Raw genomic sequence first — 144,179 nt, 5'->3', positions numbered from 1 at the left:
GAAAATCATGCCATGATTAGCACTTTTTCGTTTATTAAAGTTGACAATGACCTCTTGAATAATAATAGAGTTATCACTAGCTCTTCTATTCTTTATGAAACTAGCTTGATAAGGACTTATGAGCTCATCCAAATAGGGCTTTATACGATTAGCAATAATCTTGGTAATAATCTTATAGATAGTATTACATAGACCTATTAGTCTAAAGTTTTTGAGATCATTTGCATTCGGAATTTTTGGGATAAGGCAGATAAAAGTGTTGTAAAGGAATTCAAGGATTTGTTGAGTATTAAAGATATTTTGCAATAACTAAGCACCGCAGGACCAACAATCGATCAATATTTTTGATAAAAGAAAGGATGAAACTCATCTGGTCCAGGAGCTTTAAAGGGTTTAAAGGAGAAGAGAGCGAAAATAATTTCTTGATCAGCAATCGGTCTGTCTAGGTTGTGCAAATTTAATTTGTTAAAGGAACTAATACTAGAGTTGATGCTCTTCCAATTCGAACTAATGTGACTTGTGGTGAAAATATCCCTAAAAGAATTTAACGTATAGTCAACTACCTGAGCGGGGTCCTCAATCCAATTTCCCATATTATCTTTGAGGTGCGTAATTCTATTATGCCTACGCCTATTGATGGTGGAGATATGAAAAAATCTAGTATTTGCATCCCCCTCATTAAGCCAATTAATTCTAGATCAAAGCTTTCAAAAATCCTCTTCCATCCGAAGAACATTATTGTACTCATTAACTAGAGTAGATTCAAGCTGCTGGCAAAAGGGGCTCGAAGTATACTTGTTGGAGGATTGAATACCATTAAGTCTAGCAAGAAGTCTATGCTTCTTATGAAAGATGTTACCAAAGACTTCGTTGTTCCACCGAGTAACTTTATGCTCAAAATAATTGACTGCTTCTAAGAGATGTTTGTGACTCCTGCATTTGTCTACTATATTGATAAAGTCTGGATGGGAGCACAACATGGTTTCAAGCCTATAAGGTTTGATAGTGTTGCTCTTAAAACTAGGGCTTAGTCTAATAAGGAGAGGGTTGTAATCTGAGTAGGTTCTGGGGAGATGGTTCACTATGGAATTTGGATAAATACTAATCCATTCGTCATTAACAAAACATCTATCTACTCTCTGCATAATCAGGCCAGTACTTCTTTTCCTTCAATTCGACCAGGTATATTTACATCCCTTAAAACCAAGATCTAATAGCTTACACTTGTTAATACAGTTACCAAATCTTGGAGGCTCTAGTATTATTTATAGGGCGTTCTCCCCACTTGTCATCAAACATTAAAACATCATTAAAATCACCTCCGACCAACCATGGACAACCATAAGTCTCATGCAACTTTTCTAAATTACTCCACATAATATTTCTATTATTAACAGTAGTACTGGCATATAGAGCACTATAAAGCCAATGTTTGTGATTCGGAAGTACCTTAATCATAGCATGAAGTTCTTGATCCATTCTCGCTAACTCATCTACAATCACCAAGTTATGCATCCACATAATCACTCAGCCACCAGAACGACCCTCGGCGGGCATTTCAATCATTTTACTAAAATAAAATTCATGATGAAGGGGAGTATGGTCATGCATTCTAGTTTCAAGGAGAGTTATCATACAAAGTTTATGAGTCTCTATAATTTTTCAAAATTTTCTACGGAAGTTTGCATTATTTGCACCACGTACATTCCAAATAACAAAGGAGGTTGCTCTATTCATTTGAAATGATGGGTTTGCAGGAGTCACTGGATTCTCCTCCATAAGACAATGTGCACTTCTCCTCACGGATGAGCTTAGTATTACTGCATGTTTTTCTACTGCTCAGTTTATTGGTAGCCTTATGTCCATCAAGCTTTTGAAAAGTGCTACTGCGCATTTGAGAATATACCTCTTGTCTTGCTTCTCCTTGAATAACAATATTGCTATTTCTCTTGGGCTTGAAATCTTTGTGCGAGATTTCCTTATGGGTCATATGGCTTCCCCTTGTTCTCCCATCACATGATTTGTCATGTCTTGTGCATTGGGAGATAGTAGTTTGTCTGATAAGACTGGTTTGGTAGGCATCTTGGGGTAATTGGTCTGTAGGGATTAGATTATCTATCTTACTTGATTGTTCTACTGCCGTGGTAAGAAGATTAGACATGTGGTTATTAGAGTCTAAGGTGAAAATATTGGATTTTGACGAGGAGGGTTGGGAAGTATTTTGTAAAGCCTCGTGCTGAGATAAAGATAAAATTTGGTTCCTAGCATTGTGTTGGTTTGGAGAGTATACATTGGAATCACTTATGGGATAAGATTATTTACTAGCAGAAAGAGAGTGCAAATCTATGGAGGTATTACCGATTTGCATGGTTTCTGTATTGTGAATCGTGTGAATAACCCCTTGTTCTAATTGGGTGTCCTGAGTATTACAGCCGGTATTAGCCATTTTTTATTGTTCAGTAGTATCCTGTGTATTCCCACCGGTATTTGTCACTTGTTTTTTGTTAGTAGAATAGTTTTTCTTTTGGGATGACACATTGGAAGAGCTACTATTAAAAATATTACTAATAATATTACTTATACTATGTAATGATTGGATAGGAATTGACTTGGCACTTTTAGTATTGGCCACATTAATGCCACTTGCCTTGGTATCTTTGTTTGTCTGCCTCGTTTGTAACGTTTCATCAGACAATTTAAATTTCATGCAATTTTTATCAGTATTAGGAGATAAATTATAGGGATCTAGGTAAGTATCATTAAGAGAAGCAAATTGATTGTTGACTAGTAGATTAGGATTAGTAGAAATATTATCTTCTTTTATGGTTATGGCAGCTTAACTAGCATTTGGGTCAGTAGCAAATAAATTAGTTTTTTCTTTGTAAATTAGTTTTTGAATATTGAGGTACTTATCTGTGGTAGCATAAATAATTCTTACATTGATATCTGAACGAGTAGTATTCTCCGCACTCTTTTTTATTGGCAAATTCTTTTGCAATGACCTTTTCCTCCTTGGAAAAGAAATTGTCTGCCACTCTTCTGCTGATGTTGTCTAGATGTTTATTTTGCTTCGAGGATTATGGACTTCTTCGGTGGGAATGAGATGTCTAAATAATGTTGTATTCTGGCCCGGGACCGGGCCTTAGTGGGCCTAACGGGCCGGGCTTCATGGTCCCGGGCTTCATGGGCCTGGGATCTAGCGGTCCCGGGCCTGACGGTCCCGGTCTTCGTGGGCTCAATGGGTGGAACTGGCCCGTGACGGGCCTAAGCCCACATGGTCCTGTGCTTAACGGGCCAGACTCGTGGGCTTCGCAGGCCTAGCGGTTTTTTTTAAAGGCAATTTCTTGTAGTATCATGGCTATATTAAAAATTCACTATGTAGTATATATGTAGATCTAATTATTAAAGTGCTTGACGAAAAAGAAAATAACAAAACAATAGTAAAACACTAAATTGTCATGCATAATATATTGTCTTGTAGTCTATATATTGTATCTTATGTATATATATTCTCTTATATATTTTCTTGTAGTATATATATTGTATCTTATGTATATATATTCGCATAATATATTTTCCTGTAGTATATATATTGTATCTTATGTATATATATTCGCATAATATATTGTCTTGTAGTATATATATTGTATCTTACGTATATATATTCGCATAATATATTGTCTTGTAGTATATATATATATTGTATCTTATGTATAAATATTCTCTTATATATTTTCTTGTAGTATATATATTGTATCTTATGTATATATATTCGCATAATATATTTTCTTGTAGTATATATATTGTATCTTATGTATATATATTCGCATAATATATTGTCTTGTAGTATATATATTGTATCTTATGTATATATATTCGCATAATATATTGTCTTGTAGTATATATATTGTATCTTATGTATATATATTCTCTTATATTATATATATTGTATCTTATGTATATATTGTAGTTTAATATATTTTCTTGTAGTATATATATTGTATCTTATGTATATATATTCGCATAATATATTGTCTTGTAGTATATATATTGTATCTTATGTATATATATTCGCATAATATATTTTCTTGTAGTATATATATTGTATCTTATGTATATATATTCGCATAATATATTGTCTTGTAGTATATATATTGTATCTTATGTATATATATTCGCATAATATATTTTCTTACCAAAAATGGCATATCTTTCTTAGTCATCCTTCCCCCAATGGAATGAGCACAACAAGGTACTAATACCGCCATTAGAAGGAAAAATAACTAAGAAAGATATGCCAAAATACAAGTTACATATTAGTCTATGTATTATCTCTAACAAATCTCATAAATCCTTCAAGGTTCGGAGGAGGTTGCGTTGGTGGTGGTGGAAAAGAAGCTTGTTCATCACCACTTCCGGGCGAAGCCGAATCCTCCGCAAGTTCCGCTATCATTTCTTCATAAGCTTCATCTATCGCCGGTTGTGCTTCTGCAATTCCAAAGTTTCTTCTTTCCGAGCGGATCCAATCTCTAAACAGTACTGATTTTTCCAAGCTATCCCTCATAGACGCTCTATGATCACCTATTTGCAGTCTTGCTTGACTGAAAGCGCTCTCTGATGCAACAGTTGAAGCTTGAATTGATAAAATATCCCGAGCCATCCTTGCAAGAACAGGAAAATGTTTTTCCCTTGCCTTCCACCATTCCAAAAGATCAAAAGAGCCGTCTGGATTCTCCTTTTCAAGTCCCTGAGACAAATAAACTTGAAGCTCATTTAGATGTGAAGTTTCATCATAATTTTCACCTTGAGACCCCCTGAACTCCGTCCAAGATTTAAGAGCTTTTAAGCCCGCAACTCTTTTAGACGATTGTGAGCTAGACGAAGTAGGGGTTGGAATAGTTGGCCTAGCATGCTCTAAGGCAAGTTGATAAGCATTATAAACTGTTTGAGCATTAATCTTAATTGAAGCTTTTGCATCTGCAAGTGTAGCAATTTCCTCATTTGAAAGATCTAATGCCTTATAAATATTTGAATACCAAAAATGAGGACCTCCCAATTTCATTGTAGGATTTAGCATTGCAGCAAGACCATAAATAGGAGGGATAGGAAAAAAATATTTTTTAAACTTTTGTTTCATTTCATTTATAGCAAGTTCATAAATGTCCCCACCCTCACCAAATTCAACAAACAAATCAGATAGTGCTGCAATATAAACTAAACAGTTTGAAATAGTAGGATAATATTGCCCAGAAAATGCATTTGTAGCAATTTGAAAATGTTCTAAAAAATCTAAAAGAATTTTAACATTCGTCCAATCTTGAGTAGTAAGCATTTCATCATCATCCTCACCACCTACCCGAGAATTAAACGTTGCATTAATTGGGTTTCTATATTCATATGCTACTACTAAACTTTCGTACATACAATTCCATCTAGTCGGGCAAGGTTTAGGAACCTTTCTTTCTCTAAGGCCATATTCATCACATTTTTTAAAATACTCTCTAAGTCTACTTCTACGGTTTGAATAAAAAAGCCAATTAAGAGCCATTCTAACCTTTTCAATTTCTATGTTTAATATTCGCATACCATCACCGACAATTAAATGATAAATATGACAAATACATCTAACATGGAAAATATTAGTAAATGCAGGATTTAGTGTTGTTGTAAGCATGCCTATAGCACTAGTGTTACTAGAAGCATTATCCATTGAAATTGCCATTATTTTATCGCTAAAGCAAAAATATCTACAAATATCTGCAACAGTGTTAGCTATAAACTTACCTGTGTGACGCGAATTAATTATTCTATATGCAATTATGCGTTTTTGCATTATCCATTCCTCATCTATCCAATGACTTGTAACAGTTAGATAATCACAATCATTACCACTTCTACCAATATCAGTAGTAATAGAAATCCGATTAGGTATATGAGTAAATAAATACCGCAAATATTGTTCATATTCATGTTTGAATTTATAAATATCACTCTTAACTGTTGCGCGAGGCCAACCTTTATAAGTAGGATTAAAAACTCTTCTAATATAATGAACCCAATTAGGATTAGATGCAAAAGTATAAGGTAAGCACATAACAGTAATCATCTTTGCTAATTCTTCACGATCTCTATTTGGATCGTAATATAAAATACCTCCGGTGACAGTGTTAATTCCTGGTTGAACTAGATTTGAACCTGTACTAGGGTTAACCGCAGAATCTACACTTGTCCCCTCTAGTTGCGCTTTCATTTGAAAAAATCTAGCCTTATCTCTAGGGTGTGTTTTTATGTGCCTAGTCAAACTACCCGTGCCGCTACGGTCTCCAGTATATTTATGCACCATTAATTTCCCACAAGTTTTACACTTAGCCTTATTTTGTTCTCTTACTTGAGTAAAAAAATTCCAAACTAATGATGTTTCTAGGCGTTTAGCAGGTTCTCTATTAAAAGTAGGAGTTTCTACAGGTGGGTCGACCGGTGCATCAGTTGGGTTATTAAGAGGACTAGTAGGTGTATCATCTAAATCCGGTGCTTGGGTTTCATCATCATCCTCATTTTCCTCATTATTTTCTAAGATGGTTTCATTAGGATAAAGAGCATTCATAATTTCATCATCTAATCTTTCACCTGGTGCAACATTATGGTAAAATTCACTATCGGTAAATTGAAAACAAGGGTGATCACTATCAAGAATTACGGAAGGAGGAGGACGTCTAGGTTGGCGACTACTTTCAACTTGCTTATCTTTTCTAGGTCGGGGAGCCGGGGGAAGGGTAGTTGGTTGGCCACTACTTTCACCGGTTTTATCTTTTCCTTTACCAAACATTTTTTTCAAAGTAAATGCCATATTAATTATAATTATGCAAACTAAACCACACAAAAATATATTCTTAAAACGTAAGAGTTGAAACGAGTTTACCGGATTGCCGAACAACTTCTTGAAAATTGAAAATCGTTGAACACTTGAAAACTTCAATTCAACAACTTCACAATTTTTCACGAAATTTCAACAATAAATTAAGTAATTGTAGTAGAGATATTGAGAGATATTGATGAATAAAAATGAAAGAATGAGGGGGTATTTATAGTTAAGAAATGGGGAAAAGTGTAATTATATAAAGTTTGGGGTTAAAATAAAGTTTGGGGGCCAAATGACCATTTTTTAAACTTAAAAACGGTCATATTTTCAGCCCAAACGCCTAGATTTTAAATATGACCGTTGGAGATTTTTTTTTTTAAATAGCCGTTGGGCCCGTTAGGCCCGCCAGTACCGGCCCAGGCCCGGCTAACGGTTCCGGGCTCGTGGGCTCATACTAGAAGACCGGCCCGTCACGGGCCTCTGAGGACCACCAGGACCGGCCCACCCAGGACCGGCCCACCAGGCCCGTTAGGACCGCGGGCCCGGTCCGGTCCGGTTCAGGCCCGGCCCACCGAGCAGCCTTGCATAAAAAATTCTCCTTCATAGAGGATGTGTTTCTTATGAGTACCAATGCAAATAAAAGCTTTAACTGGATGTTCTAATGACATCTCAATACATAATCTAGCATACCAAATTTTCAGCATTTGGTAATACATTGATCCTTCTGGGAAATGAAAAGATTCAAAACAATAGCCTAGGGAGTAGGGACGAGGAGCTATAAAACGTCTATATTATTATGAAACATTAGATTATGGTAGATGTCCATAACTCCTAAATGAATAACATTTACTATTCTTCTTTATTATCTTCATAACTCCTATTACTCCAATATTTATGGTTATAATTCTTGTACCTCCATAATCTCCCCCATGATCTCCATACATGATTTCAAATACTTAATATCATGTTTATGGTATTTTTTGTATACCTCTAATACTATAAATAAAGGATGAGAAATGATATTGTACACACTTGAATACATGGATGAAATAAGAATCTCTTCTTTCTTTTTCTTTATATTCTTGTCTATTAATATTCTTGTTTTATATTGTTATTTTGAGCTAAGTTTCTTAACATGTTATCAGCACGAGTCTCTAACCAATTGAGTTTGAGTTCTTCCTTCTTCAAGAATTTTTGTATAGAAAATGGAAGAGATGATATCATCATAAATTAAAGATGCAATGGGATGGGAACTCAAGCAGTATATTTGATATCACAACATTTGTTGGTATAGCTTAAAAATAACATTGGCATAGCTTACAGCTTATGGTAACACACAAACCTTTATACTATATTTCACTACGTTTCCAAGAACATATGATTTGTGCGATTTTGGTTTATGCAATTTGTACTTTATGGATTTACGCATCCACAAATATGTTACTGCCATTAGATAAGATATGACATTAAAAAATGCACGCCAAATAGTCGTGTAGAATAGTTGTTAAATCAGAAACTTCCTATGATCAATAATTAATAAAAGTTGAGAAATTATGATTTTAGATACATATTGAGCTATATTTTTAACGAATAGTAGGCAACGCTTGCATAAGAGATGCACTTTATTGTAACTGTCTCTCATCTCCTAGATTATGTTCCTTTTTCTGGAGAGAAAAAAACAGTAACCATTTATATTAACCACAATGCATTTTTTTTTTTGGCATAATTACAGTGGAGGTAAGTGACGTTTCTTTGCAATTTTATCTAAGTTCATTTGAATCTTGAAGTGATAATAGTTTTACTCAGAATGACTAGCCAGAGTCCGAAATTTTTTTGATGATTTTTTGGACAAAAAATACTTTTCTACTATTTAAAAAAAAAGTTACATAAATGAGTAAAACACATTACTATACTGCGAATTACTTTAACGGAAATTTAGCCGTTAAGGTAAAACGTAGTACTATACTGCGTTTTACTTAAAAATTTTTTTTTTGTAATTCGCAGTACTATACTGCGTTTTACTAAGAAAATTTGTAAAACGCAGTATAATACTGCGTTTTACACTGAAACGTATTATTATACTGCGTTTTACTCTGTTTTTGGCCCCACCAATAATGAACTGACATAACAATAATTTAATACATAAAACGTAGTATTGTACTGCGTTTTACATAGAAAAATTCTACACCCCAACGTCGGACTTGCCTTATTTACAGGCATTTCAATTTTATGAAAATTCATTCAATACTTTACTTCAAACTTACGTTCATACTTCTCTCTTCTTCTTATCAATCATTTTTTTACAATGTCTGAAGTGGCAAAAATAAGGGTTTCACTATATTGGAGGGGAGGGGGTGAGGTTGTGTTGGAGAATAACTCTGTGAGGTATAGCTCACCTCCACAATGTCATGTTAAATTGCCGCTTACTATGGAGTACGATAAATTGGTATCGTTGTTACGTAAAAAAATGAATAAGAGGTGGCATTCGATTAACCTTAAAATAACCGGTAGATTTCCGTATTCAGTGACTCCGCAGGGGTTTGCTTATTATTCTAAGTTTAACATCGAGGATGATGAAACTCTTAGAGATTTTTTGCGGATTCCGGATGAATACAGGAAATTTATTGTAATAAAATTATTGGAAATGTACATCAAGGTAGAAGACGTTCCCAATAATGAGGGCGTGCATAGTAGGGATAACCCCCAGTCATCGGGTGGTTATTCTGGAGCAGTTTTTGCCGGACAGATTGCTGATGAAAGAGCTTGCCTTGATTTAAACTTGTCACCACCGGCGAATGAGCAACCACAAAATAATTTTTTTACTTTATATAATCAACAAGACGACTGGTAAACTTCAATTCTGTGGGTGCTTTAGCGATGTTTATTTTATGTTTTAATTGGATTTGTATTAACACTCATATTTTTCATAGGGGGTACCGTCCGGATACGAATTTTACAAGTTATGACCCCCGCCCCTAGTTGGAATATGTGTAGTTCTGGAGTATTGGACCATGGTGGTCCATCCGGGAGTCATCACCAACAAGAAAATATCCATCATGAAACGTCAAGACAGTACGACTTGTAAGTAAAGTGATATAGCTATATCTAAAGTATTTATCTAGTTGGGTATATTATCATTTTGTTATTTTTGTGCAGTGAAAACGAGATTCTTGAAGCTCCTGACCTCACACAGTTGCCCATAGACGACGCATTTACTCGTGATTTGGCGGATGCGCAGAGTCAGGAAGATGATAGTGATTATGACAACAATGCGGATGAGTCTGGGATGACACACCCTTCCATGGTGAGGGTGATGATGAGGAGGAAGTGAATGTTGAACCTGAGCTGACGAGGGAGCATGTTCCTCCACCTCTCGCTAGACCGAGAGTGTACGAGTCCTACGTGCCATTTCATGAGCAGAATATTCCCTACCTTGATAATTTGCCAAGCATGCCGAACGTGGATGCCCTCACAAGGGATGATGATGAATTTCGGTCAGCAATGTGGGATGAGTCTAGACCAGCTGTTCTGACAAAGGGCATGTATTTCCCTAATAAAGCTCGCTTAATTAGGGCTGTAAAAATCTACAGTATGAGAGAGTGCTGTGAGATGACGGAAAGTGAGTCAACTACGGAGAAATACAAGGTTGTATGCCGTAGAGACTTTATGGGTTGTCACTGGATGTTGCGTGCCACCAAGAAGAAATCAGGTTTGTGGAAAGTGGGTAAATTTATTAGTGAGCACAGATGTGAAATGGACACATACAATGAGAATCACTTCAACTTGGATGAGGACTTGATTTCTCTTGTCTTGATTCCATATTTGGAAGTGTCCATTAGGTTCAAGATTAAAGAGTGTATTACAGCCGTCCACCAGGAGTATGGTTGTACTATAACCAAAAGAAAGGCATATCTCGGTCGCAAACGTGCCTTTGAACTTATTTATGGCGACTGGGATAAGTCTTTTTCAAATCTGCCCAGGTACATGGCCGCACTGCAACACTTTAACCCCCGGACTGTTGTTGAATGGAGGCGTGAGCGGAGTCCGGACAGACCCGAATATATTTTCAACTATGTGTTCTGGTCATTTAAACAAGCAATTGATGGTTTTGTGCATTGTCGTCCTGTTATTTCCATAGACGGTACTCATGTCTATGGAAAGTATGATATTAAGCTTTTGATTGCAGTTGCAGTAGATGCCAACGACCAAATATTTCCACTAGTGTTTGCCATATTTGCCAACGAAAGTGAAGAGACATGGACGCTTTTTTTGAACCACTTGAAGCAACACATTGTCAAACAGCGTTCAGGTATTTGTCTAATATCTGATCGGCATGGTGATATTTTAAGTTCTGTACGTCATTGCCTGAATGGCAGGAACCATATGCATACCATCGTTACTGTGTGCGTCACCTAAAGGCCAATTTCCATAAGAAATATCCTGACAAGGCATTGCATGACTTAATGTGGATGGCTACAACTGAGCACCAGCAATGCAAATTCACGAGGCGCATGGAAGCGATCCGGCAGTTAGAACCACGAGCCTATACTTGGTTGATGGGCATGAGCTTCACATGTGGACATTGCATGCTGATGGTGGAAGATGATGGGGAGCCCTCACTACAAACGTGTCGGAGTCATTCCAGGCTCGATATTTGAGGTCCGGTAGCACCGAGTTATCCTTAATTATTATGCGTGTCAATTTCAACATTTTTAGAATTGTGTGTGTTAGCTTAATAAATTAAATAATTAATTATGTTTAAAAATGGACTGAATAATTATGTATGGGTTCCAAGCTCGATATTTGAGGCCGGGTAGCACCGAGTTATCCTTAATTATTATGCGTGTCAATTTCAATATTTTTATAATTGTGTGTGTTAGCTTAATAAATTAAATAATTAATTATGTTTAAAAATGGACTGAATAATTATGTATGGATTTCAGGCTCGATATTTGAGGCCCGATAGCATCGAGTTATCCTTAATTATTATGCGTGTCAATTTCAACATTTTTAGAATTGTGTGTGTTAGCTTAATAAATTAAATAATTAATTATGTTTAAAATTGGACTGAATAATTATGTGTGGGTTCCAAGCTCAACTTTTGAGGCCCGGTGGCACCGAGTTATCCTTAATTATTATGCATGTCAATTTCAATATTTTTAGAATTGTGTGTGTTAGCTTAATAAATTAAATAATTAATTATGTTTAAAATTGGACTAAATAATTATGTATGGGTTTCAAGCTCGATTTTTGAGGCCCGGTGGCACCGAGTTATCCTTAATTATTATGCGTGTCAATTTCAATATTTTTAGAATTGTGTGTGTTAGCTTAATAAATTAAATAATTAATTATGTTTAAAAATGGACTGAATAATTATGTATGAGTTCCAGGCTCGATATTTGAGGCCCGGTAGCACCGAGTTATCCTTAATTATTATGCATGTCAATTTCAACATTTTTAGAATTGTGTGTGTTAGCTTAATAAATTAAATAATTAATTATATTTAAAATTAGACTGAATAATTATGTATGGGTTCCAAGCTCGATTTTTGAGGCCCGGTAGCACCGAGTTATCCTTAATTGTTATGCGTGTCAATTTCAACATTCTTAGAATTTTGTTAGCTTAATAAATTAAATAATTAATTATGTTTAAAATTGGACTGAATAATTATGTATGAGTTCTAGGCTCGATATTTGAGTTAATTTTACAACATATATTAATTTGTTACTTTTGTAAGTTTATTGTTATAAATTAAATAATTAATTTTGTAAAGTGTAATTGGATAGAGTTTGCAGTTACTACATACTTAAACTACATAGACTCTACGCTAAAAGGCTCTACATTTTACTACGCTAAAAGGCTCTATATTTTACAACACTAAAAGGCTCTATATTTTACTACACTAAAAGGCTCTATATTTTACTACGCTAAAAGGCTATTTATTTTACTACGCTAAAAGGTCACTATTACATATAAAAACAACTAACATAAAATACAAATATGAACAACAAACAAAATAAATAATATTAATTTTTTAACAATACAAATAATTTATCAAATTTTAATAATTTTTTGTACCAAAGCTAATAAATCAATCCGGGTATAAATAAGATACAAATTTAAACACAAACATAACACAAATTAACATGGAAACACATTAAACAATACAAATATGCATGTACTATACAAGTTTCGACATAAACAAAATCGAAATACTTCGATTTAAGTTTTTTGAATTTGATTGAAATCGAATTTTTGCACCGGAAAGAAGGAATCCAAAGCTTGTCTTGTATGTGGGACCTACACTCCTTGCTCTTTAGGTGACGGGTGGGGCCCAAAATTATTTTTTTTAAGTTTGACGCGGGGGGGGGGGGGGGAGGGGGGACCAGCAGAATCGGAATTTTTTAAAAGGGGTTCGTCGGTTCTGTGGTCCAAGGAAGAAGAAGGGGGTTTATTTTATTAAAGTTGTTCGCAATATTATACTGTATTTTACTTAAAACGTAGTATAGTACTGCGAACAACTTTAATAAAATATAGCTGGGCCTAGATTTTAAGTCAAACGCAGTATAGTATTGCGAATTACAAAAAAAAATTAAAGTAAAATGCAGTATGGTACTGCGTTTTACTTTAACGGATAAATTTCCGTTAAAGTAATTTGCAGTATAGTACTGCGTTTTACTCATTTATGTAACTTTTTTTTAAGTAGTAAAAAAGTGTTTTTTGTCCAAAAAAATCATCAAAAAAGTTTCGGACTCTGACTAGCCCCTGACTGGCCCTATAACCACCAAAAGTGGTAGGCTCGAATCCTTATGCCTATTGTCCCATCGGTAGAGGGCAAAGCGGTAGATTCAAGTCCACTACACCATGAGGGTAAGAGTTGGGTTCGAGTTCCAGCTCATTATGGCCTAAGATGACTTTATATGGGTAAATGATTCGGTTTGAGTTCTAATACACCATATTGATGATATAATAATGACTAAAGAAAAATAATATATTTTTTATGAAAAAACATGAAGCTTGTCCTATTTAATTTGCTCCATTCTTGAAGTGAATGTGATAGCAGTGCATAATATGTCTAAATGAAGACAAGTGGTTGACGAATGAACATGGGCATGCCAAATACCAAAATAATAATAGTCATTATTATGGTAATTGTGAAAGAAGAATAATAATAGATCTCAAAATAATCATTTCAAATGTGAAGGAAATATGTATCAATGTGGTCTATAAATATGAGTCACGTTCAGATGATTATGGTCCATTCCTTGAAAATGTGACTTGTAATAAGCATTGTAAATGCAGATTCATTCCTGAAAAGGAATGTAAAAATATATAAGTGATACAAATTATGCATTAGAATGTGTTTATGCATGGTTGAATAAATACTACAGCTCACCTTTAAGGGTTTGAGAGAAAGAAAGATAATGAATACTACTGTGTAGTTACATGAATATGTTATTGGACGCGTACATGTGGCACGCCAAAATATTTTGCCATGCCTTATAAAAAGTTATTAAAGGTGAAAGTAAAGCAAGAAATAATTTTGCTTATGATGATTTTGACCATGACAATTATTATGATATGATTTTCTCCAAGAAGGTGACATTCACTATATGAATGGTGTGACAAAATATCTTGTTGTACAAAATCAGTTAAGAGTTCCGAAAGAGCTAATTTGTTACTACCCAGATGAATGAAATTATTCATGACATTGATATTGTAGTAAGCCTCAAAAAAACTTTTTGAGTTTCAAATATATTAGCCAAAATGGCTAGCATATTGACACTATAAATGAAAGAAAGATTGAATATCATACTAGGTAAATATGAAAGGTTACCCGATTTCCTTTCTATTTGTACTACACAAGTATAAGCATGATGATAAAATTACATGCCACAAGTAAACTAGAGGTTTACTGAAACAAATATTAGTTGGCATAACCGATTGGCCATCCCCGTTTAATTATAATGCGGAAAAATTTATTGAGAATTCACATTGGCGTATATTGTAGAAATAGAGATTCTTCAAGAATTCTCTTGTGTTGCTTATGTAACGACCCGACCGGTCGTTTTGAGCTCTAGTGCATCGTTCAGTTGTTTGAGGCCATGAACAGTTTCACTTCAGGTATTATGCCTTGTACGCATAGTCGGAATTGAGACTCAGGGAGTTCAGAGTTGATTTGGAAAGAGAATTCTCATTTCGGAAGCTTAAAGTTGGAAGAATCTAACTAAGGGTTGATTTTGAGTAAACGACCTTGGAATCGGGATTTGAAGGTTCCAATAGGTTCGTATGATAATTTCGGACTTGGGCGTATGTTCAGATCGGGTTTTGGATGACCTAGGAGCATTTCAGCGCCTATTGAGGAAGTTAGCATTTTGGAAAAATTTCATAAATTTGGGTTGAAGTGAATTTCAATATTTTCGATGTCTGTTGGGATCCCGAGCCTGGAAATAGCTCTGTATGATGATTCAGGTATTGGGGTCGTGTCTAGAAGTGGATTCGGAGGTCCATATGTCATTTTGAAGTCATTTGGCTAAAGTTAGATTTGAAGGTTTTGAGAAGCTTGACCGGAAGTTGACCTTTTGATATCGGGATCAGATTCTAATTTCAGAAGTTGAAGTAAGTTGATAACTAGGGATTTTAATGCACTTTATACTTCTTCTTGCTTATGCTTTGATTAGAAATTCATACAAAATAGTCCCAAAAGGCTCACAAGTTGTGCTTGATTGCAGGTTTGATCAACAAAGTGACAAAATATCAAAGATTAACTCAAAAAGGAGTGAAACTTGCATAAGTCCCAAGACAAGACAAAGCTCTGCAAAACAGGCCCAGTATGGCGGCCACCATTCTGTGCGGTCCGCACTAGGGGATTCAAAGAGGTTGACATTAAGGCACAAAGGCAATGCGGTCGCACTAGGTTTTGTGCGGTCCACACTGAAGTTAATGCGGACGCACTCGACTTAGTGCGGTCCGCAGACCCAAGAATCAGAGAGATGCCAGTTTTGAAGTTTCAAGCCAATGCGGTCCGCAGTCCATTCTGTGCAGACCGCACTAGAAGCCTCCGCAGCCGCAGTTCGTTCTGTGCGGTCTGCATTGCCTGAGTTCAGAGAGTTGGATTTTGAAGTCAAGAGCCCTAGTGCGGACGCACACCATTTTGTGCGGTCCGCACTAACCTCGCAGGGGCATTTTTGTCCAGAATTTTTAGCTTAGTATAAATAGCTTCTTTTCCCATTTTAGGGTATCAGATATTGTAATTAAGCAGCTACGCTCGTGGGTTCGAGATTCTTAGCGATTTTGGGAAATTCAATCTACTTTTCATCATTGAATCTTGTTATTTAGCTTAGCAATTAATTAATATGAGTTGTTCTTTATCTATTTCTTGTTTTTCTTCTTCAATTATGAGTAGTTATAACCATAAGCTAGGGTTGTGACTCAACCCTAGTGTGGGTAATTGATGGGTCTTGTATTTTAGGGCTAAATTGACTATGAGTGTTTGATATTTGGGCCAATTTCATGGTTAATTGTTGAATTAGTGGTTGCAAATACTAGTTTGTGTTTAGTTGACTTGGTCTCTTTTTGAGAAAAAGAGCCCTAGTCTCCAAAATTTGTCCAACAAGGAATTGGGGCGTACTCAAAAGATTGATAGTCCCAATTAAAGGGTTAAACCTCGAGAGAGTAATACCCGACTTGAACCTTAGTTGCTTGTGCAAATTTGCGTACCCAATTGGTCTTGAGAAAGTCAATTCAGGAAAAATCACTCGAACCACCGTGAGGTGTAGAGTGGGTAAAGTCGCGCAACGGTTATATCATACTCCCCAACTATGTCAATTGTGCCTTAGATTCAAGTACCTGTCAATTGAGCACCTAGGCGAAAGTCACTACCCTAGTGCCTTTTAAACCATTTGAACAACCCTTTTTAGATTAACTCTTAGCTTAATCTAGTTGCATTTACCATTTGTAGTTGATAATAGTAGAAGTAAAACGAAAACCCTAAAAATGATTAGAAGTGTAATTTGGAACGCATACGCAATCTTAAACTAGATAGATACTCGATTCCAAATTCTAGCTCTCTATGGAAATCGATCTCGACCCTAAATCGGGTAAAAGCTGCTCCGACCCTCTCTCGCTACTCAATAGTAGTGCGGAGTAGGCCGCGATCATAAGTCCGTAATGTCAAATATGACTTGAGTGAAAAATTTGAGGTCAATCGGACATGATTTGAAAAGTTTCGACATCGAACGAAGAAATTTAAAGTTCTAAATTTCATAAAGCTCGAATTGGGGTGTGATTCATGATTTCGACATTGAATGATGTGCTTTAAAGCCTCGAGCAGGTCCTTGTTATGTTTTGGGACAGGTTGGTGTGATTGGATGAGATTCTGAGGGTCTCGGATCGATTTCGGGTGGTTAACAGATCGAATTTAGAATTTGAAGAAGAATTGAGGAAGCTGACTTCTGGTGTAGCCGCACCTGCGAGGTTTTGGCCGCAGGTGCGGAGCCGCAGAAGCGGGTAGGAGCGCAGGTGTGAGAAAAGATCCGCACCTACAAAAGGCGCAGATGCAGAAGGGAGATCGCAGAAGCGGACGCTGCTGGGTTGAGTTAGAGTCGCACATGCGATGGATTTCCATAGGTGTAGAGCCGCAGAAACGGCTACTGGACCATAGGTGCGAAGGTCGTGGCTGGGCAATGTCTTCTTTAAAACAAAGGGTTTGGCTCAATTTCATTTTATTTCGTCCATGGGAGCCAATTTTGGAGCAATGTGGAGTGCCATCTTCATCAACTAGTAAGGGGTAAGAGCTTTCTTCTCAATTCTGAGTTAAATACATGATTTTATATGGATTTAATCATGGAAATTAGTGGGAATTTGCGGTTTTGGTAGAAAAACCTAGAATTTATATTTTTGAATTTTGACTGCGATTTTGGACATGGAACTTGGAATAAGTTATATATTTGAGTTCATGGCATTATGGGTAAAGTTTATCTTCAAAAAATTTCGGAATCCGGGCACGTGGGCCCGAGAGTGATTTTTATCGACTTTTTGATCGGGTTAGAAATTATTATAAATTCGATTATAATGGGTATTTGAGCATATATTAATGGGTTTCCATAATTATTGGCTAGTTTGGAGCGTTGAGCATCAATTCGAGTTGTTTGAAGGGCTCGAAAGCCGGTTATGGAACATCGGAGTGAGGTAAGTCTCCTTTCTAACTTTGTAAGAGGAAATTTACCCCCGTAGGTGAAATAAATCAAAATGTGCTCCTACTTGTGGGTGCTACGTACGCACAAGGTGACGAGAGTCCGTGCGTAGCTACTATTAAGCTTAAGTCTGGGGGTAATCTAGGACCCAAAAGCATGCTCTAATTCTAATATTTGCAACCTTGTTGTCAATTTAAAATACTTAAATCATATCGAACTTGGTAAATATATTTCTAAAAGGCTAAACATCATTTTCTTTACTTTTTAAAAGAGAAATTGCATTTTCCTTGGATAATTGCCCCTTGATGAATTTTTGATTGACTGTTTGAATGTGTTTATCTTTTATGGAACGGGTTGAACACCTCGGTAGATTAAATATATGCATCTATGGTTCGCACTATTCGACCCTATGGCAATGCACAATTTAAATGTTATGTTGGATCGGGTCGTACGACCTCGACATGATTTGCGCATGCTTGTATTGCTTCCTTGAGATTTATAAATAATGATATTGCCTCCCTGATCTGAGATAAATTGATAAATGATGAAAATGAATTTTGAAATCCCTTGTTATCAAAATGATTGTTTACTTGTTCCGTGATTTCCTTAAGTTTACTACTGATTTTAATACAATCCATGACTAATTATATTATTAGTACATTACTGTTAGACCACAAGTAAGTGTCAGAGTCGACCTCTCGTCACTACTTCTTCGAGATTAGACTGGATACTTACTGGGTACGTGTTGTTTGCGTACTTATACTACACTTGCTGTACATTTTGTTGTACAGGAACATGCATGTCTAGCAGCCTTGTGGGCGCAGCGACATGCTTAATATGGGGACTTAGGTGAGCTGCATCTTATGCTACGATCCGCAGCCACCAGAGTCTCCTTCAGAGTATTTACATTTTTCTTTCCTGTCCAAATTTGTATTCTAGACAGACGCTGTATTTTATTTATTTTTCCCTAGTTGATGCTCATGCACTTGTGACATCGGGTTCTGGGATGATTATGGATTATTCGTTGATGACATAATTAAAATATTATTATTTATTCTGAAATCTCATCTTTTACTATTACATTAAAGAAAAATCATGGTTTCAAAAATACTAAAACGAGAACTAAATTAAGTATTTATGGTTGGCTTTCCTGATAGCGGTGTCCGACGCCATCATGACCTTCATTGGATTTTGGGTCGTGACAGCTTATTCCCATGATATACCAGTTAAGGTTGGGATTTAATCCCTTGATTTCTAGAATGAATAAAAGGTGATATATATATCACCTGCCATGTGGACCGTTTACTATCATATAATTTTAATAGATGTGTCTATCGTATGGTCACATGCGCGTTTGTTATCAACTTGAAGTTTGGTTTTTGCAAGGTTGTTTGCTCAAAATTATTAGAGCACAGTTTCAGAATGTCAATTATGATGATTAATCTTGATAATGCTGGTTTAAAAGTTGATTTAGTAGAAATTGTATGCCTTCAATTATTGCTAAACCATTGGTTATGAGAATAAAACTCCCAACAAGAAATTTGGAATGGGGTGTGTTATTTAATATACAAAAGCATATGTACGCATCTAGCCAATAAGTTATGATAAATTCTCCCTATCAGAATTGGTTCATGGTCAGGAACCAAATAATTTCCACCAAGAAATATGGATATGCTATATGATTTAATTGTTTCACCACAATGCTCAAAGATGAGCCCCCAAAGAAGGTAGATGATATATGTTGGTGATCCCGGGGGGGAGAGGGGAGGGGAGAATAGGCAGCTGAAAAAGTAATACATGAAATAAATTATTATGAGTACATCTAGATCCCCGTACAAAAAAAACATGAACTTGCAGTTCAAGTGATAATTCGTTTGTAAAATATTGTTAGGTGCATTTGCTGACCCAATGTCATGTTTCAACTTTTAATGCTTAAAATGGAATAAAGTTCATGATCGACAAAGTCTATGCCATGCATCAAGCATAATAAAATAATCAGTTCCAAAGATAAAACTCCTTGAAGAAGGAGAGGAGAAAATGATCAAGATGGTCATAATAAGGAGGCAAGTGCTCTAGAAGAGTACCACAATATAACACTTCATAAAACCTCATTGGAGAGGCTCAGGTACCTTAAAATAATGAGATAAACAGATCTCAATAAGTTATGTCTATATTGGATAACGATGAAACTGATATAAAATGATCATCGATGATATTGTTGATATAATGTAGCACTCAATATTATTAATATTGACGAGAATCTTGAGCTCAAATCTGTCATGAAATTCGGACAGATAAATGATTGGCCAAATAAAAAATATGCAATAAAAATTGACTTTACTTGAAAAATATGAAGTTGGACGGATAGTCCCAACACTTGAAAGTATAAAACCAGAGGAGGAATAAATATGTTCATGTGCTAAAAGTTAAATAAAAATCAAGTCAATAAACATAAAGACGACTTGTGGTACAAGAAGATTTATAAATATCCTGGCATTGAGTATATGGAGACATGTTCTCCTATGATGGATGTAGTCATTTCAGGTTTTGGTCTGATAGTACATTTGATATGTGTATAATGAAAATCATTGAAAGATTTAAATTGTTCTAAACCATATTAAGGTTCCAAATAAGTTTATTCAATAAAGTCTCAGCAAATCATGACGTACATGATTTGTTTTTGTGTCTAGTGCAATTGGTGCACTAATGTATATTACTAGAACCATGAATATAACAATATGCTAGCGAGATATAGTTTTACTCCTATGCAGAGATATTGAAATACGATTAGTGTTATAATGCAAAAGGAATCCTTGACATAGATTTGTTTATTCTAACAAATACTATCAAGATTTTATTCGTTATGCAAATACAGGCATTTCATGAAGTTCATTTTTCAAACAATCTATTTACATGTGAGGGTACTATCATATTATGATATTCAACAAGAAACCAATAACATTGAAGACGATAATGCATGCATAGCTCAATTGAAAGAAGGATGTATCGAAGGAGACGTAGTAAAGCTAATTTCACCAAAGTTCTTTTTTAGAAGTTGAAATACAAGATTGAAATGCATTGTCTTCAAGAAATAAAGTGATGTTTTCATCAGGGATGCAAATATACATTGTACTCTTTTTCCCTTAGCACATGTTTTGTCCCAAAGGATTTTCCTAGCAAGGTTTTTAACGAGGTATCAGACAATGCGTATTATATGATATGTGTACTCTTTCCTTCACTAGAATTTTTTCCCACAGGTTTTTTTCCTGGTGAAGTTTTAATGAGGTACATTATATATATATGGATATTCAAGGGGGAGTGATATGAAATATTAGATTACGGTGAATGTCCATAACTCCTAAATGAATAATATCCACTACTCTTCTCTATTACCTTTATAACTCCCACTACTCCAATACTTATAGTTGTAACTCTCATACCTCTATAATCTCTCCCATGATTTTCCTACATGATCTCAAATACTTAATGTCATGTTTATGGTATTCTGTTGTATACCTCTATATAATACTATAAATAGAGGATGAGAAATGATATTGTACACACTTGAATACATAGAAAAAATAAGAATCTCTCCTATCTTTTTCTCTACATTCTTGTCTATTAATTTTCTTGTTTTATATTGTTACTTTGAGCTAAGTTTCTTAACGTATATAAAATTCAGAAGTTGGAACCAATTTTAATTAACATTCAAATCTTGACTCCTAAAAAGAGTTTGATGTGTAACGACCACTACTATATACTTTATCCGTCTCAAATTATCTATCGTGGTTTCTAAAAATAGTTGTCCAAAATTATTTGTCATTAAAAGTTCAAGACTAAATTAATTATCTTCTTCCTATTCTACCCTTAATATTAACTGTTCTTGAAGAATACAAATACTTAAATTATGAGTAAATATTAAATAAAGAGAGATTATATTTTAAGTGTCACAACCCAAACCGAAGGGTCGCGACTGGACCCCGGTGCCTTACTCACCCGAGCACTAACATAACATATCTTTCTTATCATACAATCATGGGTAAATGTTCCAGAAAGGCCGTCATGAGATAACAAGAAAACAATATAAGGGAATACTCTACATATGACAACCCAACATGATATACAAACTTATACATGTGACATGCAGGCCTATAAGACTGAAATGATCATTTAGACACTCAAAACATAGGCCTACAAGGCCATACAAGTATCGATATACATGACATCTATCTACAAACCTCTAAGAGTACATAAACGTCATAAAGATTTGGACAGGGCCCCGCCATAACAATCAATACATGTCCAAAACATACTCACAAAATAGGCAACTCCAGAGCAAGTGGAGTGCACCAACACCTTCCGCTGAGCTGATAGCCTACTAGGAGGACTGTCTACGTGTCAATGGGGACCTGCGGGTATGAAATGCAGCGTCCCCAAGCAAAAGGGACGTTAGTACGAATAAAGTACCGAGTATGTAAGGCAGGAAAATATAAATATGAATAATAATGTAAAGAGAGGTAGAGAAGATACAACCTGTACATCTGAGTTCCTATAAGTGATACTGACATGAAATGCATGATACATATATATATACATAAACTTTTAAAAAGCATACGCCTTTGTGGGCATCATCATCATAATATCGTACCCGGCCTCGAAGAGGACTCGGTAAAAACGTACTCGGCCATCATAAGGCTCGGTAGAATCGTACCCGGCCATGTGGATCTTGGTAAAACCTAATTGATCAGTGGTTGCACAATAGGTGCCATACCCGGTCGACTATAGCACAGCTCGATAGAGTAAAATAGATAGATATATATATATAATGTATGCTAGACTCATGGAATTACGTTCTAAATCTTTTGGAGTGATATAAGGTCGTTGCACCCTTAATTAACATTATTGACATCCATACCATCAATATGAACCTCAATAGGATTCAAAGATCATACATACTTTCTTAGAATAACTTTATAAAGAAAGAACAATACGAGTATCCTTAGTTGCTAGGAGTAGATCTGTTATGCAATAGCGTATCGTTTATGTTCATTTCATTTTAGATCATGCCAAAATAATGAAGGAAGTGCCTTAACATACCCTTGAAATAGCGTATCATTTATGCTCAATATGATCTTCTTACGTCTACGATGACTAAACCGACTTCGTCTCATCATATAAGCGTTGTAACTCTTATATTTGGAAACCAATATTCTACAAGAAAATAGAAAGCACATCCCCTATTTGTACTACATCCCATATATTACCAAAAGTCACCAAACAACCCAAATAACAATAATATAATTCACAATAAGCTCTCCGATTAGTTCAACAACTCTTTTGTGCGGCAAGCTTGATTTATGATTAACAAAATATGGTTTGAATCCAATTCCTTTTTCATGAATCTATATACAACATATATAACATCATACTTATGCTTACCATATCATTTTCAACACAAAACATCATAAGCATAATCTTCAATTATGGTCCACACGCCTAACACCTTAACTTTTACCGTCAACATCTTATTTTTCATGTTATCTTCTTCAATCCACTAAATTAGCACATATATAAGCTTAACAATAGCATACACAACATAATGAAACTATTTATAATAATTTCAAGCCACAACAAACCATATATATAACCTCAACATAGCCCACAAAAAAAGATAATGATTCCTTATGCCATGTCAATTACTATCTTGTAGATTTTCACTCAAACAACTCAACCAACACATGATTGACCTCAAGAACAACCAAGAACATTATTTAAATACCTTAAGAAGTATATATAACTTGAAATCCTCAACTGGTGTAGCTCACAACAACCCTCAATCATACCGCAACACTATAGGAGTTGTATTCTTTTTTTGAACCAACTTTTGTGTTCAAGTTGGTGTGTAAATACTTGTATTTCTCCTTGAAACTCTAATATATATGAAGGAGGTACTGATTCTTATCTTAAACATAAATACCAACACAAAATCTGAAGTTACTTACCTTTAAAGAATCCTCCAAAATAGCCACAAGATGAAGAACTACGATCTAGCAAGTACCACGGGATTTCTACCATTGGATTCATGTTTTTATCTTAGGTTTTCACCCTAGAATCATAGAGGAACCCTTGGAGAGAATTTAATATGGTTTAGGAACTGTTTTTGATGATAAAAATGGGTTAAACCGACATACAAATCACTTAAATGCAAGCTGAAGTTTAAACCGACTTTGTGGGTCCCATGATAAATGCTTGCGTAGTCTCGCAAAAAAGCGAATATCTCTATAGTACGATGTCATATCGATAAATGGTTTAATGCGTTAGAAATTAGACTCATATATATTCAATTTTATATGTAGTTCATCCCTTGATTCCAAGTATATTGGGAGAAAATTGCAGCTACATTTGACCTAAATTTCAGCATATTATGAATGTAACTTGTGATGAACTTTGTCAACTTTTGTTTGACAACTTGCTTGACTTAAAAATATAACACACGACTATCATATTACTAAAATAACTCATAACTTAACCTCTTTATCATGTTAATAACCCTAGTCTCACCCCAAAAATATATGTTATAACATTCCAAACTTGTCGACTTTCGACGAAACTTATTTTCAATTCGTTTAGCGTCTAAGCTTTCCAACCCTTTTAGTGCTTGTTATTCATGATCTTAAAAATTTGTAACCTCCAAGATAACATGATGAACTTATGTTATGTACTTTCAATAACAATCTCATTATTTTAGCTTACATCAATTGACTTATGACGTACTCTCACGTACAAAAAAATGGGATGTAACATCATTCCCCCCTTTGGAATATTCGTCCTAGAATGTTGACTGATGCATTTATTAATCTCATAACCTATAGCTCTTACGAATACTTTGATATTGTCCTTGACATCTAGGAAACTATTCTGCAAATAAATCCAAAAGCCAGGGTCTTCCCCTTTCTCATACCACGACCTGTGGTCGGAGTTCTTTTAATCTCGTAATTGTTGTTACCTTCTATCATGCATCATGTACAACCATGTACTTTTATGTGTGCCTACGCGACTCTTCTCTTCTTTTTTCTCCAGCTTTTAGCCAATCTTTAGGCCTCATTTTGTGAAAATATATAGAACTATGACAAAATGTCTCTCTAGGTATCTATGGGTGTACTAAAGTTCTTTGCTTGGTACTTTGTCGAACTTACGACTATTACTATACCTTGGTTCATAGCCTTTGTTATCTATACTTATGGTTTTACTACATCTAGGTAGGTCATACTATATCCTAACTCTTACTTCAGTTTAATATTACCTAGGTCTGCTACCTAACTCCAGGTTACTCTCTCACTGCTTATCCTATATGTATAAATCTAAGTCATTTAATGCTTCCTTATTACTGTTCATCCAAATAATGGCATCATAATCTCCTCTCATACTTTGGAACTTTTATCCATCTATTGTTGATTTACCTTAATGTTGTTCTATAATCCACCACTGATAATTTAAAACCTCTTACGTAATACATTGTCACTAGGGCTCATGTCTCATCGGGGAACATCTGAAGTGGATTTCCTTATCCACCAAGGGACGATACCATACTTCCGTAATTGTATTTCATAGTATCCCAATGTGATTCGTCTTATGGGGATATTCTAATCCTGTGCCATCCATGAAATCTCTTCTCTTTGAATCATTACTCAATTGAAGGCCTAAATATAATCCTTTTATAATTTACCACAATTAAACCATTACATTTCGACTAGGGCCGCATTCCATCTCTTCTAAATGCTCCTAGTCTTAGACTCCACCGTTTTAATTCAAGCTATACTGAGCTTTTTATAACATACATAAACCATCAGCTCTCTTGTTTGATGGGCTTAATACCAAGGTTTTCCCTATTCTTGTCAGCTTCTAACTCCTCTTTACTTATCCTTACTCCCATATACCTAAAATCTTGTCACTCTTCCAGACTTTAGCTTGCGACCTACACATATCTATTTTTACTACTCATATCCTTCCTTTAACTTGCTAGCACCACATATTTCCTTTTGTGCCTTCTCAATTGTCATTAAATGTAAGCAATTACTTTTTCTAGTCGTTCTGCCACTTGTTGCATGAATATTGGTTTGTCTTATTGCCCACAAATACTATAATTCATGCACCTCATATGATCTCAAACATCACCTTTGATTTTTTCCCATTCATTAGCTAGTATAGACATCACGTTCTTATGGAGTGCATCCAATGTTGTAGTGAGACTGTTGTTACCAGACCAATTCTTCTTCAAGTTAATATGCTTAGGTTGAAGCCCTCTTCCTTATTTCCTGAGCTAGTCTTTCGTGGTAGTACTTAGGGGAGATCCTCGGACTCATGTAAAGCTACAAGCTTTTTACACTGTATAACCATAGAAATTTTTGATGTTGTCACTCACCTATAATTATCCTTAATTACTTACCTCCGTGCCCTCGTGCTCGTAGGGTTGCTTCTGAACTGAAATTTTTGACTATCTTCCGAGTGGCCCTTACTTTTATTTTTGTAACACTTATACGATACCTTTAACAACCCCAACTCCTATCTAAATATTTCTCAAGGATTACAACGTCATATCTGCAAGACTAAATTCTCTATGTTGGGGTTCACTACGGTTATCTTGCATGAGCTACTGATTTGTCTGTATCCTCTTGTCTAGCCATAACTAGGCTCTTCCTCAATCAACTACTAACTACTCGTTGGTCCATTCTCAAATATATATTCTACGCAATCTCTCTTGGGCTATGTCCTTTGTCTTAACTTACCCCTCACACTGGCTCCATATGTATCAAGTGTTCATTTGCACTTATTTATCAAAAACATCTAGTGTAACTGGCACACTTAGTCCTATAAGCTTAACTCTACCTCACAGTGCTTGTTTTATAGAAGCGTCTTCCTGAATAAACTGTAAAGATTATTTTTTTGTTGTCCACTATTATTACTAGAATGCAATCTCTAATATTGTCACGATGTTGACTATTATCAAATCATCTGGTCCCTAATTCATGTTCTATTTTATCTTGTTTACTAGATCATACTAATTTCTATTACTCCGGGGTTTTAACTTAGCCTTCTGGTAATCACGTTCGAGTCACCAACTCATTTCTCAAAATGAGAGTATGACTTTATGGCTTATACAATTTTATTGTCTCAAGGCCTATCACCTCTTGTCCTTTCCTTCACTTGACCAGAGACTCTGTCATTCTTTCATATTTTGATTTACCGTTATCACCCATTTATCACATCTTACTCATAATGCTTCATTAACTCTCTTCTTATTCTCCAACTAATATTTCTGTCTATCACTTTATACGAAAACTTCAACAAACGTTCTTTCACTTTTAGCTCCCCTTGCTTCATCTCACTAGCTCTTCGGGTCGCCTAACATTCTCTTTTTTCCTAGGGGCGAGAGTCATACTAAGGTAAATATTTATCCCTTCTAGTATTTCACTGCCTATCTTCTTAAATTTTTGAACATTCTAGTATTCATATCTGACTGTACTATTCTAGAGTGCACCATATGTATGTCTCACAAGGAGAACAATTACCATGTTTTGCACTACCCTTCAGAAATGTTAGATAATTATAACAATCCATCCATAATTTTGGGTCACTCTAACCCCAGCTGCATCATGATAACCTATGCTTCTCTTAAACTATATCTGTTATCTCCCATATGGCATAACTAAGATAGGAGTGGTCAATTGTACATACCTCTATTACTGTTGACGGTAACTCAGAATACATATATTTCTCTGCCTGAATTGTAAAAACTAATAATCTTCACTAACTGGGTACCTCGTACCCTTCGCCACCTTGCTTCTTTTACTTCTTGAATCTTGTATCTACTTTCTGATTCTCTCGTTGCTTTTTAAACCATATAGATGGACTGATATTCATGCCTTAGGGCTCCTTATCAAGAAGCTTGCACGTCTTAGTACATACATAATCTACTGAATATCTTACATTTACTCATCATAAGCATGATGTAAATCGAGTTCCTCTGATCAACTCTTCCACAGCCACATCAATCATTTACCAACTGTCTTTGTAGATGTAGGTGTCCATGTATTACGAATAAAATAGAAATTAAGAGTTTGAATTCTTACAATTGAGCTCTACCACACGATCTGGAGTATGAAGAAAGAGTGACAGTCCTAAATGCCCTATAGCCTCATTCTTATAAGTGTGGTGCACAACACACCCATAAACAAGACTTTACTAAACACAGCTTGTAGACTCCCTAGAACAGAAAGACTTTGATACCAAGTTTGTCACGACCCAAATCGAAGGGCCGCGATGGGCACCTGGTGCCTTACTCCACCGACTACCAACGTAACATATCTTTCTTATCATACTATCATGGGTAAATGATCCAGAAAGACCGTTATGAGATAAAAAGAATAAAACATAAGGGAATACTCGACATATGATGACCCAATATGATATACAAACTTATACATGTGACATGCAGGCCTATAAGATCAAAATGATCATTTGGACACTCGAAACATAGGCCGACAAGGCCATACAAGTATCCATATACATGACATCTATCTATAAGCCTCTAAAAGTACATAAACGTCATAAAGGTCGAGACAGGGCCTCGCTATACCAATCAATACATGTCTAAAGCATACTGACCAAATAGGTAACTCCGGAGCAAGTGGAGTGCACCAACACCTTCCGCCGAGTTGATAGACAACTAGGAGGGCTATCAACCTATCAATCAGGACTTGCGGGCATGAAACACAGCGTCCCCAAGCAAAAGGGACATCAGTACGAATAAAGTACCGAGTATGTAATACAGGAAAACATAATGATGAACAATAATGTAAAGAGGTAGAGAAGATACAACATGTAACATCTGAGTGCCTATAAGTGATACGATATGAAATGCATGATACATATATATACATAAACTTTAAAAAAGCATACGCCTCTGTGGGCATCATCATCATTATATCGTACCCGACCTCGAAGAGGACTCGGTAAAAATGTACCCGGCCATCATAAGTCTCGGTAGAATCGTACCCGGCAACGTGGAGCTCGGTAAAACCCAACTGATCAGTGGTTGCACAATAGGTGTCGTACCCAGCCAACTATGACGCGACTCGATAGAGTAAAATAGATACATATATATAATGCATGCTAGACTCGTGGAATTAAATTCTAAACCTTTCGGAGTGACATAAGGTCTTTGCACCCTCGAATAACATTATTGACATCCATACCATCAATATGAACCTTAATAGGATTCAAGGAACATACATACTTTCTTAGTAATAACTTTATAAGGAAAGAACAATACGTGCAGCCTTAGTTGCTAGGAGTAGATCTGTTATGAAATAGCGTATCGTTTATGTTCATTTCATTTTAGATCATGCCAAAAGAAAGAAGGAAGTGCCTTAACATATCTTTGAAATCTTCTATCCAATCGCTAAGCAAGCTAAATATGATCTTCTTACGTCTACAATAAGTAAACTGACTTCGTCGTCATCATATAAGCGTTGTTACTCTCATATTTGGAAACCAATATTCTACAAGAAAATGTACAGAACCTCCCCTATTTTGTACTACATCCCATATGTTACCAAAAATCACCAAACGGCCTAAACAACAACAATATAATTCACAATAAGCTCTCTGATTAGTTCAACAACTATTTTGAGCGGCAAGCTCGATTTACGATTAACAAAATATGGTTTGAAAGCAATTATTTTTCCATGAATCTTCCTACAACATATATAACATCATACTTATGCTTACCATACCATTTTCAACACAAAATATCATTAGCATAATTTTCAATTATAGTCCACATGCCTAGCACCTTAACCTTTACCGTCAACATCTTATTTGTCATGTTATCTTTTTCAATCCACTGAATTACCACATAGATAAGCTTATCAACAGAAGCCAAGACATAATGAAACTATTTATAACAATTTTCAGCCACAACAAATCATATATATAGCCTCAACACAGCCCACAAAAAAAGATAATGATTCCTTATGCTATGTCAATTACTATCTTATAGATTTTCACTCAAACAACTCAACCAACACATGATTGACCTCAAGCACAACCTAGAACATGATTTACATACCTTAGGCAGTAGATACAACTTGAAACCCCTAGCTGGTGTAGCTCACAACAACCCTCAATCACACCACAACACTATAGGCGTTGCATTCTTTTCATGAATCAACTTTTGTGTTCAAGTTGGTGTGTAAATACTTTTATTTCGCCTTGAAACTCTAATATATATATATATATATATATATATATATATATATAAAGGATGGACTGATTCTTATCTAAAACATAAAGAACAACACAAAATCTGAAGTTACTTACCTTTAAAGAACCCACAAAATAGCTACAAGATGAAGAACTACGATCTAGCAAGCACTATGGGATTTCTAGCATTGGATTCATATTTTTATCTTAGGTTTTCACCCTAGAATCATAGAGGAACCCTTAGAGAGCATTTAATAGGGTTTAGGAACTGTTGTGGATGAGAAAAATGGGTTAAAACGACATATAAATAACTTAAATACAAGCTAAAATTTAAATCGACTTTGTGGGTCCCATGGGAGCTGCTTGCGCAGTCTCACAAAAATGCAAATATCTATCTAGTCTGATGTCGTATCGATGAACGAATTAATGTGTTAGAAATTAGACTCATAGATATTCAATTTGATATGTATATCATCCCTTGATTCCAAATATATTGGGAGAAAATTGTAGCTACATTTGACCTAAATTTCAGCACATTATGAATGTAACTTGTGATGACCTTTGCCAACTTTTGTTTCACAACTCACTTGAATTAGAAACAAAACACACGACTATCATATTACTAAAATAACTCATAACTTAACCTCCTTATCATGTTAATCACCCTAGTCTCACCCCAAAAATATATGTTATAACATTCCAAACTTGTCGACATTCGACGAAACTTATTTTCTTCAATTCGTTTAGCATCTAAGCTTTCCAACCCTTTTGGTGCTTGTTATTCATGATCTTAAATACTAGTAACCTCCAAGATAACATGATGAACTTACATTATGTACTTTCAATAACAATCTCATTTTTTGAGCTTACATCAATTGGCTTACGACGTACTATCACGTACGAAAATATGGAATGTAACATCATTCCCCCCTGGACCATTCGTCCTCGAATGTTGACTGATGCATTTATCAGTCTCATAACCTGTAGCTCTTACGAATACTTTAATATTATCCTTGACATCTAGGAAACTATTCTGTAAATAAATCCAAAGGCCAGGGTATTTCCCCTTTAGGCCTCTTTCTCATACCACAATCTGTTGTTGGAATTCTTTCAATCTCATAATTGTTGTTACCTTTTATCATGCATCATGTACAACCGTGTACTTTTATTGTGTGCCTATGCGACTCTTCTTTCCTTTTTCCTCCAGCTTTTAGCCAATCTTTAGGCCTCACTTTGTGAATATATACAGAACTATGACAAGATGTCCTCTAGGCATCTATAGGTGTAGTAAAGTTCTTTGCTCGGTACTTTGTCGAACTTACGACTATTGCTATACCTTACTTCAAAGCCTCGGTTATCTATGTTTATGGTTTTACTACATCTAGGTAGGTCATATTATATCCTAACTCTTACTTCAGTTTAATATTACCGAGGTCTACTACCCAACTATAGGTTACTCTCTCACTGATTATCCAATATGTATAAATCTAAGTCATTTAATGCTTCCTTATTATTGTTCATCCAAATAATGGCATCATAATCTCCTCTCATACTTTGGAACTTTTATCCATCTATTGTTGATTCACCTTAATGTTGTTCTATAATTCGCCATTGATAACTTGAAACCTCTTACGTAATACATTGTCACTAGGGCTCATGTCTCATCAGGGAACATCTGAAGTGGCTTTCCTTATCCACCTAGGGGCGATACCATACTTAAATAACTGTATTTCATAGCATCCCAATGTGATTCATCTTATGGGGTATTCTAATCCCGTGCAATCCATGAAATCTCTTCTCTTTGAATCATTACTCAATCGAAGGCCTAAATATCATCCTTTTATAATTTACCACAATTAATCCCTTACATTACAACCATTCCATCTCTTCTAAATGCTCATAGTCTTAGACTCCTCTGTTTTAATTCAAGCTACACTGAGCTTTTTATAAGATATATAAACCATCAACTCTCTTGTTCGATGGGCTTAATATCGAGGTCTTACCTATTGTTGTCACCTTCTAACTCATCTTTTCTTTTCCTTACTCCCATATACCTAAAATCTTGTCACTCTTCCATACTTTAGCTTGATACCTACACATATCTATTTTTACTACTCACATCCTTCCTTTAACTTGCTAGCACCACAGATTTCCTTTTGTGCCTTCTCAACTGTCTTTAAATGTAAGCAATTACCTTTTCTGGTAGTTCTTCCACTTGTTGCATAAATATTTGGCTTGTCTTATTGCCCACGAATACTATAATTCATGTACCTCATATGATCTCAAACATCACCTTTGATTTTTTTCCATTCATTAGCTACTATAGGTGTCGCTTTCTTATGGAGTGCATCCAATGCTGTAGTGAGATTGTTGTTACCAGACAAATTCTTCTTTAAGTTAATATGCTTAAGTAGAAGCCCTCTTCCTTATTTCTTGAGCTAGTTTTTTGTGGTAGTACTTAGGGGAGATCCTCTGACTCCTGTAAAGCTACAAGCTTATCACACCGTATACCCGAAGAAATTTTTGATGTTGAATTATCCTTAATTACTTACCTCCGCGCCCTCGTGCTCGTAGGTTTGCTTCTGAACTGTAATTTTTGACTGTCTTCCTAGTGGCACCATATTTTATTTTCGTAACACTTATACGGTACATTTAACAACCCCACCTCTTATCTGAATATTTCTCAAGGATTACGATGTCATATCTGCGAGACTGAATTCACTATGTTAGGGTTCACTACGATTATCTTACACGATCTGCTGATTTGTCTGTATCCTCTTGTCTAGCCATAACTAGGCTCTTCCTCAATCAACTACTAACTACTCGTTGGTCCATTCTCATATCTATATTCTGCAAAATCTCTCTTGGGTTAAGTCCTTTGTCTTAACTTACCATTCGCACTGGCTCCTTATATATCAAGTGTTCATTTGCACTTACTTATCAAAAATATCTAGTGTAACTGGCACACGTAGTCCCATAAGCTTAACTTTGCCTCACAGTACTTGTTTTAGGGAATCGTCTTCCTGAATAAACTGTAAAGGTTGTTCTTTTGTTGTCCAGTCTATTATTGCCAGAATGCAATCTATAAAATTGTCACGATGTTGACTATTATTAAATCCTATGGTCCCTAATTCATGTTCTATTTTATCTTGTTTACTATATCATACTAATTTCTATTACTCCGGGGTTCTAACTTAGTCTTCTGGTAATCACGTTCAACTCACCAACTTATTTCTCCAAATGAGGGTATGGCTTATACAGTTTTATTTTCTCAAGGCCTGTCACATCTTGTCCTTTCTTTCACTTGACCAGAGACTCTATCATTCTTTCATATTTTTATTTACTGTTATCACCCATTTATCATATCTTACTCGTAATGCTTCATTAACTCTATTCTTATTCTCCAGCTAATATTTCTATCTATCATTTTATTATGAAAACTTCAACAAACGTTCTTTCACTTTTAGCTCCCCTTGTTTCATCTCACTAGTTCTTCGGGTCGCCTAACATTCTCTTTTTTCCTAGGGGAGAGAGTCATACTGAGGTAAATAGTTATCCCTTCTAGGATTCCACTGCTTATCTTCTGAAATTTTTGAGCATTCTAGTATTCATATCTATTTGTACTATTCTAGAGTGCACCATATATGTGTCTCACAAGGAGAAAAATTACCACGTTTTGCACTACCCTTCAGAAATGTTATATAATGATAAAATTCCATCCACAATATTGGGTTACTCTAACCCTAACTGGATCCTGATAACCTATCCTTCTCTTAAACTATATCTGTTAGCTCCCATATGGCATAACTAAGATAGGCGTGGTCAATTGTACATTACCTCTGTTACTGTTGACGGTAACTCAGAATACATATATTTCTTTGCCTAAATTGTAAAAACTAATAATCTTCACTAATTGGGTACCTCGTACCCTTCGCCACCTTGCTTCTTTTACTTCTTGAAACATGTATCTACCTTCTAATTCTCTCGCTGATTTTTAAACCATATAGGTGGATTGATATTCATGCCTTAGGGCTCCTTATCAAGAAGCTTGCACGTCTTAGTACATACATAATCTACTGAAGACCTTATATTTACTCATCATAAGCATGATCTAAACTCGAGTTCCTCTGATCAACTCTTCTACAGCCACATTCAATCACTTACCAACTGTCTTTGCAGATGTAGGTGTCCGTGTATTATGAATAGAATAGAAATTAGGAGTTTGAATTATTACAATTGAGCTCTACCACACGATCTAGAGCAAGAAGAAAGAGTAACAGTCCTAAATGCCCTGTAGCCTCCTTCTTATAAGTGTGGTGCATAACACACCCATAAATAAGACTCTACTAGACATGGCTTGTAGACTCCCTAGGACTGAACTGATCTGATACCAAGTTTGTCACGACCCAAACCGAAGGGCCGCGACGAGCACCAGGTGCCTTACTCAATCAAATACCAACGTAACATATTTTTTTATCATACTATCATGGGTAAATGATCCAGAAAGGCCATCATGAGATAACAAGAATAAAACATAAAGGAATACTCGACATATAATGACCAAATATGATAACCAAACTTATATATGTGACATGCAGGCCTATAAGACCGAAATGATCATTTGGACACACAAAATATAGGCTGACAAAGTCATACAAGTATCCATATACATGACATCTGTCTACAAGCGTCTAAGAGTACATAAACATCACAAAGGTTGGGACAGGGCCCCGCTATACCAATCAATACATGTCCAAAGTATACTGACCAAATAGGCAACTCCGGAGCAAGTGGAGTGCACCAACACCTTCTGCCGAGCTGATAGCCTACTAGAAGGACTGTCAACCCTATCAATCAGGACCTGCGGGCATGAAATGCAGCATCCCCAAGCAAAAGGGACGTCAGTACGAATAAAGTACTGAGTATGTAAGGCAGGAAAACATAAATATGAATAATAATGTAAAGAGAGGTAGAGAAGATACGATCTGTAACAACTGAGTGCCTATAAGTGATACTGACATAAAATGCATGATACATATATATACATAAAATTTTAAAAAGCATACACCTTTGTGGGCATCATCATCATAATATCGTACCCGGCCTCGAAGAGGACTCGGTAAAAACGTACTCGGCCATCATAAGGCTCGGTAGAATCGTACTCGGCCACGTGGTGCTCGGTAAAACTCAACTGATCAGTGGTTGCACAATAGGTGTCGTACCCGGCCGACTATAGTGCGTCTCGATAGAGTAAAATAGATACATATATATAATGCATGTTAGACTCATGGAATTACTTTCTAAAACTTTCGAAATGACATAAGGTCATCGCACCCTCGATTAACATTATTGACTTCCATACTATCAATATGAACCTCAATAAGATTCAAGGATCATACATACTTTCTTAGAATAACTTTATAAGGAAAGAACAATACGGGCAACCTTAGTTACTAGGAGTAGATATGTTACGAAATAGCGTATCGTTTATGTTCATTTCATTTTAGATCATGCCAAAAGAAAGAAGGAAGTACCTTAACATATCTTTTAAATCTTCTATCCAATTGTCAAGCAAGCTCAATATGATCTTCTTACGTCTACAAAAAGTAAACTGACTTCATTGCCATCATATAAGCATTGTAACTCTCATATTTGGAAACTAATATTCTACAAGAAAACAAATAGCACCTCCCCTATTTGTACTACATCCCATATGTTACCAAAATTCACCAAACAACAATAATATAATTCACAATAAGCTCTCTGATTAGTTCAACAACTATTTTGAGCGGCAGGCTCGATTTAAGATTAACAAAATTTGGTTTGAATCCAATTCCTTTTCCATGAATCTTTCTACAACATATATAACATCATACTTATGCTTACCATATCATTTTCAACACAAAACATCATAAGCATAATTTTAAATTATAGTCCACACGCCTAGCACCTTAACCTTTACCGTCAACATCCTATTTTTCATGTTATCTTCTTCAATCCACTGAATTAGCACATAGATAAGCTTAAAATAGCAGCCACAACATAATGAAATTATTTATAATAATTTTCAGCCACAACAAACCATATATATAGCCTCAACACAGCCAACAAAAAAAGATAATGATTCCTTATGCCATGTCAATTACTATCTTGCAGATTTTTACTCAAACAACTCAACCAACACATGATCGACCTCAAGCACAACTAGAACATGATTTACATAACTTAGGTAGTAGATACAACTTGAAATACCCAACTGGTGTAGCTCACAACAATCCTCAATCACACCATAACACTATAGGAGTTGTATTCTTTTCTTGAATCAATTTTTGTGTTCAAGTTGGTGTGTAAATACTTGTATTTCGCCTTGAAACTCTAATTTATATGAAGGAGGGACTGATTCTTATCTTAAACATAAAGAAAAACACAAAATCTGAAGTAACTTACCTTTAAAGAACCCTCCAAAATAGCAACAAGATGTAAAACTACGATCTAGCAAGCACCACAGGATTTCTACCATTGGATACATGTTTTTATCTTAGGTTTTAACCTAGAATCATAGAGGAACCCTTGGAGAGAATTTAATAGGGTTTAGGAACTATTTTGGATGAGAAAAATGGGTTAAAACAACATATAAATGACTTAAATACAAGTTGAAGTTTAAACCAACTTTGTGGGTCCCATAGGAGCTACTTGCACAGTCTCGCAAAACATGAATATCTCTCTAGTCCGATGTCGTATCCACGAACGGTTTAATTATTTAGAAATTAGACTCGTAGATATTCAATTTGATATGCAGATTATCCCTTGATTCCAAGTATATTAGGATAAAATTGCAGTTACATTTGACCAAAATTTCAGCACATTATGAATGTAACTTGTGATGACCTTTGCCAACTTTTGTTTCACAACTCACTTGACTTAAAAACATAACACACGACTATCATATTACTAAAATAACTCATAACTTAACCTCCTTATAATGTTAATCACCCTAGTCTCACCCCAAAAATATATGTTATAACATTCCAAACTTGTCGACTTTTGACGAAACTTATTTTCTTCAATTCGTTTAGCGTCTAAGCTTTCCAACCCTTTTGGTGCTTGTTATTCATGATCTTAAAGATTTGGAACCTCCAAGATAACATGATGTACTTACTTTATGTACTTTTAATGACAATTTTATTTATTTAGCTTACATCAATTGACTTACGACGTACTCTCACGTACGAAAACAAGGGATGTAACATTAAGACATAAATAAGGGTAAAACAGTCCAAAATATCTCTCATTTAATATTTTCTTAAGGGGCGTATAAAAGAGAAACATGACAAATAATTTAAGATAGATGGAGTAATATAATAGCTTATTTTGTCGAAAAAATAGTGATAATTATTACTACATTATTCATATCAGTTTGTGCAATTATGTCGTAAAATTAAGAGAAATTGAGATAATGCATATTTTTCAGTGCACTCTCATCTCATAACTTGTATGGTTGTAGGAGGTTACGTGAATTATTGTAGTGAGTTATGCTCATTACATGCATCCCTATGTGTAGGAACAAGCTGGGCGAAAGGTAAGGAAAAGAAGTTGATTCGGGACCAAAAGACAAAAGAAGAACTTTGCTTGTTCACTCTCACGTGTGTATGGGATTAAATATGTTCATATTTAATGTTTGCATGAGAAAGTGACACTTGGAGCCGAAGACAGAAGACAGTCGGGCTCGAGGGCAACGATCTCGCTTGTTATCAGAGAGAATGATATTCATAAATGCCTACCACCTTATAGCATATAATGAAGAATATTCTATAGCATATAATGAAGAATATTCTATAGCATTAAGTGTACGGTCTGTTACAGAGAATAAGACATTTACTTCCTACCATTACACATTCTTCAATGGACCTCATAATTGTCATTTAACAGGGGCTTGATCCTAGGACCTTGTTCTTTGGGTACAATTATAAATAGTGAGATCTATCATCATTGTAAGGGGGACAAATTTTCTGACAAGCATACACTATACTTTGTTCAAAGCTCAATAACATTTTACTTTTCTGATTATTTATATTGTTCTTACTGCCTCCGGAAGTTCTGTTCTCGGACTCAATATCTCTATCTTCTTATCTCGATTTTAACACTAAGTATTACATTATTGTCTAATTAATTTATCATTTTAGGATCAAATCGATTCACTTGTCTATAAACCACGTATAAATTCAACTATACCATTTTGCGGGTAAATAGTTTGGCGCCCACCGTGGTGCATAGACAGTTGTGTAATTGAATTGATCCCTACATCTATCACTAACTTGTTTGATTCTTTGTTCTTAGAAAAAAATCATTAAAAATGGTAGATAACGATGTCAACATCACACACAACGTTGAGACCCAAGGAAATTAGCCTCAACACTAAGATTCCATTAGTGATACCCACAATAAGAGGGACCACACCGGTTTATGGTGGGCAATATCCATGACGTGTTTGAGAGGCAACGCCAGATGTTGAAGATGAGCATGTCGTCGAAACTATAAGGAACCTGAGGGAGCAACAAAAGGCTATTGTGGGACATCTATCGCGGCAAAATCAGGTTATGGCGGAATTAAGGTAGGCGTTGTCGGGTTCTTCCAACAATGTGAATGGACGAGGTCCATTTCCTCCCAGTGTTCTAGAAAATCAAACAGCATAAATGGTCGATAACAACACCCCGAAGGGCGAAGTCAGCTTTAACAGGGTCGGGCGAACGATAGTGGTTCCAGCAATAACAATAAGAAAGATCCCTTTAAAACCAAACTCATGCGGTTTATGAGGAAAATAAATGCCTGAATGGATCAAATTCCGGACGCACCACCCGTACTGAAAGGACCAGATTTAAAATAAGTACACTCAGCTACCGTTCAAACTTAGTGCGACAGTGGAGTTGATCCCAAAGCGGTTCAAAATGCTAGATGTGCCGAAGTATGATGGGACTTCAGATCTCAAGGAGCATATCACCACCTATACAATGGAGGTAAAGGGAAACAATTTGGCTCCACACGAGATTAAGTTAGTTTTATTGAAGAAATTTGGGGAGACCCTCACGAAGGGGGCCCTGACATATTATTCACTCTTGCCCAAGCATTCCATAGGCTATTTTGATATGCTCGCAGATTCTTTCATTAAGGCCCATGCCGGAGCCAGTAAGGTATAGGCCCGAAAGACCAATATATTCAGAATTGCACAAGAAAAGTCTAAATAGCTACAGGAGTTCGTGACCAAATTCCAGAAGGAACGGATGTTTCTACTGGTCGTACCAGACAAATGGGCAGCTCAAGCATTCACTAAAGGTTTGAATTCGAGGAGTTCCGATGCTTACCGGAAATAGAAGGAAAGTCTGCTCGAGTTCCAGGCAACAACATGGACAGATGTTCACAATCGGTACGAATCAAAGATAAGAATTAAGGATGATCGACTCAATTTCCCGACATCAACCAAGGGTCAGGACCGAGAGAAGAATAAAGAGAATTTAAGAGATGATTTCGACTCAGATCGACGGTCTTCAAGGGGTCGATTTCTTCCCTATGAACGGGTCGAAGGATGCGGCAAAGGTTTACGGTCAGCAGATATATTCACTATCGATAGGGGAGCTGAGCGCGACCGGAATAATAGGTTGTTGCAGGATAAGGAGACATCAGGCTCTCTAGATTTCTCCTATTCCAGGCTTTCCGAGTACAACTTTAATGTCAGCGTAGTGGAACTGGTGTTGTCTATGAGGAACATCAAAGAGGCACGGTTCCCGAAGCCAATGAGATCCGATTTGTGCCATCAATATAACCAGTTGCTGAAATTCCTAACTCCCGAGGGAATTAAACGAATAAGAGGTGACCAATCGGCAACAAGGGAGATGAATACGATATAAGTTTCTAGTAGAAAAGGAAAGGAGCATGCGGCATAGCAATTACAGAACCACCGCCTACTCCCGAGCCAAGTGAAGTCAACCAGGGGGAGGAGTCATTGGAATCCTATCAGGTACCAAGATATTTTCAGGTACTAGAAGAAACGGACGCAACAAAATCCACGACGGAAAAACTTGAACAAGTCACATTGTTCAAAAAATTCTTAGAGAGGAAGTTCCACTAGGGGACAGGACTACACCCCGAGATCAGGTTTGGATTTATTGAATTTATTAAACTTAATATCAATTGCTTTACGTGATCGCATGTGGATATAACAGTTATCCCACCAGAAGTGGTCGTGCACAAACTAAGCCTGGATACCAATATCCCTCCAGTACGGCAGAAAAAACCTCCTATTGCCGAGGTCAGGAATAAATTCGTCACAGAAAAGGTAACTCGTTTGCTTGATATTGGTTTAATCCGATAGGTAAAGTATCCTGGTTGGCTAGCTAATGTAGTAGTAGTTCTAAAGAAGAATAATAAGTTTTGTATATGTGTAGACTATAAGATTTGAATAAGGCATGACAAAAAACTCGCTTCAGCTGTAAAACATTGATCAAATAATTGATGCGACGACCGGGTATGAGTTAATGAGTTTTCTCGATGCTTACTCTGGGTATAACCAAATCAAGATGGACCCGGAGGATCAGGAAAAGATTTCGTTCATAATGAACTTTGGCACATATTGTTATAATGTGATGCCTTTCGTGCTAAAGAACACTGGATCCACTTATCAACGGTTTGTAAACAAGATATTTGAGAAACAAATAGGGAAAACTATGGAAGTTTAAACAGATATGTTGGTTAAGTCTTTGAACGCAGGTGATCATCTGAAACACCTGAAAGAGACATTTGACATCTTAAGGAAACACAATATGAAGCTTAACCCCGAGAAGTGTGCATTCGGGTTCAACTCCGATAAGTTCCTAGGATTTCTTTTGTTTCAAAGGGGGATCGAGGTTAACCTCGATAAAATTAAAGCCATCGAAGACATCCCGGACTAGTTACCAAGCATAAAAGAGGTTCAAAGGCTAACACGGAGACTGGCTACTCTGAGCAAATTTATTTCACGGTCTTCGAAAAAATGCAATCATTTATTTGAGCTCCTAAAAAAGGAATAACTTTGAATGGATACCAGAATGTCAGCAGACTTTGAAGGATCTAAAAAGTTATTTGTCAAGTCCTCAATTACTGTCGAAACCAGAGGAAGGCGAACAACTACCAATCTACTTAGCGGAGTCGGAGGTAGCGGTAAGTATTGTTTTAGTATGCGAGGACGAAGGTATGCAATCTCCTATTTATTATGTAAGTAAAATTTTGACGGAAGCAAAAACTCACTACCCACATCTAGAAAAATTAGACTTAGCCATCGTGGTCGTTGCTCGAAAGCTAAGGCCTTATTTCCAATGTCACCCGATAGCTGTGGTGACCACTTTTCCCCTACAGAATATTCTTCATAAGCTTGAACTCTCATGTAGGCTGGACAAGTGGGCCGACGAAATGAGCGAATTTGATAAAGAGTTTAAACCAGGACTGCATTTAAGTCACAAGTTTTGGTCGACTTTGTGGTCGATTTCAGTCCAGAACATTTACCTTTGGCTACCAAAAAAATAGTAATGGTGTCAAAATTGACATCAGGAGTTTGGACCTTGTTCACGGATGGAGCTTCTATTGTGAAAGAGCCCGGTCTCGGCATAGTGTTAACCACTCCCACGGGAGTAACACTAAGGAAGACAATAAGAACTGTTCCTCTGACTAATAATGAAGCAGAGTATGAAGCTTTGATTATAGGGCTTAAATTGACCCGGGGACTAGACTCTGAGGTCATAGAAATCAAATGCGACTCCCAATTGTTAGTATATCAGCTCTACGAGATATGTGAAGCCAAAAATAACGCATGCAACAATAGATAGTGAAAGTCGAGACTCTACTCGCTTGATTCTAGGAATGGTCAATTACGCATATCCCGAGGGAAGAGAATGCGGAAGCAAATGCACTAGCCAACCTTGGATCATCCACATAGATGAAGGGGTCGGACTCCGGTACGGTAGTACAACTTACGCATTCAGTATTGGACGTGCATAACTACTATGAGGTAAATACGACCAATTTGGTCTGGGAATGGAGAAAAGATATTAGTGATTATATTGAATACGGAAAATTGCCTGAAGATCCTAAGGCATCTCGGGCACTGCGCACTAAAGTAACAAGATAAAGCTTCAAGGGTGGTCAATTGTATAGAAGATCTTTCCAAGTCTCGTTGGCCCGATGTTTGGAAGCCACCAAAGTTAATTATGTTATGCGAGAAGTCCACGAAGGGATCTGCAAAAATCACTCAGGCGCAGATTTCTTGGTGTTAAAATTAATTAGGGTAGGATACTATTGGCCCCGGATGGAACAAGACGCCAAAGCTTATGTTAAAAATGTGATAAATATCAATGCTACACGTCATTGGTACATCAAGTGTCAGATCCATTGCACTCAGTTTTGTCACCATGGCCGTTTATCAAGTGGGAAATGGATATCGTTAGACCACTGCCACCGACCCCTGGTAAGGTAAGCTTTATTTTGATTTTAATTGACTATTTTTCTACGTGGGTTGAAGCAGGTCCTTATTAGAAGATCGGCAAACATGAAGTGAACTTCTTGTGGGAGAATATAATTTGCAGATTTGGGATACCAAAAGAGATAGCATGTGACAAAGGCCACAATTTATAGGCGCAAAGGTCACAAAGTTCCTTGAAAAATTGAAATCAAAAGGATCATATCATTACCCTATCATCCGAGCGCAAATGGTCAAGTAGAATCAACAAACAAGGTGATTATACAAAATTTCAAAAGAGATTGGAAGCAGCTAAAGGTAAATTGGCCCGAAGAGCTGCCAGGTGTACTATGGGAATACTGAAAACGGTCAAATCGAGCACGGGGGAGACTCCTTTCTCTCTTGTGTATGGGTAGAAGCCCTGATCCCGGTGGAAGTAGGACAGCCTACCCTAAGATATTTCTGAGCAGACGAAGAAGCAAATAATGAAGCAATGTTAGACAATTTGGATATGCTCAATGAACGCAGGGACTTGGCACGATAAGGATGGAAACCTAAAAGCATGGAATATAGAAATATTACAATCGAAGAGCCAACCTCTACTATTTCAAAGTAGGACAGTTGGTTTTAAGAAAAGTAACTCAGAACACCCGGGAGATCATTGCAGGGAAGCTAGGTCCAACATGGGAAGGCCCCTACCGGGTTTCATCTATCACCAGGAAAGGGTCATACGAGTTAGAAAATCAAGATGCCAAGCATCTGGAATGTGGAATACCTCAAGAGATACTATTGCTGATAAGCCTTGCCTGTACTGAAAGCATGTGCTGCACTCTTTTTCCCTTCGTCCAGTTTTTGTCCCAATTGAGTTTTTCTACCAAGGTTTTTAACGAGTAAGTAATGAAAAGCATACTACTAAGGAAGCTTCAGCAACAACAATAAGACCTTTAAATGAGAAGGCACACAAGCAAAGAACCACTATGGAGCAGTTAGATAGTCTTTTGCTCGATAGCAAAGTTCCTACCGGGAAGTAAAGTTTGCTGTTGAATAGAGATTACCTGACCGTTTACAAGTGCAATCCACTAGGGGATTATTAGATGATCTTTGGCTTGATAGCGTAAATTCCTAAGGGGAAGTGAAGTTTGCTATCGAACTGATCATTATCTAGCAATACACTAATGTAATTCTCGATTGTGTAAAACTTCTAGTGTTCAAATTTGCATTCTTCACATTCGAACACTGGGGGAGAATGATACAAGGATACATCAACAATGGCTACCACATCCATCGGAATACGAAACCCGGAAACATAGTTGTATCATCGAGACTGGGTATTGCACGGGCAGCCCCGTAGAAATAAGTTGTACAAGTTAGTCATAAGAAATGACAATTTTTTTTAGCATAACGAATGCTTATGTACTTTTGAAAATGGAAGGAATAAAGAAAGTCTTTTTATTTCTATCTTGTTTTTTGTCTAAAAGATGAATTGATTTTATCATTTGAAAATTAACCAAGTACCTCTTATGAAACCCACACATTAAAGGGTTGATTTCAGAAGAACCTATGCCCGGAATCCAAATACCACCGGGGGAAAAATATACTTGAATCCTCACATATCTCGGTGCGAAAAACTTACGAGAATACTTAGATGAAAAGGATGCAAATAACAAAACTTGCGCAAATACTTAAACGAAAAGTACGCAAAGAGAAAACTTGCACGATACTTGAACGAAAAAGCGCTTCTATTCACAATAAACGTGCCAAATATCACAAGTACAAAAATATGAGAAAGAAAATAAAATAAAAACTAAGCTACTGCATCTCCGGAACCCAAAGGAAGAGAATCATTTGCACCCTAGGGGAAGTGGGAGGATCTACTGCCGGCTCAATACATTCGCCTTCATCATTATCACTTTCCGATTCTTCTTCAGTTCCCGAGAAATTGGAGCCGAAACCAGAAGAGTTTGTAGCATCAAGTCAGGTCGGAAGACCCCTTTTGGTAATTAACTCCATCTCACGGACTCTAGAGATTTCGGCATCAAAGTCAATGACACCTGCTTTGGCCTCTTCAAAGGTTTTTCTCCTCATGTTATACATAGTATATGTTTTTTCAACAACAAGGGAAGCCGCTCGGCGTTGGATTTCTACTTTAAGCCGGTCGACCTCGGCAGAAAGGTTATCCCGCATGGATCTAATGGACCAGAGGCTAACATCAAGCTCGCGGACAGTGGAGCTGAAAACTCTATTGTGCTCGATGGTCCTCTTATACTTCTCCTCTAATCGGGCATACTTTGCCTCGACAACAGTAACTTCTTCAGTTTTGGAGTTTAAGGCTGCCTCCAAATTATTCAATTTTTCTGTAGTGGCAGCCTCGTGATCGGATGTAGCAAGAACATCATTATAGACCTCGCCCATTTGGCCTTAGTTTCTTCAAATTGTGCCCTTAACGGGGCGACCTCCTGGCTAAGAGTCACTACTTCTTGCTCGCTTTGTTGCAACCGAGCCTCCAACTCAATGACCTCAGCGGCTCTGCTTCCAATTCTGAGAGGCGAGTAGCAGTTTGGTCTCGGTCGGCCAAAAGTTGATCCAGCTCGAAGGTAAGTTCCTCCTTATCATGAATCAGCCATTGAAGGCCTTTGGAAGAAAGGAACTTGGCTTGCAAAACAAAAATACAAATTCAAAACCATGCCATAATAAATATAGAAGAAACGACAGATGAAATAAAGACTATACCATCGCTGCGTTGTGGATGGCATTGTTCAACAAACACTCTATCGAGAGAGTTTGTATTTTTTCCCTATCTTTTTCTGAAGCCAAAAACTTCAGATAGTTTGCAAGTTCCACCGGCCGGGATAGTGGATGGCATCCGGTAGAAATAGAGAGGGTAACGCTCCTCCTCCTTTGGGGATCTTATGAAGGGGGCAACATAATTTTTCCCCAGGTTCCCATGAACTGGGGACTGGGGAAAAGGGACATCATCCTCTCAGGCAACTGCAATCGGTGGAGATAATGGAGTAATTGTTGGTGGCGAAGGCAGAGTTGGTGAAGAAGGAGATGAAGCTGTTGGCGAAGTAGCTGTAGCAAATACAGTGCTGGTTGTGGTTTCTCATCAACGGAAGATGGCAGGGACCTGGTTCTCAGCCTCATGGTATGAGGCACGGCGGTTGGGACTCGAAAACGAGAGTTAGCATTTTCCACCATATCATACTCCCCCCAGAGTGTCGAGGCATCGTCCTCGGTTGGTGTAACTAACTCAACAGATTGAGCATTCTATTAAGCTAAGGAAGGTCGTCGTCTTCTATATAGATAAGCCTCATCCTCCCTAGCTTCTCCATCATTGTCGATCACCATGGTGTCTATGGAAAGCTCGGGCGCGGGGCTTATCACTACAACATTCAAAGATGACTCGGGCGAGGAATTCTTTGCCTTTTTAGTTTTTCCCCGAACGCGGAGGGACGTCTCCTTTTTGGTTGCTTGTTCTCCAGCCGGGGACTCCAAGAAGAATCATTTGCGCTAGAAGTAGGCCTGGAGACACCTATTTAGGTAATAGCCTCCTGCAGCAGCCTCACTGCATTAGTAGGACTAGCCAAAATGTCCTCTTGGGGGACGAGAACTGAGCCCTGGGGTAGACCTAAATTTAACAGGAGATAAAGGTTAATCAACTTCCCTATATGAAAGGTAAAAACATGATGAGTCCAACTTACCATGATTTTTAGCCTTCCACCCATATTTAAGGTCCAGTTCTTTCCACGTACGGGTCTCGGGCGTAGTAGCATCCAAAATCTTCTGGACCCACTAATCCAAGCCTTCAACCTCCAATGGGATCCACCGAGTTGCTAAAATAAGTAAAAGGAGTCAGTAACAGCATGGGATGATCTTTAACTAGAAGAACATGACAACGATCAACTTACGAGTACCGTTCCACAATTTTGAAAAGGATGAAGCCGTAGCCGGAATGATGTCCCTGGCAACAAATGCAACGAACCATTCCATCCACCCACGGTCGTTGTCATCATCCATGCTGGTTAACAGAGTATGGTGGCCACGTTTGTTAAAGTTTATGATTCTCGAAAAATATTGGGGGAATAAATGTTCATTAATTTAGCCAGGGTTATCTTCTCCCGTCTCTTGGCATAGCTGCCAAAGACAAGCAATTTTCCTCAACACAGAAGGCTTGTGTTAGGTATACCTGGTAGCGGATGCAGAACTCCACGATGATGGAGTCAAGCTTCCCTCTCACCAATGTGAAGGGATACATATAAAAATACATAAAACTCTTCTTTAATAAGGTTATTCTCTCCGCCAGATCAGGAGCGATAATGTCTAAATCTTGGCAATGGCATTCTTCCTTCACAGCAGGAATACTAGAAGGACGGATGGAAGAAGAGCACATGCCAACGGCCTACATACAAGGGTTAGCGGAAGGATACATCTCTTCGAAGTCTTTAGTTATGACAAGATTTCTTGGGATAATGGTACTCACCGAAGGAGGAGCAGAATCATCAGCTTTACCTTTATGTTTTAAAGAACTAGGGTTTCTAGAAGAAGAAGCCAATTTTATCAAAAAGGAATGAAGGGTTTCTCTTAAGAAGAAGGTTAAAGAAAGGTTGAAAACAAAGTACGAGTTGAGTAAAGAGAGTTTGAAAAAGTTTGGAGAATTTTTAAGTGTAGATGAAGAAGTTTGATGCATATAAGTAAAGGAATAGGCGGCTAAAATCGTGGCCATAATTACCTCGACAACTGGCAAAAATGATGCTAAATCACGGGATGACGCATGTCCGGGGTATTAAATGCGGAAAGATGTGCGTCTAATCAACCATAGAAACTTTTCAGAGGGGGTCAGAGAATTTCCCGCCAAATAAGGTATCTCTACCAACATCCTGGTGACACAAAGTTATGCCACCGGAAAGTAGGGGGACTATCTGTATGGGGTAAAATATATTCATATTTAATATTCGCATGAGAAGTGGCACGTGGAGCCGGAGACAGAAGATCGTCGGGTCTGAGGGAAATGATCTCGCTTGTTATCAGAGAGAATGATATTCATAAATGCCTACCACCTTATAGCATTTAATGAAGAATAATATATAGTATTAAGTACACGGTCCGTTACAGAGAATAAGGCATTTACTGCCTACCGTTTTACATTTTTCAATGACCCTCATAATTGTCATTTAATAGGGGTTTGATCCTACGACCTTGTTTCCTAGGTATAATTATAAATAGTGAGCTTTATCATCATTGTAAGAGAGACGAATTTTCTGACAAGCATACACTACACTTTGTTCAAAGCTCAATAACATTTTATTTTTTTGCTTATTTATATTGGTCTTACTGCCTCCGGAAGCTCTGTTCCCGGGCTCAAGATCTCTATCGTTTTAGCTCGATTTTAACGCTAAGTCTTACATTTTGGTCTAGTTCGTTTATCATGTTAGGATCAAATCAATTCGCTTGTCTATAATTCACGTATCAATTCAATTGTACCGTTTTGTGGGTAAACAACATGCACACGAGAGAGTGAACGAGCTAGATGAGGAAAGCTTGAAAAGAAACAGTGAACTAAGATAAAAAGGCGTGGAAGTGCACAAGAGATTTGGGAGGAAAAGAAAAAGAGAAGTACTTCGCTCGTTCACTCTCGCGTGCGATATGAGAGAGTGAACGAGCTAACCTGAAAAGTCTGTTCCAAAGTTGACTTGTATTATTCCCCCCCCCCCCCCCGCCCCATACTAACCCTATCCTATATAAATAGTCTTTAAACTGACTTTTGAATGGGAGATTCGACCTAAGGAGGAAAGAATACACTAGGAGCAAGGCGGAGAATTCTTCTACGAGTTTTTCATTTTCTTCTTCCTATTTCTATTATTGCTTATGAATTTTATTATTGTAGTTTTACATACTTTATGAGTAGCTAATTCTGGTATCTAGGGTTTTGATAGAACATTTTGTAGAATGAATTCTAGATACATTTTGATATAATTAAGTTTTTGAATTTTCTTATTTGTTCAACTACTTGCTTATTTTAGTTAATTAAAGAGCTCTCAATTAACGATGCCTATTTATTAGGTATTACTTGAAAAAGGATACATATTTAGGTGGTTGTTGAACAACGTCACTCCTAACGTATATGAGAGATCACTATGGCAGGTTTAAAAGCAGGATTAGAGATAATGGAGCTTTGACGTGATCAAAGTGAGCGGTAAAAGAGTGTGAGCTAGCGTAATTCGAGAGAATATAACTAGTACATTATTGTAGTTTCTTGAGAGAGAATTATGATAAGTCGAGTGCTCACGATCAGTAGAGAATATTTATGCGATATTCTATGAGACATAGCAGGAAGATACTGACAATTGGGAAAATCATAACTCTAGATCTCGTTAATCCTGTCTCCAAACCTTAGTATCTTTAGTTGTTAATTTACTACTTTAACTTATTAGTTAATTAGTTAGACACAAGAATCTGAATATTTATATCTTAGGAATGTTCGAATTTGTATTCTTAGTGATAGGATAGTTGTAGCTAAACCTTAATTCTCTGTGGGATTCGACTCCGGACTCTTAGACCGGATTATATTTGCAGCGGCCACTTATTCTTTTTATGACTAGAATTGAGTGTGATCAAGATTACACGCTAAGATGAAAAAAAAAATCGTAGATTATTAAGATTAGCTTAGCCCAATTAAACTAAAATGGAAGGAATCATACAACATTAGAGAGCGCAAAATTTGTTATACGATATACGTCTAAGATGCCCATTAATTCCAATTAGGGCTTCTCGGGATTTTTTAATTTCCTCTTATAGATTATTTTAGTTCTTACTACGGCTGCTTCCGGTGGCGAAACTAGGAATTTTCTCAAGGGTATTCAAATTTAAAAGAAGTGGAAAAAAAAATCCCGACAAAGAGTGTTCAATATATGTTATATACCTTTAAAATATAATATTTTATCTATAAATACAGTGCAATTTTTCGACGAAGGGTGGTCAACTGACCATCCTTGTGACCATGTGGCTTCGCCACTAACTGCTTCCCTTCTTCCCAATATGACCTGTTTTATTAAAGTATGGTTATTTAGCTAATGATTGAAATTTTCATTAATATTTAGTAAGAATGCATTTAAACTGAACCCTAACTAATTTTAATTGAAGAAACATGATAGTGAGGATTCAGGTAGACGACCCAATTTATTTGAGACTAAGTCATTTTTGTGCGAAATTTTTTGTATTGAAACATTTTCTAGTATTTCTTATTCTCCCTCCGTTCTATTGTGGTTGTATTTGACTTGGCATGAAGTTTAATAAAGAAATAAATTTTTTTGAAATTTTTGGTCTAAAATAAGTTATAAATATTTGTATAGCTGTAAATTATTTTATTAAGGGTAAAGTATGATTGTTAAAGTTAAATTATTTTTAAATGAGGAAGTATGACATTCTTTCTTAGACAGATTAAAAAAGAAAGTATGAGACATAAATTAGTACACAGGGAGTGTGTTAAAACATTTTTCTATTTTACATGTTGATCTCGCTATAACTTTGAAAGTTGAATATTACCGAAAGTATTAGAAGATATATATGGGGAGAATTCATTAGTTTAATATTAAAAATGAGAATTTAATTCAGGTGTAATATAGTATGTTATCCGCTTGTGGGAAAAGAAGTAGAGTATATAGTATGCAATCCGCTTCTGGGAAAAGAAGTAGAGAAAAGAAAGCATACAACTGTATATTACACTAGAAATAAGTATTATTTTGAGAAAGAACCTTACCTTTTAAAGTAAAGACAATTATGTAAATTTCGAAAGGACTCGTGGCCGTTCTAAAACCATGGGTAGTCAACTAGTCATCTGTATATATTATTGAGCTAAAACCATGTCTTAATAATGTTCTCTTTTGTTAGTTGCTTTGACGTGCTTTATTATTGGTGGTGGCTGGCCGGTGAGTATGGGTTGGGCTATTGCATTGCACGGTGGTGCTGGTGACATTCCCCGTGATCTTCCACCGGAACTCCTTCAACCCAGAGAAGCCTGCCTCCACCGTTGTTTACAGATCGGCATTGATGCTCTCAATTCTCACAAATCACCTTTGGATGTTGTTGAACTTATGGTATGTATATCATGCATCTGTTTATTATCTTATTCTTTGTAGCGTGTGATCTACTTTGTTTGTGTTCTTATTGTGTAGTTGTATATATGTACCGTAGTGACAGCTGACATAATAGATCTGTACGAAATGAGTGAAGGGTAAACTTTTGGGTGCCCTTTAATTTGGTTTTAAAAGGAAATCGTTTCGAAACAATTTCTAGTATTTGATTTTGTTTGAACTTTCAAAAGGCTTAACGAAAGATGGCGCTAGATTTCCTCCTTGGGTGTTGTTCTACCCTGGCACTCATTTTCAGAATGTTTTTTACTTTGATTGGTAAAAAACTTCGCCGTCTGTGGGGATCGAACCCACGACCACGTGGTTAAAAGCCACGCGCTCTACCACTGAGCTAAGAAGGCTTGTTGAATGAATGAATGTATTCTTTAGTTAAATTTGATATAGACGGCTACAAAGATACATGCCCTCAGAAGTCCGCAGAACTCAATAGCTTTGGTCAGATTCTGTATTTGTGTTAAGAAAATTCATATATTATGTATAAATTTTCTATCCAGAACCAGTAAGTAAAAATGATTATAGTCCGGAACCATAAAATCCTGGATCCACATCAAGTCGTCATCGTAATTGTTGCACGAGTGTATTTATGGGTAGTTACTCTATGGTTAGATGTAAAAATTCTTTTATAGCAGTATATAAAAGTTAAACTCTTCAAAAACTTGTAATTTTGGAACTCGATCTGAGGCCCTCGGAAACTTCATGTTTTTGTATACTCTTGGTAAACAACAGAGATAAAAGAGAATTGAACTTGAATCAAACAGGTGCGTGAACTGGAAAATGATCCACATTTCAATGCTGGTAGAGGTTCGGTTTTAACCAGCAATGGCACGGTAGAAATGGAAGCTTGCATCATGGATGGAAGTACAAAGAAGTGTGGAGCTGTTTCTGGTCTTTCTACAGTTGTTAATGCTGTATCTCTAGCTAGGCTAGTCATGGACAAAACTCCACATGTATACCTTGCATTTGAAGGAGCAGAAGCATTTGCTAGGGAGCAGGTTCTTGAAAACTTGTCATTGAATATTTTTCTTCTTTGGACATCCCAAAAGATTTGAGACAGGAGCAATCGGCTTAATAACTTGATCACCTGATTGTATCATGTTAAGTATACTTGATTAATTGTGGTGATTTTGTTATCTAGGGGGTTGAAACTGTAGATTCAAACCAGTTTATCACCCCGCCAAATATGGAGAGACTAAAACAAGCAAAAGCAGCTAACAGAGTTCAGGTACTTTTGTCCCAGCTCAGTCATTTTATCCTCGTTGCTGCAATGTAGCATATTTGTGCTTGTTTACTCCTGCTTTCATCTTTGCAATGTAGCATACTTGTTTACCACCTACTGATTGGTTGCTCTTTTTCGCTTCAGTTTTCTTAATAACTTTTTATTGATACTATTTATTGTCACTGCTTCTTTTTATCTTTTCTTTAGCCTAGGGTCGGAAACAGCCTCTCTGTCCTCTTCAGGTAGGGGTAAGGTTTGCGTACACACGACCCTCCGAGGTCCACTTGTGGGAACTGACTGGGATTGTTGTTGTTGTTGTTGTTGTTGTTGTTCTATATTCAGATTGTTTAATGCATCATATCATGGTAAAGATGATACTCAAGTCGAAGTAGTAATTCATTTCTTGCTAACATGCTAACACCACAATGTTCATGTGTACTTGTTCCTCCTCTTCTTGCCTTTAAATATTTGATGGTGTCACGCGATCACTCAAAATTACTTCTCGCTTTGCCTCTAACAATTCTTCCTTTTTCTCTCCATGTTTTGACGTTAATCACTTTGTGTACGAGTAATTAGCAGCCTCAGGATGTGATGATTAACATATGTATGCTTGTAAATTTTACAGGTAGATTATACACAACCTACGCCAGTAGTTGATGTAACTCCAGTTCCAAACGGGGATAGCCAGATAGGAACAGTTGGATGTGTAGTTGTTGACAATAATGGAAATTTAGCAGCAGCGACTTCGACTGGAGGATTAGTAAATAAACAAGATGGTTGGTAGAATTGGAGATACTCCCATTGTTGGTGCAGGAACATATGCAAATAAACTATGTGCAGTGTCTTGTACAGGCAAAGGCGAAGCTATTATCCGCGCAACTGTAGCAAGAGATATTGCTGCTCTAATGGAATACAAAGGGCTAACATTGAAGGAGGCAACAGATTATGTTATAAAAGAATCTACACCAGATGGTACTACTGGTTTGATTGCTGTGTCTGCTGCAGGGGAAGTTGTCACACTGTTTAATACTACTGGCATGTTTAGAGCTTGTGCTACTCAATATGGTAATAGAGAAGTAGCAATTTGGTAACTTTTGTTTTTTGTTGTATTTCTTTTGCTTTGGAAGGGGAGCCTTCACGTAACTGTAACTGTAATTGGTAAAGTTGTTGCCATGTAACCAGGAGTTAATGGGTTCGAACCGTGGAAACACCCTCTTGCAAAAATGCGGGATAAGATTGCGTACAATAAACTCTTGTGGTCCGACCCTTTTTCGGACTCCGCCTATAGCGAGAGTTTAGTGCACTAGACTGTTTTTTTTTTTTTTTTGGTATTTCTTTTGCTTTGTAACAAAACTGAGATGGGTAGTTTGTGTGTTTGCTCAAAGTTGAGAATACGAAAAATATCATCTTTTTGGGACGGAAAGAATAGAATTTTATACCAATTTGGGGCTATGATCCTATGAATATGTCGAAGAATTTTTCGAAAATGAAGCATTGTGTATGATATCATCCAAACTAGAGCTTTGCTCTAAGAATATTATTTTATTGAAAATATAAAATAAGATGACAATTTTACCCTCATCATTTTGCTTACAAATCAAGCTTTGTCTAAGAAATTTTAATACAGTCAAGAGAATTAAAAAAGAAAAAGCATAAAGAGCAGGGGTCGGCTTGGTTAGTAGGTACATTTTGCAAGATCAGTTGTACCTTGAATATTAGAAGTAGGTACAATTTGCAAGATAAGTTGTACCTTGAACAGTAGAAGTAGGTCCAATTTGTTGGCCGGCAATATATGGATATTATTATTTAGTCCCCATTATTGTAACCAAGAAATAGAATTGATAAAACCAAGATATCAAAGACCTGGGACAAGATCAATACTAATTCTTTGCTCTTAAAATACAAGACAACCCAGGTAGTTTTTTTATCAGAATCATGGCAGAGGATTCAAAGAAGCTCCCTGATCTTCTTAAAGAATCATCATCATCTCCATTACCCATTCTTGGTTAGCTTCTCTATCTCTTCTCCTTGTTATAATTTTTTTAGTTTCTCACCGTGTGTCCGGTATTCGTATTGGAGCCCGATTATATTCGGATTTGCTCCGCATAGGATCCCATTCGAGAGGAAGTGCAGCCATACCCATACCCATGACTTGGTTGGGAGAGGAAGCGCTCCCTACCAATAATTTTTCTATACCCATGACTTGAACCGAAACTTCTAATTTAGGGAAGAACAGTCATGTTCACTGCACCACATCCTTTGGTGGTCATAATTTTATATTATGTGTATGTCCAACTTAGAATTATTTGATATTTCAAGATAAAGTCCTTGAGAAGATTAGTAACCGGCTAGTGTATAGTGATCTCTAGTGGAGGCGGATTTAGGGCGAATTTTATACGTTCAATTGAATTTATTATTTTCAGCTCGAATTTTATTTAAATATATATAACAGGTATAACTCGTTCTGAACTAATTTACGCTAGATCCTAGATTTGTTTGTTATATCTGGAGCAATAGTAAAGTTATCTTCGTTTGACCTATAGGTTACGGGTTCGAGCGATGGAATCATTCATTGATTCTTGCATTTAGGATGGGCCCTTCCCGAACCCTGCGTGAACTCGGGATATTTCGTGCATCGAATTAATTTTTTTAAATTTAAATTGTGATAATGAAGAAAGTTATGGAACAGATTGGAGTAACCCACCAGCTGGGAAAATGTCATGGCCAGAGTTGGTAGGTATGACAGCAGAGGAAGCAGAAAAGAAGATAAAGGAGGAGAAACCAGAGCTGAAGATACATATAATTCCACCAAATTCTATGGTAACTATGGATTACCGTTTAGAACGGGTCCGTATTTTTGTGGATGCATCTGGAAAAGTTGCCCAAGAGCCTCAACTTGGCTAATCATCTTTCCAAAAATCACTTGTGAACAATGAGAATCAAATGCCTTTTGTACTACGTCTATCCAATCTGGTTTCTCCTTCGCTTACGAATAAAGGTAGGCAAATAAACTATCATGTCAAATTTGTCAATAGGTTCTTGTTTATAAAGTAAACCATTCCTGGCAGATCCATGATTTAAATTTTATGGTTTTAATATTTAAGGTTTTTAATATTGAGTTCATTATATTTTTAAATTTATGGGTACAATGTTACATCCGCCCCCGTCTTCGGTATTATGTCGCTACGGTGTTGTTGGCAGACATTAAGTTGTCATTTTTTCATATAGTTGTGATGTCTGAATTAACTTGCACGTATCTTGATATCAATTTCATCAGCTATTTTGTATAAACACAAATATCGAATAATTCTACCCCAAAATTTAAATAGACCAAAAAAAAATCACCTACGTTATTAAATGTTAAGCCGCGCCCATGAATGCATTAACTAGGCATATCATATGAAATCAAGAATGTCTTTGGTAGTGAAACAGTAGCTTTTATGGACAGGAGAAGTCCCTTTGCTTTTCCTGGTCTCCTTTGTCACGATCTATTGTCAGCACTCAGCAGTGGATGCTTTCTTCTTACGCTCTTAAATAAATAATTTTACTACGCATTATAAGTGTTTGACCAAAAAGTGTTGAGCTTTTTGCTAAACTAATTAAATATTAAGAAGACTTTAGGTAAATCTTAGTCAATGATAATTTATTCCAGATCTATAATAAAAGATGAGAGTAAGTAACCATAACACATATAAGATTTGACTGTAATATCGATTAAATCACACTATACGGGAAGAAAATGACGATTTCCATAATGTTTAACAATCAATAAGGAATACATGGGGGAAATATCACTTATCTTTAATAGAGTAGAACCACATGCATTGGGTGTGATGAGACTAACGGTCTATGTTGGAGATCTGAGCTTCCTTGCTTCTTTCTCCTTCATGGAAAGAGAAAGATGATTCCCCCCCCCCCAAGAGAATGTGTCTGTCTTTCTATTTGTTCTGCCCCACTTTCTTCTTCTTCTACTTAGTTTATATACTAGACCTTCTCTCTTACCCAACGATCATTGACCATAGTATTTGAATCATTTGACTATATTACGAGTTGACCCCTTGAAATGCCATGATATTCAATTCGTCTCTCAGATATCCTAAATACACAACCTCGGTCGTGACCGAGGTGCATGTCGTTACAGCGTGGCTCGGACACGATAGTTCCAAGTAACCTTCCATCGTCCCTTCCCACACTGATTCTTGTCTAGTCAGATTTTGACTCATACAATTAGTCCCTTCGCCCGTTGGGGTCGCCTCTTGGCGAGCTCGATGGGCGGACTCTGTTGATTCAAAAATTGGGAGAAATCTGAGCGCTTTATGCGAGGGGCGAGCACCTCATGGCGAGGTAGCAACGTGACGTTTCGAGAATTGCGTCGGACCATTACGTCAGTTCAGGATTGGATCGTCACGTCAGTTCACGATGTCATAAATACTTCTCATGCGTCATTATGGCGCACGTTTTCTATGCATTGCGTCATTTCTCGTGCCCTTTCCATTCTCTAAATGGCGGCGTTTGGGTTTTCCGCTTAGGGTATTCATATCCCTATAAATATGGGAGAATCTTCCATTTGAATGTTACGCTTCCCAATCGCTCAAGAGCCTCTTAGCTCTTATTCTTATTCAGTTTCTCATATTTCTGCTTCTGTGAGGATTTGTTGTGACTGTTATCTTTTTTCCCTTGTCACTCTCGTTTCTTTTAATCACCGGAAAAATGGCTAGTGCTTCTTCCAACTCTAAAAGAGCTGTTGGTGCTCCGGTGCCGAAAAATGATGCACCCCTAATTGAAGAGGGGGTGGAGATGGTGGAGGATATGGGTTTTTCCACGGTAGATAAGGTGGTCCCCCACCCGGGGAAGGCGAGGACTGACTTTAATAGCCCAGCTGGAGACTAGCCGGAGCACGTTCCTTCCACGATGGATGTTGCGGAGATCACGGTGTTCAAAGCCAAATGGGGGGATCCCTAATCACATTGAAATGGTGACAGCGGATCAGGACATAGTGCATTTACACCGCCCGGGCTGTTGCACGTTTTATGTGTATCCCTTTGTCATCGGGTACACACTTTCCCTTCCTTCTTTGGTGGTGGATTTCTGCCGCTTTTATGAGGTGTGCCCCGCTCAAGTCTCTCCGTATGCGTACAAGCTTTTCCTTATGCTAATCAAGTATGCGGAGCTGGTCGACCGATGAATTTCTCTAGAGCACATGCTTCACCTCTTCGCCCCCATTTTCTTCGGGGTACGATGATTCACATGCATCACCGAGGAACCAAGAGTTTGGTGGTGAAAATGGACGACAAGGCAAATCGCCGCTTTTGGGAGAGATTCTTCTACATCCGAATAGAGCACGTCATGTCGAACCCGACGGGGTTTCCTGAGACGTGGAATTTTGCTCGTAGATCTTCTTTTCTTTTTATTCTATGTATTTTCTCTTAAGATGGTCGTCGATCATCTCCCTTTAATGACCTCGTTGAGGGTTTATTTATGTTCTTGCAGCTGAGAGAGTACCTCATCCGCCAGTTGCTGATGTTTGCGAGTGGGTGAGCGTGATTCTTCCTCATACGGTGGGGATTCGCAAATGGACACCTTTCCATAAGAAGTTCGGGCGCAAGCCTCTTGCTGGTGAGTTGGCTCATCGTGGCCCGTTACTTTGTTCTTTGCTCTATATTTTCTTTTACCCTATCCTTGCTTGATTAAATCTCTTCTCATTGGTAGGTCGGACAGGAGTGAGAAGGACAAGGGCTCCTACGCTCGCTTTTCGCCAACCGGCTTTCTTTGCCCGACCCGTGCAAAGGGCACCAGAGGGTGAGAACACCCAATGTGTGGTTGCACGGCAGACCACGTCGGTGACCAGGCCTATTCGTTTTGGAGGTTGATCCCTGGTCAGATACTCCGGTTCTCGCCGTCCATTCAACGGGTGAGCCTTCTTGCAATAGTAGCGAAGAGGCACCGTCAAAGTGGCGGAGGTTTTCAGAGGGAGCATCTTTGATTGAGACGTCCTCGAGGGGCGACCCTTCTTTGGAGGTATCTGAAGTTGGTGGTGACACCGACCGGGTGCGGAGGTAACGCCTATCCGGTTGCGAAAGAGACCATCGTGGCGGGGGGACAAAGTTCGGGGGCTATCATGGTTGTTCCAAGCGGTCCATCGTCATCTCGGCAAAACCGCACCCCTTCTTCGGTCAATGAGAGAGGGACAGGCGTGGTTGTGGATGATTATGAATCGGATTTCGGCATCGACACTGAGGATATGAGGATGTTCGAGGAGAGCTTTACCGGGGTCGATGTAAGGGCGGAAGGTCCTTCTCGTGTGCTCAAGATTCCAATGAATTTCAACCTTTTGGAGGACACGATGGAGTTAGTGCCTCAATTCGACCTTCTGTGTTCTGCCGCCGAAAGCAAGTCTCTTCGGGAGATCAACTATTCCGCTTTGTCATGAGGTGTGGCTGGGATGGCCTTGAGGGTGAGTTTCTTTTTGTCGTTTTCTTTATTTTGCGCTATTTTGTCTTCGCTAATTCCTCCCCTCTTTTTCTTTCTACTCTTTTTTTTAGACTGACATGCTCGAGATTGAGATTGCTCGTAGGGGTGAGACTAGGGCCGAAGTCTTTCTAAAAATGGATGTAAAGTATCGCCGATACCGCGACAAGTGCTGTGAGATGCACGCACAGCTTAAGGTGCGTTGTGATACTCAGTCCGTTAGGGAAGAGTTGGAGAAAAGGGATGAGGAACTGATGTGGTCTATCCGCAGACGTAGAGAGCTCGAGGAGTTATTCCATGCCAAAGACGAGGAGCTTGAAGTGGGCAAAGGGGTCGGGGTGGAGTGTGAAGACCTTCAGGCGAAGGTGCAGTCATTGCGGGCCGAGCTTGAACAGAACGCCACCAGGGTCACCGATTTAAGTGTAGAATAGACGGAGAAGGTGGCCGATGGACGATGTCCGTAAGGGTGTTAATTCGAGTGATGTCGAATTGTAACCCGTTTGGAGATGGTCGATGGCCGTAAGGGTGTTAATTCGAGCAAGGTCGAATTGTAACCCGTTTGGCGATGGCCGATGGCCGTAAGGGTGTTAATTCGAGCGAGGTCGAATTATAACTCGTTTGACGATGGAGCGGGTTTGCTTGTTGCATTACTTTTATTGGAGAATATCACTTATTGTTGCATTGTTTATGCGTGCGTTGAGGTGAATCACAGTTTGTTTGATTTTGTTTTCATTGGAGAGTAATATGCGTCGGGATGAGTCCCGATTTTTTTAATTTTAGTTTTCATTGGAGAAAGCTATGCCTGTCGCAGGAGTCCCAGTTTACCTAGTCCTTTTTTTGCTCGCCCTAGAAAGGCCGTGATCAGGATGAGCGACGAACTTATTGCTTGGGCTTCTGGGTACCCTGAGACTAAATAAAGTCCAGACGTGATTCGCAATATTTAGTCGGCTGAATTAGTGTAAGATTGTCATGGCAAATATACATGCAAGCTTTTCGAGTTCAAGTTCTGCTTGTGTCGGAGGGACTGTACGTTCCACGAGCTCACCGCTTAGTCCCAAATCATGGAGATTTTCTTAATAATACCAGCTTGTTTTGAGTCGTTTGTCTATTATTTGTAGTACGGTATGGTGTGGAGGGTTCTGCTTGGTGCGTTCGGTGGCATTTGTTCCTTGTTCGTGTACCTGTGAGAATGCTCGTATTCCTATCCCAATCTAAAAAGAAAAAAACGACAAGTTAGATCCAAACGAAATTGCCTGTTACCTTGACCTGGTAAGTGGCGCTGTAAGGCGACGTGTTCCATCCCTTACTCGAATGACGGTTTCAGATTTGGCACCCCTATGTTTGGCTTCGCCGTTAATCGCGTCCAGGCTTCTTATGGGCTGAACTTACCTTGCCCATTGGGATCTCGAGCTCGAGTCCTTGTTCAACCCCGTCCGATGTGCACAGATAATAAGGGAAACATGATATACCCTGTACATAAATTACATTGCGCACACAAGTAAAAAAATAAAGCAGGATAAGTTGGTTATTTCAAAGAATCATACAATAGGCTATCGCTCCTTCCTAAGAGGTGGAAGTATAAATCGGCATATAACGTTAATACGGCAAGTAGGATTGCGGGCATGCTAAGTGCGTAGTGGCTGTAACCCCACATTGAGTACTCATACGACGTGTCGAACCCATCGCTATAGGCGAGGCATGGGTTTTGTATAGACATCGGACCTAATTTCGATTTCATGTAGATATCTGACCCAAATTGGTTTGGTTATCTCAAAAGCTTATCTATCACTTTTTCGAGTTGGTGTTTATATTGAGATGGTGAGGCTTGATAGACGGGAAGTGATGCTTTGGCTAGTTTTAGATCTAGAGGAAACTAAAATTTTGGCTAAGAAATCCCCACAAACGACGCCAAATTATTTGACCAAAAAGTGTTGAGCTTTTTGCTAAACTAATTAAATAAAACTTTAGGTAAATCTTAGCCAATGATAATTTATTCTAGATCTATAATAAAATATGAGAGTAAGCAAGCATAGCACATATAAGATTTGACTGTAATATCGATTAAATCACACTATATAGGAAAAAGATGACGATTTCCATTATGTTTAAAAATCAATAAGGAATACATGAGTGGAAATATCACCGATATTTAATAGGGTAGAACTCCATGCATTGAGTGTGATGAGACTAACGATCTATGTTGAAGACCTGAGCTTCCTTACTTCTTTCTCCTTCATGGAGAGAGAACGATGATGACCCCCCCCCCCCTAGAGAATGTGTCTATCTTTCTATTTGTTCCGCCCCACTTTCTTCTTCTTCTCACTTAGTTTATATACTAGACCTTCTCTCTTACCCAACGGTCATTGACCATAGTATTTGAGTCATTTGACTATGTTACAATTTGACCCCTTGAAATGCCATGATATCCAATTCGCCTCTCAGATATCCCAAATACACGACCTCGGTCGTGGCCAAAGTGCATGTCGTTACAGCGTGGCTCGGACACGACAATTTCAAGTAACCTTCCGTCGTCCCTTCCCACGTCGATTCTTGTCTGGTCAGATTTTGACCCATACAATAGGCATGTTGAATTAATTACAACTTTGATGTTAATATATATATATAAAGGAACGAAAAAGCTAACTTGACACCTCTATTTGGCCAAGAATCACATTTATCTATTTTGTCGTTATTTTGATATTTTTTAATTCATTTATCTAAATAAAATTTTTTACTGAACGTCTCTATATGAAAAGTCGCAACTAAATGTGATCGCTAACCGTTTTGCCTCTATTAGTAATAAAGACTAATTAATTTATAGACAACCATTTTTTCCCTCAAACATCTATCGCAAGTCACTTTTAAAATTATCTTAATTACACCTACATCTCCTCTCCCCATAGTAATTACAACAACTGAATTGAAAGTTGCTTGATAAATTCAGTATCCAAACTGAAATCAATTGCAGCAAAAGATACTACTACTCCATCTCAAAGCAGAAAGAACAAAAAGATAATAAACACATAAAAGTATTATAGTTGTTGCCCCTTCTGATTCGCAGCGTCGATGCATATTTGCTTAGCAGTTTCCACTGATAATCTCTATCTACATAAGATTTTGTGAGCCTGCGTTTTGATAATTGTTGTCCCAAAGTGTTACTTCATTTCTCAAAAAGATTAAATTTTCTATTATTGTATAAATCATTGACTATGTTGACAACAGTTTTTTTTTCTAGGTACGGAATGAGAGGCATATACAACTTTAAAAAATTCTCACATGTGCTTACACTGTGCAGAAAAAACCAACAATGGTATACGCTGCCTGCTTATCTTTATTTTGCTTTTTCTATTTTCCTTCTGAAGGTTATATGAAGCTAAATGAGAAAAAAAATATAGATATTTTGTTGTTTCTGTGCAGATGTTCATTTGAAGGAGCAAAGTTGAAGTGGGATGACTAAATTGCAAGAAAGATGGAAAATAATAATTTTCTCACAAATATACACACTTTTCCGGACAATAGCTAATGACTAATTGAGGGTTTACAATGCGGCCATTGGATTGATCTCTAAAGCAAGAATCCGTTGCTTATTTAATACTCTAGTAGTAATGACATTTTGGACTTTTCTCTCTCTCTCTTTTTTCTGTTATTTGGATGTCCTCCAAGGGACATGACTCATGGAGTTAATTATCACATTAATTGAAATGAGTTTAGGTACTCTTCTATATGGATAATTGTATAGCTATAGTGATAATTCAAAACTAATAGAGTTTGTGCTTAATTTGGATTTGTTTTTATGGGTGATATGTAGTTGAAAATATACCATATGGAACCGGTATGTCTTTACATACAAAAAAGGCTATTCTTGAGTCAGGAAGCTTAAGAACTATTGTGGAATCTTAAAGAAGACAAAGTCGTAGGCTTCTCAACAACATGTTGCTTATATCAGAGTTGAAATTTGTATTGGAATGTAGAGATAAGTTTGTAAACAACGATTAAACCGGCATTTATTTATTTTTCTCATTTTTTTGCCATTATCTTTTTTCTTTTCCCTATTTTTTCCATTTGTATGATCATAAGTTAGAAAAAAATAGAATTTAATTTGTAACAAATTTTAGATGGACATTCATCTTTAGAAGTTCACTTCCAGCAACCAAGTTTTAAAGAATGCTGAATTTGAGATATACTAGAGCTGGTTTTTTAGCCAGCAAAGTTGATATTGTTGAGGTATCTTTGTTATTCACACTATTGAGGAAGAAGGTAGTTAAAATAAATTTATGTGAAAACGCTCTAACAATATTGTTGTTCTTGTCTTTTAATTGCGATACTACTAATATAATTTCGTGAATAAAAAAATATATCTTGAATGTTGAAACCAAAAAAAAAAATCAAAAAGGAACTAGAAATAAGTTCTTTTCCTTCTCCTATTTCTTGATTCTTTGCCTCTCTGGTGCTTGGATCTTTTTTCTTTTTTTTGAATAAACTATTTTTTTTTTAATTTATTGGATTGGCGATGAGAACATTGAAAGAGAAAAAAGTAAACTTCTTGAGAATTTTGCACAAAGTTAGGAGAAGAAATTAGAGATTTGTAAATACTATAAAGAAGGGAGCAAAGTATTTTATTTTACATCTATACATTTATGATGTATAAAAATTTATTTACAATATCATGTCATATTTACCTATTATAGCGAATAAGCAAATAATATATTTTATTTTTAAAATTATAAATTCTTTTTTATATTAAATCGCATATATATATATATAACTTAAACTGCAATTATTTGAATTAACTGTGGAAAAGGAGAAAAAAATTAATTTATCGAGGATAGTAGAGATTTAAAGGGTTTTCAAGAATAGATGAATTAAGAGGGGGAAGAGGAAAGAAATCAATAATGATCGCACAGATTCAATGACTTTTATAGAATAGGAGAATTGGTAGGGAGTTTAAAAAATATATTCAGAAAAGAAAAGAAGAATAATCAAAGGAAGAAGTTAAAAAAGGAAAAGGAATAGGGAAACAAATAGATAATGAAAATACAATTCATTGGACAGACATCACAACTTTAGATGTCACTTTTTTGTTTATTTTTTAGTTGCCTTGCATTCATTTCAAGTATTATGATTTGAGTAGAAGATCCTTTTTTTTTTAAAGGAAAAACTTAAGCTGTGCTATCTAATGAAAGAATAGGCATGTTTTAGATATGTATTAGACTAAGGAAATAAGGAGCGCATGAACACACATATATAAGTGAAAAAATTGCTTATAATTCTTTATTTCTTTAAAAAGTCAGTTTATGAAAGATTTATCCATTTAACCTCAATCAATATATGTACACCAAAATTTATCTCTTTTATTTTAATTAAATTTATATTTTTTATAACTGCACGAAGCGCAGATAAATTCACTAGTTACTAAGTAATTTTATAGTTGTATAGGTCGAAATCTATCTCAGAATATTTAGGGCAAGGTCGAGAAAAGAATCAGTCAAGGTCGACCAGGAAATAGATAGACTCGTGGTCAAGGTGTCAACAACGGTCGAGGACGAGTACCACAGAAAAAGCTGTAACGGCTAGTTTTTAAAATATGATATTAAAGAGAATATTCCATTGTATATTCTCTGCACTTTTACTATTAGGGTTTGTTGGGGGTATGTCACATATAAATAGGAAAAAAGATAATGAATAAGGTCAAGTGACATTCATTTGATAAGAACGGATCTCTGGTAAAGATACAACCACTACCTTTTTACCAAAATTCTTGTTCATATTATTTCACACCTATCCATCAGATCCGATAATATTTCGAATGTTCCAGGATTTATCTATCACTCATTATTGTGAGGAGGAACAATCATCTAGTTCACCCTTTATTGGGGTCAGGGCTCAATTTTTTTTCTTTACATTTACAACTCATGAGTGCTATTTGAGGGCATCATATATCAAAGTTTACTTGAATTTCAGCTGAATTAAACAATACTAAGCGACAAAATGCACGAGATGCAAGAGGAGTCTAGTTCTTTAAAAACACTGCCCATTTAGCATTCAGTGACATCTTTGACCTAAAACAGCTTGTTGCTATGTAACTCACAGAGCAGGATAATTTTGGCGCAATCATCGCAAAGCCTATTGCATCAAAAGGAAAATATAACATCAACCTTATGTTCAGAATGCATATTATGGAACTGCGTTTTTATGTTCTACGCTTTCACATTGTTAAAATACAATCGAGTTGTTTAAGCTAAAAATCAATAAGTTAGTGTTACCCAACTTGTTGCGCTTAGCTTGTTTTAAGCCGTTTTTAACTTATTTTAATTACTTTTTGGCTTTGTCAAACACTTAAAAAGCTATAAAAAAGAGCTTAAAAGCAAATCTGACCAGCTTAAAAGTCAATCCATTGTATATTCTCTGCACTTGTACTATTAGGGTTTGTTGGAGGTATGTCCCATATAAATAGGAAAAAAGATAATGAATAAGGGCATGTGACATTAATTTGATAAGAACGGATCTATGATAAAGATACAACCACTACCTTTTTACCAAGATTCTTGTTCATATTATTCCACACCTATCCAACAAATCCGATAATATTTCGAAAAAGTTCCATGATTTATCTATCATTAATTAGAGGTTCGTGAATCTTCCCCTTCTTAGTGTCTTGATTCATTCAGTCTATATTTACTGAATGATTTAGACTTGAGCAACTGTATCCCTTCATCTCATGAGTGATTTGCCCATGCCTCTTGTATCTCGTGCATCTTCTAATGCAATATTCCAATTGTCACCTTCTTAGTGATTCACGTATCATGCCTTGTTAGTCACACATAATTTCACGTGTCATATTTATTTTCTACTAATACAGATAGTCCCCCCACTTGCCGAATATTCTGCAATTGAATATTTGGGAAGTGGTATGTATTTATGGCGGGAATTTTTGCCACAGTTTCCCATGTATCATTATGTCTTCTTTAGAACCAATGCATCGTATGTCACTTCCATTTAATGCATGTGCCATGTGGCCTATGTCGATTGGGTTTGCGACTCTTCAGCGGATTTTAGGGCTTTCTTATGGTTGCGTCAGTCACGAAGTTACTGTTTCATTATGACGTCACCATCATGACTTACTTTACATGATGATTGCTTCTTCTTATAAATTCCCCATGTACCTTTAGTTTCATGAAAACCCTCAATCTACGTTATTCTTCTTCTCTAATCGTTCTTATTCTTCAGTATGCATTATTTTCTTGCATCCATGTCTTCATCAAACCCCAATCCTCGCAAAACAGTAATTGTAGATGAACTTCCCCCTTCATCTGCTCCTGTTAGGAGTAAAAGAGGGGGTAGTTTACATAGTTTATGGTCTTTGTCTATTTGTGGTTCTACTTCTCAACCCAATATTGTTGCCCCTTCTTCATCTAGGAATAGGGCTTCTTCATCCCATAGAACTTCTACCAGAAATAGGGAATCAAGTGAGCCCCTTCGAGAACCAACAGTTGATGAAAATATTCCTGCAGAATTTTTTTTCTCCACTGATCGTGAATCAATTAGAAATCAAGTTACTTCTATGACTTCCCATGATCGTGCCGATGTTTATCCTTCTCAGATTACTAATGGCTTGTTTTTCTTGTGCGAAGAGAATGCTACTGGAAACAAGATTTTCCAATTTTAGTTCCTGGTCCAAATTAAAGGATAACTTCGTTCCTGGCTGGTTATTCTTTCGTTTACACATATCCTTTTACTTTAGGTTTCAGGCTCCCTATTGACCCAGTTATCATAGAATTTTATCGTTTCTTCAACGTTTGCTTAGGACAGATTGATCCTATTGTATGGAGAGTTGTTGCATATTTACGATACCTATATAATCTGGCCTTTTTACCCTTTACCTCTCAACACTTGCTTCATCTTTATTCCCCTAAATTGTTCTATTCGAGGGTTTTTACTCTCTCTGCCAGGAGCAAAAGGGTTTTGGGTAGCCCTGAAGATGATAAGGACCGTGGTTGGTACGCCCGTTTCATTGCTGCTCCCACAAGTAGTTTAGTGGGTGAAGAGAATATACCTTTTCCAGAGAAATGAAATTTTGCACGTAAGTTCTTTTCATATATTATTTTATAAAGGAGGAAGAAACTGACGATCTCATGGTTGTTTTTTGTCTCTTTTTACCAACCATGGATGTTTTTGATGAAATACCAGACTTCCGTGCTTGGGTAGAGAAGTTGTTATCGGTTGCTCCTATAAAAAGAAGGTCTCGGAAATACCTTTCTCAAGTTTGACTGGAAAGTCAAAACTCATGGTATCCTTCCCATTAAATTTCTTCCTTTCTTTCGTATTTATTTGGGGATTTTTAACTTTTTCCTCTGTTAGAATTTTCCATTCGAGGTGTCAGTGCCGCGTCTATTACTTCATCAAGCTTTCTTTATCTCTTGCTCAAGAAATGATATTGAATTCTTCATCGAAGAGAAAAGCTGTGAGAGCTCATGGCTCTGAAGGTGAAGAGGAACGAGAAGAGGGTTCCTTAGTGCGCAGGCCTCGGGCTAGGAGATGCGTTATTTCGGATGATGAAGCCACCCCAAGCCAGGAAGGCTTTGACTTGACTGCTGAGATTGCAAAAGCTAAGGAAACTATTGATAAACTCAGCAACGTCGGAACTTTTCCTCACCTGAGGTCGACGTTCCCGAAGGTGATGAACTTACTCCTTGTGAAGTTGATGTTCAAGCCTCTTCTGCTCAAGTTGTATCTTCTCCCGTTGCTGATGATGTCTTATTGGATTCTGCCTCTCTTACTGCTGATAGTACTGCTTTAGATCCTGCCCCATAGTGTTCTGTGAACTTTTGTTGGGAAGTTTTTTTTTTTTTACTTTTGGAATAGTTGGCAAGTTTTTACCCATAGTCTGTTTTGGGGTTTGTTATCAAAATTCCTTGGTTTTAACTAAGTTTATACTTAGTTTTAGCCAGGTTTAATATATAATATTTTGTTTGAGTTTCCGTTCTACTCTTTAATTTGCATTTAAAAATGCTTTAGTATTTCGTGATTTTTGAATAAACACGAATTTTTATAAAAGAGGGCCATTTTATAAACGACACTAATGAAGATGACGTCTCAACTTCATATTGGTGTAGACATAGGAAAAAAGTAGGAAAATACATATTTCAAAGAAATCTCTTGAATAATTTGAGGAAGTTTTGTATTTTGAACTTTCAAATTATATAACACTTTACATGCATTCACGTAACCTTTTGTACAACATCTACAACTCTTTCATAACTATTTTCTTTATAACAAATTCCACAAAATTCTAGGGTATATTTTTCAACCCATGACTAAATATTGCCTTTAACCTTAGTACTCATAGGATCTTATAATTTATGTCCGCGAGTTTACACTTTATGAAAGCTTAATACAAAAGGTTTTTGATTCAGACTTGTTTCTTGGCTCTTGACTTTTGATTTCTGGGTCGATCCAAACTTGAACTGACTTTTAGTCTTCTTTCTTCTTTGACTTGCAGTCTTCTTTGCCTGCTACCTATAGTCCCCCAAGCGTTAGAGCTTTGAAGTATAAAATCTCGAGCACTTGATTATTCCTTCCATATGATCCATTTCCTGAAAAGAAAAATACATACGAGACTCGGAGGTATATTTTTAGATGATGACTGCTTAACACTTTTTATTTCCATCAAAAAGGTTGTAACCCAGACCGGGGATGATTTGCATCCCGCTTGTCTTTTAGGTCTAAAATCATCATTTGGTTTGGGCAAGCTTTGTGCCTATTATCTAAAATGGTTAGTATAATTAAAAGGAATAAATCTAAACCTTGCATAAACGATAGCTGACCGGAGGTTCTTCTTTTTAGAAGTAATACTTTTCAAATGAACAACATTCCAATTTGATGGGAGTACTTTGCCGTCCATTGTTTCCAACTCATATGCACCATTTCCAGTAATACCTCGAATCATGTAAGATCCTTCCCAAATTGGACTCAATTTCCTGCGTTGGCCACTTTTGATGATTGAAAAACTTTTTTGAGTACGAAGTCCCCAATCTTGAAGTATCTAAGATGAGCTTTCCGATTGTAATATCGCTCAATAATTTGCTTTTGCGCTCCATTCTTATTAGAAATGTTTCTCTCCTTTCTTCAAGCAAATCGAGATTTATTTGCATCTCTTCCTCATTTGATTCTTCGGTTTCTTAGGTATATCTTGTACTCGGTTCACCTATTTCAACTGGGATTAAGGCTTCAGCACCATACACAAGTGAGAATGAAGTCTCTCCCGTACCTGTTTTCGATGTCGTCCGACAAGCCCATAAGACTCCTGGTAATACTTCTGGCCACTTACATTTTGAATCCTCTAATATTTTCTTCAAGTTATTAATAATAACCGTGTCTGTTGATTTAGCTTGTCCATTAGCCACATGATGATAAGGTGTTGAAGTTATCCTTTTAATCTGCTAACTCTGAAAGAATTCTGTGATTTTTGCGCCTATGAATTGCGGGCCGTTATCACACACGATTTCGCTTGGAACTCCAAAGTGGCATATAATATTTCGCCAAATGAAGTCCCTGACCTTTTTTTACCACACCTATTTGAAGTCACTTGCTTCTACCCACTTGGTAAAATAATCGGTTAGTAGTAGTAAAAATCGTACCTTTCCTTTGGCTTGTGGTAGTGGACCCACGATATCCATCCTCCACTTCATAAAAGGCCATGGTGCAATAGCCGAATGCAATAACTCTGCTGAGCGATGCATGTTGTTAGCATTTGTCACATTTGGCTACAAAGTTTTCCGCATCTTCTTCTATTTTTGGCCAATAATATCCTGCTCGAATTGGAGTTTTTACCAAGGATCTTCTTCCTGTGTGATTTCCACAGTGTCCCTCATGTACTTCTCTCATCACATACTCTGTTTGAGAAGGTTTGAGACACCTTGCTAAAGGTCCATCAAACATCTTTCGATATAGGTTGCCACGATCCAAACAATAACGGGCAGCTTTTCGTCGAAGTGCCTGGGCCTTTTTCTTATCTTCGGGTAGAATCCCGTTCTGCAAAAAATTAACGATCTCGTTTATCCAATCCCAAGTTAAATTATTGAAATTTACCTCGTTTTTGTATTGATCGAGTGTTGAATGAATCAAATGTATTATGGAAGCTTTTTCTTCATTTTTCACTTCTGCAGTAGATGCGAGATTAGACAGTGCATCTGCTCCAGCATTTTCTTCCCCGAGTATTTGCATGATTTTCCATGATTGGAATTGTCTGATTAAGTCTCGTGCCTTTTCCAACTACTATTGCATCCTCGCCTCTCTAGCTATATAAGTCCCCTACATTTAATTAACTACAAGACGCTCTTGATTATAACCTGCACTATTCCGAGCTCTCGTGCCAATTTCAGACCTGCAATTACAGCTTCATATTCTGCTTCATTGTTAGTAATGGGATGACATTTTATTGTCTGCCTTATAGTTTCTCCCGAAGGTGTGATTAGAATAATGCCTAAACCCTCTCCTTGAACATTCGAGAAGCCATCAGTAAATAGGGTCCATGTACCTAGATTAGACCCGTTGAATACCTAAAGTTCCTTTCCTGCTTCTGGTACTATTCCTCAGCTGAAGTTTGCCACGAAATCTGCTAAAACCTATGATTTTATCGCAGTTCTAACTTGATATGTGATATCACATTCACTTAGTTCTATAGCCCACTTAGCTAATCTACCTGATAGTTCTTGCTTATGTAATATATTTCTTAAGGGGTAAGTGATCACTACAGAGATAGAGTGACATTGAAAATAAGACCTCAACTTTCTAGATGCCATGATTAGTGTTAAAGCATGTTTTTATAAATAAGGATATCGAGTTTCAGCATCCAATAAAAACTTGTTAACATAATAAATTAGAGATTGTTTACCTTTGTCTTCTCGAACTAACACTGCACTTACCGCCATTTCTGACACAGCGAGATAGAGGAGTAGCCTTTCTCCATCCTTCGGTTTAGCCAGCAACGGTGGGTTTGACAAGTATGTTTTTAGATTTTTGAGTGCTTGTTGGCATTCCTCAGTCCACTCAAATTGGCTTTGCTTTTTCAACATTAAAAAGAACTTAAAACTCTTCTATGAAGATTTAGAAATAAACCTTCCCAATGTTGTTATCTTACCTGTCAACCTCTGTACCTCTTTTTTGCTCGTGAGTATGTCTGGTATTTCTTCAATGGCCTTAATTTGTGCTGGGTTTACTTCAATTCCTTGGTTAGAAACAAGAAAACCTGGAAACTTACCTGAAGACACACCAAATGCACACTTTTCGGGATTTAACTTCATATTGAATTTGCGGAGAATTTGAAATATATCTGACAAATGTTAGATGTGATGCTCCGCTTGTATTGACCTGACTAGTATGTCATCGATGTAGACTTCCATGGTTTTTCTTAGGTGTTCTTGAAACATTTTCATTACTAACCTCTGGTATGTGGCTCCAGCATTCTTTAGGCAGAAAGGCATGACTTTATAACAGTAAGTCTCTCTGTCTGTAATATAAGAAGTTTTTTCCTTATCTAAAGGAGCCATTTTTATCTGATTATATCCTGGATAGGCATCTAAAAACTCAATAATTCATGACATGCAGTAGCATCAATTAGTTGATCTATGAGCGGTAAAGGAAAAGAATCTTTAGGGCAAGCTTTATTCAAGTCAGTATAGTCTACACAAACTCGCCATTTACCATTCTTTTTCGGCACCGCTACAATATTAGCTAGCCAATTAGGATATTTTACGTCTCGGATAGACCTGATTTTTAAAAGCTTTTGTACCTCATCCTGAATCACCTGGTTTTTAAAGGATCCTTGCTTCCTTTTCTTCTATTTGACATGTGGATATGTTGGATCTTCATTTAGCTTATGGGTCATCACCTCCGATGGTATACCTGTCATATCCAAATACGACCAAGCAAAGTAGTCTGCGTTAGCTTTTAAGAATTTAATTAACTTACCTTCATCTCTGCGCTCAGGTTGGTTACGATGTAAACTTTTCTATCCGGCCAATGTATAAACAGCACCACCGCTTCGAGTTCTTCAATTATTGTTTTGATGTTTTCGTTCTCTTCTGGCTCTTGAATGATATCAAGCCTTGAGTCTACATCTTTTTGCCCATCTCCAATTGAGGTTTGTGTTGCTAAATCCTCACCTGAATTCTGTAATTGCTATTTTTTATCTGCAACATCGTTATTTATGCTTGAATCCGCCACTGAATTGATAATTCTAGAAGCTTGCTGATCACCACAGATTTGTCTAATTCCCATTGTGAAGGGAACTTAATAACTTGATGTAACATAGATGGAATAGCATCCATATCATGAATCCAAGGTCTGCCGAGAATCATATCATACGCCATGTCCGTATCTATCACTTGAAATTTTGTATCTTTGACTACTCCTTCTACAAATATGGTGAGCACTATTTTCCCTTTTGTAACAACACTCGAATTGTCAAATCCAGATAAGGTACGTGTTTTGGGCACCAATTTATCATCGACTTGCATCTTGTTTACCACTCTTAAAAGAATGATATTTACAGAGCTACCTAAATCAATCAAAACCCGTTTCACATTAGTATCATGTACAAGTAAAGATATTACCAATGAATTATTATGAGGGATCATCACGCCCTCTGCATCTGCATCATCAAACGTTATGCTATCTTCTTCCAAAACTTGGCAATTCGCTTTTCGTGGGTAACTGTGATTTTGACGTCTTTTTACAGCTATATACGTCACACTGTTGACCTCCTCTCCTCCGCTTATCATATTAACTGTTCTTTTTGGTGACGGAGGTTTTGGTGGCTCCTGTCTATTCTTTATATACGCTTGTTTACCCTTCTCACTAACACAAATCGGTTAAATAACCTTGTTTTAACAAGTGCTCTATTTCACCTTGTAGCAATCTGCAATATGTTGTTTTATGACTGTTATCACTATGAAACTCGCACTAGAAATCTGGATTTCTTCTGTTAGGGTTAGATCTCATTTCTTTTGGCCACCGCACCTTATCTCTCATACTTCTTAAAACAGCTACCAAATCTGAAATGCTAAAATTGAAACTATAATCACCAATCATTGCCTTTGTATTAACATTGTTATCTCGCGTATCTCGCTCCTTTCTAAACTTGGATGATGAACCCACATCTTTGTCCCTTGATCTAGAACCGTACCTCGGGTTTTCGTGTTTAGAACGTGAATCCCTTTCTGCTGATCCCATATAAGGTTTGTACATGTTCTTACCGAACCTTTTTTTAGTTTCTAGTTGCCTCGAACTTGTTCTTTCATCTCCCCGTGATTGAGTGATAGTATTTTCTTCTATCCGCAGCTTCGTGTTATACCTATTATAAACATCATTCCAAGTTGTAGCATATAATTCTCATAATCTTTCTTTGAGTCTCCTCGTGGCTTCTGAGCTTTTTTCATTTAGGTTACTTGCAAATTCCATGGCCGCCCAATTATCAGGTACACGTGGTAACATCATTTTTTCACGCTGAAATCTATCCACAAATTCCTTGAGTAGCTCTGTATCTCCTTGTTTTATTTTGAAGATGTCTTCCATCCTCTTTTCAACTTTGAGCTCCCGAGTGTGCTTTTATAAATGAATCTGCAAGTTCAGCAAAAGAATCAATAAAATTTTCATGTAAAAGAGAATACCATATTAGTGCTCCTTTTGTGAGTGTTTCGCCAAATTTTTTGACCAGCACCGACTCAATTTCTTGCTTGATTAAGTTGCCTTTCATGCCAGTTGTAAACGCAGTTACATGGTCTCGTGGGTCGGTTGTTCCATCATACTTCAGAATATCGGGCATCCTAAACTTTTTTGGAATCGGCAAGGGAGCAGCAATTGGCTTCCAGGGCTATTGAAAATATTTATCAATATCCACTCCTTTAATCACGGGTGGCACACCGGGTCTTTGCTCTATGCGATCATTCTGCTCCTTGAGCTGCTTCTGCAAAGTTAGTACTAAACTTTGTAAATCAGAATTATTTGGGTACCGAAGGGATTGGAGTTTCATCCTCTTGTTGATTCTGTTGGTTCAGTTGGTTTTGTTAGTTGTTGTCATTGGCAGTCGACATGATTGTTTGATAGAAAAATGAATTTGAAAAGTGAAAAGATTATCAGATCTCCGATAACAGAACCAATTTGTTTAACCAAAAAATGCATCTTTCGGTCCAAGCCTATTTTTAGAAGAACTCGGGTTACTGATAACCAAGAAATTTTGTACTTTCTCAATTATATGAAAGAAAATAAACAAGAATAAGTAAGGAAATAACTGATTGCAAAGTTAATATAGAGAAAAGCAGAAAAGTAAAGTGAATATATTCCAATATTGACTCAGATGTCTTTACAAATGAATTTCTCTTCCCTTCTATAGGAATTTACAAGTATAACATTTCCTTCTTTTTATGGCTGGATCATTATGAACATTAATGGCATTAATGATCCGTTATAATTGGCAATCGTAACTGTTTATGGAGATTCTATAATGGTTCCAATTCTTTTTCCTCATTAATTAGAGGTTCGTGAATCTTTCCCTTTTTACTATCTTGATTCATTCAGCCCATATTTACTGAATGATTTAGACTCGAGCAACCACATCTCTTCATCTCGTGAGTGATTTGCCCGTGCCTTTTGTATCTCGTGCATCTTCTAATGCAATATTATAGTTGGCACCTTCTTAGTGATCCATGTATCATGCCCTGTCAGCCACACATAATTCCACGTGTCATATTTATTTTATACTAATACAAGCTGCATTTTCGGAACCCTCATCTAAAGATATTATCATTATCTAGGTTTAATCAATCATTATATAAGTATAATCATTTTAATCGAAAGTTAACATTTTTTATCAAACAATAGTGAATACTAAAATAAGGTAAAAATTAGAGCATTTTGAATAAAATGACAAACGCTTTTGATAAGTATACATATATGATATGGTAACATCTTAACCTTCGTTAAGGGTATGTTTTGGAGGCTAACTTGTGATTGGATTTGGGTGATAATAATTTGAACTGTTTATCTGAAAATAGATTTTTTATAGGGAAGCAATTACACTCATCAATTTTCAACAGAGCAAAAAATTGGTGGTAGTTACACACTTACACCATGCAACTACAAAATGACTTTTCAGTTTTTTCCATATTTAATATTTCTTGTACACTTATACTTGACACACATTAAAACCTATTTACATAATCATTTGAAAATTAATTAGTTAATTTTATAATAAGGTTTTGTTTTAATCTAAAATAAACGAATATCAAATATAATTACACTTGTGTAACCATGATACTAGAAATTACACTACAATTATGTTATAATAGATAAAAATATCATTATAATTATCATAATGTGTAATTAATTGACTGTATAATTATTATTATTATCCTATTAATAATTACACATCCTAGTAATTATCTAAACAAATCCTAATTCCATCTCAAACAAGGATAAGGGGTGATGACTAGGGGTGAGCATCAGTCGGTCCGGTTATGAATATTATCGGTTTAACATATCGATTATCGGTTTATAAATTTAATAAACTGATAACTGAACCGATAAGATATCGGTTATCGGATATCGGCTTATCGGTTATCGATCATTATCGGTTCAGTCATTGATTTACCCGATAAGATAATTCAATCTAGAGTTAAGCAAAAAAGAAAAAAGAAAAGAAGTGAAACCTATAACAAAATCGAAACAATTTCAGACCCCACAAAAGAAAGGAAAGGATCAGCTCTTGGAATTTATTTTTCTGAGAAGTCAAACCTACCTCTAACCAAAAATCTACTGAACTTAATCAAACCCCATAATCATGTTAAGTTCTTGAATATACTTTAGCTAGTCAACCCTAAAAGATTTTTAAAACACTGAATTCATCAAATCACATAAGAAAAGTCACAAAGAAACACTAAACAACAACAACAACAATAACAACAACCCACAATAACAACAACCCAGTATAATCCCACTTAGTGGGGTCTGGGGAGGGTAGTGTGTACGCAGACCTTACCCCTACCCTGGGGTAGAGAGGCTGTTTCCAAATAGACCCCCGGCATCCTTCCCTCCAAGAACTTCCCACCTTGCTCTTGGGGAGACTCGAACTCACAACCTCTTGGTTGGAAGTGGAGGTTGCTTACCATCAGAGCAACCCCTCTTGTCCAAACAATTGATTTCAACATTATTACCTTCAAGATTATAACATTTTACAACTAAAAACACAATCAGACACATAAATAGGAAAGAATGGAGTGAAGCCAAAACATATGTATATACTTAAGGATAAAGTAGTAATTTCGTTAATTCTTATTGGGTTATCGGTTAACCCATTAACAAAATTGACAAATCCAGGCCCGAACCGATAACCCAATAGTAAAAAAATTCTAAACCGTTACCAAACCGTTAACCCAATAACCTAATATCAATAACCCAATAAATAATTAACGGTTCGGATTATCAGTTTATACCATATATATATATATATATATATATATATATATATATATATATATATATATGCCGTGATGACTACTCCTAAAGTTGAGGCATACAAATGAAATAAGTTAAGGGGCTAACTTATGTATAATTTCCATTTTCTTGACCAACCAACATCAAACCCTGCACTATAATAACCCAACTATTTGTCACTTTGCGCCGAATGTCAATAACAAAATCTGGGCTTTTGGAGCGCTCTCGCAATACCCTTTTTGTCTTCCCACAAACTGGAATTGCGTTTCAATGGCGATAACGAGTGGCTTGGCAACCTCTTGTGCAGTTGCAGGCTTAAAATCTAAGGCAAAATCAGGTGTCAGTTTGCTTTTCAGTTCTTCAGCTTCTTCTCTTTCTATCGATCGATCGCTTATTTTGGTCATCAAGTTAGATTTTTCTGCAGTCGTCGAAGCATTAAGACGTTTGGTTTATTGTACGAGATCGCACTTGTTGAGCCCTAGATGTGACGTTGGTTCGAACTCAGTGGTTAAAAATGGTGATAAGGAATCCAAAGCTTCCATTTTTGCAGCTTTCCGTCTTCGCAAGAATCTGCTGCTGCTGATAGTAAGCCTCCTTTCCTTTATTATACGGATTTTAATAAGTATTTTTATTCCTCCCATTGTTATAACTAAGAAATATGATACTAGATGAAACCAAGATATCAAATGACTTGGACAAGATTAATAATCTCTAGTGATCAACATCCCTATTGCCCATTTTTGCTCAGCTTCCCTTCGTTAGATACTGACTTTTTATATGTGTATGTTCAAGTCCAACTCGAAAATATTACTAACTAGAATTTAACTGCTTTCTCGGGCTTCGATTTTATTTTTATCTTGTTGTCTTGTTGCCATTACTCTTTTTCATCCTTTGTGTAGCCACGGGTCTATCTATAATAGCTTATCCGTCGTTCCAGGATAGGGGGCCCCAAACTATAGGAAATCACCGTGTTTGTTGTTATTTTTTGTTGTATGTCCAACTCAAAAATATTGAATATTTCAAGACGACATGCTATGCCTCCGCCCTATTTTAGTTTGTAAATATTCTCAGTCAGCTTGAGGATTGTCCAATGGCCAGATGGGTTTTTACTTTGCTTACTCGGAGTTCTTTCTGTCTAGTCTAGCTAGTTTGCTTCTTTTGTAGTATATTGCAATGACAAAGAAACTTTTGGAACAGATTGGCGGAGTAAAGGACCAGCTTGGAAGTCATGGCCTGAGTTGGCAGGCGTGACAACAGAGGAAGCAAAAAGGAAGAAGATAAAGGTGGAGAAACCAGAGCTGTACATGCATATAATTCCACTCCGTTCCTGTGTGAGAGATGTTGAAATCGTACAGCTCGAAAATACAACTCGAAAATATTTTAGGGCATGCTGTTGGTGATCCCTCGCCCTATTTTAGTCAGCTTGAGATAGGCCAAATAGGCTTTTGCTTTGTTTACTCGGAGTTCTTTCTGTCTAATATTTAGTCTAGTTTGCTTCTTTGCGTTCACTTGCTTATTTTGTAGTACTATAATATTGCAGATGAAGAAACTTTTGAAACAGATTGCAATAATGAAGAAATTCTTGGAGCAGATTGGTGGAGTACACCAGCAGAGGAAGCAGAACCAGAGCTGGACATGCGTATAATTCCGCCCTGTTACTCTGATTTTGATGTCCATATAATTGCTGATAGTAAGCCTCCGTTCCTTTATTATATGGATATTACATATTATTTTTGTTCTCCCCATTTTTATAACCAAGAAATATGATTGATGAAACCAAGACCAATAAACTCTAGTGATCACCAGCCCTATTACCCATTTTTGGTTAGCTTCTATATTCCTTCTCCTTGTTATATAATTTTATATTACGTGTATGCTCCGCTCAAAAATATTGAATATTTCAAGATATTATCCTTTGGGAAGGTCAGGATCCATGTAGCTAGTGATCCCTCGCCCTATTTTAGTTTGTCTTCTCAGTCAGTTTGAGATTTGCCAGATGGGCTTTTGCTTTTTTTACTCGGAGTTCTTTCTATTTAGTCTAGTTTGCTTCTTTGCGTTCACTTGCTTATTTTGTAATACTATAATATTGCAGATGAAGAAACTTTTGGAACAGATTGGCGGAGTAAACTAGCTGGGAAGTCATGGCCTACGTTGGTTGGCCTGTCAACAGAGGAAGCAGAAAGGAAGATAAAGGAGGAGAACCCAAAGCTGCACCTACATATAATTCCAGCCAATTCAATGGTGACTTTGGATTACTGTTCAAATAGGGTCCGTATCTTTGCTGATAAATATGGAAAAGTTGCCTCGGTCCCTAGCATTGGCTAATCATCTTCTCAAAAGAACTTATGAACACTGAGGATCAAAATGCCTCTTTTGGTTTTCTCTGTGAACTAATGTTGAACTACTGTGTCTATTTCTCTGTCGTCTATCCAATCTGGTTTCTCCACGGAATATGAATAAAGGCTGGGCAAATATACTATTATATCCATGGGTTCTTGTTTATAAAGTAAAAGCTTCTTTCTTTAATATAGCTATGGTGCTGTGGGCAGTCAGACATCAAGATTGTTTTGTAGATATATATATATATATATATATATATATATATATATATATATATATATATATATATATATATATATATATATATATATCTTAATTAACTGGTAATACTTCCGTGAATCTATTTCTTTTTTAGTCCGTATCAGCTGCATTGTAGGGGATATAAGTTAACTTTTAGTTCCTGAGTTCGATTCTCATTCTAGTATTTACTCAAATTTTTATTCGACAGTAATGTCCCCACTTTTAAATTTTGGGTATGCCTCTGCTTGCACGAACCTTGGTGTCCATTTCACCTGGTATCTTACATGCTACCTAAGTCCTAACTAGCAGACACTTGGTAATTCTACTCATCACCTAATGTTTTTGTGTCCGTTGAGATTTGAGTTCTTGTATCTCATACTACTATTTTAAATACTTCATTTATCGTTAGACTACAGTTTAATTGGACGCGAGTGGGCGACAAGTAGACCTATGACATTGGTTACGCAAGTAGACAAGTGGGTACAAGGGATCCAATTACCTGCTGGCGGCACATTGACATAGGGATTAGGCAGCAGCACTCGCATAATAATCGTATATTTTGGTATATCCATATTGTACTATGTGGTCAAATTTCGCATCAGAGACCAGGATTTCACCTTTAGGCTTTAGCCACCAGCTCCTATTTAAATAAGAGACACAAGGCATCTGATGGCGATACTAAGCATAAACACTAGCCTTTCAATAAAAGAATTGTAACCTCACATGTAAACTTCCTGTTTTTGTTTGTTTGTCCCTCTCACCTCCGGTTCTGCGGTTCATATGCGCAAACAAATACTTCTATTTGATTTGCAAAAATAACCAATTAACAGTGAGAAGTGTGACCGGTGTGCCAACAAAGTTTTACGTTTAAAGTTGATAAACAAATAGATAAATAAATCATATATAAAATATAATATTATTCTTAATAGTTTGAGGTATTTTCAGAAAAAATTATGCTTAAAGAACAATCAGGTGCACAAAGCATTCCGTACTCACGCAAGGTTTGGGAAAGAGTCACACCCTTTGGAGATATTATGTAGACGGCCTACTCTATTGCAACCATTAATGACCGCATTCACGAGTCAAACTCGTGATTTACAGGTCACACAGAAAACAATTCTACCATAAAAGTATAATTTGGCTTAAAACAAACTATACCGCAAAATGCAAAAGCATCTTTGAGCTGGTGAAATGCCAGTTGACTCAGTTGCAAAAAGTAAAAGGAAAGGAAACATTAATAAAGGAGGAAAACCATAAAGAAGGAGTAACAACTATGGAAAAGACAAAGGCGGAAGTTTAATGGATTGCGCATTTCGACGCCAAAAATGATAATGTCAGAACGCACAACAGAATAGACCCCTCACGGCTCTCATGTAAGACATTCAAAAATCTATTTCCTCATTAAAATCGAAAAAGAATTGGTGGTTTGCTGAAGCCGCAGCAACCACCCCTTCTTTTTCACCCTCCGCCACCGCCACCGCTACTTCCCGGCGGTAAGTGACTCTTCTCCGAACCTTCAGGCTCCGAATACCCATTAGCTCGTCAGGTAACTAATTTCTCATTATCTTTCTTAATAACGTTGCGCATTTCATTACATATATCTTTACCCTTTTGATGGAAGAAGTTTCTTTAGCTGGATTTCTCTCCTTAAATCCAGAAACCCTTTTGATATCGGGCGGTGAAGAATTATAAAACAAACGTCATTATTTGCAAGTTTAAATCTTTATCATTGTAAACATTGGAAAAGGCTTGATGTCTGGAATTTCCATGTGGAGCTTATAGTTAAAACGTAAAGAAATGCCCAGCTCTTAGACAAGAATAACTATGCCTCAATCCCAAATTTATTTGGGTCAAATATATATGTCTTCTATACCCATTATGCTCTTTTTTCAGTTTGGTTCATTCGAATACTCAATAATGAAGACAAATTAGGGGTCTCTAAAATTAGAGATTCTCTAAATGCCACCTTGTGAAAAATGAAGTTGAAATGTTAATCGAGCTTATTTGTCTTGAAGTGAAGAAAGAATTTCAAAGCATTGTATAAAATATCTTCACTTGTATGATGTTTGTGGTCATAGATTGGGAACATGAAGCTAGGCACCCATTAATAAAGTAGGTAAGAGAGAATTTGGTTGGTGAATTCTATCTGTTGAGATATTTATGCGCCTCGGGTTTGCTTTTGCAGGATTAAGGAGGGAAAACTTGGGCCTGAAATGGAAACTAGATCGGAAAAATTTTCTGTGGATTTTCTCATGGGCGGAACAGCAGCCATTGTAGCAAAAAGTGCTGCAGCACCAATTGAAAGAGTAAAACTTCTGTTGCAGAATCAGGGAGAATTGATGAAGAGAGGTCAACTTAAGAGACCTTATATGGGAATTAGTGATTGCTTTCAAAGAGTTTTGCGGGAGGAGGGTCTTGTCTCATTGTGGAGGGGAAACCAGGCCAATGTTATAAGATATTTCCCAACTCAGGTGGGTCATAAATTATTTTATTTTGCCTTGGACTTGGACAGTTCATGATGATTACTCTACTGAGTCATCCTTTACGTGTTTCTTGAATGGATTCACAATGTTCTCTGTATGATTCAGACCCCTTCTAGGTTCGTAAAGTAAGGTTTTCCTTAGCTACCATGTCAAAGCAGCTTTTTTACTTAATGATCGTTAAGATTATGCTCATCTCTACAAGTGACCTAATGTAACCACATCTAACATTGTCTGCTACACAACGTGCAAAGGTGGTATTTTCTGATAAATTTATAAAGCAAACAATAGATCCAACCAGTGCTCACTTCAGTGATACAACAACAACAACCCAATATAATCCCACTTAGTGAGGTCTGGGAGGGTAGTCTGTACGCAGACCTTATCCCTACCCTGGGGTAAAGAGGCTGTTTCCAAATAGACCCCCGGCATCCTTCCCTCCAAGAACTTCCCACCTTGCTCACTTCAGTGATGTGAATGGAAAATTACTCCTGCACGATCCACTTCTCCCTTACAATCTCAGATAACAGATCTAAATTATTTCTCCTAAATGTTTTATAACATAGGCTACAAAAAGAGGGACGTGTAATATAGAGATTTAAAGTACAAAGTAAAGAGTACAACAACTACGCATCAGTCAAGTTTGTCGGCATCCTCTATATGAGTCCTCACTATTAAGAAACCTTCCGAGAGTACTTTCTGCTATATAAGTGCACTACTGTTTGTAAAGAATTGCAATAAAGGGAAGTTGTTTTTCCTCTGGTATCAGAATTTATAGCTTTCAATTAGATTCCAAGATATCGTCATAACATTTCGACATGTAGGTTTACAGCTCATTTGATGCCAAGTATACCACTTTACTTGGACAAGCTACTCTTCTTTGTCTTGGGAAAATCTGTGTCTTGCAGTTATAGGCTCTAGAAGACTTGTCACATGTAGGTCTAAATCTCAGTTGCCAAGTTTGTCAGTTTACAGCGACAAGTTAAGCTTTTTAGTAGAAAAAATTGTGTCTTGCTGCTACAAGCTGTAGGTAGACGTGTTATGTACTTTATTTTTCATAGAAGACTGAAAAATATCCAATTAGGAGTATACTTGAATGGATCTGTTGCTTTCTTCCTTTTCATATCTAATGCCATTCTTATTCTGTTGTGTTTTCCATGTTTTAGCAAAATTCAAATGTATGAATTTATTGATTATACTCCCTGTGCAAAGCTTTTTCATGCTTTTAAGGTGTTATAGATAGAAGATCTCTTCTCAGTGTAACCTTTACCCACTTTCTCCGAAGTGGTCTCTTGGTTGTCTGTCTCTCTTAAATATACGAAGTTAGAGGAAGTCTAAGGTGACTGCCGTAGCTTCAGGAACCAAAGCGCTCCCACCACCTAGCCACTGACCGCAATAAAGGACAGGAATTGATAGAGTTGAGTGAATTTGCAATATGTTTCGAAGTGGCCACCGAAAAGGACTATTAGCCTTTTAGTTTTTATTCTAGCTACAAACTGGAATTCAGATAGACTTCCTGTTATCCTTAGAATAATTTCACAGCTTATTATAGCTCTTGATTATGATGATTGCTTCAATAGTCAGCTATGCGAGAAAGCTTATTGCATAGTTTCAGTATCCATCAACAAGGGTACCGCAGAAGTGCCGCCATACATGCAGTGAAGGAGAAAGGTTATTGGAATCATATCTAAGTTATATTTGACTAATAATGCAGAGAAGTTCCCTGACGACATGACCAAAACTTGAGGGCCCCATGCTAACTGTTCTGAGAGATGTTATTACTATGAAAATAAGGTGAATGCCTAAAGGCACAAGATTTACCCTCATGCTCTCCATGACATTTAGAGCATGCATTGCATTAATGTAAGTATGAGCCTGGAGTTTGCCGTAAATATTAGTTGCTCCTATTCAAACTTAGCACCTTTCCAAGCAATCCTCCTTGGACTCTACTCACCAGGACCTCAAGCACAATCTCAAGCATATTTGGAATTAATAGTGAAATATCGTGAGCTCCAATATGTTCTTCTCATATCTTAGTCTGAGTGGAAAATTACTCTCTATTTTTGGGTCCGACATCTGAATCATTATCAAATTCACTTTGGGTATGGTGGTATAGGCCTTTATTTGTTTGTTATCTGAAACCATACATGGAGGAGGGATGGACATGTCTTCTTTAATTCCTCGTAACCTATATGAAAAATGAATGTGTTCATGCCTATACAAAGATGTATTTTACAACGTCTGCATATTTCCTATCTAGATTTCTGCCTAGTTGATTGTTCATAAACCTTCTTTACAACTAAGAAGAAATCTGTGATTGCTGCTGTTATTATTGTGTTCGGGATATGTGCGGTCTAGCTACATTCATCTCAAGATCTTAGGGAAATATTGTTGAGTTTTGGTTGAAATAATGCTCTGCATATGCGGTGCACTCTATCTGTGATGAACTCCACATGAATCACTTAAATAGTCTCATCCGTTCTTTTTTTGTCTTCTCTTTCATCTGTCTGATCTTTGCATCCACAAAAAGATCGTCTTTTTCACATTGACATCAAGTGCAAGATGGATTTATGGTATCAAATAATTGATCAACATGTTTCTGTACTTAAATCTTGATGAATCCTATTATCAAATTCTACAGAAGTTATTTCAACTAGTTTTGGTGAGCTTAAATTATTATTTCTTTCATAGGCTTCCAACTTTGCTTTCAAAGGTTACTACAAGACCCTCTTTGGATATTCAAAAGAGAAAGATGGATATGTCAAGTGGTTTGCAGGCAATGTGGCATCAGGTAGCGCTGCTGGGGCAACTACTTCTCTGTTCTTTTATCACTTGGACTATGCAAGGACTCGCTTGGCCATGGATTCTACGGAGTGCCCCGTTAATGGTAAACGTCAGTTTAAGGGGCTAATCGATGTTTACTCTAAGACATTGTCAAGTGATGGAATTGTTGGCCTTTATCGGGGATTCGGGGCTTCAATTATGGGAATAACTCTGTATCGAGGCATGTACTTTGGGCTCTATGACTCCATGAAGCCAATTGTTTTAGTTGGACCTCTACAGGTATGTTAGATCCTTGGTTGGCAGTTTCTGGTTTGAATTTTCTGTGTTATTGCACCATTTCCTTCTTTTAAATGAAAGACAAAGGGAAAACAGCTTTTAAAAAGATTAAAAGTTGCTCTTTCATTTAAATTTATGTGGGGTATTTGAGAGAGGGACGAAGGGAAAATGTGTTATGGTGCTGATCTTTTTGATAAATTATTTGAGGGGGATGAAGGACATGCCCTGATATGACTTGTCAAAGTATGGCTGCAGACACTAATCTCGACATTCATTCTCATTCGCAGGACAATTTTCTTGCCAGTTTCCTGTTGGGTTGGAGCATAACCACTTCCTCTGGGGTATGTGCCTACCCATTCGACACAGTCCGCAGAAGAATGATGCTAACTTCAGGGCAAGAAACAAAGTATAGGAACTCCATGCATGCACTCCGCGAAATTATACGCGTGGAAGGTTTTGCTGCACTTTTTAGAGGAGTAAGCGCAAACATGCTATATGGCATGGCAGGGGCTGGAGTGCTTGCAGGGTATGATAAAATACACCAAATTGTATATAGACCTGCTTACAGTTTTGAGACTCAAAGAGCCTTCAACAAGTAAGACGTTTGCATGAATATTGTACATGTATACAACACTATTTCATTTGCATACGGAAGTATGGATTCTTGGCAGAAGCAGAGGTGTAGAAGAGCATTCATTTCACCAACTGATTTTAACGAAACGAAAGCAACAGTATGCAGCAGGTGCTTGCGCACAAATGTTATAGCTCCGTGAATATGAAATTCTGTCACTTGTGCTGCTGTAGACCAAATGCTTTATATGTTGTGGACCATCGGAACAAAACAATGAAGTGCGTGGTGTCATACAAGACTACACTGTGAAGACTCTTGTTCCATCTGACTATTGTTTCTCCCCTCTCAACTTCTTTTGAATTGACGCTTGGCAAGAGTTACCATGTGCATATACAAGAATAAACAAGGCAGAAGAAATGAAATAAGCGCCTCCATCCTGTATTTTCTGTACAGTCCATTCTAAACCTTGTTTTCTTTGCTTTTTACCTCCATTGATCACTGATCCGACGACTTGTGATAATCTAAACTTTTCACTTGTTAATGAATAGGTTGATGCTGAGGCCTTTTTCTTTTAGATAAATAGGTTGAAAGTGCAAATAGTAGAAGATCAGTTCACCTGTATAAATACATTGATTTTCTTGGCATGATATGATACCTTGTGTTAATATCTTCACTTTTGTGATACCAAGCTCCAGTTGAAATTTTTTTCAGTTCTAGCTTAGTGGCAGGGGCGGATTTATAGGCAAATACATGAGGCATGTGAATCTGTGGTCTTTTCGTCAAATTAAGTATTTTACGTACATATTTCGTAGAATTGGTCTAGTATTATCTGTTGGCACCCATGCTCTAGAAAGGGTAAATGGTGCCGTTGAATGTTGATTTATTTACCTAGAGGACTTGGGATCAAATCCCACTCAACACTTTCTTTTTTCTCCTTTTTTTAATGGTGCATCCATGTTATAAAAATCCTAGATCGGCCTTTGCTTAGTTGTTGCTTTTTCGTCAGGAGAGAGTACCAGATTGTCTACTTGAATTGTTTCTTGGCCATACATTCTTGCCTTTGATTTTTTAACCAAAAAACAAAAAAACAGATAGCCTTCTGAATACAATATTTCACCAAAAAAGTAAATGATGAAATCTTGAAATGACTCCATCAAGCTAAAAGCCAAAATTTCTTATGACGTTTAGTAGTAATCAAATATCCTCCAGATTTGCTGCTCTTTCTTCTCACAGCAACTGTCATGCAATTGGCCTTCTGAATACAATATTTCACAACTCTACTTCTTGACTTTTTCCTTAGCAGTCTCCACATTATTGATCTTTTCCTTTGTCCTAATACCAGTAAAGACACCTTACGTTGCTTTGCTTCTTCTACAATCACAGCTCCTTTCTCTTTTCCTTCTTGCATTGCTATCTCCACTTGCACCTAACATGATGAAGACAATAGATAATTAGCAGCTCATTGAATTGAAATATTAATGGATTTGTAGAATTAATGTTTACTTTGGGCCAAGTAAGCATGATTTTCCCTAAAGAGCCGCTCAATATTTGGAGTATTCATACAAATTATATGTAGTTGTTTTTTCTACATCACACTCATGGAGTGCGGCCTTTTACCGCACCTTTCGTGAACACATGATGCTTTGTTCACCGGGCTGCCATTTTTATACAACTAAATTACAATGTGTAACTAAGTTATACACTGTATTTAATTACCATACATAAATACACTTTGAAATAATTATATTTCGTAGCTGCCCTTTAGATTTTGTAGCAAAATCCCAACGGTAAATACAGTGTATGGAGTCACCTACAGTGATAAAGTAATTGTAAGTATCGCAATATTTTAGTGTATTGTATGCGTTGATACAACCATCTAGAGCGAATGATTACAAGTGATACAAACTGGTAACAATCGAACAATAGCTACGAATGGTAATTAGTTTCTGGTAATTAAGGAAACTATAGTTACGTATGGTAATTCAGCTCTAAACTGTAGTGCTTAATGAAAATTGTTACTGTCAACGTAAAGTGCGAATGATCATTTTGATATGCATGATGCAGAGTATCACTTGGAGAAGAAGATTATTTTTCCGTTGTGTCTTTCTCGACTGGCTAAGGCCAATAAAAATATTTGACACGACTGTTTAGTTTGGTCAATTAATATATTTTTAAGTAATTTATGGTTCTGAAAATATTTGAAGTCACTTTAGAACTCTGCGATGAACTTTTTTGTTACAGCATATTTGAGGAGAAACCCCCTTGGTAGGGAGCATTCCCCGAATGGGCACTACACTGCGCGAATCCGAATATAGTTGGGAGAAACAAAAAAAAAGTTGTGGTGAAAACCATAACTATTTAGAAACCATGTCTTATTAACCAAAATATAATATATCTCAATTTAATTACTTACCCCTTGTTTCCTTGTTTGGCACATATTTTTCATGGAGCAAAGAAGTTGATAAGCCTTCTGATTAAATTCACTGTTGGCTTTTTCACCTACACCTTCATTTGAAGTCTTGGTGACATAGAGAAGAATAATAGTATCTTGACTTTGGACAGTATGAGAAAGTGCCCATTGCAAAGCACAATTGGCATCGAGACTAGGATCAACAACAACCATAACTCTATTATTATTATTATTATTATTTCCAGTACTACTGTTGAAACTCATCATTTCTGTGCTGTTTTGGTTGTCAGTGGCATCGAATTTGATCAAACCATTCTTCTTGTATGGCTGAGAAGGCGAACGCGCTCCAACACGAACCGCAGTTTTGCTTTTGCAGAATCCTGGTAACTTTGTACGCACACGCATCATTCTTTGTGATCAAATCCAAATGAAAGAATAAGCTGAAATACACTGTTTATGTGGTCTTGGCCTAAAGAGGCAAATGAGCCAAATTCTATATTTGATTGTAATGTGTAATATGTGGAGGGAGGAATATGATGACTTTATATATATGTTATAAGTGGTGACAAAATTAGAGGCTTAAAAGTCATGGCAATCATTTTCTGGAATCTGTTTGTATATTGGATTTTCTAAATGTGGGGTTCTTTGTTTCTTGACGTGCCTACCATGAAGTGGTAGTAGACTCATAATGACTGGTTGTTGAAATTTAAATGTCTCAATGAGATTAGTGGTAAAAGGTGATAGTCTAGAGTTATTGTAACTCTATGATAAGTAAGTCCTCCGTTCAATTTTAGTTGTGTTTACGCTCTTTAAAAAATAATAAATAAAATATATATTTTATAATTTTATTCATAATAATGATAGTATTTTCAAAAGTTGTGGCAAATAATTTGGGGAATGATAAGGATAAAACAGGAAAAAAAGATTGTCTTTCTCTTGATTTAGTATAATGTACAAGTAAAAGTGAAAATATATTTTTGGTATAGTGAACATGTAAAACTGAATGGAGGGAGTATTTAAGAACAAATTAACAATGTTTGTTAGCACCATTTATTGTAGAAATATGAATGCAGGAATGCCAGCACAGACTAACAAGTCTTCATTCTAAACTATGAATGAAGGAAAGCCAGCACACACCAACTGGTGGTCCCGAAATAAATGAATCTTTTTTTTGGTGGATCTTTAACTTATATATAAACAATATAATTTTTTTACACTATCATGTGGGGATTGATTAAGCATTTACTCATTAATTAATTAGGTAAACATGTGAAGTCATACCACTTTATAATAGACTTCATTTAGCAATAATATTTTGCTATAACGGATAAGTAATTTTCTTTGAAATTGATTCTCCATATTATGTTATATTATATATTTTTTGTAACTGTATTTTGCTATAGCAATCAAAAAATGTCTCGACAAATGACACCAATCATAGAAAGATTTATTGTACAAGATTTTGTGGTTGAAATTATAAGATCAAAATTTGAATTGTTTGTTTATTATGCTTGAATCACTTGCTGCTCATTTGAGAACAAAAATAAATTTTTTAGATGAAAGTCCACTAAAAAAATTCCGTTCATACCCTCTGGTCGTTATTAGATTCATCCAGTTACAGTTCTAAGAATGTAATGCCACACCATTTTATTAATCATGGTTTCAGGATCGATCATGGTTAATTAGTACGTATGATTTCTCTAATTTTTGTCCTTTTGAGGGAAAGTCAACTTTATTTGTTAAGTTATAGTTCTATAAAAAGTGTTAATTTCCTACATGTCATAAAGTTGTACTTAGTTTAGTTCTATGTATGAAGCCTTAATTACCTGGATATCTGTCAGAGGCACGTAATAGTAATTTGACTACAATTTTGGATCAGGAATTGTTTATTTATCAGTTGGCGAAATAAAAAAAAAAATCAGTTGGGCAAAATTCCATTAACGATTAATAAAGAATCTCCCAAACTTACGTTACTCAAAGTCCAAATAAAAAATGGGATTTTTACATATTGGAAACTTTATTACCTCTCCCTACTCAAGTTTCAATTTAATTACCTCCTATATATAAATCTACCAATTATATACACTTTAGGAATTAAATGAGTATCCCTTTATATTAGGAATCAATTATTATTTCTCATCCTTATTCTCTCTCCCTCATGTCTCTCTCATCCTTATTAAAAAGCTTTGAAGTTTTGATTCGAATTTGGGTTTTCAAAAAATATTATTTGTTTGAATTGAGTATTGTTGCAACAATTGAGAATATTGTTTGGAGTTTATATCTCAATTTTGAGGATGTTTTACTGAAGATTAGACTTGATTTTGGCTGAATTTCAGATTGAAACTCGAAGAAGAAGAAGAAGAAGAAGAAGAAGAAGAAGAAAGAAGACATGACACACATTATACTGCATAAATTGTAGTAAAATTGTAGAAAAATTATATTCTATTGTTTATATATATATATATATATATATATATATATATATATATATATATATATATTTAAATATTGTATGAAAGTTGAACAATATTTGTATAAAAATTGTATTTAAGTTGTATGATATTGTAGTTGTATATAGTTGGGTAGAAATAATGTACGAAAGTTGTAGATAAGTTGTATAATATATAATTAGTTGTATGAAATTTGTTTTTACTATGTATAAAACAAATACAAAATATACAAAAAATATATTGTATAAAATTTATATAAAAATTATAATTAAGTTGTATGATATTGTAATTGTATATAACTGGGTAGAAATAATGTATAAAAGTTGTAGATAAGTTGTATAATATATATCAAGACATAGTGAGTTCGATAATGTTACCCGCTATTACACTAAATTTTATTGAATTTAACTTATGTACACACCGATAGTCTAATAGTTTTTGACACTTCCATTGCAATTTAACTTGTTGAAACAAGTTAGCTGTTATAGCTTTCAGGTAACTAGTTTACTTATTTTATGCCTTTACCTATAATTATCTCTTTTACACTGTCCGTGCATATTAGTAAAATTTGTTTCTCTGATCAAGTCTATATTTTATTAGTAGTAAGAAAAAACACTTACTCGATCTAGCTTGTTAGTAAGATTGGTGGCTTCTACATTCTGCTTGGCGAGCTCATCGCGAATGCTTCTGCAACCGGTTACAACTTAGAGTGAGCCACGTCTAATCATTGATTTATTATGGAGTTGAAAATGTTAAAAAATAAATAAATAATGAACGCTTGAATAATAGTGATAAGCTTTTCCAAGTTAATTAAGGAAAGGGTATCTGAAACTACAGTGACAGTATTTTAAAAATATAGTTTAAAATCAAAATTCATCCAAAAAATGTCAGAAAAAGCCTTGAAGAATGGGTATCAAACTAGAATCTTCGACCATGGGAGTATTATTACACTAAGAGAGGAGAGATGAGAGAAAAAAGAGAAAGCTATAACTAAATTTCTTGATCGAAGGCACAAATAATGGATTGGGAGCATTTTAACGTGGATTGCATATATTTTATAACTAAAATGTGTTTAGGTCGGATAATTAAATACCAAAACATAAACATTTTTCGTAATAAAGTTTCTAATAATGTATAGGTATGTAAGAATCCCGTTAATTAGAAATTAAAAATTAGAAGGTGGGCTTGTTGGGTGTGAGGATAAGGACACTTTAGGGGTCTTTGGTTTATTCAATAATTATGCAAGATTTAAAATACATGAATTAGTAATGTAAAAATTAAGCTTCTGTCTGGCCATGAGTCTTTTTTTCACTTTTTTTTTTTTTTTGCAAAGTAATTGTTAAGTTATAAAAAGAGGGCAGTTTTTGAAGATGAATTTTTCAAGTTTCAAAAAGTGGTAGACTAGTTTTTAAGTTTTTGAAGTTATCTACTGACAAAATTTTAGTTTTTTTTTCAAGTAGGATATTCCGTCCAAACATAATTTTAACTTTCAAAGACTATTTTTCAATCTCATCTTCAAAAACTCTTTTTTATAAAATAAAAAAAAAATCAACAAAATGTACGTCCAAACACCAACTAAAATAAAGGGATTATTATATTAGAATAACTTAAACTTATGTTTGGTTTAGAATTGTTGTTTTCAGTGCCCTTGTGGAGTCTTGGACTTGAGTATCCTAAAAGAAGTTTGATCTGGAGAAACTTAAAGAGCAAGGCCAGTGTTGTCTTTTCCGTTAGGAACTTTAATCATGGTATGGATTATACAATATCGTTATCTCATATTGCATTAGGTATAGAATAACATGAATTTATGTGTAACTTATACAAGCATTTACTGTGCATAAATTGAAACAACAATAATAACATCCGAGGAGAGGAGTATGTAAATTGAAAAGGAATATAAAAAACACCGAGTACAAAAGTTTATTTAGGTCTTAAATGTGAAACATGAAACCTTCTCAATTCTCCACTACACGAGTCAAATTTCCACATCGAAAGTTACGGGACATGATCCAATAGTCCAAATAATATTTGGATTTTGGCCTAATTAGTCCATCAACCGGTAGGACTCATTGGCCTTATGATTCATTCATAATCCTCAAATGTCAAATATTTGAAAAAGATATATTCTGCATTAAATCTTCAGGAATGGAAAATTCTAGCTGTCCTTTAATGGTTTTTGTTTAACAACAAACTCCCAAAGCCAATATTTGTAGTACCAATCAAGAAAAGATGACGAAGAAAAAGCAAGTATTTTGCTCGTGTCTTTCTTGTTTTTTAACATTTGTCAATCATTTCTTTAATTTATATTTTATACACTTTTTATTTTATTCTCAAACACGAGTTTATGGATAAGTTAATTAGCAAACATGACAACAACAACAATCCAGTAAAATCTCACTAGTGAGATCTGGGAAGGGTAGTGTGTACGCAGACCTTACCGGCCCCTATCCTGAAGGAGTAGAGAGGTTGTTTCTGAAAAGCCATCGGCTCAAGAAAACAAAAAGATAAAAGGAGACAATATTAGTATCACCACGGAAATCATAGAAAAAATATGAACAAAACGAGATATAGTTGCTTATAGAATAGCTCAATAGCATAATTAAGAAATAAGAATATTCGAATAGGGACAAGGGGAATTGGAACAAATAGGAAATATATATATATATATATATATATATATATTAAGGCACTTAGCTCTGGTTTTAGCTAAGCAAAAAATCGACGTGCATGCACGAATTATAGTAACTAAATTTTTGACAATTTATATAATCTAGTTTGAGAGTTCGGTGCAATATTTATTGATCATATAATCAATTGTTTGGTCGCCTATCCGTAATTTTAATATATTGGTAGAGCACTAATTTAATATTGGGTTTGTTGTTGTTTAGAGCACTAATATATATCACTAATATATTTTCAACAACACAAGTATGTGATGTTCATGCATTTCTTTAAAAACAATTCACAGTAATCCTAACTATGGTATGATCAGAGGCAGACTTACGCGTGTAGAAGAGGCGCCACCAAACCCTGTTAATTCGGCAAATATTCTAAATATATAAGTGTATATATATGTTAAAATGGTCATATAATTTATTTGGAACCCTTAAGATTAAAAGTACGATAGGGTCACTTGAGCATTTCGCTCATAATACGCTCGGTCACATTCTAGGTATGATAAAGATAAAATGCACGATTTGTTTCTGTTGCAAATATGAAGAATGAAGGAAATACTAGGTTCAACTTGAAGAAATTAAAGATTAATCATCACCATTCAAGTATATATATATCTTCTACAAGAAGATCATTCATAATATTTAATTAGTTATTCAAAGGCAAGGCTGATACAGTAAATCAGTTCATTTTAACATAGTAATGTTTTACAACAGCCCATCTATATATAACTGTATATATTGTGTAAATTAGAGATAGAGTTATTTTTTGGTAAACATATATGAAGCGTTTACTTAATTCTTAGACAAAAATACCTAGCTTAATACTGACCATCAAGTTATTAATTAGCCATTAAGATGGCGAATCATCCATGGTGGCATCACAGTATTAGCAGTTTGCTGCTGCGAATTCGAACCTCCTTCTACTTCTCCATTTTCTTCTGCAGTGCTCTGATATGCTTCCCTGCATTTTGCATGTTACATCAGAGGCAAATGGAGCTTATATATATATATATATTACGGGTTCAATAGAACTCAGTAATTTTGCAGAACATAGATATATAGTTAAAAGGCACCAAAACCTCAACAAAATAATAAATTTTGAACGCATAATTTCATAATTACAATAAGTGTGATGCTAAGAATCTTAAAGCTTGGAATAACATTTAAATCCCAGATCCACTTATGCGTTAGATCACATATATAGTGTTCCCAAGAAAGCTACATCAGCTCAAATATGCATATCACCTCCTTTTTTTCTTGTAGATCGAGAAGTTCTTGAGGGTTGGTGGTGCACAGTTCGAAACTCATTAGATGATGGGATATATCGCCCCTCTATTCTTTTTACTTAAATATCGAGTTTTGTCTATAGTGGAATTCAAACATGTGAGTTAACCTATACATCACGCGATGCGCTCTTACCATTAGACCAAAACCCTAGGCATATGCATCCCTTTTTCTTGAGTACTTTATGTAATTGATTGAACGATGATTGGATACACGTTATTTGAAAGTTAATTTTCTCATTTTTTAAACTTATTTTTATACTGCTTTTTGATAAGCCAGTGGCTGATCTAATACCAAAAGTAGAATAAAGAAATGGGGACCGGAAGGGGGAAACTACAATATACCCAAGGTTAGGAGAGTCCAATTGTTGTTGCAAAACAAATGAAGATGAGTTGAGTTCTTGGTTCTGCTGCTCCCACTGATTTTGTTGGGCCAGCTCTTTCTCCCTCTCCTTCACCTGTAAAGGAATTCAAAATATAAAAATAGGCAACTCCCAATTGGAAGGGACAAATGAAATAATAATCAACCTTCTTGGAAAGCTGGTTGTTTTGCTCCTGCAGTGCTTTGTCCTGTACCACGCAAAGGAAATGTTAAAGAAACAATTCGTTACTATCATGAAATTAATATCTCATTGTTGAGACACAATATATTGGTGGACAAGATGCGAGACACGAGGTTAAGATGGTTCGAGCATGTAAAATAGAGAAGCCTAAATGCCCCAATTAGGAGGTGTGAACAGTTCGTTTTGGCAGGTAGGAGAAGAGGTAGAAGGCGACCTAAGAAGTATTGAGGAGAGGTGATCAGACAGGACATAACGCGACTTCAGCTTGCTGAGTACATGGCCCTTGATAGGAGGGTGTGGAGAACAAGAATTAGGATAGAAGAGTAGCAGGTAGTCGGGCGTTCTTCTTATCCATACCGGGTTGTTTAGAGCTAGTCTGTTAGAATCTTGTCATTATTCTTAGATTGTTAGTATTATGATTGTTTTCTTACTATCTTCTGCTTCGATTTTCTAGTATATATCTTGTCGTGATTACTGCTTGTTGCTATTGGCTACTGCTCTCTAACAACTTAAGCGTCACACTCCTGAACACACATCTTTTTCGTACTTTTCGGGTAAAAAGCACTTGAAAGGAAATTCTTACCTTTCTTTGAAGCTCAGAAATAGACTCATGCATCAATTGGTTCTACAAGAAAATTAGTCTTCAGTTTAGAGGCGTTTTGTCAAAGAAAATCCAGACTATAGAGCTATGTTTTCTAAATAATTTGGTTCTACTATACCTTTCTTGAGCGAATGTGTTTAAGAGCAGAATCCAGCTGATGCTCCAAATTCTGAAGTTCTTTCATGCTTAACGAGTCCAAATCTTCTCCCATATAATGCCTGCAAAAATGAAAGAACGGACAATTTTTTAGGCAATAATGTTTCTACCAAGGCCGAAGGTCTATAGCCTCTTTGTTTTCACAAGGTAGGGGTAAGGTTTGCGTACGTATTACCTGTAGGAATATATACCACAGCGGAAGCAATAGCAGAATCTTATTCACGTGTAATCTAAACAACTAGCACGTATGGGGATTTTAGGGTTACCTCTTGAAGCGTAAACACACAAATCTATGTCGTTCTCCAGTTCCTCAATTGATACCACACACCAACAAATTTCCACAGTCTTCTACTGTGTTACCCAAACAATAACCGAAAATAGAGAATTTTGGGTGGGCAAAATTCTAGTAGAAACCGCAGTCAGAATCCTTTTTCAAACGTCCAGCCCGTATATCCATATATATAGCTGCGTTTTTAGGTTAAAACCGTTTTCAAAACCTGTTAGGTTTCCTTCTCCCACTAAGGGACGGTTTTCATGTTTTCTTTCCCACTAAATAACAGTTTCCACTATTTTCTATTATTTAGGCACAGTAGGGACCACATAATTTAATTAACAAGGCTTCCTATTATGATATTAATTTCGAAATTCTAAAATTAATTTCCATCATAATAAATTACGAATTATTCCACTAAAAATTCGTAATTGCACTCCTTAGTTCAATTTTGAAATTCTTCCATAAAACCTTATTTAACTCCCCATGTTAAGATTCAGATACTAATCAATCAAATTAAATTACTGACTATTTAATTTATTGATTACTTCCTTTAGACTTACACTTAACTTATTTCATGTGTCGGATACAAAATCCACCGGCCGGGTTTACACATGAAAACTTATAAGCTTTCATAAAGGAGTATCATCAATCTCAAAATTGAGACATGGATTCCATCAACTAATTATTACTTCGCCAATGTATATCATTGTTATCCAATTTACCAGGCTTATTGACTCGCGAAAGAATCTCGCCTTTCAATAAATCAAAACAACAAGTGACATACACAGCTAATAATAATTATATCAGGATTAAGAGTATAAGTACATTAAATGGACTAGAGAAATTATTTTATAAAGTCAGTATAAAATACTCATCTCTACTTGATCCGTTCAATACATACAAAATGTACTAGCACAAGAAGTTGGAATTAAACCATTCTCATAATCAAGATAAATTATATTTAATCTTGTGCTACAATCATTCCGATGATTTGTCCAATTCCATCATTAGATTGTGAACATTAACTTTTATGTCTTACAAGAACCGGTGATTTAATCTTCCGTGTATAAGCTAAACTCTATACACTAAATCATCTACTATGTAAGCGACGCACAAACCAACACATGATCTATTTAAAATGAAACTTTATTGAATTTAAACAAGTAAATAAATAATTGTTCATAAAGAATACTATAACAATACGCATGACTTATAGTATATTCTAACAATCTCCCACTTAGACTAATAACCATGCGTCTACAATTTTGACACCCATTCCTTCTATATGCTTATCAAAAGTCTTCTGAGGTAAGCTCTTAGTAAACGGATCTGCCAAGTTGTTCTCTGACCCAATCTTGGTGACCACTACATCCCCTCTCTGCACTATATCACGAATTAAATGATATTTACGCTCAATGTGTTTTGCCCTCTTATGGCTTCGTGGCTCCTTTGAATTTGCAACCGCACCACTATTATCATAGTAAAGCGTAATTGGCGCTTGAATCGAGGGAACCACACCCAACTCTCTCAGGAAGTTACCGAGCCAAACTGCCTCTTTGGCTGCCTCAGAGGCTGCCACATATTCGGCTTCCATGGTGGAATCAGCAACACAAGTTTGCTTGATACTCCTCCAACTTATGGCTCCACCTCCAAGAGTAAACACATTACCTGAGGTAGACTTTCTAGAATCTCTGTCTGATTGGAAATCCGAATCAGTATACCCAATAGGTACCAGGTCATCCGATTGGTAGATCAACATGTAATCCCTAGTCCTTTTCAGGTACTTGATTATATGTTTAACCGCCGTCCAATGCTCTTTCCCAGGATTAGACTGAAATCTGCTAACAACGCCAACGGCAAAGCAGATATCAGGCCTAGTGCATAACATAGCATACATGAGGCTCCCCACAGCTGATGCATAAGGGACCGCCTTCATCTTTTCTATCTCTTCATCAGTCTTAGGAGACTGATCTTTAGATAGAGAAATTCCATGTCTGAAAGGAAGGAATCCTTTCTTGGAATCATGCATGCTAAACCTGGAGAGTATTGTATCAATATAAAGACCTTGGGACAAGCCTAATATCCTTTTCTTGCGATCTCGCAAGAGTTTGATCCCAAGGATATGAGCCGCTTCTCCCAAATCTTTCATATCAAAATGTGTGGACAACCACTGCTTAACTGAATTCAACATGCCCACATTATTTCCTATGAGCAGTATGTCATCTACATATAAGATCAAAAATGCCACTTTGTCCCCATCCCACTTTTTGTATACACAAGATTCGTTAAGACACTGATCAAAACCAAAAGTTTTAATCGCCTTATCAAAACAAGTGTTCCATGCCCTAAATGCCTATTTTAGTCCATAAATGTACCTTTTAAACTTACACAACATGTGCTCTTTGCCACTTTCCATAAAACCGTCTGGTTGCACCATATAGATGCACTCATCAAGACTTCCATTAAGGAAAGCTGTCTTGACATCCATTTTCTAAATCTCATAATCATAATGAGCAGCAATGGATAAGAGAATCCTTATAGACTTAAGCATCGCTACCGGCGAGAAGGTTTCCTCATAGTCAATCCCTTCTTTCTGAGTAAACCCTTTCGCTACAAGCCTTGCTTTAAAAGTTTGTACTTTTCCGTCTACACCTCTCTTTTTCTTATAGATCCATTTGCATCCAATGGGTTTAACCCCATCAGTTGGTTCTACAAGATCCCAAACCTGATTAGAGTACATAGACTCCATCTCTGATTTCATAGCAGCAACCCACTTATCGGCATCCTTATCATGTAGTGCTTGGTCGTAATTGACAGGTTCGGAGGTAGGCTCCTCAGGGATCCTATCATATGATTCTCCCAAGAGCGTATAACAAACTGGCTGTCTTATTTCTCTTCCACTACGACTACTCACTACATCTGTTGCAACTACATCACTTTGATTTTGTGGTTAAACCACAACATCATCAGGAACCTGAGTCTCCATGCTATCCTCAGGGATATCAATGACTTCTTCCTGTTGTGCAGTCTGCTCAACATGACTCCCACTACTTTGTGGTAGTATGACTGCGGGCACTTGTTCTTGTGGGACATTAAGTCTATTGGCATTTCTCCCACTACTAAAGTGCAATGATATGTCAAAATCGACTTCCGAGGTTTGGATATGGTTGTTTTGATTTTCAGATGACTGAGTTTCCATTCCTTTGCTAAGTTCCTGTAAAACGAGTTTACTTCTAGGAACATGGTTCATCAAATAGTCCTCTTCTAGAAACTTGGCATTTGTGCTAACAATTACCTTTTTCTCTTTAGGACAATAGAATAAACCACCTTTCGTCCCTTTTGGATAACCTATAAACACGCATACATCCGTTCTTGCCTCCAATTTATCCGTTTTCCCCTTTAGCACATGTGCCGGACAACCCCAAACTCGAATATGCCGCAGACTAGGCTTGCGCCCAGTCCACAATTCTGTAGGGGTCAAGGGTACTGACTTTGAAGGAACTAAGTTCAGAACATAATTCGCCGTTTCTAAGGCATGTCCCCAAAAAGACGAAGGCAAATCGGAATAACTCATCATTGATCTAACCATTTCCATAAGAGTCCTATTTCTTCTTTCAGCTACACCATTTTGTTGTGGAGTTCCAGGTGCAGATAATTGAGATGTAGTTCCACATTCTGATAAATAACCAATGAAGTCCGTAGAGAGGTACTCCCCACCACGATCAGATCTTAGTGTCTTGATATGTTTATTATGTCGTTTTTCAGTCTCAGACTTGAATTCTTTGAACTTTTCAAAACATTCAGACTTTCGACGCAACAAATAAATATATCCATATTTTGAGTAATCATCTGTGAAAGTCACAAAATACTCAAAACCACCTCTTGCTTGGACATTCATTGGACCACACAAATCAGAATGAATTAACTCTAATTTATCACTTGCCCGATTTCCTTTTGAGGGGAAATTTTGTTTTATCATTTTTCCTTCTAAACAAGATTCACAAGTTGGTAGTGCCTCCACTTTCAATGAACTTAAAGGTCCATCCTTGACCAACCTGGAAATTCTGTTTAGATTTATATGACCCAAACGCAAGTGCCATAAATATGTTTCACTCAATTCAGAAGAACGTTTTCTTTTACTTGGTAAATCAACATTATTCAGTTCTTTAGGTGGTAACGGTTTAGGAATAGAGTCAACAACAAAAAGACCATTAATCAATGTAGCCGAAGAGAGATAACGCTTATTATGAGTAATAACACATTTATCAACGTCATGACAATTAAAATCATAACCATCTCTCATAGCGCTAGAAACCGAAATTAAATTCCTTCTAACGGAAGGTACATATAATGTGTCTTTTAAAGCTAAAACTCTACCACTACCAAACGAAATACTAATATTTCCTAATGCTAAAGCTGGGGCTGCTGAACCGTCTGCTTGATAAACATTGATTTCTCCTCTACTTAGCCGCCGCGTTATCTGAAACCCCTGCAAATAAGTGCAGATATGATTAGTGGCTCTCGAATCTACACACCATGACATGGTAGAAACAGCCGCTAAAAATGTTTCAACGACAAGTAGATGTAAATCACCTGGTTTATTTTTCAGCTTGGCAAGATAAGTTGGACACTGCTTCTTATGATGCCCGAGCTGCTTGCAGTGATAACACTTGCCCTTAGCCTTTTTCACACCAGCAGTCGCGCCACCAAAAGAGGGGTTTTGAGCCTTTTTCTTTTTCTGCCCGCCTCTCGGCTTAGAAGAAGAACCTGCCTCAAAATTCAATGCCACGGGAGGAGCTTGGGACTTGATAATAGTCTCTACCGACTACAGCTCATTCAACAATTTCGCAAGGGACAAATCCATTTTGTTCATGTTATAATTCAGGCGAAACTACTGAAAACTGTCATGCAAAGTCTGCAGGATCATTTCAACCTGCGTGTCCTTATCAATGTTAGCTCCAAGGACCTCCAGTTCATTCAGAAGACTCATCATCTTCAGAACATGGTCCTTGACCGATGAACCTTCAACCATTTTGGTATTCAGAAGGGCTTTCATGACAGTCTGCTTAGCCGCACGATTCTGATCTCCGAACATTTCTTTGTGATTTTCCAGAATGTCATAAGCAGACTCCATCGACTGATGCTGATGTTGCAGAACATTCGACATGGATGCCAAAATGTAACACCGCGCCATGTCATCAGCCTTAATCCATTTCTGGTAAGCCTTCTTTTCATCATCTGTGGCATCATCTCCAGGTTTTTCTGGACACACCTCATCGAGCACAAATTTTTACTCTTCAGCAATTAGAACAATATCCAAATTTCGTTTCCAGTCAATATAATTTGGACCCTCAAGTTTGTTTTGGGTAAGAATGGCAGTAAGGGGATTGAAAGCAGTCATTGTCAATCTGGGAGACATTAAATATTTAAATAGATCAAATTAGTTTATTTTATGAACATTAAAATTCAAAACACATTATATATATACAATCTATGCACCTTGAACAACAAATTTTGATGGGAAAGAAGTTATTCTTGCAATATACATATATAATGACAGATTTTTACTCCATAAACTTAAACAGGTCATACTCAGATAGAGAGTAAACTGTTAATTTAAGCCAAGTGAATATCAACATTCAACATATATTAGTCTCATTGAACCAACATGCATACTCAGATGGAGAGTAAATACAAATAATCAATGACTAGTATAACATGGTGATTATTCATAATATTTTTTTATCCGATATGGAAGAATACCTACATCAACGTGTAAAAAATATTATATCACTAATTTTTTAAGCCCGGGGACCAAGGGAAATGATCCCCACAATTACTGGAATTAAAAACAAAAAAAAACAAAATTTCAGAATTTTAGAAAAAAGCAAAAACATCATCTAAACGACTCCAAAAGCCCAAAAAACGACTTCAATCATGATGAAATCCATGTGTATTGCTCACTGGGCCGTTTCGCATGGACCTGCCAAGTTTCAGGTCAATCGGAGTCCGTCAACTTTTTAACCTCCGATTTTCTGCCCTAATTCGGCAAAACTTGTTTTGCCGTTTTACATGATAAAATTCAACTTTCAAATTATTCTTACTCAACATCACCAATATTAAAGGATACATCAAGTTTTCAGAATAATCAACACAACCCATAACAGATAATCACACCAAAAAAACAGTGCAAGTTTTCAGAAAAAATAAACTTTGCATGTAATTCAAAACTTACATATAGAACATGATATTAATCCTTATGGTTTATCCTAATTATTTAATTAGACGTGAGTAATCTCTGATATCAATTGTAGGAATATATACCACAGCGGAAGCAATAGCAGAATCTTATTCACGTGTAATCTAAACAACTAGCACGTATGGAGATTTTAGGATTACCTCTTGAAGCGTAAACACAACAAATTTATGTCGTTCTCCAGTTCCTCAATTGATACCACACACCAGCAGATTTCCACAGTCTTCTACTGTGTTACCCAAACAATAAACGAAAATAGAGAATTTTGGGTGGGCAAAATTCTAGTAGAAATCGCAGTCAGAATCCTTTCTCAAACATCCAGCCCGTATATCCATATATATAGTTGTGTTTTTAGGTTAAAACCGTTTTCAAAACCTGTTAGGTTTCCTTCCCCACTAAGGGACGATTTTCATGTTTTCTTTCCCACTAAGTAACAGTTTCCACTATTTTCTATTATTTAGGCACAGTAGGGACCACATAATTTAATTAACAAGGCTTCCTATTATGATATTAATTTCGAAATTCTGAAATTAATTTCCATCATAATAAATTATGAATTATTCCACTAAAAATTCGTAATTGCACTCCTTAGTTCAATTTCGAAATTCTTCCATAAAACCTTATTTAACTCCCCATGTTAAGATTCAGATACTAATCAATCAAATTAAATTACTGACTATTTAATTTATTGATTACTTCCTTTAGACTTACACTTAACTTATTTCATGTGTCGGATACAAAATCCACCGGCCGGGTTTACACATGAAAACTTATAAGCTTTCATAAAGGAGTATCATCAATCTCAAAATCGAGACATGGATTCCATCAACTAATTATTACTTCGCCAATGTATATCATTGTTATCCAATTTACCAGGCTTATTGACTCGCGAAAGAATCTCGCCTTTCAATAAATCAAAACAACAAGTGACATACACAGCTAATAATAATTATATCAGGATTAAGAGTATAAGTACATTAAATGGACTAGAGAAATTATTTTATAAAGTTAGTATAAAATACTCATCTCTACTTGATCCGTTCAATACATACAAAATGTACTAGCACAAGAAGTTGGAATTAAACCATTCCCATAATCAAGATAAATTATATTTAATCTTGTGCTACAATCATTCCGATGATTTGTCCAATTCCATCATTAGATTGTGAACATTAACTTTTATGTCTTACAAGAACCGATGATTTAATCTTCCGTGTATAAGCTAAACTCTATACACTAAATCATCTACTATGTAAGCAATGGACGCACAAACCAACACATGATCTATTTAAAATGAAACTTTATTGAATTTAAACAAGTAAATAAATAATTGTTCATAAAGGATACTATAACAATACGCATGGCTTATAGTATATTCTAACATTACCCTTCCCAGACCCCACATGTAAGATTACACAGGATATGTTATTGTTGTAATGTTTCTACCAAGGGCAATGTATATGTTACATAAAATTCGTTTAGAGATCAATATAATTATGTGTACCTTTGGTTTCTCTGCAAAACCTCAAGTCTAGCCTTAAGTTTTGCATGTTCCAGAGTCCAGCTTCCCTGCACCAAATTAATTACACCGTCCTCAAAACGAAGAAATGACTTCAACTTTTACGCTTTGTTAATAGAAAAGAACTTTTAATATCAATGTATATAAGTTAAATCCGAAATAAATTAGCCATACCGGGGAGCTATGATCAGTATTAGCAACAGGCTGCCTCTCAGCATATGAGTATCTTTCATATCTTTCAAGGATCCTCTCCATGCTGATATATAGTATCAGAAGAGAGTTGTTTGATCAGAATCAGATACAAGTCAAATACAGGAACGCCCCAAGAAAATCAACATAACATAATTTATTCTCTTTGATCAAGTCCTTTGGTAAGTGTAGCTTTTTAATCGTCATAGCAGCTATATTCATATACTATTAAAATAGATACTATGTTGTCTATCAGAATATTTAGGGAAAATAATACATATATTAGCTTTTGTATTATTAATTTCTTGTTTGATTGTGTTTTTTAACTTAGTAATTATATATATATATATATATATATCATATTCAGTACTATTATTATACATTACAAACTATGGCATTTGCAATACCATGGTTATTAATAGACTAAATACATAAACGGCCCATTTAAGTTGTCCCTAACGATTAGGCAAACACCTCAACTGGCCTTTTTACCATTTAGACACTTCAATATGTTACTAAGTGTATCAAGTAAACACACAAGCGCATATAAACATATGTGTGAGTTACACTTGCTAATAATGTATTAAATGAACCAATCTCCTCCTCCTTCTCTCCTCCTCCTCCTTCTTCTGTGTTTGTGAACATATTTTAAGCTAGTTTATGATGTTTTACAGTGGTGAGCTGTGTGGCGCTTTATTTTTTACTATTGCTTAGGGTCTTTTTTTTTTCTTAATTGCAATATGGGTTCGTTATATTTAATATTGTTTTGACAAGTTGATGATTGAAGATTGTTCTTGATGATATTTGGAGGTTATATTTCAAATTTGAACTTATTTGGAGTAGATTTAGATATTAAATTGTATATTAGATTGTTAAAATTCGAAGAACAAATTTCTGTTAATAGGCAATTTGCAGTTCAGGCCTATTTGGCCTTAAGTGCATGACAACGTTGGTTGCACTTCAGACCTTTTGGCCTTAAGTGCATCTGAAGTGTAATTTTTCACTTCAGACTTATTGGCCTTAAGTGTAGGAAAATATTTGTTGCACTTTAGACCTTATGACCTAAGTGCATCTGAAGTGTAATTTTTCACTTCAGACTTATTGGCCTTAAATGCATGAAACTGTTGGTTGCACTTTAGACCTATTTGGTCTTAAGTTCATCTGAAGTGCAATTTTTTCACTGCAGGCTAATTTGTTTTAACTTCAGACCCGATAAGTCTGAAGTTGATCGTAAAGTAGATAGGCTTGCAATTTTTTTGTAAAGTAGGTATAAGTTCAATTGTGACTCCAAAACCAATTATAGATGCAAAAGCCCCCAACGCACCCACTACCCTCAACTCATGCCTTTTTTGAGGGGAATTTGCATCTATACCCACGTTTTAACTTGTGCCCGCTTTGCAAAAAAAATTGCAAGCGTACCTACTTTTGCGCATAACTTCAACATACGAGACTGAAGTAGCAAAGGCAATCACGCAAAACTTCTGTATTCTAGTAGTCGGGCCTGAAGTTCAGCTCTAGAGTTGAAGTTTTTGTTTTATAACTCGCGAACTTTAGCTTTAGAGCTGAAGTTTTTGTGTTTGTAACTGGCGAACTTCAGCTTTAAAGCTGAAGTTTTTGTCCGAACTGTCAAGTCATTTACATAGTAATTGTTTTGTTTACTAAAACTTTTATTAAAATTTTGTCCTATTAATAATCAACTTTTCATGCCATAACATATCTCAAGGGAATGTAGATGGCAGTGGTAATTCGATAATAACAATTGTGCTTCGATAATAACAATACCATAACATAAGTTGATGATTGAAGTTTGTTCTTGATGATATTTGGAGGTTATATTTCAAATTTGATCTTATTTGGAGTAGATTTAGGTATTAAATTGTCTATTGGATTGTTAAAATTCGAAGAACAAATTTTTGTTAATAGACAATTTGCAGTTCAGGCCTATTTGCCTTAAGTGCATGACAACGTTGGTTGCACTTCAGACTTTTTGGCCTTAAGTGCATCTGAAGTGTAATTTTTCACTTCAGACTTATTGGCCTCAAGTGTAGGAAAATATTTGTTGCACTTTAGACCTTATGACCTAAGTGCATCTGAAGTGTAATTTTTCACTTCAGACTTATTGGCCTTAAATGCATGAAACCGTTAGTTGCACTTTAGACCTATTTGGTCTTAAGTTCATCTGAAGTGTAATTTTTTCACTTCAGGCTAATTTGTTTTTACTTCAGACCCGATAAGTCTGAAGTTGATCGTAAAGTAGATAGGCTTGCAATTTTTTTTGTAAAGTAGGTATAAGTTCAATTGTGACTCCAAAACCAATTATAGATGCAAAAGCCCCCAACGCACCCACTACCCTCAACTCATGACTTTTTTGAGGGGAATTTGCATCTATACCCACGTTTTAACTTGTGTCCGCTTTGTAAAAAAAATTGCAAGTGTACCCGCCTTTTCGCATAACTTCAACATACGGGGCTGAAGTAGCAAAGGCAATCACGCAAAACTTCTGCATTCTAGTAGTCGGGTCTGAAGTTCATCTCTAGAGTTGAAGTTTTTGTTTTGTAACTCGCGAACTTTAGCTCTAGAGCTGAAGTTTTTGTGTTTGTAACTGGCGAACTTCAGCTTTAAAGCTGAACTTTTTGTCCGAACTGTCAAGTCATTTACATAGTAATTGTTTTGTTTACTAAGACTTTTATTAAAATTTTGTCCTATTAATAATCAACTTTTCATGCCATAACATATCTCAAGGGAATGTAGATGGCGGTGGTAATGCGATAATGACAATTGTGCTTCGATAATAACAATGCCATAACATAAGTTGATGATTGAAGTTTGTTATTGATGATATTTGGAGGTTATATTTCAAATTTGAACTTATTTGGAGTAGATTTAGGTATTAAATTGTATATTGGATTGTTAAAATTCGAAAAATAAATTTCTATTAATAGGCAATTTGCAGTTCTGGCCTATTTGGCCTTAAGTGCATGACACGTTAGTTGCACTTCAGACCTTTTGGCCTTAAGTGCATCTGAAGTGTAATTTTTCACTTCAGACTTATTGGCCTTAAGTGTAGGAAAATATTTGTTGCACTTTAGACATTATGACCTAAGTGCATCTGATGTGCAATTTTGCACTTCAGACTTATTGACCTTAAATGCATGAAACCGTTGGTTGCACTTTAGACCTATTTGGTCTTAAGTTCATCTGAAGTGCAATTTTTTCACTTCAGGCTAATTTGTTTTAACTTCAGGCTAATCTGAAGTTGATCGTAAAGTAGATAGACTTGCAATTTTTTTTGTAAAGTAGGTATAAGTTCAATTGTGACTCCAAAACCAATTATAGATGCAAAAGCCCCCAACGCACCCACTACCCTCAACTCATGACTTTTTTGAGGGGAATTTGCATCTATATCCACGTTTTAACTTATGCCCGCTTTGCAAAAAAAAATTGCAAACGTACCCGCTTTTTCGCATAACTTCAACATACAGGGCTGAAGTAGCAAAGGCAATCACGCAAAACTTCTGCATTCTAGTAGTCGGGCCTGAAGTTCAGCTCTAGAGTTGAACTTTTTGTTTTGTAACTTGCGAACTTTAGCTCTAGAGCTGAAGTTTTTGTGTTTGTAACTGGCGAACTTCAGCTCTAAAGCTGAAGTTTTTGTCCGAACTGTCAAGTCATTTACATAGTAATTGTTTTGTTTACTAAAACTTTTATTAAAATTTTGTCCTATTAATAATCAACTTTTCATGCCATAACATATCTCAAGGGAATGTGGATGGCAGTGGTAATGCGATAATAATAATTGTGCTTCGATCAAAAAATATAGTTTATTTATTCGAGTCGTGATCCCGATTCGTCTGTCCTGTGCAGGAAAAATAGGAAGGGATTCAAATAATTATCTTTAGTTGTTACAAAATTCAGACTCGCAAAAGCGATAGTAGTAAGAGAGCAGCACCAACAACAGCAGAAGAAGGAGGAGATAGGGGGCTGAAATTATTTAAAAAGTGGGTATAAGTTAAAAAAATTTAAAAAAATGGGTATAGGTTAAATGGGGGGCGACCAAATAGAACGCCCCGTGCAATTTTACCTTTTTTGACCATTCTAATGTTATGTCCAACAAAATAAGCAGCCTAATATAGAAAGAAGTTAAAAAAAAAAAAGAAGAAGAAGGTAGAAGAAATGAAAAAGGAAGAAAGAAGAGAAAAGGACTGGATTAGTAGTTTTCTCCTAATTAAGCTAAACAAATTCATAAGCAAAAGACTATCAGGAAAGAGAGATTACAACTTAGCATGCAACAGAATTTAAATGAAGCGTATACATCATTAAACTTTTTATGGTTTTCAAAGGAAAAGTTAAATATAGTGTAATATGTACAAGCTTTTTAATTAGTATAAAAAATCATTTGATGCGAGGATCTAACCCGAAAATGTGGATTGTGCCAAACCCGTATCTATTTTGGATCCGACATGCCCACCTCTGCATGAATATTTTCTGAGTACCACTTTACAGTTATGCTTTACTTTTGCTATAATCACCGCAGGCGTATCTAATGCAGAAGTTATTGGTTCTAACTTGAACTTGTAGCTTTCGCTCATACCTTATATTTTTGTCTAAAAAATTATAAATATGTATAAATAATAAACTTTGAACTCATTAAATTAGATGAGATGTGGTAGCATTGCGAATCTGAACTCATAAAGTTTAAATCTTGAATCCGCCTCTGGTGATCGCGTAACATTATTTATATACCTATTTTACAAACGAAGTGAACTTCGGACATGCCTGAAGAAGGTCTTCTTCAAAGCGAAGACTATCTAATTCACATCATATATAAAAGCATGCAGAGAGAGTAGATACTAAAAATCTTATGATAGAAGTACGTGATCATCTCATTTAAATATTTAAACAAAACATATTTTTATTTTTTAGTTATATCTTCAACACGCCTCACGACGTGCAGGCTTGATTCTTTTATATATGTCATCAAGCAGAAGGAATTCTTTTATATAATGGATGAAGCTGAGACTCAAACCCAAGACTTTTAATTTGCTTGCTTTTATATTATGTAGAAGTATATAATCATGTCATTTAAAGTTTAAATTGTTAGAAGAAACATATTTTTATGTGTTAATTAATTATATTTTTAACATGATCAAGTTCATTGTAAATATACTTGTACTTTGACAATTGTTAAATTAACCAATCGGATTGCCTGAGTAGAAGTACTTTCATCCCAGCTTCATAATAGACTATTTTCATCTGTGCCTAGTCTATTTTGGGTAAGAAATATGTTCGACTTGATTCTTGTGAGAGAAGACATGGTTACACTGTACCATGAGTACCTCGTTTAATTTCTACTAGTATAAAGTTTTGAATAGTTGGTCAGTGTCTAGCCTTGTGAGAGAAGACATTTGCATGAAACACAAAGTACTACTTAAATACATTTGAATTATGAATGCTTTTACAACTTGGCTTCCAAAGTAAAACACATATTAGCCTTTTTGTCATGGTTTATTTGTAACTAAAAATGTTTGACTCGAGTTATATATTCTTTACCATGTTTTGGCACACTATAATAGGTGGTGGATTCGAGGAGGAGAGGGGAATCATTATTTCAAAGCTAGATCCTAGTTAGAAAAAATCAGCAAAAAAGGGACTAAAAATTAAAAGGAGAACAGGAAAAAGAACATATTTTTAAGTTTTTTTTTTCTGCACGTGCTTTTCTTCTGCTGTTAAAGATGTGAACTACTTTTAGAAACTAAACGAGGAAACACGAATAATATTGGATCTTTCAAAATTGAGTCTGCGAAACAGATTTTATAGGTTTCTGCATGGAGTTTATAAGCTAAAAAGGGAGCTAAAATAACTGCTTAATAAAATATTATACCTATAGACAGAGACCACACACAACAACAGAAATGGGAAGAAATAAAATGAAAAAAGAAAGAAAGCTACTGCTCAAAATAGAAAGTAACTTGCTGTCGAGCAGCAATAGGTACACATTAAGCACATAAAATTTAAGAAAATAAAACAAGTAAACACAAACAGGGAATTAGTTACAAAAAGTGAAAATTATACTACTACAAACAAGAGGTAGCACTGTTCCAAAAGTAAATAAATTAAAGAATGTCAAGAACTAAAAAAGATCAAGAATGGAACCAAAAATCACACTATAGGGTAAAATATGTATTTATTATTAATTTAAAAAAATACTCTGAATACTCTTGCATAACATATTGTTAAAGGGTGTTCAAATTATTGAATTTTCTGAATTAGCCACTTGATTGAACATATTTTAAAAAAAAATATAAATTTAATAAAAAAGAAAAGAGGTTCTAATTAATTGGTAAGACAAATTATAAACGAAGAGTAGTAAAAGTAGAGAAAAGACGTACCAAGAATCAGTGGCATATTCAAAGAGTTTGCCTTTAGTAGAAAAAACAATCAAACCAACATCAGCATCACAAAGCACAGAAATCTCATGAGCTTTCTTAAGCAAACCAGATCGACGTTTTGAGAAAGTAACTTGTCTATTAATTTTGTTCTCAATTCTCTTCAACTGTACCCTTCCTCTTCCCATTTCTTTTTTTGGCTAATTTTTTTTTCTCCTGAAAAAAAAAATAGTAGTAATATATTCTCACAAATGGAGAAAGAAAAGAAGAGTGCAGAATAAGAAAGTGATGGTCTTATTCTCTTTATTTCTCTCTTTGGTATTGAAATGATTATTCTGTGTAGCTTAAGGAATTGTTTATTGTTATAGTATTGGGAAGTGGAAATTAATAAATATCCCAATGAGAGGAGGAGAGAGGGAGAGCAATGGTATTTGAAAAACCAGGATGGTTTCGTCAATTGCGTTGTCGATTTTTGATTGGTTAAAGAAACTGGTGCGTCAATTAGTGTCTGAGTAAAGGCCACAAGTTTTTGGAAGAATCAACAACGGACAAAAGGTACGGACTAGGTATCTTTTTCGCTTACTTTTAATTTTCCATTCTGGCATCTTTGTGATTTTAGAAAGAATTAGGGCGTTGTTACTTGACTTAACCGCTCAATTGAAAATAGCTCAGATTTGAAGCTCTTATCCTATTTTGCATATGTTGTACATAATTTCAAAGAAATTTTTTAACCTTTAGTCCATTATTAAAGATACACTTTTATGATTTTTATTATTTTCTTTTTTCTTCATTCCCAGCACACTAAATGGTGGCAAGCAAAACAATATTGGAGATTTTTGAAATAAAAATAAAAATACACACAAATCTAAAAATAAATAGCTCTCAAACTTGATTTGCACCAAAAAATAACTACTAATTTTGGAAGATTTTGAAGTTTGAAGTTCTGGTCATTATTATTATGACCTTGAAGTCTCGAATCTGAAATTGGGTTTGGATAAAAATCATAACTATGTAGCAGTTTGTATCAATACTGTATACTAGTATATAATTGTGTATATGGATATACAAACGCCTCTTATACACTATTATACATGTTTATACAAGTTATATAGTATTGTATAATTATGTATATTTGTGTATAATGTTGTATAATTATATATTTTTTTCAATTTATAAGGATGTATATACATTGTTATTGTGTAAGAGGCCTCTACGGAAGTTTGACACTTCCTTCTCTTCTTCTTTTTCATGTATGTATTGTATGAGCGTTGGAAGGATTCTACAATTCATTTACCAATTTTTTATTTTTCTTTTATCCTGTTGAATTGCTTCAGCAATTGCATATAAAAGTGTTTGAATTTCTTACCTTCAGATAATATGCATTATTCAGGATTTTTGAGTTGCGTTATGGCTGATTTGCATTTTTTTTATCAAATGCTTAATAATCAAAGGAAATCAAGAGAATGAAAACAACTGGTTGTATAAAGAGGGAGCAATAACCGTAGTTGATTGTGTAAAATAAGCCGTCTTTCGGGAATTAGCCTATTATTTTTGGACTATAGATTTGCAAAGTGGTATCTAGGCTATTATGTTGCAAGTCATGTGTGTGAGTTGTATTTATGTGAAATTATCCCTTTTATTACTTTCTCCATCCCAATTTGTATTAATTCGATTAGTTACAAAATTTAAAGGTAAATTAATTTTTAGTACAAAAATATATTTTATCAATTTTAATTTATGTGTCTTATTTTGACTGTGTGCCCATTTGGAAGGCTTATATTAAGTGCTTTTAAGTCAAAATAATTTTTAAGTTATTTTATAGTGTTTGGATAGAGTAAAAAAGTACTTTTAAGCACTTGTTTTTAAGCTAAAATGACAAAAAAACAAACCAAAAGCTATAATCCTAAGTTATGGCTTAAAAGCCATTTTGACTAAAAATCTACTTAAAATAAGCCCATCCAAACGGGCTTTATATGCAAATTTTAAAAAATATGAAAGGCTTTTAAGGGTGTGTTTGGTAAAAATTGCATGGGGCGCCTTATTTGGTCGACCCCATTTAACCTATGCCCATTTTTTTTAAAAACTTTTAATTTGTACCCACTTTTTAAATAACTTCAGCCCCCTTTCTCCTCATCCTTCTCCTCCTTCGTTTTCTTCTTCTTCTTCTTTCTTTATTTCTTCGTTCTCATCGTCCAATTCATAATCTTTGTTAAAAAAAAAATAACTTTCTTATACCAAACACAGTACACACTCCCATGGTTGGTTCATATCCATTTGCATTATTCATTAATGAAAGGAGTTACACTATCTATTATAGTAGGTCTAACTCTACGCTCTGCTTTAAGGCTAAAAAGTCAAAAACCCAAATACAATATAGTAGTAAGTGCTGAAGCAAAGCATCTGATTCGTAGCTTACTTAAGTGAAAACATAAGAAAAAAGTAAATATAACAAATAGTGCCAATTTGTTATACAGTGCTGAAGTAAATATAACAAATAGTGCCAAAAACTTCAGCTCTAGAGCTGAAGTTTGCCAGTTACAAAAACAAAAACTTCAGCTCTAGACAAAAACTTCAGCTTTAGAGCTGAAGTTCGCCAGTTACAAAACAAAAACTTCAGCTCTAGAGCTAAAGTTCGCTCGTTGCAAAACAAAAATTTCAACTCTAGGCCAGTTACAAAACAAAACATCAGCTCTAGAGCTGAAATTCGCCACAGTTACAAAACAAAAACTTCAGCTCTAGAGCTGAACTCCAGGCCCGTCTTCTAGAAATGCTGAAGTTTTGCATGATTGTCTTTGCTACTTCAGCCCCGTATGCTGAAGTTATACGAAAAAACGGGTACACTTGCAATTTTTTTTGCAAAGTGGGCATAAGTTAAAACGTGACACAAAAAGTGGGTATAGATGCAAATACCCCGTGTGTTTGGTACGAAAGAATACATTTTCCAGAAAATATTTCAATTTTTTCATGTTTGGCTGTCCTAAATATTTTGAAAAATATTTTCCTCATGAGCTTATTTTCCTCCAATTGGAGGAAAATATTTTCTCTATCAAGAGAAGGGAAAACATTTTCCAAAATTCCTTCTCAACCTTATTACCATCCCCACTAATGGGCTGACTTATAACCACATAAATATACATATGAATTATTTTACCACAAATTTTAAAAAGTATTTCTTTCTTTCGTAAACTCACACAGTCAATCACATAAATTGGGATGGACAGAGTACTATCTATTAATGTATATTTACGTTTTCTACAAAAATACTACTATAAGAATAGTGTTTGATTGAAGGGTAAAAGATTGTTTAATTTTATACTGACTATTTTGGTCCATCAATTTTTTACTTTGGATCTACTATTACTTGTTATAGCATGTTAGTTATCTTAATTTTCTGATAATTGGTTTCATTTGTTCCTATATAGCTTAGTTTCAGCCAATTATATATCTTTTGAATGACTTGATAATATATTGCTTGCACTATAAATATGTAGAAGACAAACTATTTTGTTGTTATGGTGACGGCTACCTTGTGAGCTAGGTGAATATGAGTAATTTATTTGCTGGTCAGTTTTCACTTTGAGTCATACTAACATAATCTTTTTGATGTCATTGATTTGGACCCTATCTATCTTGACTTGTCCAGTAATAATACAATATAGTATAATCTAACTGAATAAAGTTTGGACGATGAAATTACAAAATACCTTTAATATAATTCATCGCATACCAATCCAAGTAATTTGGGCAGAACTTTGATCCAGAAAAAGTTATGTAAAGTTGCGTAATTAGTAATTACTTGCTCCACACTATAGGAGTCGTCATTTCTTTCCTAGACGAATTTAGAATTTAAATTGTATGAGCTCAATCTTTAAGGTTTTAGTACTAAAAAGAGCAGATTGGTGCACAAAGCATTCCGTGTTCACGCAGAGTTCGGAGAAGGATTGTACTCTAACAAAATGTGATGTGGGCAGCCTACTATGATACACACATCAGTAATTGATTTCACGACTTGAACCTATAATTTATAGGTCACGCAAAGATAACTTTATCGTCGTTAAAGCCCCCCCCCCCCCTTTTAATTTCTAGATTTTAACATTGAATTTATTATATTTTCAAAACTATGGGGCTAGTTATCGAAAGTATTAGGCATAAATGAACAAAGATTATATTTTGACATTTTGTGAACCACTTAATACTATTTGTGGATTCACCTTGAACGTAGAGGAAATGATAACAAACTGTTTGAAGGGCTGTTGTTGTCAAAAAACCCACACAAGACAACAAATTGTCTGCTGTAGATGGAATCTTCAGCACGAAATTATGTTGTTGTCCAAAATACCATCATTGATTTTATGTTATTTCACCGAAATAGAGTTAAATTAGACTTGCACCCTTTTCCTTTTTTGGGAGTACAATAGTGTTAGAGAGAAGCTCTGATGGTAGAAATTTGAAAATAAGAATCACTGTTATGTTATGAAACAATATTGCACAAAAAAGTAGGGAGAGAGAATTTTTATTGATTTGGGATGAATTACAATGAAATATAACCTTCTAATTATAGAGAGAAAGTGACTTAGCCACCAAGTAATAAATCCTAGAATCTCTCTAAATATAGACATTCACCATAAATAAAATTCTATTTATAACACTCCTCCTTTAATGTCTATTTAACAGATAATGTGTCTCGTTAAAACTTTAACTAAAACAAAATCTAGTGGGAAAAAAATTCTTAGAAAAGGAAAAAGAGTATACATATCTAACAATACACTTTTTGATTGCCTCGTTAAAAACCTTGCAAGGAAAACCCAGTGGGACAAAACCTTGTGAGGGAAAAAGAGTGCAACGCGCATTAACTCCCCCTGATGAGAGCATCAATTCACATCCTTGAGTCTTCGCATCCCAATCTTATACACTAGCTTCTTGAAGGTTGACGTCGGTAGAGACTTGGTGAACAAATCAGCCATATTATCACTTGAACGAATTTGTTGCACATTAATATCACCTTTCTTTTGAATATCATGTGTGAAAAATAACTTTGGTGAAATGTGCTTTGTCCTATCTCCTTTTATGAATCCTCTCTTCAATTGGGTTATACATGCTGCATTGTCTTCATACAAAATTGTGGGTAGTTTGTCACACTTCAAACCACATTTGTTTCGAATAAAATGTATTATAGACCTCAACCACACACATTCTAGACTTGCTTCATGAATAGCAATTATCTCAACATGATTAGATGAAGTAACCACAATTGATTGCTTAGTCGATCGCCAAAATATCACAATGCCTCCACATGTAAACACATAGCCTGTTTGAGATCGAGCCTTGTGTGGATCGGATAAATACTCAGCATCGACATAACAACAAGATCAGGACTGCAATTATTGCCATAAAATAAGCCCATATCGGTAGTTCCTTTTAGATACCGCAATATGTGTTTGATTTCATTCCAATGTCTCCTTGTAGGAGCAGAGCTATATCTTGCTAAGACATTAACTGAAAAGGTTATGTCAGGCCTTGTAGTATTAGCAAGATACATTAGTGCACCAATTGCACTAAGATATGGTACTTCAGAACCAAGTAGCTCTTCTTTCTTTTCTTGAGGTCGGAATGGATCCTTATTCACATCAAGTGATCGAACAATCATCGGATTACTTAATGGATGTGCTCCATCCATGTAATATCGTTTCAATACCTTTTCTATGTAGGCAGATTGATGAACAAAAATTCTGTTTGCCAAATGTTCAATTTGCAAACCAAGACATAATTTTGTCTTTCCGAGATCTTTCATCTCGAATTCCTTCTTTAAATAATCAATTGCCTTTTGGAGTTATATAGGAGTTCCAATAAGGTTTATGTTATTAACATATACGGCAAGTACAATAAATTCCGGTGTTGTTTTTTTTATAAAAACACATGGGCAAATGACATCATTTATATAGCTTCCTTTAATAAATACTCACTAAGACGATTATACCGCATTCGTCCTGATTGCTTTAGACCATACAACGATCTTTGCAATTTGATTGAAACATTTCTCGGGACTTTGAATTATTTGCTTTAGGCATTTTGAATCCCTCGGAAATTTTCATGTATATCTCATTATCAAGTGAGCCATAAAGGTAGGCGGTAACCACATCCATTAAATGCATGTCAAGCTTTTCATGGACAACAAAACTAATGAGATAACGGAACGTTATAGCATCCATAACGGGTGAATATGTCTTTTCATAATCGACACCAAGCCTTTGTGAAAATCCTTGTGTAACAAGGCGTGCCTTATATCTTTATACCTCGTTTTTCTCATTCATCTTGCGTACAAAGACCCATTTATAGCCAACAGGCTTAACACCATTAGGTATTTGGACTACAGGCCCAAAAACTTTACGTTTTGCAAGTAAATTCACCTCTGATTGGATTGCTTCTTGCCATTTTGGCCAATCACGTCTTTGTCGACATTCCAACAGATTGAGGTTCAAGACCCTCACTATCTTGCATAATGCTAGATGCAACATTATATGCAAAGACATAATCCACCACTATATCCACTCAATTCAAATTTATCTCAATATCCATTGGATTTATTGATAGTTCCTTATTTTCTTGAGTCTCAGGCTAAGTGGTTTCTTCATGAATCTCAGAATTTACTAAATCGTGGATTTCTTCGTGAGACTCTTTCGTAGTGTCATCTTGATCATATATTTTCCTTTTTCTAGGATTTCGATCCTTAGAACTTAATGGTCTGCCGCATTTTAGGCGTGCTTTTGACTCATTAGCTATGACACTAGAAGATTGTCCAACAGGGACATCAATACGGATGAGAACATTCTCTGCAGGGATATGTGATTTTGTTATCCTTTTCAGATCCATAAATGCATATGGCATTTGGTTTGCTATTTTTTGCAAATGAATAATCTTTTGCACCTCTTTTTCAAAAATAGAAGCACGTGGATCAAGATGAGACAATGATGGATTTTTCCACAAAATTTCTTATTATTCTCATTATCACAATGATGACGATTATAATTTCGTCTATTGCCACGTCCACATCCATTGATACCTTCACGGTAATAATTTTGTCTTCTTTCAGAATTATTACATACTGCTATCACATTCTCTTAAGGGAATGAGAACGGAGCAAATTCAATGGGACGGGTTTCCACTTCTTGTAATCACGATCATACATTACTTTTGATCATGACAAGACATAGAAATTTTACCACTTCAGGTGGTTATAATTTCTTACTAACTCTATTAGAGTTATAATCAAAATTTATTTTCTTTGTTTGTATTTAAAATCAAATTATAGAATAAAAGAGAGAAATACGGTAAAATACATACCTTAAATCCAGAATTTAATCATGAAGGAAGTTCATGGAACAATTGACAATCATTATACTCAATCTCAAAAACTTTTACTCAATTTGTTAGAGTCTCGTGCTAATAACGTATTATGAAACAATAAAAGAAGAAGAATATTGCAGAGAAAAGTAGGGAGAGAGAATTTTTATTGATTTGGGATGAATAACAATGGAGTATAACCCTCTATTTATAGGGAGAGAGTGACTTAGCCACCAAGTAATAAACCCTAAAATCTCTCTAAATATAGATATTCATCATAAATAAAATTCTATTTATAACATGTTATTATTTTTAAAGTGTTTTTGATATTCTTCGATTTTAAGTAAGTATTTAAGAAGACTAGTGATGTAATTTATTGCACAATCAAGTCATCCGCAGGTAAGCGTCTAAACTAATACGTACTCTCCCATTTCAATTTATTTGATATAGTTTGATTTGACAAGAAATTTAAGAAAATGATAAGAATTTTTAAAATTTGTGATGTAAATATGCCATAACATTTTTGCGGCTATAACAACTTTCTATTTAGGATAAAATTAAAAGTTTAAAGTTAATTACTTTTAAATATACAAATCTTACCAATCTTTCTAGAAAAAAATAATAAGAAAATAATACAAAATTAATTAAGTGGGTGTTTGGACATAAGAATCGTAAAATTCCAAATTAGGGGGAAAATAATTTTCAAGTGAAAATGGTGTTTGAAATTTAGAGTTGTGTTTGGACATGAATATAATTTTAGGTTATTTTTAAAGTTTTGTAAGTGATTTAAGTGAAAATTTTGAAAAATAGCTTTTGGAGTTTTTAAAATTTTCGAAAATTTTCAAAATGTATCTTCAAGTGAAAATTGGAAATTTTATGAACAAACGCTGATTTCGGAAAAAAATAAATATTTTTTAGAAAAAAGGAAAAAGATTTTATGTCCAGACGGACTCTAAAATGGAGGCAGTAAGAATTAAGAAAAACCTGGATTCATATTTTCCATCTTAAAGTTTTATTTTTGGTAGAAAAAACAAACGAAAAGTAGTTCAAAAATAAAATATGTGTTCTATTAACAATCATTATTGGTAAAAATAGTCATAACCCTTTTGAAATGATGACACACTTAAAACAGTACAGACACCTGAGCTATGAATATTAGGAGCCGTTTGTCCATAGATTTTGCCAAAATAAATTTGGATTTTATTTGGCAAACACATATTTGGTCATAGATTTTGCCTATATTTTGGCAAAATTTCAAATCCCAAGATGTGACGACCCGTCCAGTCGTCTCATGAGTTACCGCTCCGATTTCACCATTTGTGTTTCTTTATGCTTTGTTTATCCGTGCTATGTGGTATCGGGTTGGTCAGATCGAATCCGGAATGATTTTGGTAAGGTTTGAGACACCTAGTCTCTTTTGAGAAAGCTTGAGTTGGAAAAGTCAACCGAGTGTTGACTTATGTGTTAGAGGGCTCGGATGTGAGTTCTGATGGTTCGGATAGCTTCGGGAGGTGAATTGGGACTTAGGAGTATGATCGGAATGAGTTTTGGAGGTTCGGAGTAGATTTAGGCTTGAATTTGCGAAGTTGATATTTTGGCGATTTCCGGTTGGTAGACGAGATTTTGATATAGGGGCTAGAATGGAATTCCGAGAGTTGCAGTAGTTCCGTTGGGTCATTTGGGGTGTGTGTGTAAAATTTCAGGTCATTTAGATGTGGTTTGGTTGGATTTTTGATCGAAAGCGGAATTCGAAAGATTTTTGAATTATTTGGCTTGAATCCGATGTGTTTTGGGTGATTTAATGTTGTTTGAGGTGTTTTGATGATTGGAACAATTTGAATAAGGTATTAGGATATGTTTGTGCTTTTGGTTGAGGTCCCGGGGGCCTCGGGGTGATTTCGGATGGTTAACGGGGAAGTTTGGACTTTGTCGCAGCTGCTGAATTTGTTGCTTATAGTATTTCCGCACCTGCGGATTGGGGACCGCAGGTGCAGCGCCGCATAAGCGGAGGATTTGATCGCAGAAGCGAAAAGAGCTTGAGGAGCAGGAATCGCAGAAGCGGCTAAGAGGACCGCATCTGCGATGTCGCAGATGCGGGTAGGGGACCACAGATACGGACTAAGGGGAGTAAGTGATTTTCGCAGAAGCAGCGGAAGAACCGCATATGCGGTACCGCAGAAGCGGGTATTGGGTCGCAGATGCGAAAATGTATAGGTAGAAAGTACAAGTTGTGGCCTTTGTGAATTTTAGCTAATTTCACCATTTTTATCTCGGCTTTGGAGCTTTTTTGAAGATTTGAAAGAGGAATTTCAAGGGAACTTCATTGAGGTAAGGAATTTGGACCTAAAACTCATTCCTATGCTATTAATACACGGATTAGAGCTAGAAATCATTGAAATTAAGGGTGAAAAATTGGGGAAACTAGGGCTTGTAAACTTAGACCTTTGATTGAGGATTTGAAGGACTATTTGAGGTCGGATTTTAGAACTTTGATATGTATGAACTCGTGGGGTAATAAGGAATCTATTGACAAAAATTATTGAATTCCGAGACGTGGGCCCAGGAGTCGGGTTTTGGTAATTTCGGGATTTGTGTCGTATTTTGATTATTTTCGCTTGGGCTTCGTCTCCTTAGCATATTTTGACGTCCTCGTTCTGATTTTGGATAGATTCGACGCGAGTGCAGGCCGACTCGAGGGGCAAAGACGCCGCGAGCTAGAGATTTGACATGTTCGAGGTGAGTAATGATTGTAAATGATGTTCTGAGGGTATGAAACCCTGGACTTGCACATTGTTGCGCTATATTGAGGTGACGCACACGCTTGATGACGAGCGTGGGGTCGTGCACTTTTGAGGGTTGTGACTTGGTCCGTCCTGAACGACTATTTTATCGCGTATTTGACTGAAATCTATTTGCTATCATCATGATTTGGGCTGAATGCCATATTTGGGTCTTGTGCCAACTATTTGATCCATTAGGGGATTTTTACTGGTATTTCCTCGCTGTTTTGATTATATACTTGAACTTTGTCATGTTATATTTCACTGTTTTTCATACTCAGCCATGTTTACTTTGTTTTAACACTTACATGATCTTTTAAATGATATTTTGGCTAACAAACATGTTTTACTACTGCCCGAGTGGCTTGCGAGAATTTTTGACTGAGTTAGGCCGAGGGCTTATGTTGTGGGGAAACATTTGATATTGATTATGAGGTCGAGGGACTAAGATATGTACGCCACGAGGTGGCTTGATTGATATGAGGTCGAGGGCCTAGTAATAATGCCACGAGGTGGCTTGATATTGCGCTTGGGCCGTAAGGGGCCCCTCCAGGAGTCTGTACACCCCCAGTGAGTTCGGGTGCCCATTGTGATGTGAGATTTAGCCCGAGGAGCTGGTATTGTTCTATGTGATTGCCCGAGGGGCTGGTACTATTCTGAGATGTTGCCCGAGGGGCGAATTTTTTGATATTGTGCCCGAGGGGCGAACCTTATGCGTTTACTTTTCATAATTGACTGTCAATTACGTGTTAAATTGTTGAAAAATGCTTTTCATGAAGTTAAATTTGAGTTAAAAGATTTCTACCTATTTTCACTGGTTTTTACTGTGTTTAAATGGTTTTACTGCTTCATTATAGCATGCTTTTGTGCCTTACATGATTTTCTGCTTTCAGTCTTTATTTACACTTGTTGCTCACTGAGTTGGAGTACTCACTTTACTCTCTGCGCCCCGTGTGCAGATTCAGGCGTTACTGATCCTGCCAGTGCGAGTTGAGGGCTCCTGGTAGACATTCGGAGTTTACGAGGTAGCTGCTTGGCGTATGCAGTCCCGTGTTTCTCCCTCTTTGTCATTTCGATCTCTTTTCAGACATTTGTAGTAGTTATAGACCTATCGGGCTTGTAGTAGGATTTATAGATGCTCATGACTAGTGACACCCCGGTTTCGGGCTGTATTAGGGTTATTTTCCGCAAATTATATTTTTAACTGCTTAAACCTTGGTTTAATGGATTATGCTTATTATTGTTTCTTAATGTTTAACTACTTAAAGATTGAACTGGGAGTAGTTGGCTGGCCTTGTCTTCACGAGAGGCTCCATCACGACCGGTTCCGAGTTAGGGTCGTGACAAGTTGGTATTAGAGCCTAGGTTACATAGGTCTCACGAGTCATAAGCAGGTTTAGTAGAGTCTCGCGGATCGGTATGGAGACGTTTGTATTTATCCTCGAGAAGTTGCAGAACCTTTAGGAAAAACTTCATATTCTTGAAATTCTTGTCGTGCGAATTCATTGATCCGAGTACTAAACTTCTGTTGTTTTAGTCTCTCACAGATGGTGAGGATACGCGCTACCGGTCAGATGGGCGACCACCAGTACCACCAGCTGTGGCCACAAGAGGCGGAGGACATGGCCGTGGTCGTGGTAGGGGCAGAGCAGCTAGGGCAGCACCTGCAGATCCACCAGCTGCCCCAGTTCAGGGTCAGGTCCCAGTTATGGGCGCTCCAGCAACACCAGCTCAGGCACCAGTTGTGCCCATTGTGATTCCGAGTCTTCAGGAGGCCTTGGCTCAGATCTTATCAGTTTGCACTGGCTAGCTCAGGCGGTTTCAACCACTACGGCTGCAACTACTTCTCAGGCCGGGGGAGGCAATCAGACTCCCGCTGCTCGCACACCTGAGCAGGTCGTGCAGGGACTTCAAATGTTGGGGGCACATCCAGCCTAGCCGATTACAGCTGCTCAGGACTATGTAGTTCCTGTTATGCCAGAGGAAGAGCAGCGTAGGTTGGAGAGGTTTGGTAGACTGCAGCCTCCGACCTTCAGTGGTGCAGAGGGCGAGGATGACCAGGGTTTCTTAGATAAGTGCCAGAGGATGCTTCGTACAGCCTGTATTCTGGAGACCAGTGGGGTCGCTTTCACTACTTATCAGTTTTTTGGAGCTGCCTTTACTTAGTGGGAGGCTTTTGAGAGGCGTAGGCCTGTTGGTGCAGCACCCCTTACCAGACAGCAGTTCTCCGTTCTCTTTCTGGAGAAGTATGTGCTGCAATCCCGCAGAGAGGAGCTGCGTAGAGAGTTTGAGTGGTTGCATCAGGGAGATATGACTCTGACGTAGTGTGAGATAAGGTTCTCCAAGTTATCTCGTCATGCTATTTGTATGGTTCTGACAGATAGAGAGAGGATTATGAGGTTTGTTAACGGCCTCACTTATCAGCTTCGTATTCTCATGACCAGGGAGAGGGTGATTAGTGCCACTTTCGAGGAGGTTATGGATATTGCCCGTAAGATTGAGTCTGTTCGTCGCCAGGAGCGAGAGGAGAGGGAGGCCAAGAGGCCTCAAGGATCTGGAAGTTACAGTGGTACTCTTTCGAGGGGTCAGTTTCAGCACGACAGAGGCTGTCCATTCAGGCATGCTCAGCCAGCTCGCCCAGGTTATCGTGGGGCGTCATTGGGTAATGGTTCTCATAGTTCTCATCAGGGTCAGTCATCACTTAGTGCCCTTCCAGCTCAGAGTTCGTCTCGTGCTCCATCAGTGCAGAGCTCTTCTATGCCGAGTGCATCTGCTAGTCACTCTGGTGCGAGGGGTTCCCTTCAGTCCCCTTCTCCAGCACCTGGGAGTTGCTATGAGTGTGATGAGATGTGTCATATGTGGAGGTAGTGCCCTTGTCATCTTGCGAGTTCACCTATGTAGAGGGGTCAGTCATCGACTTTAGTGCCAGTTGCTTCACCACCACCCGCCCAGCCAGCTAGGGGTGGAGGTCAAATAGCTAGGGGTCGCCCCAGAGGGCGAGGTCGATCAGGTGGCGGTCAGGCCCATTTCTATGCACTTCCAGGCAGACCCGATGTTATTGCTTCAGATGCTATTATTACAAGTATTGTTTCAGTCTGCCACAGAGATGCCTCTGTATTATTTGATCCCCGTTCCACCTTTTCTTTTGTGTCATCATACTTTTCTTGTTATTTAGGTACGCCCTGTGAGTTTCTTGCTTCACCTGTTCATGTATCTACTCCGGTGGGCGATACTGTTGTTGTAGACCGTGTGTACCGATCGTGTATGGTGACTATTGGGGTCTGGAGACCCATGTGGATCTTTTATTATTGTGTATGGTGAATTTCAATGTCATTTTGGGCATGGATTGGCTATCTCCGCGTCGTGCTATTTTGGACTGTCATGCTAAGACAATCACATTGGCTATGCCGGGTGTGCCACGGATCGAGTGGCGAGGTGTGACCGATTATGTTCCCAGTAGAGTGATCTCATTCTTGAAAGCCCAGTATATGGTTGGGAAGGGTTGTCTTTCGTATCTAGCCAATGTGAGGGATGTCGGTGCTGAGACTCCCAGTATTGATTATGTTCCAATTGTGAGGGATTTTCCCAATGTGTTTCCTGCAGACCTGCTGAGCATGCCACCAGACAGGGATATTTATTTTGGTATTGACCTGGTGCCGGGCACTCAGCCCATTTCTATTCCGCCGTATCATATGGCACCAGCGGAGTTGAAGGAGTTACAAGAGCAGCTTCAGGAACTCCTTGATAAAGGGTTCATTCGGCCTAGTGTGTCACATTGGGGTGCGCCAGTTCTATTTGTGAAGAAGAAGGATGACACTATGAGGATGTACATTGATTATAGGCAATTGAATAAGGTAACAATTAAGAACAAGTATCATGTACCTCGCATTGATGATTTATTCGACCAGCTTCAGGGAGCGAGAGTGTTCTCCAAGATTGATCTCCGTTCAGGTTTTCATCAGTTGAAGATCAGGGACTCGGATATTCTTAAGACAGCTTTTAGGACCCGATATGATCATTATGAGTTCTTGGTGATGTCCTTTGGGTTGACCAATGCCCCAGCAGCGTTCATGCATTTGATGAACAGCGTGTTCCGGCCTTATCTCGACTCGTTTGTCATAGTCTTCATTGATGATATTCTGGTGTATTCACGTAGTCAGGAGGAGTACGCGGAGCATTTGAAAGTTGTGTTGTAGAGATTGAGGGAGGAGAATCTTTATGCAAAGTTCTCCAAGTGTGAGTTTTGGCTCAGTTCAGTGGCTTTCTTGGGACATGTGGTGTCCAACGAGGGTATTTAGGTTGATCCGAAGAAGATAGAGGCGGTTCATAGTTTGCCTAGACCGTCCTCAGCCATAGAGATTCACAGCTTTCTTGGTTTGGCAGGCTATTATTGCCGGTTTGTTCAGGGATTTTCATCTATCGCATCGCCCTTGACCAAGTTGACCCAGAAGGGTGCTTCATTTATATGGTCGGACGAGTGTGAGGAGAGCTTTCAAAATCTCAAGACGGTTTTGACCACAACTCTAGTGTTAGCTTTGCCATCAGCTTCAGGTTCATATACCGTGTATTGTGATGCTTCGAGAGTTGGTATTGGCTGCGTTTTGATGCAGGAGGGTAGAGTTATTGCTTATGCTTCTCGTCAGTTGAAGCCTCATGAGAAGAACTACCCCGTTCATGATTTGGAGTTGGCTGCCATAGTTCACGCATTGAAGATTTGGAGGCATTACTTGTATAGTATGTCTTGTGTGGTGTTTACTGATCACCATAGCCTCCAACACTTGTTCAAACAGAAGGATCTCAATTTGAGGCAGCAGAGGTGGTTGGAGTTGCTTAATGATTATGATATCACTATATTGTACCATCTGGGAAAGGCCAATGTGGTGGCCGATGCCTTAAGCCAAAAGGCAGTGAATATGGGGAGTTTGGCATATATTCTAGTTGGGGAGAGACCTCTTGCAGTTGATGTTCAGGCCTTGGCCAATCGGTTCGTGAGATTAGATATTTCGGAGCCTAGTCGGGTATTGGCTTGTGTGGTTTCTCGATCTTCCTTATATGATCGCATCAGAGAGCGCCAATATGATGATCCGCATTTGCTTGTCCTTAAGGACATAGTTCAGCACGATGATGCCAGAGATGTGACCATTGGAGATGATGGGGTGTTGAGGATGTAGGGCCGAATTTGTGTGCCCAATGTGGATGGGCTTTGGGATTTGATTCTGGAGGAGGTCCATAGCTCGCGATATTCTATTCATCCGGGTACCGCGAAGATGTATCAGGATTTGAGGCAGTACTATTGGTGGAGGAGAATGAAGAAAGACATTGTGGGATTTGTAGCTCGGTGTCTCAATTGTCAGCAGGTGAAATATGAGCATTAGAGACCGGGTGGCTTGCTTCAACGGATAGATATTCCAGAGTGGAAGTGGGAGAGGATCACTATGGACTTTGTAGTTGGACTTCCACAGACTTTGAGGAAGTTCCATGCTATTTGGGTGATTGTGGATCGGCTGACCAAGTCCGCGCACTTCATTCTTGTGTGTACTACCTATTCTTCAGAGCGGTTGGCAGAGATCTATATCCGAGAGATTGTTCGCTTGCATGGTGTCCCAGTTTCCATCATTTCAGATAGGGGCACTCAGTTTACCTCGCAATTTTGGAGGTTTGTGCAGCAAGAGTTGGGTACTCAGGTTGAGTTGAGCATAACTTTTCACCCTCGGACGGACAGGTAGTCGGAGCACACTATTTAGATGTTGGAGGACATGTTGCGTGCTTGTGTCATTGATTTCAGAGGGTCATGGGATCAGTTTCTACCGCTTGCAGAGTTTACTTATAACAACAGCTACCAGTCGAGTATTCAGATGGCTCCATATGAGGCTTTGTATGGGAGGCAGTGTAGATCTCTAGTTGGTTGGTTCGAGCCCCGTGAGGCTAGGCTATTTGGGACAGACTTGGTGTAGGATGCCTTAGAAAAGGTGAAGGTGATTCAGGAGAGGCTTCGTACCGCGCAGTCGAGACAAAAAAGTTATGCTGACAGAAAGGTTTGGGATGTTTCCTACATGGTTATGGAAAAGGTTCTATTGAAAGTTTCGCCCATGAAGGGTATTATGAGATTTGGGAAGAAAGGGAAATTGAGTCCTCGGTTCATTGGGCCTTTTGAGGTGCTTCGGAGGATTGGGGAGGTGGCTTATTAGCTTGCTTTTCCACCCAGCTTGTCGAGTGTGCATCCGATATTTCATGTATCTATGCTTCGGAAGTATATTGGGGATCCGTCTCATGTTCTGAATTTCAGCACGGTTCAGTTGGATGATGATTTGATATATGATGTGGAGCCAGTAGCTATTTTGGGTCGTCAGATTCGAAAGTTGAGGTCAAAGGATATAACTTCAGTGAAAGTTCGGTGGAGAGGTTGGCCCGTGGAGGAGGCTACCTAGGAGGCCGAGCGGGAGATGCGGAGCAGATATCCTCACCTATTTTAGGCTTTAGGCATATTTCTTGATTCGTTTGCGAACGAACATTTGTTTAAGTTGGGGAGGATGTGACGACCCGGCCAGTTGTCTTATGAGTTACCGCTCTGATTTCCCCATTTCTACTTCTTTATGCTTTGTTTATCCGTGTTATGTGGTATCGGGTTGGTCGGATCGAATTCGGAATGATTTTAGTAAGGTTTGAGACATCTAGTCTCTTTTGAGGAAGTTTGAGTTGGAAAAGTCAACCGGATGTTGACTTATGTGTTAGAGGGCTCGAATCTGAGTTCCGATGGTTCGGATGGCTTCGGGGGGTGAATTGGGACTTAGGAGTGTCACACCTCCTTTTTACACACCCGAAGGTATATAAGGGAGTTTTTCCAATTTAAGTGACATTATTCGAAATGAGATTAATTATTAAATTCAGAGTCGCCACTTGGGATAGTTTATTTGGTGTCCCAAGTCACCGATTTATTTTAAATCCCAAATCGAGAAAATTTCGACTTTCCTTTTGAAGTCTGCGAACCAGAAATTCTGAGTAGGGAATTCTGTTAACTCGGGAGAAGGTGTTAGGCATTCCCGGATTCCGTGGTTCTAGCACGGTCGCTTAAACTATTACAATTGGCCTATTATCTGATTTTTTGAAAGAAAGCCTCCGCTTCTTTGGCACTCACGGGCTTCTTAAGTGGGAAGCGCTTTCTAGTAGCGTTGTTCACCTCTTCCAAATTGAAATACTTTTCAACAGGGTTATTTTCTTGAACTTCTCCTGGGATTTCTTTGCCCTTATAGGTCACCACCGTTTTGTTGTAGTTCCAGGGCACAACTGTAGGATCTTTCATGGGCTTCTGTGGCGCGCGTCCAATAACCACGGGCTCATTTAGCCTCGATGGCTTAATTGGCCCCCGCATCACATAAGCCCCCTTGGGCACATACATCTGGGTTGTTTTGTTCAGCTCGAATCTCCTGGGAGGACTCAATGTCATCTGCTTTTCTTTACGGCCTTGAGGGACGTAGAGAACAACATCTTTGGGAGGCGTTGCCCCGGTCTCAACTTCAATTTTCTTCTCTGACTTTGGAGGGGTGGTTTCTTTCTTTTTCTCCCCTTTATCTTGCTTCGGGGCAGCTTTTGGTTTCTTTTCTTCGTCAACAATGGCAATGATGGCCTTCAATGCTGGGTCAAATTCCTTATCCTCACAAATCATTCCAATTACCGGCCCGTTGTTGTGGGCTGGCAGTGGGTTGTTGGTCACATTGGGAACATCTTCATCCCTCAGCACTATCTTCCTTTGTTCTATCAATTTCTCAACGGCTCTCTTCATAGTCCAACAATCATCCATGTCATGCCCTTCTGCCCCTGAGTGATAGGCGCATCGGGTACCGGATCTGTAAGCGGGTGATGTTGGGTTTTGCCTGATTTGAGGAACAGGCTGTAGCAGACCCATTTGAACAAGCTTTGGTAACAGGCTGGAGTAGGTTTTGCCAATTGGTGTGAAATTTGGCCTCTTGGGCGGTTCATGAGGGTGGAAATTATTTTGTGGAGGACGAGGGTTGTAGTGGGTTTGGTAAGGAGGTTGGTTTCTAGGAAATGGAGCTTGATTTCTGTTGGCTTGTTGTTGTGGCCGGACATAAGGCTGAGCATTCATGACCGAGTATGGCTGAGGAGTATAGGCCAAGTCTTGGTGAGGGTAATAGTGTTGCGGGGTCCTTTCTGAGAAAAGGGATCTGGGAGTACAGTTTCTCCTTGCAGCCGACACTGTCATGAATGTTTCTTCCTTTTTCTTTCATTTTGCTATTCCTCCAGACCCACCCTGAATGGCTTGGGAGGTAGCTCTGATAGCGGATTGGCTTAGAATTCGACCCGTTTTCAGCCCATTTTCAACCATTTCGCCAATCTTGATAGCTTCAGCGAACGGTTTACCCATTGTGGACATCATATTTTGGAAGTAGTCAGCTTCCTGAGCTTGAAGGAAAACTGTGACCATTTCAACCTCATCCATCGGAGGCTTTACCTTGGATGCCTGCTCACGCCATTTAACTGCGTACTCTTGGAAGCTTTCTGAGGATTTCTTTTTCAAGTTTGTCAATGAGTTCCTATTTGGAGCAATATCAATGTTGTACTGAAACTGCCTGACGAAATCTCTAGCAAGATCATCCCAGATGTACCAGCGGGATATATCCTGGTCCATGTACCACTCAGATGCGATGCCAACTAGACTTTCTCCGAAATAGGCCATGAGTAGTTCTTCCTTTCCACCGGCTCCTTGCAGCTGATTGCAATATCTCTTGAGATGAGTGTAAGCACGTGATTTTTGACCCTCCCCGAGAATTTTCACATTTTTAGCATGAATATGTGAAATTGGGTCTAGTATAGCTATTTTAACTATTTTACTTTATTTCGTTGCAAAAAAAAGAAAATTTCAAAAAATATATATAAAAATTTTAGTTTATGTATTTCTCATAAACTTGAAAAATACAAAAATTGCACTTTATTTTTATACCTTATATAATTTCGAAAAAATACAAAAATAATAATTCTATTAAAGTTTTATAGGCATTTTTAACTTTGAAAAAATACAAAAATATTACCTCATATTTTATCTTAATATTTAAAAACGAAAATTACAAAAAATAGTTTTATTAATATTTTGTAGCTATTTTTAAACCTTGAAAAATATTTAAAAAGATATAGTTTTGTTTAAATACTAGTCTTATTTTTGGTAGTTATTTTGCTTACATAGGACTAGTTAAGCAACGTGTTCCTATTTCTCGGGTCCGGGCAAAAGAATAATATTCGGGTTTAAACTACCCGGTTTTAGGCCTAATTTTCGGACCTAGCCCATAATAAACAGTGTCCAGGACACATGGGGAACCCCACCACGCGTGGGGGACATATGCCTCGAACCCCACCACGCGTGGGCTCATTTTTCTGGGCAAAACCCATGCTAAATGGACGGGGGACCAACGAAAAGGAAAGGAGGGACTTTTGGAAAAGTTGAAAAAACGGGACTTTTGAGATTTGGAAAAGATATACTACAGTTCCTCTTTCTTCTTCAGAGGAAAAAAAAAGAAAGAAACTACAAAGCCTGCGAAAAAAAACCTACTGGATCGATCCCGGCTTCCCCCCCAGCGTCCCAAACCCAAAGGACCCCGTCACCTTCCCCAGTTCCCGACGTTAAACCACCAAACGACCACCTGCTCCGACGACACATCTCCCTCGTCATCTCGCAACCCGTTCGTCGACCACTACCCAAACCAGTCGACTCTACTGTCCAAACACCCCCCCCATCACCGGCAACCACACCTCCTCCTCCTAAGCTTCCCACCGGAAAAACCAGGCCCGTCGTACCCCCGTCACCAAAAACCAACAGCAACCACCCGCCAGTCCACGTCCGCCATTGCAACCCGTTGCGAGCTTCCCCCGTCGACCAAGCATCACCACCGTTCGACCCCGTCACAATCCAAACCCAACACCCCTACTGCCCAAAACCATCAACAAACTTCCATTGTTGTCCACCCCGTCACCTCCACCATAACCGACGACCTCACGACCACTGCCCCAAACACCACCCTAACACCACCACAAATATATTTCTCCACCTCCAGTCGCACCCCCAACGTTCGAAGCCCAGCAACCTTTCGTCGCCACCCTCTCGCGTCCAAACTTCGAAACGCCACCACCCCACGTCCGTCAACCACTGCCCGCAACCCCACCGTCCAAACGCGACCACCACTGCTTCAGCTGATGTTATCGTCGTTCTTTCACTGTTGTCGTGCAGTCCGTTGAGGTCGTCTTTGTTCGTCGAGGTCTGGCGCGTCGAGTCCGTCCGTTGAAGTCGATGTTGAGGTTCGGTCAATGGCTCTAGGCGTTTCTGCTTATTCAGGTTAGTAAGCCTCGATGTATTGGATTAAAGAAATTTTACGTTCAATGTTTGAAGTTGCGATATATCAATTGATATGATAATTTCCTGCTTATGTTTCACCGTATGCATTTTAGTTCATTTTTGTGTTATGTTATTATTGATTACTTGATGTCATTTGATTTAATCGTATTAGTAGTCCCAAGATTAGTATTGTTATTATTTACGTTCAATGTGTTATGTTATTATTGTCTCAGTTTATTTGGACAAAATTAGTATTAGTACCTGTTGTTGCTACGCCCGAAACACTCATTCGTTTAACTTCTTTTAGCAAATCTTGACAAGTTATGAGATTGTATTTGTAAAGAGGCTGAAGGTTTAGTATGGTTAAAGGCGTAAAAATGGCATCCCTTTAAAAATAAAAATAAAAAATAATAATAATAAAAAATAATAATAATAATAAAAAATAAAATAAAATGAGACGAGCCTCGCCAAATAAAAGGGACAAATTGCGGGGCCCTCACAAAATATATGTATTAAATACTTAGATTCCGGGATGGGTCGTTTAGCAAATTTCATGGCCCTACCCAAAATAATAATGCGCTAGCTGCTTTAGGCGCGCCTTTAATAATGTTATCTCCCTAAACTCGGGTGCACATTTATGTGACCCAAATCCAAATCTCAACGGAGTCGAAATATGTCTCTAGTCACGGGCACATTGATTGTGACGTGGCCCGAGATGTATATCCATGAAGTTGCAAATTCTTTTAAAAAATAAGAATGAGATGAGCCTCGCCGAATAAAAATACAAATTGCGGGGCCCTCAGTAAATACTTGTTTAAAATTACTTAGAATTCAGGAGGGCCGCTTAGTGAATTTCGTGGCTTTCCCGAAATAATAACGCGATAGTCTCTTTAGGCGCGTGTTTAATAATTTACTTTCTTAAACTTGGGTGTGCATTTCATGCGACCCAAATCCAAATCCCAAAACGTCAAATAAGATATGTTCCGGATTGTGGGTGCATTTCATGTGACGCAGTCCAAAGACATATTTTAAGCGATGTTCATATTCTTAATAATAATAATTAATAAAGCGGTTAAAAGATAAAATTTGCACATAAGTTCATATTTGTATAAAATCAGATAATCAAGCCGAATATAACAGTTGAGCGACCGTGCTAGAACCACGGAACTCGGGAATGCCTAACACCTTCTCCCGGGTTAACAGAATTCCTTATCCGGATTTCTGGTACGCAGACTATAATATAGAGTCATTATTTTCCTCGATTCGGGATTAAAATTGGTGACTTGGGACACCCTAAATCTCCCAAGTGGCGACTCTGAAATTAATAAATAAATCCCGTTTCGATTGTCCTTTAATTGGAAAAAACTCCCCCTGCGCCCCCCGGGCGCGGAAAAAGGAGGTGTGACAGCTCTGGCGACTCTGCTGGGGATTTGGCCCAGAACCACTGGTTCAGGTTTAAGAATTCGAGCTTGAAATAATTGTTATTATTTGGATTTATTTATTATCTGGTTTTTTTTACGTGTTTGAGCCTAATGTGCTAAATGCTGCTTTTACCGCTTTGATATTATTTGGGCTGTATATAAACTGTGCCGAAACCCTTCTCTTCTTACCTCCAGGGAGAAGCTCGCTGGTCGAGACTCCCTATTCTGTTAGTGTCAATACCCGAAATAAGAAAGGGGACGGATAAGTTACGAAGCCAGACGGCCTTTTGGTTCCCGGTAAGTTGCCCCTCCTCGACTCGAGTTGTCCGCTCGGGTACACTGTCTAGAACACTTACCCAGGCTTTTGAACATAGAATAACGTGACTTCATGCCGGATCCCTAGTAGGAACGTTTATTTGCATCATGTGCATTTGACTTAGGGGACTCAACATAGGGGTTGGGTCCGTCTAGGACAAGCAACCTGAAAATAATAGACCATCTTATGGCATCCTATGTGCTACATGTTGTATTCAGTCAAGGGCGAATGAGTCATTTGGTCATTTCCAGCATGATTTTATTTTAATCAAAGCATGGGGAACATTTGTGGAATCCAAGAAGCCTTGGAATTCCCTATGTCCCCCACGCTTGCTTTTTGGGAAAGCACATGGGGAACATTTGTGGAATCCAAGAAGTCTTGGAATTCTCATGTGTCCCCCACGCTTCATATGTTGGGAAAAGCGCATGGGGAGCATTTGCGGAATCCAAGAAGTCTTGGAAATCGTTATGTCTCCCATGCCACATTTTGAAAATATAATAAAAATAAAAAATAAAATATATATGTATATATATATAAAATAAAATAAAAACATTGAAAATTCAAAAAAAAAAAGGATTGTGTATGTTTTCATCATCATCCACAAATTAGAAAATTGTGGAAAAGAGGAGAAAATAACAGCGTGGAGAAAAAACCAAGTAGAGTCGAAGCTCTGTCGAAATTTGGAGAAAATAAAAAATGTCTTATTAGTTTGTTTATTAGCAGTCTTGTTTTGAAAAAATGTCAAAAGTCCAAAAGTTTATTTAGGTTATAAAAAAAAAGAGTCGGGCGTCGAAAGGGGTTTAATTATTGCAAATATATGTTATATATAACAAATCCAAAAGTTTTCCTTTATTTCCAAAATGTATATATATATTCATGTGTTGCAAGTGCATTTGTCTTGCCAAAGGTTTAGAGAAGTTGTTAGAACCCCAATCTTCAAAAATAAAAAAAAATCCGAATATATTTTCCATTATTGACTTCTTTAGAAAGTCTCGCTAATTGTGTAAATAATAATAATAATAAAAAAAAAAAACCGAAAATATTTTGATTCTTCTTTAGAAGATTCAGAAAAAAAAACATGTTAGAAGCATTTCTTTTATTAAAGGTAAAATTCCAAAAAAAATATTTTCTTCTTCTTCTTTAGAATAATAAAAAAAAAGCCAATGAAATTCAAAAATATACTTCCTTTCTTCTTTTGAAGTAGTTCTTTCAAATTCAAAAAAGGTTAGTTCATTTACTTATCCTTGATTGACCGAACTACGCGGGTTTGATTCTCACCGGATGTGAGATACGTAGGCAACCCTCATCGGGTCCAACCCCACCTTCTCAAAAAAGAAGGAATGTTTTATGTTTTTCGTTAATTCGTTTGTTTGTTATAAATGAAAATAATAGAATAATAGTCTATTTGATTGTTGTGAAAATAATAATAAAAAAAAATATAGAAAATGGAAAAGGGTCCTCTCAAAAACAGTTTATTTGCCCGAATTACGCGGGTTTGATTCTCACCGGATGTGAGATACGTAGGCAACCCTCATCGGGTCCAACCTCACCTTTTGCTAAAATAGCCAAAAATAAATAAATAATAATAAAAAGAAAAAAAAACATGTCAAAATTTTAATTCTGTCATAAAGAAGTCGGGTGACGCTGTTTTATCAAGACATAGCCGAATGTTCCCGAAGGGGACGCCGGAAGGCTGACTTTGCATAAATAGCCACTTTTGGGTCATATTTAAGATTTGGTCCAGTTGACCCACACAGCCTTAAAAATCTTCGTCCCCGAGACGTTGAAAGGTCGTGTTTGCAATATTGAGTTTTCTAAATTTGAAAAACGATAAAAAGAGTCATAAATAAGTTAGGTGATGTTGTTATGTCGTAAATAGCCGAATGTTCCCGAAGGGAACGCCGGAAGGCTGACTTTGCATAAATAGCCACCTTTTGGGGCCATGTTTAGGATTTTTGGTCTAGTTGACCCACACAGCCTTTTAAACCTTTGCCCCCGACACGCTGAATGGCCGTGTTTTGCAACACCAAGTTTTATTGTGATTTGAAAAAAAAAGAGTCGACGGTCAGGTGAATACCGTTCAAATTTTGTCATAATAAGTCGAGCCAGCTTCGGCCGCGCCTTGAACCGTTCTTGCCGAAATAGCCTTAGAGTGTCTTTCAGTTGTCGAAAGGTTATTTTCGTAAAAGAACGGACAAGTTTGTAAAGTGTCAAAATAATCCTCCCCGGCCTCAAAATTCATATGAAATTCGGAAGGGGCCACATTTGCAAAAATAACCATTTGGTTGCATTTGTCGAACAGAGAAAGGGAGTTAGCCTTTTGTTTTTGAGTTTATAAATCTCTTGATTGAAGTATATGGGTTATTTGATTTCGAGTTTGTAGGTCATCTTCAAACCTTTGAAACTCAGTTTGTTTTAATATGAAAATTGAAAAATGGTTTGTTATTGTTTATCTCTTGTTGGTCCGAACTACGCAAGGTCTGATTCATGCGGGGACATGATACGTAGGCAATCTCCATAATATTCGACCACCACTAAAATGAAAAATAATAAAATAAAAAAAAAGAAAATAAAATAAATATATAATAATAAATAAATAAAAGAGAGTGCGGAAGATTTTCAGGGGGCACAATTGCCTAACTGCTTGGGTACATTTTTGATATATGATTGTCTGTCCAATGCCCTAACACTAACGTGATGACTTCCCTTTGATGTGTCCATATATAGAGAGTGGTTGGTTGTGGTAACTCCTCCCTGCAAAGCAAAATCAAAGGACAATGGCTCAGAACCGCAGAACCGAGTGGGTCGGTACTGATGACCGACAACAATTGATCGAACGGAACAGCGGGTTGGTAGAAGAAGTGAGAATGCTGAGACAGCATGTGGCAGACATGTATCAGGCATGGATAACGGGAAAAGCACCACCCCCTCCACCGCCAAGTCTCTTGAGCTCGGTCATTTCCCAAGCACCCAACACCATAATGGAAGATCCCCCATACTCTCCATCCCAACCCACTTATGGCAGCTTTCCCAGCTACCCGAGTAGCTCCATCACTCCTCAATGCTTCTCCACTCCCCAACACCATTTCTTTCCCTGCGACCTCAAAAGCCATACCTCACTTCCCAGGGACCCGACTCCACGAAATGCTTACCCACCCACACAAGCCCATCAAAAGCCATCTGGATCAGGTTTCCGGCCCTGTCAACATGCAAGAATGAAGAGGTTGCTGAAACGAGGAGAGGCTCTCACCCCCATCGGGGTATCTTATGCCAGTCTGTTTGAAAGGCTAAGGCATGCTGGTTCGATTGAGCCACTCCCCGCATGTACTATAAATCCGCTTGCAAGGAGCTTTGATCCGGCAGCACGATGCGCCTACCACTCCAATGTCGTAGGGCACAACATTGAGAGCTGTCATAGCTGGAGAAAGGAAGTAGAGAAAATGATCCGAGAAGGGCGGGTTGCGATTAATAACAGTGACATGGAGCACTCGAACCTCCTCGAGAACTTGCCTACGGAGGTTGATGAGGTTGAAGCTGGTAATATTGATGCAAAGCTCAGTGGCTAAAATGCCAATTTTGATAAAGTGGGAGGACGTTTTGTTCCTTGGTCAGCAAGAGAGAAGCTTGTGGTGGCTCATTTTGTTGTCATTTCTGTTGTTCGGATTATTAGGGTTATGAGTCGGATGTTGTCTTATCCAGTTTGTTTTTAGGATTTTGTTCTGGATTGTTTTGTTTGCTTTGTTATTTAAACCATTTCGCCGGTAGTCTAATACAAAGTCCGGTCTTTTATTATTTCCAGTCATCTTTTGTTTAGTCCTTTTTACCATTTTGTTCAACGCCGATTCTAGGGACATGACATGCGCACCCAGTTTGGGCATAATCTTAAAAGTTAATCATAAAACCCTGGAAAGGCGATTCACACCATTTAAAGGAAATAAGGACGGTTGAGATTATTCAGAGCTCGAGTCATGTGGAACTGGGGCAAGTTGAACACAAAGAATACCGTTAAAGAAAGATTCGCCTAAATTGGCATGAGGGTCGTTCATAATAATGAGAATGAGAGTGTCGCCCAACGGTGCTTTAGAAGTGACAAATGAACAAACATATGTCTAACATAATTGTCAAGTCCAGCACCATCAGAAGAGACTACAAATTTAAATTGTGTTGTTTGCACTAGGCATGTTTTGAAGACTGGAATGACGAAGGCATTTTGTTCTGCTACCCAAACACTTTATCCTTCGTTAACCCCTTTTGAGCCTTATTTATTTTCTTTCATACCCCTCGTTCGGAATCAGTAGCAACGAAAAAGAAAAAAAAAAGAAAGAAAACAACAAAACGAAAAAAGAAAAAAAAAGAAAATAAAAGAAAAGAAAATTGATAACAAAGAAAAAAAGAGGAAAATTAAATGAAAAAGAGGAATTGGGAACTACGTTTGACCTGATTCCTCAAAGAGGATACGTAGGCGCTTCACGGCTCGGTCATAGTTTTGAAAAATGAAAAAAAAAATCAATTAAGATATCCCCAAGCAAGAAACTGGGGCAGAGGTTGCGTTCGTTGTAAATAAATCTGGTTCAGAAAGTTGTAATTAATAACCCAGAATCGATGCACTTTTGAGTCTTTAATACTCTTTCTTTCTAGCCCTATCCAAAACCCACATTACGGTCCAAAGAAAGACCTTCTGATCAGTCTTCAAAAGATGCCAAGTCAAACAAATGAAGAGTCTTACCGGCGAACATAACATTCTGTTCCACAACAAAAGGGACTCTAATCTCCAGCAGAAAGAGTCATACCGGCAACACTCCAAATCCCCAGCTGGAAAGTGATACAAATGAGAGAGTCTTATCGGTGAAAACCTTCACAGGCACCATAAGGCGATGAAAGCTGAGAGAAAAGCCAAAAATGAGAGAGACTTGATAGTGAAAACCCTTCGGGCACTGCAAGTCGAATAAGATCAAGAATCAGATGGGGAATCACCAATTGAAGATCTTGAAAGATGATTGACGGTAAAGGATAGGCCACATACGCATGTCATGGCCATTAGAGTCGGTATCTGCATTTGAGTTTTTATTTATAGTTTCTTTTGTAAAAGAGTCATCGTTTCCTTTGTCTTTTGTTTTGTTTCTTTTATCTTTTTCCTTTCATAGAAAAATCCCCAATAGAGTCTGTCTGGTCAGAACAAGTGTGAATTGACTTCAACATATGCCATCAGCTTTCCAATTATGCCAGATAAGATCTGACTAGTGCACCCAAATGGTATAGTCGTCAAGGAACAAGCGCGAGGTCAGTGTCAAAAAGATATCCCCAAAAGGGAGTTGACAAAAAGATTGACAAGTGTCAAGAGGGATACCATCGCCTTTACCAAAAGTTATAAACCTCAAGGCCAAGGCCCATGAACAAAGCAAGGAAAGCAGTGTGCATGATTTGGGGAAATTCATGCTAGACTAAAAGGTCGGGGAAATGCCAGTTTCCGAGCTATGCCACGAAAGAAGAGGGATATCCCCAGCAGGAAGGGATTATCCCCAGCACATAATATCATCCCCAACAAGTTGTGGAGCACAGAGCAAGGAAGAGAGAAAGGGAAAGCCATCCCAGTAGGAGTATCACAACCAACCACCGCGTTTTAAACTAACAAAATTTTGTTTGATTTGAAGCAGGTAACAGAAATGGCATTGATGCCAGAACTGCATGCCACAAGGGATATTATCAAACTGGGGCAGAAAATTTTCCTTCCATTTAGAAAAATTTTCTGGAAGTCAGGTACCCCCAGCTGATAACATTTTACCCCCAACAGGTAAGTAAATAATTCCTCAACAGTGTTATCACTAGCAGTTGCGAGGGGTCCAACACAAGGTTGGAAAGTCGGTATCCTCAGCGGTTAGACTTCAAAGGAGGAAGCTAATAATAATAATAATAATAGATAAAAAAAATATATATATATATATAAAAAATAAATGGGGAAGGTAGAAAGGGAAATTTCATCCCAATCCCCAACAAGTATTCAAGGTAAGACATCTTCAAGTCTTAAGGATATGTTGGGTTCATCCGCCCTCAAATAGGATCTGTTGGGTTCATCCGCCCTCAAATAGGATATGTTGGGTTCATCCGCCCTCAAATAGGATATGTCGGGTTCATCCGCCCTCAAATAGGATATGTCGGGTTCATCCGCCCTCAAACAGGATATGTTGGGTTCATCCGCCCTCAAACAGGATATGTTGGGTTCATCCGCCCTCAAATAGGATATGTTGGGTTCATCCGCCCTCAAATAGGATATGTCGGGTTCATCCGCCCTCAAATAGGATCTGCCGGGTTCATCCGCCCTCAAATAGGATCTGTCGGGTTCATCCGCCCTCAAATAGGATCTGTCTGGTTCATCCGCCCTCAAATAGGATATGTTGGGTTCATCCGCCCTCAAATAGGATCTGTTGGGTTCATCCGCCCTCAAATAGGATATGTCGGGTTCATCCGCCCTCAAACAGGATATGTCGGGTTCATCCGCCCTCAAACAGGATATGTTGGGTTCATCCGCCCTCAAACAGGATATGTTGGGTTCATCCGCCCTCAAATAGGATATGTCGGGTTCATCCGCCCTCAAATAGGATCTGTCGGGTTCATCCGCCCTCAAATAGGATCTGTCGGGTTCATCCGCCCTCAAATAGGATCTGTCGGGTTCATCCGCCCTCAAATAGGATATGTTGGGTTCATCCGCCCTCAAATAGGATCTGTTGGGTTCATCCGCCCTCAAATAGGATACGTTGGGTTCATCCGCCCTCAAATAGGATATGTCGGGTTCATCCGCCCTCAAATAGGATATGTTGGGTTCATCCGCCCTCAAATAGGATATGTTGGTTTCAGTCTTTATTTTCAAGTGTTGAAGTTGGGAGCCCGCCCAGATAACAGAGGCATAAATTCAGTCTTTACTTTTCAAGTGTTGAAATTGGGAGCCCGCCCAGATAACAGAGGCATACATTCCACGTCTTTACCCATAGGAGATGCATTTCCTCCTAAGCTAAGTTCAGTTTCACCAATAGGAGACGCACTTCCTAAAAATTTTATCAGTAGGAGACGCACTTCCTAAGATAAGTTTCACCAGTAGGAGACGCACTTCCTAAGCAAGTTTCACCAGTAGGAGACGCACTTCCTAAGCAAGTTTTATCAGTAGGAGACGCACTTCCTAAGATAAGTTTCACCAGTAGGAGACGCACTTCCTAAGCAAGTTTCACCAGTAGGAGACGCACTTCCTAAGCAAGTTTTATCAGTAGGAGACGCACTTCCTAAGATAAGTTTCACCAGTAGGAGACGCACTTCCTAAGCAAGTTTCATCAATAGGAGACGCACTTCCTAAGTCAGTTTCACCATAGGAGACGCACTTCCTAAAGCAAGTTTCACCAATAGGAGACGCACTTCCTAAGCAAGTTTTATCAGTAGGAGACGCACTTCCTAAGATAAGTTTCACCAGTAGGAGACGCACTTCCTAAGCAAGTTTTATCAGTAGGAGACGCACTTCCTAAGATAAGTTTCACCAGTAGGAGACGCACTTCCTAAGCAAGTTTTATCAGTAGGAGACGCACTTCCTAAGATAAGTTTCACCAATAGGAGACGCACTTCCTAAAAATATTTCACCAGTAGGAGACGCACTTCCTAAGCAAGTTTCACCAGTAGGAGACGCACTTCCTAAGCAAGTTTCACCAATAGGAGACGCACTTCCTAAGATATGTTTCATCATAGGAGACGCACTTCCTAAAGTTCAGTTTCACCATAGGAGACGCACTTCCTAAGTTCAGTTTCACCATAGGAGACGCACTTCCTAAGTTCATTTCCCCCATAGGAGACGCACTTCCTAAGTTTAGTTCTACCAATAGGAGACGCACTTCCTAAGTTCAGTTTTACCATTAGGAGACGCACTTCCTAAGAATAGGTTCACCAATAGGAGACGCACTTCCTAAGTTGATTTCACCAATAGGAGACGCACTTCCTAAGCTAAGTTTTACCAATAGGAGACGCACTTCCTAAGCTAAGTTTTACCAATAGGAGACGCACTTCCTAGATCTATTGTACCAATAGGAGACGCACTTCCTAAGAATAGTTTCACCCAGTAGGAGACGCACTTCCTAAAACAGTCATCCCCAATAGGAGACGCACTTCCTAAGTTTATTGTACCCAATAGGAGACGCACTTCCTAAGTTTATTGTACCCATAGGAGACGCACTTCCTAAGTTTATTGTACCCCCAGGAGACGCACTTCCTCAAAGTTTAGTTTTACCCGTAGGAGACGCACTTCCTAATCGAGATTTTATTCATAGGAGACGCACTTCCTAGTTTCTAGTCACTGAAGTTTTCACCCTTAGGAGACACACTTCCTAGTTTAGCTCATTCCGATCCAACCATAGAAGACACACGTTCTAGTTTGAGTCGTTGAGGTTTTTATTTTAGCAGACACATTTGCTAGCAAGAGTTTTGGTTTTACTCATAGGAGATGCACATCCTAGCCTAGTCTTTAGTTTACTCTCATCATTGCATCAGTAGTGTAAGTAAGTTACGATTTTGCTAACGACTCACAAACCTCCCCAGTGCAAACTGGGTTAGGAAATTTTGTTTGTTTTGTTCGTTTTGATTGCCAGGGACCCGCCTGTAGAACGGGGAAACATTTTTCAAGATCAAGCAGTGACCCACTGGAGAGCAGAAGGATTACAACAGAAATCCACAACATTCAATCCAAGTTAGAAGCTCGCCCCAAGAATGCGAGTCAACAGCCTGAGAGGGTCAACAAAAGCTAGTCACAAAAACAAAAAGAAAAAAAAAGAAGAAAAAGAAAAAGAGAAAAATGAATGAATCCGAAGCACGGATGTGGAGAACAAATGTGATATGCTCAAGAACTAGCGCCTACAACTAGCAAGTATCAAGGTTCAAATCCAAAGTCTGTGAGAAGCACCATTCAAGACTCAAGATCAAGTTTCAGAAGACTTAAGAGATAGGAATCCTTGTAACAAGTAGCTGATAGGCTTAGTTAGTCTTTTTCAGTTTTCATTTTTGTTGTAATGACAGGACCGCGGACCGGAACCTCGACGGAACGGCACCTCGATCGGCTCTCCACCTCGGTACAACTTCACTATCTCTCTCATATTCCGAACTACACGTGGCCTGATTCCTGTATAACCAAGGATATGTAGGCAGCTCAGATACCAGGGCTCGGTCACATTCCCTTCCTTTCCTTAAGCGTAGTCCGTCCAAGTAATGGTCGGGTCAAAAACACGGCTAGTCGTTCTTTGTCGGAAAACTCTTCGTGTTTCCAGTCAAAGAGGGCAGCTGTAAGCACGTGATTTTTGACCCTCCCGAGAATTTTTCACATTTTTAGCATGAATATGTGAAATTGGGTCTAGTATAGCTATTTTAACTATTTTACTTTATTTCGTTGCAAAAAAAAGAAAATTTCAAAAAATATATATAAAAATTTTAGTTTATGTATTTCTCATAAACTTGAAAAATACAAAAATTGCACTTTATTTTTATACCTTATATAATTTCGAAAAAATACAAAAATAATAATTCTATTAAAGTTTTATAGGCATTTTTAACTTTGAAAAAATACAAAAATATTACCTCATATTTTATCTTAATATTTAAAAACGAAAATTACAAAAAATAGTTTTATTAATATTTTGTAGCTATTTTTAAACCTTGAAAAATATTTAAAAAGATATAGTTTTGTTTAAATACTAGTCTTATTTTTGGTAGTTATTTTGCTTACATAGGACTAGTTAAGCAACGTGTTCCTATTTCTCGGGTCCGGGCAAAAGAATAATATTCGGGTTTAAACTACCCGGTTTTAGGCCTAATTTTCGGACCTAGCCCATAATAAACAGTGTCCAGGACACATGGGGAACCCCACCACGCGTGGGGGACATATGCCTCGAACCCCACCACGCGTGGGCTCATTTTTCTGGGCAAAACCCATGCTAAATGGACGGGGGACCAACGAAAAGGAAAGGAGGGACTTTTGGAAAAGTTGAAAAAATGGGACTTTTGAGATTTGGAAAAGATATACTACTGTTCCTCTTTCTTCTTCAGAGGAAAAAAAAAGAAAGAAACTACAAAGCCTGCGAAAAAAAACCTACTGGATCGATCCCGGCTTCCCCCCCAGCGTCCCAAACCCAAAGGACCCCGTCACCTTCCCCAGTTCCCGACGTTAAACCACCAAACGACCACCTGCTCCGACGACACATCTCCCTCGTCATCTCGCAACCCGTTCGTCGACCACTACCCAAACCAGTCGACTCTACTGTCCAAACACCCCCCCATCACCGGCAACCACACCTCCTCCTCCTAAGCTTCCCACCGGAAAAACCAGGCCCGTCGTACCCCCGTCACCAAAAACCAACAGCAACCACCCGCCAGTCCACGTCCGCCATTGCAACCCGTTGCGAGCTTCCCCCGTCGACCAAGCATCACCACCGTTCGACCCCGTCACAATCCAAACCCAACACCCCTACTGCCCAAAACCATCAACAAACTTCCATTGTTGTCCACCCCGTCACCTCCACCATAACCGACGACCTCACGACCACTGCCCCAAACACCACCCTAACACCACCACAAATATATTTCTCCACCTCCAGTCGCACCCCCAACGTTCGAAGCCCAGCAACCTTTCGTCGCCACCCTCTCGCGTCCAAACTTCGAAACGCCACCACCCCACGTCCGTCAACCACTGCCCGCAACCCCACCGTCCAAACGCGACCACCACTGCTTCAGCTGATGTTATCGTCGTTCTTTCACTGTTGTCGTGCAGTCCGTTGAGGTCGTCTTTGTTCGTCGAGGTCTGGCGCGTCGAGTCCGTCCGTTGAAGTCGATGTTGAGGTTCGGTCAATGGCTCTAGGCGTTTCTGTTTATTCAGGTTAGTAAGCCTCGATGTATTGGATTAAAGAAATTTTACGTTCAATGTTTGAAGTTGCGATATATCAATTGATATGATAATTTCCTGCTTATGTTTCACCGTATGCATTTTAGTTCAATTTTGTGTTATGTTATTATTGATTACTTGATGTCATTTGATTTAATCGTATTAGTAGTCCCAAGATTAGTATTGTTATTATTTACGTTCAATGTGTTATGTTATTATTGTCTCAATTTATTTGGACAAAATTAGTATTAGTACCTGTTGTTGCTACGCCCGAAACACTCATTCGCTTAACTTCTTTTAGCAAATCTTGACAAGTTATGAGATTGTATTTGTAAAGAGGCTGAAGGTTTAGTATGGTTAAAGGCGTAAAAATGGCATCCCTTTAAAAATAAAAATAAAAAATAATAATAATAATAATAATAATAATAAATAAAATAAAATGAGACGAGCCTCGCCAAATAAAAGGGACAAATTGCGGGGCCCTCACAAAATATATGTATTAAATACTTAGATTCCGGGATGGGTCGTTTAGCAAATTTCATGGCCCTACCCAAAATAATAATGCGCTAGCTGCTTTAGGCGCGCCTTTAATAATGTTATCTCCCTAAACTCGGGTGCACATTTATGTGACCCAAATCCAAATCTCAACGGAGTCGAAATATGTCTCTAGTCACGGGCACATTGATTGTGACGTGGCCCGAGATGTATATCCATGAAGTTGCAAATTCTTTTAAAAAATAAGAATGAGATGAGCCTCGCCGAATAAAAATACAAATTGCGGGGCCCTCAGTAAATACTTGTTTAAAATTACTTAGAATTCAGGAGGGCCGCTTAGTGAATTTCGTGGCTTTCCCGAAATAATAACGCGATAGTCTCTTTAGGCGCGTGTTTAATAATTTACTTTCTTAAACTTGGGTGTGCATTTCATGCGACCCAAATCCAAATCCCAAAACGTCAAATAAGATATGTTCCGGATTGTGGGTGCATTTCATGTGACGCAGTCCAAAGACATATTTTAAGCGATGTTCACATTCTTAATAATAATAATTAATAAAGCGGTTAAAAGATAAAATCTGCACATGGTTCATAATTGTATTAAAAATCAGATAAATAAGCCGAATATAACAGTTGAGCGACCGTGCTAGAACCACGGAACTCGGGAATGCCTAACACCTTCTCCCGGGTTAACAGAATTCCTTATCCGGATTTCTGGTACGCAGACTATAATATAGAGTCATTATTTTCCTCGATTCGGGATTAAAATTGGTGACTTGGGACACCCTAAATCTCCCAAGTGGCGACTCTGAAATTAATAAATAAATCCCGTTTCGATTGTCCTTTAATTGGAAAAAACTCCCCCTGCGCCCCCCCCGGGCGCGGAAAAAGGAAAAAGGAGGTGTGAGATGAGCAATAGGATCACCATGCCCATCGTACTTCTCAAATTTTGGGGTTTTGAATCCCAATGGTAGGTGCACATGAGGGAACATGCATAAGTCGGCATAGGATACACTT

General features: G+C 37.2%; 5 protein-coding genes, 1 non-coding gene and 1 pseudogene across 8 annotated transcripts; 4 read left to right on the top strand and 3 right to left on the bottom strand.

The window, feature by feature from the left end:
* The first annotated feature begins 50,600 nt into the window (after positions 1-50,600).
* On the top strand, positions 50,601-53,585 carry LOC104237025 (isoaspartyl peptidase/L-asparaginase-like; annotated as a pseudogene).
* TRNAK-UUU (transfer RNA lysine (anticodon UUU)) lies at positions 51,216-51,287 on the bottom strand. Its single transcript has one exon. It is a non-coding gene; the product is annotated as a tRNA-Lys (tRNA).
* A 395-nt stretch (positions 53,586-53,980) lies between the features above and the next one.
* On the top strand, positions 53,981-55,298 carry LOC104237024 (subtilisin inhibitor-like). Its single transcript, XM_009791093.2, has 2 exons — positions 53,981-54,167; positions 54,852-55,298. Exons 1-2 carry the CDS (start codon positions 54,098-54,100, stop codon positions 55,064-55,066), a joined length of 285 nt encoding a protein of 94 aa, XP_009789395.1. The 5' UTR covers positions 53,981-54,097; the 3' UTR covers positions 55,067-55,298.
* Positions 55,299-76,308: 21,010 nt separating this feature from the next.
* On the top strand, positions 76,309-78,602 carry LOC104237023 (wound-induced proteinase inhibitor 1-like). Its single transcript, XM_070150208.1, has 5 exons — positions 76,309-76,457; positions 76,545-76,705; positions 77,318-77,516; positions 77,661-77,810; positions 78,213-78,602. Exons 3-5 carry the CDS (start codon positions 77,459-77,461, stop codon positions 78,443-78,445), a joined length of 441 nt encoding a protein of 146 aa, XP_070006309.1. The 5' UTR covers positions 76,309-76,457; positions 76,545-76,705; positions 77,318-77,458; the 3' UTR covers positions 78,446-78,602.
* A 1,286-nt stretch (positions 78,603-79,888) lies between these two features.
* Positions 79,889-85,484, top strand: LOC104237020 (ADP,ATP carrier protein ER-ANT1). 2 transcript variants are annotated; one of them, XM_070147785.1, is made up of 4 exons: positions 79,889-80,073; positions 80,886-81,171; positions 83,872-84,243; positions 84,528-85,484. In XM_070147785.1, coding segments are annotated over exons 1-4 (972 nt in total). In that variant the 5' UTR covers positions 79,889-80,071; the 3' UTR covers positions 84,840-85,484. The 2 variants fall into 2 exon arrangements, with proteins under 2 accessions (XP_070003886.1, XP_009789388.1); XM_009791086.2 differs by having other exon boundaries at positions 79,890-80,246.
* A 323-nt stretch (positions 85,485-85,807) lies between these two features.
* On the bottom strand, positions 85,808-90,401 carry LOC104237019 (uncharacterized). Of its 2 annotated transcripts, XM_070150207.1 has the most exons (3): positions 90,292-90,401; positions 87,225-87,608; positions 85,810-86,237 (listed from the first exon to the last, which is right to left on the bottom strand). In XM_070150207.1, the coding sequence occupies exons 2-3, from the start codon at positions 87,486-87,488 to the stop codon at positions 85,965-85,967; spliced, it is 537 nt and encodes a 178-aa protein (XP_070006308.1). In that variant the 5' UTR covers positions 87,489-87,608; positions 90,292-90,401; the 3' UTR covers positions 85,810-85,964. The 2 variants fall into 2 exon arrangements, with proteins under 2 accessions (XP_009789387.1, XP_070006308.1); XM_009791085.2 differs by lacking the exon at positions 90,292-90,401 and having other exon boundaries at positions 85,808-86,237; positions 87,225-87,750.
* A 2,523-nt stretch (positions 90,402-92,924) lies between these two features.
* On the bottom strand, positions 92,925-109,971 carry LOC104237018 (agamous-like MADS-box protein AGL8 homolog). The gene is made up of 8 exons (XM_070147784.1): positions 109,574-109,971; positions 103,173-103,254; positions 102,984-103,048; positions 94,912-95,011; positions 94,776-94,817; positions 94,158-94,199; positions 93,975-94,087; positions 92,925-93,307 (listed from the first exon to the last, which is right to left on the bottom strand). The coding sequence occupies exons 1-8, from the start codon at positions 109,756-109,758 to the stop codon at positions 93,190-93,192; spliced, it is 747 nt and encodes a 248-aa protein (XP_070003885.1). The 5' UTR covers positions 109,759-109,971; the 3' UTR covers positions 92,925-93,189.
* Between the last annotated feature and the right edge of the window lie 34,208 nt (positions 109,972-144,179).

This window comes from Nicotiana sylvestris, chromosome 6, assembly GCF_000393655.2.
Source record: "Nicotiana sylvestris chromosome 6, ASM39365v2, whole genome shotgun sequence".
In the NCBI taxonomy this organism is placed as follows: Eukaryota; Viridiplantae; Streptophyta; class Magnoliopsida; order Solanales; family Solanaceae; genus Nicotiana; species Nicotiana sylvestris.
The sequence above is the reverse complement of the archived record's forward strand: the minus strand, read 5'-3'. Positions and strand labels throughout refer to the sequence as shown.

Coding starts and splice junctions, on each gene's coding strand:
- LOC104237023 (XM_070150208.1), top strand. CDS start 77,459: ATGTTGAAATCGTACAGCTCGAAAATACAACTCGAAAATATTTTAGGG. Junction 77,517..77,660: donor TATTTTAGGGCATGCTGTTG/GTGATCCCTCGC, acceptor ATAATATTGCAG/ATGAAGAAACTTTTGAAACA. Junction 77,811..78,212: donor TGTCCATATAATTGCTGATA/GTAAGCCTCCGT, acceptor ATAATATTGCAG/ATGAAGAAACTTTTGGAACA.
- LOC104237020 (XM_070147785.1), top strand. Junction 81,172..83,871: donor TAAGATATTTCCCAACTCAG/GTGGGTCATAAA, acceptor TTTCTTTCATAG/GCTTCCAACTTTGCTTTCAA. Junction 84,244..84,527: donor TTTTAGTTGGACCTCTACAG/GTATGTTAGATC, acceptor TCTCATTCGCAG/GACAATTTTCTTGCCAGTTT.
- LOC104237019 (XM_009791085.2), bottom strand. CDS start 87,629: ATGATGCGTGTGCGTACAAAGTTACCAGGATTCTGCAAAAGCAAAACT. Junction 86,238..87,224: donor GCCAAACAAGGAAACAAGGG/GTAAGTAATTAA, acceptor TCATCATGTTAG/GTGCAAGTGGAGATAGCAAT.
- LOC104237018 (XM_070147784.1), bottom strand. CDS start 109,758: ATGGGAAGAGGAAGGGTACAGTTGAAGAGAATTGAGAACAAAATTAAT. Junction 103,049..103,172: donor ATACTGATCATAGCTCCCCG/GTATGGCTAATT, acceptor AATTTGGTGCAG/GGAAGCTGGACTCTGGAACA. Junction 95,012..102,983: donor GTTTTGCAGAGAAACCAAAG/GTACACATAATT, acceptor TCATTTTTGCAG/GCATTATATGGGAGAAGATT.
- LOC104237024 (XM_009791093.2), top strand. CDS start 54,098: ATGGCAGAGGATTCAAAGAAGCTCCCTGATCTTCTTAAAGAATCATCA. Junction 54,168..54,851: donor ATCTCCATTACCCATTCTTG/GTTAGCTTCTCT, acceptor GTTATGGAACAG/ATTGGAGTAACCCACCAGCT.